The sequence below is a fragment of the Chiloscyllium plagiosum genome, unplaced genomic scaffold (assembly GCF_037043375.1).
Source record: "Chiloscyllium plagiosum isolate Xiang-an unplaced genomic scaffold, Cpla_swu_hap1 HiC_scaffold_37, whole genome shotgun sequence".
Classification (NCBI taxonomy): Eukaryota; Metazoa; Chordata; class Chondrichthyes; order Orectolobiformes; family Hemiscylliidae; genus Chiloscyllium; species Chiloscyllium plagiosum.
In genome coordinates this window covers 23,553,808-23,667,091 of record NW_028270175.1, presented here as the reverse complement: position 1 = coordinate 23,667,091, position 113,284 = coordinate 23,553,808, and the positions used below count along the sequence as shown (strand labels likewise).

The 113,284-nt window shown below is 44.6% G+C and overlaps 1 long non-coding RNA gene across 1 annotated transcript; it reads right to left on the bottom strand.

Annotated features, from left to right (window-relative positions):
• Window positions 1-32,419: 32,419 nt before the first annotated feature.
• LOC122540308 (uncharacterized) lies at window positions 32,420-94,666 on the bottom strand. Its single transcript, XR_006309264.2, has 4 exons — window positions 94,463-94,666; window positions 93,501-93,599; window positions 72,980-73,257; window positions 32,420-32,575 (listed from the first exon to the last, which is right to left on the bottom strand). It is a non-coding gene; the product is annotated as an uncharacterized LOC122540308 (long non-coding RNA).
• Between the last annotated feature and the right edge of the window lie 18,618 nt (window positions 94,667-113,284).

Below are 113,284 nucleotides of genomic sequence, written 5' to 3'. Positions count from 1 at the left end.
GCTACAAAAATGCATTAACAGAAACTACAGGCTAAACTGGAACAAAAAAAAGTTAATGAATACAATATTTCATACAAGGAAGATTTCATTATTGATTCTCTTCACACTTCTCTGGTTATTTGCTATTTGACTGACGTGTGTTAGCCCTGGAAGGAATCATTGTGTTGAAACTTACTGGCCATCGTATAACATAAAGACACAGTCACAGAGTCACACAGCATGAAAACAGACCCTTCGGTCCAATTAGTCCATGCCGACCATAATCTCAAACTAAGCTAGTCCCATCTGCCTACACTTGGCCCCTACCCCTCCAAACATTTCTTATTCATGTACTTATCTAAAGGTCTTTTAGACATTGTAACTATAGCGGCATCTACTATTTCCTCTGGATCTTCATTCCACACATGAACTACTCTCTGTATAAAGAAATTGTCCCTCGTGTCTTATTTAAAATCTTTCTCCTCTCCCCTTAAACATATGCCCCTCTAGTCTTGAAATCCTTTTTAGGAAGGATATTATTAAGCTGGAAAGAGTTCAGAAGAGATTTACTAAGATGTTACTGGGAATGGAGGGTTTGAGTTATAAGGGGAGGCTGAATAGGCTGGGATTTCTTTATGTGGAGTGTAGGAGGTTGAGGTGTGTTCCTTTGGAGGTTTATAAAATCATGAGGGGTATAAATAGGTCATGGTTAGGGTTAAGTGGCAGGTGAATGGTAGATACCTTTTCACTAGGGTGGGAGATTTCAAGACTGGGGGCATTTGGTTTGGCAAGGTCTTGTGCCTGGGAATTAAGCAGGAAACCAGCTAGCTATGGCTCACCCTCTGACATTGGCACTGCTGTTGAAGATGTCCTTTGAATCCATTGAATCCTTCTACACCACTCACTTACCTACCCCCAGCCTCGACTGCATCCACTCCTCTCCCCCAGAGAAGTTTCATTGAAGGAAAATCTAGAGCCAGATTTGTCAAGGTTCCCTAATCTGAAGAGTACCCTGGTCAATGGACTTGAAGTTCTGCTCCTATAATTTTAATAAGTACCTTCGGGAACACATGTAGTCTGCCTCTCAGCAGGACTATTGTATGGCCCAGGGTAATGTAAAAGAGGTAGACTCCCTTTGGGGGCAAGGGTCAGGAAAATTGGCCCCACACTTTGCTATTAGTATGGAAATTGTGAACAGACAAAAGCATCGACAGCTCACTAAGAGTAGTACCATGATGATAATGTTCCTCAATATTTAGCCGTTTTGAAATGATAACACTCAAAGCAAAGCCACAGCACAATCCTCAGTGAAGACCATTTGTCCCCATTGAAATGCAGCCGTCTGGAGAACTTGCAGTTTTCCCACTCCACCACCCAATTATTCTGGAAGCATTCTGGCGTTTTGGCACAAGCACATCTCCTATCCACTATCCCATCCCAAAACGGAGGAACACCCAAAAGTCAAAAAGGATGAGTAACAAAGATGGCCTTGCGTCTGAACATAACAAGGCATTGAGTGGGGGGACCAGGAGAGGGGGTGAGAGTCCATCACTGCCTTGGACACAAAGGAATGGTCCCCAACATCAGCCCAGTGCTTTCTGAAGAGAATACTCAAATGCATGGCAGTGTGGGCAGGGACAGAGGTTAAAAAAATGTGGCACTGCCAATGATGTCATTGGATCGTTATAGTGTCCACCTATTCGGGAGAGGGGGGGACATTGATGGTAATTTAAAAGTGATCCTCAATGAATCTACAAATAAATCTCATATTAGGCTAAAACCTCTTTGGTTCTGCCATTGAGCTGCTGTAGGTCTTTTTAAGAACATGGTTGAATGTGCATTTCCATTTTGTCCTCTCCTTACACTAGTTGTTGCAGCAATGTTTCAGGCTACAGGTGATCATCACTACCCTGGCCTACTCTATATGGTAACCATAAGTGCTACTGAGCAAGGTGGCATGACACAGCCCTACATACTCAGTGAAAGCAGTTCCCTGCAGTCATTGCCAGGTATGGGACAAAGTTTGCAGAAAAGGCTTGTGGCAGTTTAACACATACAGCCAGGTAGGCCATACTGCTCATTGATCACATGGATTTACGCAGCACAACTTCAAACATGGCAGACTATAACCAGGACTCATCCGAGAGAATACGGTACAGGTAGTCAGGCATTCACAGTGTTTCATCAACAGAGCTGGTGTTGTTTTTGTCGAGCAGATTATTTCATAGCTGGCTGCAGGCATGGGCATCCAGCTACCAAGTTGGGGAGTATCTCCCACCTAGCCTGCCCTCTGCAGTAATGTCGAACTAGAGGGTGAAAGCAAGGAGGCGGTAGTAAACTTGTATAAGACACTTATTAGATCTCAGCTGGTTGGTTGTACACGTCTGAATGCTACCTTACAGGAAGGATGTGAGTGCATTGGAGAGATTGCAGAAGCAATTTCTGCAAATGGTTCCAGAGATGAGGAACTTCAGTGATGAGGGCAGATTGAGGTTGGTACTCCATGACTTGGAGGTGCCGGTGTTGGACTGAGGTGGACAAAATTAAAAACCACACACCACCAGGTTATAGCCCAACAGGTTTATCTGAAAGCACTAGCTTTCAGAGTGCTGCTCCTTCATCAGGTGGTTGTGGAGGTTAAGATCATGCTCACAGAATTTATAGCCAAAGGAGTCCAGTGTCACGGAGATATGATACAGGAAACAATCTTAAATTAAAACTTTTATCTTTTATAATGGGATGTGCTGGTTTCTGTTCTTTGATATGTAAATCCCAGAAATTCTATGAAATTACATTCTCAGGATAGCTCAGGTTTTTAAACAATAGGTATAAAGTCTGTCTGTGTCCAATGCTATGTCAGACTGACAAACCCTCTGTATAGTTTTACAGAATTTTACCTGAATTCATGCAGTTTTTGAGCAAAATAAAATGTAATTCTGCAAAAACAAATTCACCCCATAAGCTTATTTGTACGTGGATGTAGGAGTGACAGATTGAGTGTGCACGTGTGTGTGTGTGTGAGTGCACGTGATAGCTTGGTTAAGTGTGTGAGGGTGGGGGTGTATGTGTGTGCATATGAGAGAGACCTTGTGTATGAGGGAGGGTGTGTGTGTGTGTGAGAGAGAGAGAGAGAGACAGAGAGAGTGTATTGTGCAATGGGGCCACCTGTAGCGTGACATGAACCCAAGGTCCCAGTTGAGGGACTGTTCTCCTTGGAGAGTAGATCTAATAGAGGTTTCCAAAATCATGAGCAGGCCACATAGAGTAGGTGGGGAGAAACAAGAACAAGAGGGCATAGATTTAAACTGAGCTGCAAAAGAAGCAAGGGTGACATGAGGAAAAACATTTTCACACAGCGAGGAGTCAGGCTATGGAATACGCTGCCTGGAAAAGTGGTGGAGGCAGGTTCACTTGAGGCATTCAAAAGGGAATTGGAAGAAATAGTTATGGGAGGAATATGGGAGATTGGCTAATGATGCTCGTTTGAAGTCTGGTGGAGGAGTAATGGGCAGAATGGCTTGCCTCTGTGCTGTACCACTTCTGTAACAGCCGAGTTCCCATGACGGCCTTCAATGTGACCAGTGGTGATGCGCACTGTGGTTGATATTACTAGCAGAGAAAGACCCATGTCAGCCATTGATATGAGCAAAACTGCCTCACATCCTTCCTGGCACCTGCCCTTCACCTTAGAAGAGCTCAACTCTAAACAAACATGCAAGGAACGTTCACAATCTGAACTTAGATGGTGGGAATGAGAGCCACAGCTTTGAGAGTGAGTCTCCTGGAAGACTGGCAGAATATTGGCCTTTAGTGGTCACTGTTCAGGGAAGACCGGAATGCATTACACTTTCCAGCATGCAAAGCCGGAAGTCCCAGAAGAAATAAATCGCATCACATTAATGGTAAAGTCGCCGTTTAAATTGAGCTTCAGCAAGTGAGGCAAATCTATAAGGCTGTGTCTGGAAACATCCTGAGCAATGAGACTTGAATGGAGATCTGGTGAAATAGATCCTAGCCTGAGTTTCTGGATCCCAGATTGTCGGCTTGGCAGGTTGCCTATACTCTTGTTTTTTAAAAGTTAAACTTTGAAAGGATTTTATTTCACACAGTTTGCAATTCTATTGTGTCAGATTCCTCCTCATGGTGAACTCACGGCCAGTGTAAAATGCCAGATGAATTAAATATCAGCTGCTTTTCTATTGCTGTCACCTTGCTTTTCCGAGCTGCACTTTGATGTGAAGCGAACTGTGATTTGGAACTGGAGCAGCAGGTATGGATGGCACTACTTGTCTCTGACTACAATTTATCAAGTTCCACTCGCAGTCTCTCGCTGACTTTGCACTTGATGCTCTGCTCCCAGACTAGCAACCAGACAGAGTGGGGCTCCGAAGAATCTTAGAGCTGTTACCGAGGCGCCAACACTGACAATCCTGCGAAGACGAAGGAGAAGGATGACAGAGGATCCGTCTGATACTGACTGACAGTTCTGGCCTCCTGCCAGAGCAATCAGCCCTCCATAGAATCGGATTTTTCCGTACACAAGTGAGGAATTCAATACGGAGACGAATACCAAAACACAACCCCCATGCCCACGCACCCACCCTCCCTCAGGTTTAAGTAATGGGAAGAGGAAAACTGAGGAAAATCCCATTCCATGGACAATCTACTGTTCCATGTAGTGGGTAAAACTGTCAACTTCTAACTTGGTAAATCAGGCCTACACTTCAGTTCTGATGTGCCCTAGCACTGTGTTCTGAATGGCTGTATAGATGGCTGCTAAGGCAGTGGGAAACACGAAGAGGTCATGGAAAGGTCACGGCAAATAAAGGTAGATATATTTTAGCCATTCCATTTCAGCAGTTGCCTCTTTATTCCCCCTTAGGTTCTATTGAGCCTTTGTGCCAGTTGCTAACAACTCTGCCACCTGGCACAATAGATGGCAGCAATAGGCTTTACCAATGAGCCAGCCAGGTGTGGAAAAAGAGGATATCCCAAGGCGGTGTGACTTCTGACAGGTCAGGCTACTTGAAAAATGCCCTGTACCCAGACACTTGCATTTATAGACATAGTTCTCAGGCACAGACAGCTGGTACAGATGGAGGATTGCCTTCCTAAAGAAGGCTGGAAAGCAGGACAGTTGACATCACCCAGAAATGTGAATGGGTGACTGACAACAATTCAGTTACCTCCAACTTGATCATGGTTGTTGCATTATGGCATGGGTTCTATACCAAACAGGCCACTTAGCTTTCAGTATTGGATGACAACATGATATGTGGTGTTCCAGCATAAACGCATCAGCCTCACCTTCAGTCACTCTCTCTGTGCCATGGAATTAGTGTAGTGTGTTCAGCCATCAATTATGTGTGTTTACAATGACATTAGTAAACTCAGAATGTAGGCTATGCATATCAGTATGTGACATCAGAGCCTTGCAAATAGTTAGTCGTGTATCTAAACTTCAAGATACCTGACTCCACAGTATCCAGATTTTGTGGTATATGGGCTAACTTATAGAAAATCATAAACTGCATGAACAATATTTCTGCTACATGGTGATGCAGAATGAAAAATGTCAGTGTTTCGTTTCCCATTGGTTGCACTGAATTGTTTTACAATCACTTTATACTCCCTCATTGACAAGTATATCATTGCTTCTGTAAGAATTCCAAAACTGCACAGAAAACCCCTGGCTCAGGTCTCACCAAGGCTCTATACAATTGCAGCAAGACTCCTTCACTCCTTAACTCAAATCCTCCTGTGATAAAGACCAAACTACCCATTTGCTTTTCCAATTCTTGCTGCATCTGCATGTCAGCTTTCAGTGACTGAAGAACCAAGGACACCTAGGTCCCTTTGGACTTCAACATTTCCCGTCTCTCACCATTTAAGCAAACCTTGGCGTTCCTGTTTCTTTGTTTTCGGACCAACATGGATAGCTTCACATCTTTCAACAGTAGATTCCAACTGCCATGTTCTTTCTTGCCTACTCACTCAGCCAGTCTAAATCCCCTTGAATGCTGTTTGCACCCTCCTTACAATCCACCTTTCCAGCTGGTTTAGTGTCATCAGTAAACTTGAAAATATTACATTTAGTCCCCACATCCAAATCATTGATACAAATTATTGGGCCCAAGCACTGATCCTTGTGGTACCTCACCAGTTGCAAACTGCTGACCTGAGAATGACCCATTCATTCTTACTCCCTGTTTTCCATCCAATAGCCAGTTCTCAATCTATGCCAGCAGATTACCATCAGTCCAATGAGCTTGAATTTTGCCCACTAAGCTTATTGAAAGTCTTCTGAAAATCTAAGTAAACCCCACCCACTGGCTGTCACTTATCTATTCTGCTAGTAGCATCCTCAAAAAGCTCCCAACATGCTTTTCAAGCACAAATCCGGTTTTGTAAATCCATGTTAGCTCTGCCAAATTCCACAATTATTGTTGAAGTACTGAGTTATCACATCCTTTCAAACTGATGCTAGCGTTTTCCCTATCCCTGATATCAATACGACTCTCAGTTAGGCTAAACGTACGGCCTCAGCAAGACTTCGCTCTATTAAAATCGTACTCAGTTGGCTCAAGTTCTAAACGTAGACACATGGGGCCTTGGTCCTGTGTTCCAGTTGACATGGAGTTACACAGCACAGAAGGGGGTCATTTGACCCATTGTACCACTGTGTTTTTGTCAGAGCAGCCTATTAGTCCCACTCCCCTGCTCTTTCTCCATAGCCCTGCAAATCTATTCTTTGTAAGAAGTCAGCCAATTCCCTTTTGAAAGTTGCTGTTGAATCTGCTGTCACTGCCATTTCAGATTGAGGCAGTTGCCTCGACACTGATGACAGTTATACTATAAACACGCAGCTATTTTCAATCAACTCCGGGTGTTTTTTCACTATTTTGACTGGAGGCTTCAGTGCTATCCTCAGGTATAGTTTGTCAGATTGGCAGTGGATGTTTTTGGTGATGTTCATTATAAATTTTATGGGGAACAATCGACAAAGTTCCACAGAAACTATCATACATGGGTCTGTAATAACAAAGATTAGGCTCAGAGTCTCCTGGTATATAATCACCTCGCCATTACTAAACTGATCACAGAAATGGGAAAACTAATTATAAAGTTGCCAAACAACATCAAAGCTTAGGTGAAAAACAAGTATTGTACATATATTGAACATTGATAAGTAAATCACAGGAATGGATTGGTGATGACAGGGTCGTGAAGAAGATGTTTGGCATGCTCGCCTTTATTGGTCAGAACATTGTGTATAGGGGTTGGGATATCATGTTGCATTGGTGAGGCCACTTTTAGAATACAGTTTACAGTTCTGGTCACCCTTCTTTCAGAAGCATGTTATTAAACTTAAGAGGGCGCAGAAAAGATTTACAAGGATGTTACCAGGATTAGAGGGATTGAGCTACAGGGAGAGGCTGAATAGGCTGCATTTTCTTTTTCTCTGGTGCATCGGAGGCTGAGGGGTGACATTATTCAAGTTTATAAAATCATGAGGGGCATGGACAGGGTGAAAAGCTAAGAACTTTTTCCCAGGATAGGGGAGTCCAAAAGGTTTAAGGTTTAAGGTGAGAGGGGAAAGATTTTAAAAGAACCTGAGGGGCAACCTTTTCACACTGAGGGTGGTGCGTGTATGTAACAAGCTGCCATAGGAAGTCGTGGAGCTGGGTACAATTACACCATTTAAAAGGGTATCTGGGTGGGTACATGAATAGGAAGAATTGGAGAGATATGGACCAAATGCTGGTAAATGAGACTAGGTCAGACTGGGATGTCTGGTTTGCACAGACGAATTGGACCAAAGGATCCATTTCTGTGCTGTTTGACTTTATAATCTACGACTTAACACATCCTCTCTAGTCATTCTTACAAACTACCTGTCCATCCTGCAATTCTCCTCAATTGCTGTTTGTACTGGCTGCTTCATTGCCTTGCAAAACAATCTGATTCAAAGCTATACCAGCCTGTATGGAATACAACTGACCTGAAACTGTCTATAAAAGATCACTCTTTTGAGCTTCATCTTATGCACCATCTTCATTCTAGTCAATTTTAAAATGGTTTAAGGGTTCAATTCAGCGAGATCATCAAGAATGGTGAACTTTGTCACATATACCCCAGAACAATTCCTTTTTCAGTTTGTCAATTTGCCTCCACCTCAGATGTTTTAGAGAAATTGCTGGAGAAATTCAGCAGACTCACTGTATGCAGAGAGAGAAACAGAGTTAACATTTCAATTCCAATCTGGCTTTCCTTTGGAACTGAGGGGGACACTGCCTGAGATATCAGTTTGGATGGTTGTCGCTTTGTTGCAATTTTGCAACCAGAACTGTACTCTACAGCATTATTTGAAAAAAAAGTGTGAGGATCTATTGGGGTCTCATCCAACATTTCCCCTTAATCATTACCATAGGGTTTTCATTTCTCTCATTTGAGGTTTGAGTAACCGGTTTTCATTAGAACAGCTGAGGAAAGCAGTTTATCGGTCATGAAATGGTTTCAGATATCCTGAGAATGTGAATAAGATGCTGCATCAAAGTAAGTTGTTACTTCTTATCATTATTGTCTTTGTGCTAAAAGCAAATTGCTTGTATCATTTTAAGATTTTGTTTTCCTCCTTATTTGCTAAGAAAAAGAATTTCCCTGAACTGATCCAGATTGCTGCAGAATAATGCATAGTCATTAATGCTGTTAAAAAAAAGGTCACAAACTTATTATGACACAGAAGGAGGCCATTTGGCCCATGAAGTCTGTGCTGCCTCTCAATTCGACTAGTTCCATTGCTTTGCTGTATCCCCATAGTCCTGGCTTATCTAAAACTGCCATAACCTTGTCAGTCTTATCACTTTTCCTCTCGATTATTGTATTTGACCTGGTTCTCACGAGAAAGTTCACCTGATATTAATATTTTCTTAGTGAGTTTTGAGAAGATTTGTAGCTCAGGTTGAGAATCTGGATGTAGGTTTGCTCGCTGAGCTGGAAGGTTCATTTCCAAACGTTTCGTCACCATACTAGGTAACATCTTCAGTGGACCTCTGGGTGAAGCACTGCTGATGATTTCTGCTTTCTATTTATAAGTTTGGATTGGTGATAGCACTTCCTGTTGGGATGTTATTTCCTGTGGTGATGTCATTTCCTGTTCTTTTTCTCAGGGGGTTGTAGATGGGGTCTAACTGGATGTGTTTATTGGTAGAGTTCCAGATGGAATGCCATGCTTCTAGGAATTCTCATCCGTGTCTCTGTTTGGCTTGTCCTAGGATGGATGTGTTGTCCCAGTCGAAGTGATGTCCTTCCTTATGAACATCAGCTAGCCACAAAATGACATGACTCTCTCTCACTAGTATCCTAACATACAGATAAGGAAGGACACTGACTGGGACAACACATCCATCCTAGGACAAGCCAAACAGAGACATGCATGAGAATTCCTAGAAGCATGGCATTCCAACCGGAACTCTTTCAACAAACACATTGAGTTAGACCCGATCTACCACCCCCTGAGAAAAAGAACAGGAATTGACATCACCACAGGAAATGACACCACCAACCCAAAGAAACCCAAACATTTAATAGAAAGCAGAAATCATCAGTAGTGCTTCGCCCGGAGGCCCACTGAAGAGGTTAGTTAGTAGGGTGATGAAATGTCTGGAAATGAACCTTCCAGCTCAGTGAGCAAACTTACATCCATTAATATTTTCTATTTCATCATGCTCAATCTTCCACATTGTCCACGAGCCCTGGTTTTGGGTTCTCTGCCTTTTACCTTTGTCTGAACATATCCAGCTTGTACATTAAATACCTCATTGTTTGTTACAGTTTTCCCTGTATTATTATATTTACTGATATGATTATAGTTCCTGTGTTATTCTTTTGATTCTTAGATTCCCTCTCAATGTGTTGAAGTTAGCACTCCTCTAATTAAAGAGTTATACTTTAGATTGTTTCTTACTTTAGATTGTTTCGTGGGCGGCACGGTGGCACAGTGGTTAGCACTGCTGCCTCACAGCGCCAGAGACCCGGGTTCAATTCCCGCCTCAGGCGACTGACTGTCTGGAGTTTGCATATTCTCCCCGTGTCTGCGTGGGTTTCCTCCGGGTGCTCCGGTTTCCTCCCACAGTCCAAAAATGTTCAGGTCAGGTGAATTGGCCATGCTAAATTGCCTGTAGTGTTAGGTGCAGGGGTAAATGTAGGGGAATGGGTCTGGGTGGGTTGCACTTCGGCAGGTCGGTGTGGACTTGTTAGGCCGAATGGCCTGTTTCCACACTGTAAAGTAATCTAATCTAATCTTACTGTTCTCCATTACCGCATTACTGTCTAGTCCCAATAATCTTCAATTCCCAAGCCTAACAAGAATCTATCTACCTTTGCCTTAAATATATTCAATGACCCCCATCTCCACTGCCTCCTGAGGCAGAGTTCTAATGTCATAAGAGTCTCTTAAATTGTTTCCAAATGTGTTACAGTCAGTTAGATTCTTTCGGTGTGAAGTCCCAGAGATAATGTTTGAAGTCTAGTATTTTGTTTCAGATTTCCAGCATCCGCAGTATTTGCTTTTATATAAACATTAATAAAACTGATCTATGACTTTTACTGCGAGGCGTCTTCACAATTCTGTTGTTATGAGGCAGATTAAGGTTGCTGAGAACAAGCTGTAATAACCACCTATTGCATTATAGGAGCAAATTTTACTTTCTCATTGCATTCCATGTCCTTGCCTCATGCATAGCCTCAATTGTGAAGTATCCCTATCCGCATTCCCAGAAGTCTCCACTTTATTCTCAAGATATTAATTGTTCAAAGTTTGTGCGAAGATTTGTAGCTCGGGTGCTCGTTGTTGTGGTTCTGTTCGCCGAGCTGGAAGTTTTTGTTGCAAACGTTTCGTCCCCTGGCTAGGCGACATCATCAGTGCTTGGGAGCCTCCTGCGAAGCGCTTCTTTGATGTTTCCTCCGGTGTTTATAGTGGTCTGTCCCTGCCGCTTCCGGTTGTCAGTTTCAGCCGTCCGCTGTAGTGGTTGGTATATTGGGTCCAGGTCGATGTGTTTGTTGATGGAGTTTGTGGATGAATGCCATGCCTCTAGGAATTCCCTGGCTGTTCTCTGTCTGGCTTGCCCTATGATAGTAGTGTTGTCCCAGTCGAATTCATGTTGCTTGTTGTCTGCGTGTGTGGCTACTAAGGATAGCTGGTCATGTTGTTTCGTGGCTAGGTGATGTTCATGTATGCGGATTGTTAGCTGTCTTCCTGTTTGTCCTATATAGTGTTTAGTGCAGTCCTTGCATGGTATTTTGTACACTACATTCATCTTGCTCATGTTGGGTATCGGGTCCTTCGTTCTGGTGAGTTGTTGTCTGAGCGTGGCTGTTGGTTTGTGTGCCGTTATGAGTCCTAGGGGTCGCAGTATTCTGGCAGTCAGTTCCGAGATGCTCCTGATGTATGGTAGTGTGGCTAGTCCTTTTGGTTGTGGTATGTCCTCGTTCCGTGGTCTTTCTCTTAGGCATCTGCTGATGAAGTTGCGCAGGTATCCGTTTTTGGCGAATACCTTGTATAGGTGTTCCTCTTTTTCTTTTTGCAGTTCTGGTGTACTGCAGTGTGTTGTGGCCCTTTTGAATAGTGTCCTGATGCAGCTTCGTTTGTGTGTGTTGGGGTGGTTACTTTCATAGTTTAGGACTTGGTCTGTGTGTGTGGCTTTCCTGTATCCCCTTGTCGTGAATTCTCCGTTCGGTGTTCTCTGTACCATCACGTCTAGGAATGGGAGTTGGCTATCCTTTTCTTCTTCTCTCGTGAATCGGATTCCTGAGATATTAATTCCGTGGTAGTCTCACTGTTGGGACTGTGAGGTGGATGGACCAGGAGCATTTCAAGAATTTGATAAAGTTGATTAAATTAAAATATTCAAACAGAAATGCACACCAACTTTGTTCAGAGGGGGAAATAAAACTTCAATTTGGACACAAATCAAGTTTACACCACCCCCATTCTCAGCAGGAACTTTGACAGGAATTTCAATATTCCTACTGTGCAGGTTGGAACTTTTCTGTACAGTAAAATCAGGATGACTCACCCACTATTAATACAACAATCTGCCAGAACACCCAGGAAAACATAACAGATCTGGGCTCAGGACCTGGCAGGAATGATCGCACATACCGGATGACTAATGTTTTATACATTTATTGTCATGATGCCAACTGACTGAACGAAATTCATTTCTTTCTTAAACAAATGCTTTTTCGATATTACTTCATCAAATAAGCTTAATACCTCTGAATGCCTTCTTGCTTCTGTTGCATAACCATGGAAATTTGCTAAACTGCTCGCGAGAATAGACAAGAATAGTTAGACTGTGCCCAAAGAAGTATTTTTGCTCGAGGGAAGTTTATATTTTCAAGTTGTCAAGCATAAAAGCCCCTGTATTCTGTTAGAAGATGCTGCTCTCCACTTTTTGCATAATTGTAGAAATATCTTTCTTATGAGGAAGCCAACTTGTAAAAAAAATCTATTCCTGGATGATTGAGCCATTAATTGTCACATCTCATTCACAATCTGTTTGCCTCATTTTTGTTACCCTGCAGCCTACGTTGCTGAATCATGTCAGTGGTGGCTTGACTAGTAGCACACTCACCTCTGGACTAAAGTGGGTTCAAATCTAACTCCAGTAAAATGATGGACACTGGTGGACATTGCTGGTGATGAACAGTTGGTTTCCATCATTCAGATGGGATGCTATACAGAGTCCTTGTTTGTCCATAAAACATCTTGCGGTACTGTTTTGAGGATGAGCAAGGGTAAGATCTCTGGTATCAAAGACAATATATCCCTCAAACAACATCCAAACTGCAGGTTATTTTGTCACAATCCCATTTCCTTTGCCCCACTTTTGGTGGCCATGAATTCAAAATATTGGCCCGAACCTCTGGGTCCCTTCCCTAAAATCTTCTGTTTCTCCACATTTATTTGCAGGAGCTTTTCAAGTGTAAAATTGACTGCTGTGTTTCCACCTTTATAACAGAGACTGTTTTTCGAAAGTGCTTCATTGACTGTGAAGTGCTTTAGGACGTCCAGTAGTGGTGAGAAGTGCTATATAAATGCAACCTTTTTTGCCCAAGTTACATGAAAGATCTCTAAGCAAATCTTTATCCTTGGCTCTGCTTCATTACAGCTTGTGGATGGGAAGGGCACAGCTTATTACCTGTGTAATATCTGTTGCAGCTTGAAATTGGCACCATGTCGGGCTGCTGTTCAGCTGATTAGGAAATGATGGTGATGCAATTATTTCCAGCATTTTTGTCTGGTTTTGCAGGTGTCTGCAAGGCTAGGCCTAGAAGAAGTCAAAATCTTAACGGTTGATAGTCTTTACTGCTCTTGCCAAGTAACAGTGCTCTCCTTATGAGTCTGTCTCCAGCTCTTTCTGAAGAAGACCTCATGGTTCTGTACTCTTTGGCTGTTTTGCGTCTACAATAGTAATGTGTACTTATTTGTAACCTTAAATCCAAGAAAGTTCAGAGTCAATTTACAAATACAAAAGCTGACACTGAGCTAATGAAGGAAACAAATGGGGCCAAAAGCTTGTTTAAGGAGCTGGGTTTTAAGGGAGCAACTTTCTGGAAGAGATAGAAAGGTTTAGGGTAGGAACACAGATATTAGGGCCAATAGTTTGAATGCATGGCCACCAAAAGAAATGGGATTAAGAGGACAATGTTATAGGAATGGAGATACTACACAGGGCTGTAGAGATTGAAACGGCTACAGAGAGAGGCACCTGGTGAACTTTAAACAGAAGGTGAGATTTCTAAATATTGAAGCACTGGGGAACCAGTGCAGGTCGCTGAGTACAAGCCAATGATTCAAATGGTAATCACAATCCATGTGGATTGTAGGAATGAATTATTATTGTAAAACAGAAAACCAGTAATTTGGTGCACTCTCTTCGTAATAAGTAATTGAACCTGCAGCAACCATTCCAGTCTGTGCATCCCCACAGACATTTCACAACGGTTGGAAATTGGTTTGGGAACTTGTGAAAGATCGGTACTGGCCCTCATTTGCTATCTTCACAATTAAAGAAACTGAAAAGAACCTTTTGACTAGAGTCCTACATGGGGCTATGGGCCTGGAAGCCTTACTGATTTGGACCATCCTCGTGTTAGATTTGAAATATGGAGCTATGGAAAGTTCGAGAGGTTTATGAATTTTCAAGAGGTTGGGTTGAGGGAAATGAGGAGACGTCCTGTTAATTAGGAGAGGGAGCTGGATGACAACGCACCTTTCAGAGAAAACGGGACAGTTCACAAAAGGCCAGCAAGGTTGTAGAGCTTTATGTATTCCCACATGGAGAAGAACACTACAATAGTCTCATGGGGTCTGAGTCAGTCAGTTACCATTCAAATAGTTCAAGAGGAGATTCCAAAGGTGCACTTTCAATATGCAGCCACTTCCAATCAGTTACATCAACAGGTAAAGAGAGGGTCCTGGGAAATTTCCTGGCGCACAGTATATTAGGAACTCAAGGTGAATCAAACGTCAAGTTTAGCAAGCTAGTTTCCTTGAAGAAGTGATTGAAGCAATACAGAGAAACCTCGATTATCCGAACGAGATGGGTGGGCACTATTTCATTTGGATAATTGATTATTCGGTTAATTGATTCAATGCCTCTCCTCTGGGGCCTGGAGTTTTCTGAAGTTTCCTTTTTCCTCACTCTGCCTGCCTAGCTCCCTCTCTCTGTCTCAGGGTTTGTTTCTGAGCAGACACACACTTTTGTGTAAGGGACCTGCAGCATTGCTGAAGCCTCCCACCACCCCACATCAGTTCAATGGGATTGACACAGCAAGCACTTGCTAATTCTGCTCCCTGTTCAGGAGACTAAGCAGCAGGAAACCACATGTGAGCCCCCCAACACGCTTCCGCCACCCAGTCCGCACCCCTGTTTGCCATGCACTTCCAGCCCCTGGACACCAACAGTAAGAATGCTGCTGCCTTTAGGGGATAAGTTTCCAAATAGCATGTGCAAACACACACACACACACATACACAGACACACACACACACGCATACACAGACACACGCAGACACACATACACAGACACAGACACACATACACAGACACACAGACACGCACATACATACACAGACACACACACAAAAACATACACAGACACACGCACACACACATACACAGACACATACACAGACACACACACATACGCAGACATACACACACACATACAATAGACAATAGACAATAGGTGCAGGAGTAGGCCATTCAGCCCTTCGAGCCTACACCGCCATTCAATATGATCATGGCTGATCATTCCTAATCAGTATCCTCTTCCTGCCTTATCTCCATAACCCTTGATTCCACTATCTTTGAGAGCTCTATCCAACTCTTTCTTAAATGAATCCAGAGACTGGGCCTCCACTGCCCTCTGGGGCAGAGCATTCCACACTCTCTGGGTGAAGAAGTTTCTCCTCATCTCTGTCCTAAATGGTCTACCCCGTATTTTTAAGCTGTGTCCTCTGGTTCGGCACTCACCCATCAGCGGAAACATGTTTCCTGCCTCCAGAGTGTCCAATCCTTTCATAATCTTATATGTCTCAATCAGATCCCCTCTCAGTCTTCTAAACTCAAGGGTATACAAGCCCAGTCGCTTCAATCTTTAGTGTAAGGTAATCCCGCCATTCCAGGAATTGACCTCGTGAACCTACGCTGCACTCCCTCAATAGCCAGAATGTCTTTCCTCAAATTTGGAGACATACACACACACATACACAGACACACACACACATAGACACACACACATACACACACACATTGAGACACATACATACACAGACACACATACACACACACAGACACATAGACACACACACATACACACACACATTGAGACACATACATACACAGACACACATACACACACAGACACACACACATATACACACACACATACACACATACACAGACAGACACACACATAGACACACACAACACACATACACACACATTGACACACATACATACACAGACACACACACATACACACACATACACATACACACACACAGACACACACACATACACATACACACACACACATATAGACACACACACATACACACACACCTAGACACACACACATACACAGACACACACACATACACACACACACATACACACACACACATTGAGACACATACATACACAGACACACATACACACACACACATTGAGACACATACATACACAGACACACATACACACACATACACAGACACACACACATACACACACACACACATAGACATACACACACACATTTTTATTGCAACGTTTTGACAAGTTCCATCTTTGCCCTGTACTGGACAATGTTGGAGAGATTATCTGGGGAAAGGGGGTTCAGGGTACATGCCCGTACAGAACTCCAGGGAAAGTGTGGGGAGACAGTGAGGGCAGAGATGATGCCTGGAATTCCATCGATGTCCAGGACTGTTCTTGGCAGCATTTCCGTAAGCCGAGTTCGTATTTAATCATTGTAAACAAAACACGCGGTCAGTGTTGGAGACACCTCTTTGATGTAATGTTTCTATTGGGACCTTGAGATCTCCTTTGGATAATCCGAAAATCGGATTATTGATATTTGGATAATCGAAGTTCCTCTGTAGATCATTTACACGTTTCGTAATTTTAAAAATTCATTTGTGGGATGAGAGTGCCGCTAGTTAGGCTAAAGTTCATTGCCCATCTCTAATTGCCCTGAGGTCAGTTAGAGTCAACCAACTGTGAGTCTGGAGTCACATGTATGCCAGACCAGGTAAGGATGGCATTTCCTTTCCTAAAGGATCTTAGTGGTCATCTTATTGGATTTGGTACAAGCTTATAAAGTGCCACATGACAGCCCTCACCTCAACAGTGACATTGTGGTTTCAGTGAAGGGGATTGCCCTGAGGTCTTACATATTTAAGGTGTGATGCCTCTGAGGGGTGACGATTCTGAAAGATACGATTGTACAGATGAGCTAAATACAAGACTTTTAATTATACAGAGTTGACTGCATGATGTCACAAAATGCTAAACTTAAGCTTAAAAAAGAGATTATTCCTACAGGTACGTGATTAAAAAGATTGGAGCCAACTTTCAGAATGCGGACTGAGTGATGCATCAGACAGTACTTAATAGTGTTTTCACTGGGATTTGCTCTCATTTCTTTAAGCTTGGCAAAGAATTCTTAAGTATCAGTCTTCCAAGCAAATTGTACATAAATAGAGTCAAAGAGGTGGGGGTAAAATGGGAAAAATTGGCAGGGAAGGGAGGAGAAAGGATATTGAGAGGAAGGAGGAAATTAGGGGAGGAAGGAATTGAACCTGATTTTACCAATTGGTTAATGGATGTCACAAGGAGGAAACTATAAGTTCAAAGCACTATAATTAGTTATAATTCTGACTGTGCCTACTCCTCCATTCTGTTAAGGCAAAAATTCACATTCTGCTCCTGGGTGAGTCAGCACAGAATATGGCGGCAAAGAGAAGCTTTCTACTTGACGTGGAAAAGTGCAGCACAATTGACTCTTGATAAATGAGGTTCTGGTTTCGCCAAGAATGTTATGCTTGATAGGGATCATGCCATTTTAAGGTAAAATTAGCCAATTATGGAATATTTGTGCTGTGGCCCATTGAATCTTTCATCCAGCAATTAAACATTAAAAACAAAAAGACCCTCTGTAAAAATGAATGTTTTGTATAAATGATGCTGTCTTGAGTTGTGACTACAATGGACTAGCTCCAATGAGCAATACAATGAAATACTGACAGCACAAGTGACTGGAATAAAAATGTGTTGTTCTCAGAATCAAAACTGGGACAGAAGAGAGAGATACTTGGAGCTGTAAGGGGTATAAAACTGGATCAGTGGCTTGTCAATTTGGAGTGGATGATATAAAATCACAATCTGAGGGAGGTTATCTCCTTATATTCCTTTCTGTCGTATGTGGGGAGGAAGTTATTCACTTGCCAAGGATGCTGCAAGAAGAAGGAACTGGGAGTCACAGTGTCATCTCTTGACCTCCTCAGGCTGCAAGGGGATATCCGAGGTTCCTCTGGATAGGTAAACCTAGATAGGGATCAAGGAAAGACAGCAGGAGAATGAAATTGAGAAACATATCAGCCATAATCGAATAGCAGAGCAGACCTGATGGCCTGAATGGTCTAATTCTTATACCTTATGGTCCAAATCTTACCCAATTTGTAATGTTGATAACCAGGTGAGGACAGCCTTGGTGATGAAGCAGGAAATATACTTTGCTCCACTGCAAAGGTAAATATGTTTATCTTCTGGCCCTGAAACCCAGGATGCCACAGGGGTTAAATTGACAATGGACGTGGGAATTGTGCTACGTGACGCCGCCATCCCCACACACTGTGTTGAAGGCAGCTCATTAAATTAGTGCTGTCTGCTGCCTTTTGTGTTTTGCAGCCAGCACTGTCTGTGATGTTTATTGGCTGCACCCAGGATGGCGAGTGGCCAGAGCCACTCAGAGGCAGAATGAGGTCACAGGCCCTTCAGGCAAGAAGCTGAGGAGCAGGATTTCGAAGGAGACCATGAGAAGGAGGGAGTGGAAGAGGGGATTGTTTTAAAGCAAGTGGATGAAGATTGAGTGGAAAGGAAGCGACAATGTCAACAATCTCTTGCTCCCTGCTCTCATGATCAAATAATTTATAAACAATACCATCAACTTGAACCACAACTTCCCATTGATTAACAGTCTCACAATCTCCACCATTTAATCATCACTTTTCTCCTGTCTCATTAGTTCCTCTAAGTTGTACAGTCCCTGAACCTTCCATTAAATGGGGACAGTAGCACTGTGGTAATGTTCTTGGCAATTAATTCCAGAGGCCTGGTCTTATGGTTTCAACTTATGAGTTCAAATCCCACCACCGCATTTAAATTTTAATAAAAAATCTAGAATAAAATGCTCATCCCTATAATAGTTACCATGGATTCTCATGAAAAACCAATTCTGTTCATAAATGTATTGCAGGGGAGGAAAATCTGCCCTCCTCACCTGATGTGGCCTACATATGGCTTCAAACCCATAGCAATTTGATCGACTCTAACTGTCCTGTGAAAGGCATATCTGGCTGTCACATAGAAACAAGCCACTCAAGACATAGTTACACCAGAAAGACTGTAGTAGTTCAAATGGCAGCTCACCAGCATCTACATAAGAAATAGGAGCAGGAGTAGGCCATCTAGCCTATTGCGCCTGCCCCTCCATCCAATAATAACATAGCTGATCTTTTTGAGGACTCAGCTCCACTTACCCACACTCTCACCATAACCCTTAATTCCTTTACTGTTCAAAAATCTACCTTTGCCTTAAAATCATTCAACAAGGTAGCCTCAATTGCTTCACTGGGCAGACAATTCCACAAATTCACAAACCTTTGGGTGAAGAAGTCCCTCCTCAAGTCAGTTCCATATCTGCTCCCCTTTATTTTGAGGCTATGTCCCCTAGTTTCACCCACCAGTGGAAACAACATCCTTACTTCCATTCTATCTATTCCCTTCATAATTTTACATGTTTACATAAGATCACACCCTCCCCCCCCCCATTCTTCTATAGTGTTCTATAGTCCCAGTTTACTCAATCTCTCCTCGTAAGCCAACCTTCTCAACTCCAGAATGAACCTTGTGAATCTCCTCTGCACCCCCTTCAGTGCCAGTACATCCTTTCTCAAGTAAGGAGACCAAGTCTACACACAGTACTCCAGGTGTGGCCTCACTAGCTTCCTATACAGCTGCAGTATAACCTCCCTGTTTGTAAAGTTTAGATCAGAGTGGTACTACAAAAGCACAGCAGGTCAGACAGCATCCGAGGAGCAGGAAAATCGACGTTTCGGGCAAAAGCCCTTCATCAGGAATTCTGTACCTCGGATGCTGCCTGACCTGCTGTGCTTCTCCAGCACCTCTCTGATCTAAACTCTGGTTTCCAGCATCTGCAGTCCTCACTTCTGCCTCCCTGTTTTTAATCTCTAGCTATGAAGGACAATGTTCCATTTGCCTTCTTAATTACCAGCTGCACCTGCAAACCAACTTCTCGATGCCAATAAATGCTGGCCTCGCCACTGATGTTCATATCTTAGGGATGGATCAAACAAAACACCCTCCCCACTCCGATATGTAGCAATGGCTTCTGATGATGAGTGAATTGTCACTCGAACCACAGTACTTCCTCTTTCTGGGTTGCACCAGAATTCAAGAACAAGCATATCTTCCATTCTGTTTTATCTTCCTCTCAGTTTGGGCAAGGGGGAAGCTCAGTCACCAGAGGGACCTAGATGCTGATCTGACATTAGTCTGCCTGCTCCGTAATTTCAGATTACCTGGTTGTGAGATTTTAGCACTGTCCCTGCTGCAATGGTGGCTGACAGCTGCCTGCATTGTTCTGTTCTGGTGGTTTGAGATCACCTGGAAAGTGATGCAATGTGATTAATAATTTTGGAATGCCAAGAGGTTGTTGGTCAAAACAACGATGATTGCCACCATTGCAGTTTTAAGGACCCAGTAAAGGTTATAAATGCTGCCCCTTTTTCTCTAATTGCATTCCTTTCCACAGGGGTAGTAATGTTAGTCTAGCAAGCATCATGGCCTGGCCCTAACAATTCCACTGTCCACTTTCCATAATATCCCATTTTAAGATTCATTGCTATGACCTTATTTTCAAAACCTGATCTCTCCATTTTCATCTACTGCCATACTATAACTAATCAATGACTAGAGTAAATGTTGCCTTGATTTTTGGTGTTTCTTCATTGCCCTTGCCCTTTCTTTCAACACTGTTGAGGGCTCAAAGCTCCATCAGCTGATCACTGCTGCCATTCAGCTCTTTAACATTACGCTGTCTGGAGTCTGATCAATTCTATGCCTCCTCTACTTTCTCCATTGCCATGCAGTCATGTTCAAAGTAATTATGGACACCAGCTTGGCAATAGCTTACAGAAGCTTGGTATTATCTTCCACATGTGTGTAACTCTTTCTACCTGGGTTAATCCAATATTGGTGGAGAAAGTGAGGTCTGCAGATGCTGGAGATCAGAGCTGAAAATGTGTTGCTGGAAAAGCGCAGCTGCCTGACCTGCTGCGCTTTTCCAGCAACACATTTTCAGCTCTAATCCAATATTGGTACCAATCGTGTATGGAGTATGGACTGGTGCTAAAAGGGTTTCCTATAAAACTTTTGGCCTCCAATGTCTTCATGCTCCACAAAGTTAAAAATCACACAACACCAGGTTATAGTCCAACAGGTTTATTTGAAATCACAAGCTTTCAGAGCGCTGTTCCTTCATCAAGTAAAGTCAATAGACAATAGACCATTCTGCCCTTCGAGCCTGCACCACCATTCAATATGATCATGGCTGATCATCCTTAATCAGTATCCTGTTCCTGCCTTATCTCCATAACCCTTGATTCCACTATCCTTGAGAGCTCTATCCAACTCTTTCTTAAATGAATCCAGAGACTGGGCCTCCACTGCCCTCTGGGGAAGAGCATTCCACACACCCACCGCTCTCTGGGTGAAGAAGTTTCTCCTCATCTCTGTCCTAAATGGTCTACCCCGTATTTTTAAGCTGTGTCCTCTGGTTCGGCACTCACCCATCAGCGGAAACATGTTTCCTGCCTCCAGAGTGTCCAATCCTTTAATAATCTTATATGTCTCAATCTGATCCCCTCTCAGTCTTCTAAACTCGTGTATACAAGCCCAGTCGCTCCAGTCTTTCAGTGTAAGGTAGTCCCGCCATTCCAGGAATTGACCTCGTGAACCTACGCTGTACTCCCTCAATAGCCAGAATAGTCACTCCACTTGACAAAGGAGCAGCGCTCTGGAAACTCTGAAATTTTGAATAAACCTGTTGGACTATAACCTGATATCATGCAACATCTGACTTTGCCTACCCCAGTCCAACATCAGCACCTTCACATCCTGCTCCACCACATTTCTCCCCTGACAAAGATCCTATTTTTCCTAAATTGATTCTGACCATGTTTCATTGAGGACTTTTTGCCTCTGAATAGAGCAGCTGAGAGAGTAGGTATTGAAAAGCCAGAAGCAGCATTTGCTTGATGCAACTGAGCAAGCTTAGAGCTCAGAATAAAACCCCAGCAGCAGGTTTTATCTTGGTAAAGTTAGCTGTTGGTGAATGGCTGGTCTTAACACATGCAAATAAGTGTTGGGGTGCATTTTTCTGCAATGCAAGGAAAGCGTAGCAGTACAGGAGCAGTCATTGAGGCAGTATATGTCAGAACAGCTCTGGTGAGGGAATTTCAAGGCCAGATCAGCAAAACTGAAGAATTGTAATCCCTTGTGAAGTTTAATAAGATCTGATGACCTGCCATGTCATTAACGTCTGGGAGTTGCTGAGAAACCTGTTGGATCTATCTTGATTGCATTTGTTACTTAGTGTGTGAGCTGTGAGGTGTTTGATCACAGCATATTACCCATGTGCTTACCACATGCTCATTCTGGGTATTAGAAATCTATTATACATGTATTGTTGATTGTCTTACTGTTCTAACTTGTATATTGTAAAGTATTGTTGTTTGTTAAGAACTGTGGCTTCATTCTCTTTGTCAGTCTCCTCGATATCAATTTGGTCTGCTTTAAAAGCAAAAGTGTTGGTCCCTAACCAGATATACCATAATTTGGGAGTCTCACCCAGGATCATAACAATAAAGGGGACAGTTTGTTCTGGACTCATACAGACCAACTTTACGTTGCAGATTTATGGATTGAAATTAAATTCCAAAACTGCCTTAGTAGGATTATGAACACGTCGCCATAGGATATGGATTATTAGTTCAGTAACATTACTCCTTAAAATCTATCACTTCAATCAAGTTTTTGGTAATCATCTTAATACTCTTCATGTGACCCAGAGGTAAGCTTTGTTTGATAATGTTCCTTTTGGATGACTTGGGGCATCTTCTCACTGAAGACACTATGTAAGCACAAATTGGTTGTGTTTTGTGGATCTGTGGTAGTGTCTGTACCTCTGGGCCAGAAGGTCTGGGTTCAAGTCCCACTAGCCCTTGTGTCGTTGGGGAGGTTTTAAATAGATTTGGCAGGGGTTGGGACCCCGAGCAGATGTAAAGTCAGGAGCAAGGCCCCATCAGATGTAGAAGGAATGCTAGGACAGTCCAGTCGGTGGCGCAGACATGGGCAGGAGAAAGCACTTGGACATCTGCCAAGTTAAATTATATCTATTTTAATACAAGTGGCCTGACTGGCAAAGCAGATGAAATTAGAGCATTGATCAGTAAATGGGAATGTGATATTGTTGCAATCACTGAGACATGGTTGAAGGAAGGACAAGATTTCAGCTCAACGTTCAGGATCGATGTGGGAAGTGTAAGAGACGTGAGGCATTGCATTATTGATAAAGGAAACTGTCACTGCAGTAATGGGTAGAGCTGACAAATAAAATAATAGAAATAAGGTTACCTTGCTGGGATTATATTACAGGCCTCCTGACAGTCAGAGGGAGATAGAGAAGTAGGTATGTAGGCAAATCACAGGTATGTGTGAGAGAAAAGGCCTATAGTTCGAGGAGATTTCAACTTCCCTAACATGAACTGGGATCGCCTTAGTGTGAAAGGGTCAGGTGGAATGGTATTTTTAAAGTATATCCAAGAGAGATTTTTGTGCCAGTACATGGATCTATCTGTTGTTATCACTTTTGATCCAGAGATTCCCCATTCTCCTTAACTCCAAGTAGATAAACAACTTTATAATACAGATAAGCAGATTCCCTCACCTCTACAGAGGCTTGAAAAGAATGAGGTACTTTTCCTCATTGTAATTTCAAGTCTGAATAAGTACAGCGTGCAGGCAAGGTCCTTGGGAGGATTAGGATCAGGTCCAGAGATAGACATCACGAAGATTATGGGCAGGATCCTTCTGTTTCCACACTGAATCGGAAAGTGGGACAGACTGGAGGAGGTGAACCTCTGGCCTGTAAAAGCCTCACTGGATTTCTGGCTATCAAAGAGAGTTGATTGGCTGCTGCTGGACTTGCAATCAGCACTTGGACCTGGGGTGAGGAAATCCAGACTTTCAAACAGAGAAATTGTAGTGAGTGTAATGTGGTCAGCCAGCTTGACCTGTTCGGGGCTGTTAATCTGGTCCAATCAGGCAGCACTGGCTGGTACTAAAAGGTGAATGTCAGGGATATTGGGTTGCTGAATGCCTTACTCAGTGAGAGGCAGTGCTATTGTCAAAGGCTATGCTGTGGTACATAGAAGGTGACTGGTGATGGGATGCCAGCCCCTGAAGAGTTATTTCAGTGGCGACGAGAGTAAAACATGATCCTGAAGTATCGTCAGCCTGCTCAATTTTTCAACAGATGATGAAGAACATTTTGCAAGGTCTACCTCAGGTCACCATTTACCTAGATGACATCATGATAACAGGGAAAACTAATAAGGAACGCTTAGAGAAGTTGGATGTAAGCCGAAGGCATTTTTCCAAGCAGGCATATGCCTAAGAAGGAAACAACATGTGTACTAGACCCCCAAGTGACCTATTTTGACAAAACTGGATTACACCCACTGGAAGATAAAGTGAGGGTGATCAAAGGTGTCCCAACTCCCACATCTGTCCAGGAGCTTAGGTCGTTTCTTGGATTGGTAAATTATTACGGTAAGTTTATACAGAACCTATCCTCCATGCCTTGGAAATGGCCTCATAGCCAGGCCCTATCTTTTGATGAAGTAAAGACACAACTATCATTCTCTAACGTGTTGGCACACTTTGATTCCAAGAAAGACCTGGTATTGACATGTGATGCCTCCCTGTACAACATCAGGGTAATATTAGTTCATTGGTGGCCCGAAGGAGAGGAACATCCAATAGCGTATGCGTTAGGACTTTGGCTAATGCAGAGCATAAGATTCTCCAGGTAGAAAAAGATTGGCAGCCATATTTGAAGTCAGAATGTTCCACCAATACCTTTATAGGCTAAAATGTGTGATAATTACAAACCACACACCCTACTTCATCTGCTTGAAGATGTTAAGGCATTGCTACCCTTAGCTTCAGGCCACATTCAGTGGTGGGTTTAATACTAATTAGAACTTGTCTAGGAGGCTGAGTAGTGAATTCAGATGCATTGAGAAGTCTCCCATTAGCAGATACACCACCAGTGGTGTCCTCAATGGAAGATATTATATTTTCTGGACAAGCTCTCAGTCACAGCTGACAATATCAGACTTTGGACAAAGATAGATCCAGTCCTTTCCAAACTGAAACAATTGGTGGTGACAGAGAAAACTAAAGGGCCTTCGCAGCTAGATTTAAATCCTTTTTGGACCAGGAGAGACCAGATCATGTTAGAGGACGGCATATTGTTGTGGCGCGCACAAGAGTGATTGTCCTGAGCAAAAGTCACCGTCAAGAACTGGCTAAACTCCACCAGTGTCATCCAGGGGTCTCCAAAATGAAGATGCTGGTGAGAAGTTCTGTCTGGTGGCCAGGCCTGGATACAGACATAGCCACACTGGTGGGGCAGTGCCAAAACTTGCCAGCAGCACCTCCCCAGAATGGTTGGATAAACCTTGGACTCAGTTGCACATCGACTGCGAGTCTTTCATGGCTTCAATGTTTTTAGTCATGGTAGACGCCCACTCAAAGTGCTTGGATGTGACTACAGTTCATTCATCAAACATAGGGATGATGGCAGAAAAAGTGTGCACATCTCTTGAGACCCATGGAGACCCGGAGGTGTTGGTCACATATAACGGGCCATCGATAACCAGCAGGGACTGAGAATGGGATTTAACATAAAAGGACAGCTCCATACAACCATCATCTCCTGATGTGGCAGAAAGACCAATCCAAACTTTGAAGGCTGGGTGAAGAAACAGCCTACAGCCTCACTAGATACCAAGCTGTCACGGTTCCTATACAACCCACCCCACATGCAACTACAGGGATAGCCCCGGTAGAGTTGCTAATGGGGAGAAGAGTCCCCAACTCTGATCTTCTCAGACCTGTGCTGGGGAGGGTGAAATGCCATCAGGAATGCCTGTGCCAGACTCAAGACTCCACCAAGAAAGAGAGACAGTTTGATACAGGCGACAAAGTCTGGTGCAAGAATCATGGAAATGGCCCCATATTGGTAAGAGCCATGATCAATGCGAAATCAGGACCAACAATGCATTAGGTTTGGGTCGGTGCAATGGTCCTGAGAAAGCACGTCTTCCGTATAAAAGCTGCAAATCTGCAAAATGGTGCAGGGGAAAATGTTCCCTGCCCCTTGGAGCCTTCAGAATTATTTCAGGGCCACATTGATTCACCATATCCATCAAACATTGTCGAGCTTTCTGAATCAGAGAGGGACATGACAGACGTAGCCACCTCGACGCCTCTGCCTGCAGAAGGAAGTTAAAGTCTACCGAGGCATTCCAGGCAGATGAGGTAATCTCCCATTCATTGTACATCCATGTTGGACTCTGAATTGGAATAGCCTGACCCAGAGATTAAACACCTGAGGAGGCTCTCAAAGAAATCACACTACCCTGTGTATTGGACTCAGAGAGAAGGATATAGTGATTGTAATGAGGTCAGCCAGATGCACCTCAGAAAACATGAGTTCCCTGACTGGGGCTATTAATCTGGCTCAGTTGGGGAGCCCCGGCTCACATAAAATGATGAATGTCAGGGATATTAAACCCTTGAATGCCTGGCTCAGTGCGAGGCAGCGCTATTGTCAGAGACTGTGCAGTTGTAAATAAAAGATGATTGGTGATGCGATGTCAGCCTCGGAGGAGTTCTTTCAGTATCACTCACAGAAAAGAAATGCATTGATTGAGGGATACCCCGGGGGTTAGGGTCACCGACAGATTGGGGATGGGAGAGGAGGTAGCATGCAGTGGCCACCACCATTACCCTATGTCAATCTGTGGATTGTGCTGAAGGCAGTACAGATTGAGGGACCCTCAAACCTCACAACAATGGGTCTGCCCACAGTGGTTGACCAGAGTTGAGAGTGTGTTGCTGGAAAAGCACACCAGGTCAGGTAGCATCCAAGGAGCAGAAGAATCGACGTTTCAGGCCAGAGCTCTTCATCAGGATGAAGAGCTCCGGACCGAAATGTCGATTTTCCTGCTCCTCGGATGCTGTCCCACCTGCTGTGCTTTTCCAGCAACACACTCTCAACTCTGATCTCCAGCATCTGCAGACCTTACTGTCTCCACAGTGGTTGACGAGTTGAGTAGGCCATCTCCATCCCCTTCAACAAGGACCTCAAGACAACGGCAACCCCAAATGAAAACGAGCCTTTACAATTACATTCATTGACCAATAAAAAGCTTCAACCGGGGCCAGGGCAGGAAGGTCAAGCCTGGCTTGCCTCATCCCAAATTTAATCTGGGAAGAGGCATGGAGATGGTAAGGTACAGGGCAGTGGGCATCTCAGCCATTCACGCTGCCTTCCTCCACACCATGCATGCAGCTGACCTTGCTGCACTGTACTGAGAGATTTGAATTTGCAGTATTCTTACTCAGTGAGGTGTCGAGTTCTCAGTCAATGGGTGTTGTGTTCTCAGACAGTGGGTATAATACGCTCAGTGGATGCAGTATTCTCAGACAGTGGGTGTAATATTCTCAATAGATGTTGTATTCTCAGACTGTGGGTGTGGTATTCTCCGACAGTGGGTGTTGTATTCTCAGTAGGTGTTGTATTCTCAGTCAGTGGGTGTTGACTTCTCAGTCAGAGGATGTGATGTTCTCAGACAGTGGGTGTTGTATTCTCAGTAGGTGTTGTATTCTCAGTCAGTGGGTGTTGACTTCTCAGTCAGAGGATGTGATGTTCTCAGACAGTGGGTGTTGTATTCTCAGTAGGTGTTGTATTCTCAGACTGTGGGTGTGGTATTCTCGGTCAGTGGGTGTTGTATTCTCGGTGGGTGTGGTATTCCCAGACTGTGGGTGTGGTATTCTCAGACTGTGGGTATTGTATTCTCAGTGGGTGTGGTATTCCCAGACCGTGGGTGTTGGATTCTCAATCAGTGGGTGTTGTATTCTCAGTGGGTAGAGGGTATTTTTGTGGCTGTCCTGAATTTTCCACCAGCACCAGAGAAGAAAAGCATTTTTGAGCAACTGGGACTGTCTTTTAATCTGGAGGTACTTGAACGAGGCATTATGGGAGAATTCACCCTCGGGGATTGGTCCATTGTAACAGTGCTGGGATCTAGAATTACTTGAAATTCTGCAGTGTTTTATTAGCCTTGAGAGAGACTGTTGAGATTTGGATCATGAGCAGGACACTAGAATCTAGCATAGAGTCATAGAAATGAACAGCATGGAAACAGACCCTTTGGTCCAACCTGTCCATACCGACCAGATATCCCAACCCAATCTAGTCCCACCTGCCAGCACCTGGCCCATATCCCTCCAAACCCTTCCTATTCATACACCCATACAAATGCCTCTTAAATGTTGCAATTGTATCAGCCTCCACCACATCTTCCGGCAGCTCATTCCATACATGTACCACCCTCTGCATGAAAAAGTTGCCCCTTGGGTCTCTTCTATATCTTTTCCCTGTCACTCTAAACCTATGCCCTCTATTCTGGACTCCCCAACTCCAGGGAAAAGACTTTGTCTATTTATCCTATCCATGCCCCTCATAATTTTGTAAACCTCTATAAGGTTACCCCTCAGCCTCCAATGCTCCAGGAAAAACAGCCCCAACCTGTTCAGCCTCTCCCTGTAGCTCAGATCCTCCAACCCTGGCAACATCCTTGTAAATCTTTTCTGAACCCTTTCAAATTTCACAACATCTTTCCGATAGGAAGGAGACCAGAATTGCATGCAATATTCCAACAGTGGCCTAACCAATGTCCTGTACAGCTGCAACATGACCTCCCAACTCCTGTACTGAATACTCTGACCAATAAAGGAAAGCATACGAAACACCTTCTTCATTATCCTATCTACCTGCGACTCCACTTTCAAGGAGCTATGAACCTGCACTCCAAAGTCGCTTTGTTCAGCAACACTCCCTAGGACCTTACCATTAAGTGTATAAGTCCTGCTAAGATTTGCTTTCCCAAAATGCAGCACCTCGCATTTATCTGAATTAAACTCTATCTGCCACTTCTCAGCCCATTGGCCCATCTGGTCCAGATCCTGTTGCAATCTGAGGTAACCCTCTTCGCTGTCCACTACACCTCCAATTTTGGTGTCATCTGCAAACTTATGCTCGCATCCAAATCATTTATGTAAATAATCATCTTGGAGTAGTGGTATTCAGAGGTCTGGCTAAAATTGGGATGCTGAAGTATGGCAATGTTGGCATGTCAAAGTTTGCCAGCCTTGTGGGTGAGGGTCAGGCTAGGAGATTGTGATCTGTACTGCTGCTGGCTCTGTCAATATTCTCAACCTCAAAATCCTCATCAGCCATTTGTCCCCAGGGTATCTTCAGCCATTTTCCCTCCTCCCTGGCCCTCTGCCATTGCTTTGTGGCTCCTTTTTAATTCTGCGCTGAAGCATTTTATCTTCAATCTACAGTCTTTTAAAACGAACGGCTATGAAATTATGGCTCAACAAGGTGTTTTTTCCTGACAGCTGTGCCCAGTATGTGGAGTGGCAGTCTGTTTGTTGCACCATTAAAGGAATCTGCCAACATATTCCACCCCCAATAACTATACATCTCCATAAATACGCACAAATTATCTCATGAAACATGAGAAATTTGATCACTTATGCAGCTTCCAAGTTGTTATTCATAAAAAGAAAATCCTTGTGCCTCATAAGTCACTACATTATGATCTTGCCACTTCCTTTACTTCCAAAGTTTTGGAGCTTAAAGCTATTCAGAGAGAAAAAGCACTTGTTTGATTTTGGAGATGATTTGATGGCTCCTGAAAATTATATATCTTGCATACAACAGTGAAATGCAATACTTTGGAACCATTCACCCTCTGTCATTATATTTTGGCAATTTTTAATGTGAAATCTCCTACCAGTCTGCTGTCCAAGTGATAATAGATAGAAGGCTGGTTGGCATTCGGGAGACTGCAGTCTCCAATATCTGAGGTACCCGTTGATAAGCTAAATACTAATCCCAGACTCTCCAAGGCACCAGTCATGCAGGTACAGACAAATTACTGATAGATGCTTCCAGCAAAATAGTTGCAATTCATTATAAAGTCCCACTGGCAGCCAGCATGCCTGGGATTATAGAGATGAGTCCCTGTCTGCTCTATCTCCCACACAAATATTTTGGCTGCTGCCACTCATGCTATCAATAGCTGTGTCACTGAGGAATACAATGTCCTTCTTGATAAATGCAAATTGTAAAAGCTGAGAGCAAAATGATACAGTGCAATTCGGATAATGTTTATTTACTGAATTTTAATCTTCTTTTGTGTTGATATCATTATTTATGCTTAAGAGGAGTCCATGTGAAGCGTAAACACTCATTAATTTGAAAGGAAGGGATTTAAGAGTGCAGAAGACTGCAGGGAATATATGGGAAAAATTTCCTTTGGTGCAACAAAGTCGAAGATTTGCCCCACTAAAAACAGGGTGTGGTTATGGACGAGTAACTCAGAGGGTTAGAGTTCATAACCCTACTGCAAGGAATTGCATTTAATACATCTGGAGATTTGTGAGCCAGCATTGGGAAAATGGCCACAAAAACCACCGGATTGCTGCAACAGATATAACTGATTAAACATTGTCCTTCCAGGATATATCTCATATTCATGTTTACAAAGCTCCATACTACATAAAGTCATAGAGTCAAAAAGCTGTACAGCACGGAAACAGACCTTCGGTCCAACTTGTCCATGCCAACCAGATATCCTAAATTAATCTAGTCCCAATTGCCAGCATTTGGCCCATATCCCTGTAACCCCTCCCTAATCATATAACCATCGAGATGCCTATTCGATGTTGTAATTGTACTAGCCTCCACCACTTCCTCTGGCAGCTCATTCCATACACGCAGCACCCTCTGCGTGAAAAAGTTGCCCCTTAGGTCCCTTTTAAATTTTTACCCTCTCCCCATAAACCTATGCCCTCTAGTTTTGGACTCCCTTACCCTGGAGAAAAGACCGTGGTTGTTCACCCTATCCATGCTCCTTATGATTTTATAAACTTCCATAACGTCACCCCTCAACCTCCAAGCTCCAGGGAAAATAGCCCAAGCCTATTCAGCTGGCCAGAGGAAGTGGTGGATGTGGGTACAGTTACAATGTTTAAAAGACGTTTAGATAAGTACACGAATAAGAAATATTTGGAGGCGGGTGGGACTAGTTTAGTTTGGGAAGATCGTTGGTATGGACTGGTTGGACCGAAGAGTCTGTTTTGGTGCTGAATGACTCTATGACTCTAGCAGGCACAGCACAAACTAGCTAGAAATGGGTCAAGTTTTCGAAAGGGCTATCAGAAGTGGCAAAAACACATCAGGTTTGAGTCACAGAGAGATCTTCCTTAATTTGTGTTAATGGAGGAACTGAGAGAGATCGAACAGTATCATTTTCAACATCTTTATGATGGGAGCACGATTGGCAAGGCCAGCGTTTTTCATTCATCTCTAATTGGTCTAAAGAAGATGGAAGTGAACTGTCTTCCTGAACCACTGCAATCCATGGAGATGGGGGAAATAGTGTAGTGCTTTTGGGGAGGGAGTTCCAGGATTTTGATCCAGTGACACTGGAGGAACAACGATGCAGTTCAAGTCAAGTTGGTGTGTGACATGCAGTAGATGGTGTTGTTTCTGCATACTGCCCTTTGAGTGCCAGAGGTCATGCATTTGCACAGTGCTAGTGTACAAGGAGCCTTGGTGAGTTGCTGTAATGCATCTTGTAGATGGTACATACTCTGCATTGGTGCATTGGATGATACTGCTGACTCGGGCCTTGGTGGACAGGCATTGGAGAGTCAGGGGGTGAGTTACCAAAGAGTATCCAGCCTCTAACCTGCTCTTGTATCCAGAATATTTATATGGCTAGCCCTGTCATTGTCTTAGTCAGAGGTAAGCAGCTCCCCCAAGATGTTAATAGGAGGAGATTCTGTGACAATAATGCTGTTGAATGTCAAGAAGAAATGGTTAGATTCTGCCTTGTGGGAGATGGTCATTACCTAGCTCCTGCGAGACACAAATAGTTACCTTCTGTTACAGGTAGTTCTCCTCTAATAGCGTAGTTCCATTCCAGTGAAACTTTGCTTAATAGAAAATCGCTTACTAGAAATGGGAAAAATTGGGTTGGGGCAGACCAGCAAAAAATATCACTCCCAATCGCTCAGAAATCACCCAAAAGCCAAACACAAAGTATAGCATAGCCTGAATGAAGGTTTAAATCATATTTATTAATGAAACAAAAGTAAACTTAACACATTACGTTGAAAAATATTGTTCATGCAGGGACAGAGGGCCATCATTATCATCACCTTCAGGTACAGTTGTAGTTGCAGAAATGGGACAGCTGTGTTTGATTGTCTTCTGGCTGTTTCTCGGGGGTTAGTTTAATAAAGACATCCACTTTTTGCAGCTTTGCCCTTTCTCTTCCATCTTGAAGAAGCTGTTATTGGAGTGCCAGATGTTATCTTTTTGAACAAACTGCTGCATTCTGTGTTGTAATCATTGTCCTCTAAGAGTTACTTGCTATCATTCTTTTTTTGCAAAGTAAAGGATAATCTAGGAGTACATAGTGCAGGCACAAGAACAAATTACAAAGGCAAGTGGTCTGTATAAGAGTAGTGCAGTCCTGCAGGAATTATACAGGACTTATACAGGAATTATACAAGAATATTCTTGTCTCAGAGGGAGAGCAATGAACATTCATTAGTTTAATTTTTGAGATGACATGACTCAATGTAAAGTACTGTACCTCTCACATATTCTGACAGGAGCTGACATCGGTGCATGTGCAAAACAAAGCATGCCAAATGATTGCTGCTGGATTAACACTATTGCAAACAGAGGTAAGCGTTCTCAAAAATACTGTTCCCTAATTCTTCAGCGACATTCTAGCCAAATCGCACTGCCAAAACATGCTTTATACGAGAACAACCTGCCTACCAAACCAGAGTCATTTTTGTAATGCTACAGCTTCTCAAAGAGACAGTATGGGTTCAAGTGGAGTGCCACAAGGATCGGTGCTGGGTCCTCTACTTTTTGTCATTTACATAAATGATTTGGATGCGAGCATAAGAGGTACAGTTAGTAAGTTTGCAGATGACACCAAAATTGGAGGTGTGGTGGACAGCGAAGAGGGTTACCTCAGATTGCAACAGGATCTGGACCAGATGGGCCAATGAGCTGAGAAGTGGCAGATGGAGTTTAATTCAGATAAATGCGAGGTGCTGCATTTTGGGAAAGCAAATCTTAGCAGGACATATACACTTAATGGTAAGGTCCTAGGGAGTGTTGCTGAACAAAGAGACCTTGGAATGCAGGTTCATAACTCCTTGAAAGTGAAGTCGCAGGTAGATAGGATAGTGAAGAAGGTGTTTCGTATGCTTTCCTTTATTGGTCATAGTATTGAGTACAAGAGTTGGGAAGTCATGTTGTGGCTGTACAGGACATTGGTTAGGCCACTGTTGGAATATTGCATGCAATTCTGGTCTCCTTCCTATCGGAAAGATGTTATGAAACTTGAAAGAGTTAAGAAAAGATTTACAAGGATGTTGCCAGGGTTGGAGGATCTGAGCTACAAGGAGAGGCTGAACAGGTTGGGGCTGTTTTTCCTGGAGCGTCGGAGGCTGAGGGGTGACCTTATAGAGGTTTACAAAATTATGAGGGGCATGAATAGGATAAATAGACAAAGTCTTTTCCCTGGAGTCGGGAGTCCAGAACTAGAGGGCATAAGTTTAGGGTGACAGGGGAAAGATATAAAAGAGACCTAAGGGACAACGTTTTCACTCAGAGAGTGGTATGTGTATGGAATGAGCTGCCAGAGGATGTGGTGGAGGCTGATACAATTGCAACATTTAAGAGGCATTTGGATGGGTATATGAATAGGAAGGGTTTGGAGGGATATGGGTCGGGTGCTGGCAGGTGGGACTAGATTGGGTTGGGATATCTGGTCAGCGTGGACGGGTTGGACCGAAGGGTCTGTTTCCATGCTATATCCATACATCACTATGAATGTATCACTCAAAGTCCCAGCTGAGGGTGAAATACCAAGCTGGCACCCTTGAGTGCAAGGCTGAGGAGTGGTGTCACCTTTTAGGTCAGACGGTAACCTGAGCTGCTCAGTTGGACATAATTGATCCTGAGCACAATTCTGACAAAAGTAAGGCTGACATCCCCAGTGCAATGACTGATATTTATCACTAAAACCGGTTGTCAGGTCAATATTACATGCTACTTGTCAGAGCGTGCTGTGTATAAATTGGCTGCTATATTTCCAATATTACAACAGTGATTACCTGACAAAAAATACTTCATCTGTCACAAAGTGCTTTGGGATGTTCTTAGATCATACAAGATCTTTTATGACAAGTCTTTCTTTCATGAGAAAGACATGCCCTTGGACATCAATAGCAGCAAAATCCACAAATATAATTAACTTTAAATTAAACAAAGGAATGAAGGGAGTATCCTTCACAACAATGCCTCCTACATCTGTTCTAGATTTGGCACAGGGAATGTTATATGACTCTTCGTGGTGTGATAATGCAACTGTGAAGCTTGTATCAACAGTGTTCCTCACAGTCACTGTTCTCCCAACATAGCGCAAAACCTGCACTACAAATAAGAGAATCAGTGTTGTACAAAAGTGGGGTTGGTGAACAGTTTTAAAGCAAGGAGTACTTGTTGTTTTAAAATCATATAAACACGCTTTAGGTATGTTTCAATTCTAACACGATATAACTATTTTCTGTGCAATATTGGAATTGCAGTGCTTGAACCATCAGTAACAATCCCAACCATTATTTCGTCAGTGCATAGAGTAAATCCCTCCCAACTTAGTTGTTAGAGGTAGCAAAAGTATAAACAAGTCTTAACAGTTTTACTGTAAACTCAATTAAACCCTGCCATCTTGAATCTGATGTGATATCCCCTTTGAACAATTAGAATCATGGAATCCCTACAGTGGAAGCACGCCATTTGGCCCATCGATTCCACAGCAACTCTCCAAAGAGCATCCCACCCAAACCCATCCCCCTACCCTATCCTTGTAACCCTGCATCTCCCATGGCTAATCCACTTAACCGACACATGCCTGCATACTAGCATTCAGAACAGGTTGTGAATAAACTGCCCATGACAGCTGATGCAAAATAACAGGAAGCACAGGGAACAATATTAAACAGTAAATGATAATTCTTTAAGTCAACAGAAGTGAACCAGACAGAACTAGCCAATATAAAACTCTCTACTCTTCCTTCCCACTCGCCCAAGCCCACAGAAATCACGAACAAAATTTCTGAAGGAATTTACAGAGTTAGGAATCCAGTTCTCCTTCTGTGGAATCCTACCCATTAGACCAAACTGTCTTTGCCATCTTCCAGATGAGGGATTAAGGCAAGTATTTTGTCTGCTAGGATTATTCCTGCTGTTGTGATTTGCTGAAATTGGGTGTTTACAGATGATCTTTTAAACTAGTCTAAACTGCTCTTACACAGAATATGCAAGAGTTTATTTGAATGTCACATTTAATGTTAATAAGACTTGGGGGAATTCTGATCACCTCGCCAACAAGGCGCTATGTACTCAGCTCATGTTATTAATATAACAACATAGCTCCAGGCACTAAGTTCTTAAAGCTGCATTTTTGATTGCTACGAGCTAAATTTGGGACTTGAAAGAGATTATGGAAGAAAATGATGTATGAAGAGATGTAATGCCGAATTGTTTATGAACAGTTTGTAGCCATTATCCATGTAGTCCGTAAAGCCATAAGAATGTAGGAACAGAGTAGGGGAAAGTGCATGGGGGAGTGAAATCCTTTTAAGAGCACACTGCAAACTGTGAACCAGGACAATGTATGATCACATTGAATTGCTGCTGGTCACCCATCAATGGGCTGTCAGTAATTGGTATCCATCCTGTTGATGGATGACATAGAATACGGGGCAAAAGCTTGAATCTTCATATGAGGGGAGTCTATCACAGAACTTCTGACAAAGAATTAACACTGAGCCAAAGGAAAAGATAGTACATTAGACCCTGAATGTTCACTTGTTTTGTCAATTGAGCTTTATATCCAAGCCTTACGTTACCAGTGTTTGTCTCCTGCTGTTTCCTGAATTTAATGATGATACCAACATGTCCTCTAGCAGTGAATCCATGGTTTGTATAATGCAGCAATGATTTACAAACCAGCTGCCCCTCATTCTGCTCAGATGAAGATTGACCTCAAACTACATTCAATTTGCCCACTAGAACATAGAACATAGAAAAGTACAGCGCAGTACAGGCCCTTTGGCCCTCGATGTTGCGCCGATCCAAGCCCACCTAACCTACACTAGCCCACTATCCTCCATATGCCTATCCAATGCCCATTTAAATGCCCATAAAGAGGGAGAGTCCACCACTGCTACTGGCAGGGCATTCCATGAACTCACGACTCGCTGAGTAAAGAATCTACCCCTAACATCTGTCCTATACCTACCACCCTTAATTTAAAGCTATGCCCCCTCGTAATAGCTGACTCCATACGTGGAAAATACTGCTGGAAAATTGGCATTAGACAGAGAGCTCTTTACCAGTGTGGTTAAGTCACTGGTCTTGTAATCTGGGGCCTGTACACAGGACACATCGCTAAATTTCGTTTCCCACCTGGTAATTCATGTTACGAAATGTGGTTAAGTTGTTAAAAACAGGCCAAGAAGAGTATAAACCCCCTCAATGACCATAAAAACACATCTGGTTCCTGGATGTCCTTTAAAAAGTGAAATCTGTATCAATTTTGAATTTAACCATGAACACAACGCTTGACTGAGGCTCTCCAACAAACACTGTTCCCATTTGTACAGTAACCTACCAATGCCAATGTTTGTACAACAGCCTAGCACTGCCCCTGTTTGTACAACAGCCCAGCACTGCCCCTGTTTGTACAACATCCTAACACTGCCCCTGTTTGTACAACATCCTAACACTGCCCCTGTTTGTACAACAGCCTAGCACTGCCCCTGTTTGTACAACAGCCTAGCACTGCCCTGTTTGTACAACAGCCTAGCACTGCCCCTGTTTGTACAACATCCTAACACTGCCCCTGTTTGTACAACAGCCTAGCACTGCCCTGTTTGTACAACAGCCTAGCACTGCCCCTGTTTGTACAACAGCATGGCCCTGCCCTGTTTGTGCAACACCCCAGCTCTGCCCCATTTGTACAATAGCATTGTGCTGTCCTGTTTGTACTGGTGGTGAGGAAGCGGCGGTGGAGGAGGCCCAGGACCTCCATGTCCTCGGCAGAATGGGAGGGCTTTTGCCCGAAACGTCGATTTTGCCTGTCCTCGGATTTTGCCTGTCCTCGGATGCTGCCTGAATTGCTGTGCTCTTCCAGCACCACTAATCCTGTTTGTAAAAACAATGACTGCAGATGCTGGAGACCAGATTCTGGATCAGTGGTGCTGGAAGAGCACAGCAATTCAGGCAGCATCCGAGGAGCTTCGAAATCGACGTTTCGGGCAAAAGCCCTTCATCAGGAATAAAGGCAGAGAGCCTGAAGCGTGGAGAGATAAGCTAGAGGAGGGTGGGGGTGGGGGTGGGGATAGAGTAGCATAGAGTACAATGGGTCAGTGGGGGAGGACATGAAGGTGATAGGTCAGGGAGGAGAGGGTGGAGTGGATAGGTGGAAAAGGAGATGGGCAGGTCGGACAAGTCCAGACAAGTCAAGGGGACAGTTTTGCTGGAGGTTAGAAACTAGGATGAGGTGGGGGAAGGGGAAATGAGGAAGCTGTTGAAATCCACATTGATGTCCTGGGGTTGAAGTGTTCTGAGGCGGAAGATGAGGCGTTCTTCTTCCATGCATCTGGTGGTGAGGGAGCGGCGGTGAAGGAGGCCCAGGACCTCCATGTCCTCGGCAGAGTGGGAGGGGGAGTTGAAATGTTGAGCCACGGGGCGGTTTGGTTGATTGGTGCGGGTGTCTCGGAGATGTTCCCTAAAGCGCTCTGCTAGGAGGCGCCCAGTCTCCCCATGTAGAGGAGATCGCATCGGGAGCAACGGATACAATAAATGGTATTGGTGGATGTGCAGGTAAAACTTTGATGGATGAGGAAGGCTCCTTTAGGGCCTTGGATGGAGGTGAGGGAGGAGGTGTGGGCACAGGTTTTACAGTTCCTGCGGTGGCAGGGGAAAGTGCCAGGATGGAAGGGTGGGTCGTAGGGGGGCATGGACCTGACCAGGTAGTCACGGAGGGAACGGTCTTTGCGGAAGGCGGAGAGGGGTGGGGAGGGAAATATATCCCTGGTGGTGGGGTCTGTTTGGAGGTGGCGGAAATGTCGGCGGATGATTTGGTTTATGCGAAAGTTGGTAGGGTGGAAGGTGAGCACCAGGGGCGTTCTGTCCTTGTTGCGGTTGGAGGGGAACTCCCCACATACGTTCGAATCCAGGAATTCCCCACATACGTTCGAATCCAGGAACTCCCCACATACGTTCGAATCCAGGAACTCCCCACATACGTTCGAATCACCAAACCATCATCTCCCAGACCATACAGAACCTCATCACCTCAGGAGATCTCCCACCCACAGCTTCCATCCCCATAGTCCGGGAACCCTGCACTGCCCGGTTCTACCTCCTTCCCAAGATCCACAAGCCTGACCACCCTGGCCAGCCCATTGTCTCAGCATGCTCCTGCCCCACTGAACTCATCTCTACCTACCTCGACACTGTCCTATCCCCCCTAGTCCAGGAACTCCCCACATACATTCGAGACACCACCCACGCCCTCCACCTCCTCCAAGACTTCCGTTTCCCCGGCCCCCAAAGCCTCATCTTCACCATGGATATCCAATCCCTCTACACCTCCATCGCCCATGACCAGGGCCTCCAAGCCCTCCGTTTTTTCCTCTCCAGACGTCCCCAACAGTACCCCTCCACCGACACTCTCATTCGTTTGGCCGAACTGGTCCTCACCCTTAACAATTTCTCCTTTGAATCCTCCCACTTCCTCCAGACCAAAGGGGTAGCCATGGGCACACGTATGGGCCCCAGCTATGCCTGTCTCTTTGTTGGCTACGTAGAGCAGTTGATCTTCCGTAATTACACCGGCACCACTCCCCTCCTCTTCCTCCGCTACATTGATGACTGCATTGGCGCCACCTCGTGCTCCCGCGAGGAGGTTGAGCAATTCATCAACTTCACCAACACATTCCACCCTGACCTTAAATTTACCTGGACCATCTCTGACACTTCCCTCCCCTTCCTGGACCTCTCCATCTCCATCAGTGACGACCGACTTGACACTGATATTTTTTACAAACCCACCGACTCCCACAGCTACCTGGATTACACCTCTTCCCACCCTACCTCTTGCAAAAATGCCATCCCGTATTCCCAATTCCTTCGCCTCCGCAGTATCTGCTCCCAGGAGGAGCAGTTCCACCATAGAACACACCAGATGGCCTCCTTCTTTAGAGACCGCAATTTCCCTTCCCACGTGGTTAAAGATGCCCTCCAACGCATCTCGTCCACATCCCGCACCTCCGCCCTCAGACCCAACCCCTCCAACCGCAACAAGGACAGAACGCCCCTGGTGCTCACCTTCCACCCTACCAACCTTCACATAAACCAAATCAACCGCCGACATTTCCGCCACCTCCAAACAGACCCCACCACCAGGGATATATTTCCCTCCCCTGTTTGTACAACAGCCCAGCACTATGCCTGTTTGTACAACAGCCGAGCACTGCCCCTGTTTGTACAACAGCCCAACACTACTCTGTTTGTACAACAGCCTAGCACTGCCGTGTTTGTACAACAGCCCAGCCCTACCCTGTTTGTACAACAGCTTAGCATTGTTCTGTTTGTACAACAGCCCAGCCCTACCCTGTTTGTACAGCAGCCGAGCACTGTCCCTGTTTGTTCAACAGCCCAGCACTACCCTGTTTGTACAACAGCCTAGCACTGTCCCTGTTTGTACAACACCCTAGCACTGTCCCTGTTTGCACAACAGCCAAGCACTGTCGGTGTTTGTACAACAGCCTAAGCCCTGCCCTGTTTGTACAACAGCCCAACACTATCCCTGTTTGTACAACACCCAAGCACTGCCCCTGTTTGTACAACAGCCCAGCACTATCCCTGTTTGTATAACACCCCAGCACTGCCCCGTTTGTACAACAGCCCAGCACTATGCCTGTTTGTACAACAGCCGAGCACTGCCCCTGTTTGTACAACAGCCTAGCACTACCCTGTTTGTACAACAGCCTAGCACTGCCGTGTTTGTACAGCAGCCCAGCACTACCCTGTTTGTACAACAGATGAGCACTGTCCCTGTTTGTACAACAGCCCAGCACTGTCCCTGTTTGTACAACAGCCCAGCACAGCCTGTTTGTACAACAGCCTAGCATTGCCATGTTTGTACAACAGCCAAGCACTGTCCCTGTTTGTACAACATCGTAGCCCTGCCCTGTTTGTACAACAGCCCAGCACTACCCTGTTTGTACAACAGCCCAGCACTGTCCCTGTTTGTACAACAGCCCAGCACTACCCTGTTTGTACAACAGCTTAGCACTGTCCCTGTTTGTACAACAGCCCAGCCCTACCCTGTTTGTACAGCAGCCGAGCACTCCCCCTGTTTGTATAACAGCCCAGCACTGCCCCTGTTTGTACAACAGCCTAAGCCCTGCCCTGTTTGTACAACAGCCTAGCACTATCCCTGTTTGTACAACACCCCAGCACTGCCCCTGTTTGTACAACAGCCTGGCACTGTCCCTGTTTGTACAACAGACTAGCACTGTCCCTGTTTGTACAACATCGTAGCCCTGCCCTGTTTGTACAACAGCCCAGCACTATCATTGTTTGTACAACAGCCCAGCACTGTGTCTGTTTGTACAACAGCCTAGCACTGCCCCTGTTTGTACAACAACCCAGCACTACTCTGTTTGTACAACAGCCTAGCACTGCCCCTGTTTGTACAACAACCCAGCACTGCCATGTTTGTACAACAGCCCAGCACTACCCTGTTTGTACAGCAGCCGAGCACTGCCCTGTTTGTACAACAGCCTAGCACTGTCCCTATTTGTACAACACCCTAGCACTGTCCCTGTTTACACAACAGCCAAGCACTGTCCCTGTTTGTACAATAGCCTAGCCCTGCCCTGTTTGTACAACACCCCAGCACTTTCCATGTTTGTACAGCAGCCCAGCACTGCCCCTGTTTGTACAACACCCCAGCACTTTCCATGTTTGTACAGCAGCCCAGCACTATCCTGTTTGTACAACACCCCAGCACTGCCTTGTTTGTACAACAGCCTAGCCCTGCCCTGTTTGTACAACAGCCCAGCACTGCACCTGTTTGTACAACAGCCCAGCCCTGCCCTGCCCTGTTTGTACAACAGCCCAGCACTGTGCCTGTTTGTACAACAGCCCAGCACTACCCCTGTTTGTACAACAGCCCAGCACAGCCTGTTTGTACAACAGCCTAGCACTGTTCCTGTTTGTACAACAGCCAAGCACTACCTGTTTGCACAACAGCCCAGCTCTGCCATGTTTGTACAACAGCCTAGCACTACCCCTGTTTGTACAGCAGCCCAGCACTACCCTGTTTGTACAACAGCCCAGCACTACCCTGTTTGTACAACAGCCCAGCTCTGCCATGTTTGTACAACAGACTAGCACTGTCCCTATTTACAACACCCTAGCACTGTCCCTGTTTGTACAACAGCCGAGCACTACCTGTTTGCACAACAGCCCAGCTCTGCCATGTTTGTACAACAGCCTAGCACTGTCCCTGTTTGTACAACAGCCCAGCACAGCCTGTTTGTACAACAGCCTAGCACTGTCCCTGTTTGTACAACAGCCCAGCACTGCCATGTTTGTACAACAGCCAAGCACTGTCCCTATTTGTACAACATCGTAGCCCTGCCCTGTTTGTACAACAGCCCAGCACTACCCTGTTTGTACAACAGCCCAGCACTGTGTCTGTTTGTACAACAGCCCAGCACTACCCTGTTTGTACAACAGCTTAGCACTGTCCCTGTTTGTACAACAGCCCAGCACTACCCTGTTTGTACAACAGCCTAGCACTGTCCCTGTTTGTACAACAGCCCAGCCCTACCCTGTTTGTACAGCAGCCGAGCACTGCCCCTGTTTGTACAACAGCCTGGCACTGTCCCTGTTTGTACAACAGCCTGGCACTGTCCCTGTTTGTACAACAGCCCAGCCCTGCCTTGTTTGTACAACAGCCCAGCACTGCCCTGCCCTGTTTGTACAATAGCCCAGCACTGTCATGTTTGTACAACAGCCCAGCACTGCCCCTGTTTGTACAACAGCCCAGCCCTGCCCTGCCCTGTTTGTACAACAGCCCAGCACTGCCCCTGTTTGTACAACAGCCCAGCCCTGCCCTGCCCTGATTGTATAACAGCCCAGCCCTGCCCTGCCCTGTTTGTACAACAGCCCAGCACTGTGCCTGTTTGTACAACAGCCCAGCACTACCCCTGTTTGTACAACAGCCCAGCCCTGCCCTGCCCTGTTTGTACAATAGCCCAGCACTGTCATGTTTGTACAACAGCCCAGCACTGTGCCTGTTTGTACAACAGCCCAGCACTACCCCTGTTTGTACAACAGCCCAGCTCTGCCATGTTTGTACAACAGCCTAGCACTACCCTGTTTGTACAGCAGCCGAGCACTGTCCCTGTTTGTACAACAGCCCAGCACTACCCTGTTTGTACAACAGCCCAGCACTGTCCCTGTTTGTACAACAGCCCAGCACTACCCCTGTTTGTACAACAGCCCAGCACAGCCTGTTTGTACAACAGACTAGCACTGTCCCTGTTTGTACAACAGCCAAGCACTACCTGTTTGCACAACAGCCCAGCTCTGCCATGTTTGTACAACAGCCTAGCACTACCCCTGTTTGTACAGCAGCCGAGCACTGTCCCTGTTTGTACAACAGCCCAGCACTACCCTGTTTGTACAACAGCCCAGCACTGTCCCTATTTACAACACCCTAGCACTGCCCCTGTTTGTACAACAGCCAAGCACTGTCCCTGTTTGTACAACAGCCTAGCACTACCTGTTTGCACAACAGCCCAGCTCTGCCATGTTTGTACAACAGCCTAGCACTACCCCTGTTTGTACAACAGACGAGCACTGTCCCTGTTTGTACAACTGCCCAGCACTACCCTGTTTGTACAACAGCCTAGCACTGTCCCTGTTTGTACAACAGCCCAGCCCTACCCTGTTTGTACAACAGCCTAGCAATGCCATGTTTGTACAACAGCCCAGCACTGTCCCTGTTTGTACTGCAGCCTAGCACTGCCGTGTTTGTACAACAGCCCAGCACTACCCTGTTTGTACAACAGACGAGCACTGTCCCTGTTTGTACAACAGCCCAGCATTTCCCTGTTTGTACAACAGCTTAGCACTGTCCCTGTTTGTACAACAGCCCAGTCCTACCCTGTTTGTACAACAGCCTAGCACTGTCCCTGTTTGTACAACAGCTGAGCACTGTCCCTATTTGTACAACAGCCCTGCCCTGCCCTGTTTGTACAACAGCCTAGCACTGTCCCTGTTTGTACAACAGCCCAGCCCTACCCTGTTTGTACAACAGCCTAGCACTGTCCCTGTTTGTACAACAGCCTAGTACTGTTCCTGTTTGTACTGCAGCCTAGCACTGCCGTGTTTGTACAACAGCCCAGCAATACCCTGTTTGTACAACAGACGAGCACTGTCCCTGTTTGTACAACAGCCCAGCACTATCCTGTTTGTACAACAGACTAGCAGTGCCCATGTTTGTACAACAGCCCAGCACTATCCTGTTTGTACAACAGACTAGCAGTGCCCATGTTTGTACAACAGCTTAGCACTGTCCATGTTTGTACAACAGCCCAGTCCTACCCTGTTTGTACAACAGCCTAGCACTGTCCCTGTTTGTACAACAGCTGAGCACTGTCCCTATTTGTACAACAGCCCAGCACTACCCTGTTTGTACAACAGCCTAGCACTGTCCCTGTTTGTACAACAGCCCAGCCCTGCCCTGCCCTGTTTGTACAACAGACTAGCAGTGCCCATGTTTGTACAACAGCCCAGCCCTGCCCTGTTTGTACAACAGCCTAGCACTGTCACTGTTTGTACAACAGCCCAGCACAGCCCTGTTTGCATAACAGCCCAGCACTGCCATGTTTGTACAACAGCCTGGCATTACCCTGTTTGTACAACAGCCCAGCACTGTCCCTGTTTGTACAACAGCCAAGCACTACCTGTTTGCACAACAGCCCAGCTCTGCCATGTTTGTACAACAGCCTAGCACTACCCCTGTTTGTACAGCAGCCGAGCACTGTCCCTGTTTGTACAACAGCCCAGCACTACCCTGTTTGTACAACAGCCCAGCTCTGCCATGTTTGTACAACAGCCTAGCACTACCCCTGTTTGTACAGCAGCCGAGCACTGTCCCTGTTTGTACAACAGCCCAGCACTACCCTGTTTGTACAACAGCCTAGCACTGTCCCTATTTACAACACCCTAGCACTGTCCCTGTTTGTACAACAGCCGAGCACTGTCCCTGTTTGTACAACAGCCGAGCACTGTCCCTGTTTGTACAACAGCCTAGCACTGCCCCTGTTTGTACAACAGCCTAGCACTGTCCCTGTTTGTACAACAGCCTAGCACTGTCTCTGTTTGTACAACAGCCTAGCACTACCCCTGTTTGTACAACAGCCTAGCACTGTCCCTGTTTGTACAACAGCCTAGCACTGCCCCTGTTTGTACAACAGCCTAGCACTGTCCCTGTTTGTACAACAGCCTAGCACTGTCCCTGTTTGTACAACAGCCGAGCACTGTCCCTGTTTGTACAACAGCCTAGCACTGTCCCTGTTTGTACAACAGCCTAGCACTGTCCCTGTTTGTACAACAGCCGAGCACTGTCCCTGTTTGTACAACAGCCTAGCACTGTCCCTGTTTGTACAACAGCCTAGCACTGCCCCTGTTTGTACAACAGCCTAGCACTGTCCCTGTTTGTACAACAGCCTAGCACTGTCCCTGTTTGTACAACAGCCTAGCACTGTCCCTGTTTGTACAACAGCCTAGCACTACCCCTGTTTGTACAGCAGCCGAGCACTGTCCCTGTTTGTACAACAGCCGAGCACTGTCCCTGTTTGTACAACAGCCTAGCACTGCCCCTGTTTGTACAACAGCCTAGCACTGTCCCTGTTTGTACAACAGCCTAGCACTGTCCCTATTTACAACACCCTAGCACTGTCCCTGTTTGTACAACAGCCTAGCACTGTCCCTGTTTGTACAACAGCCTAGCACTGCCCTGTTTGTACAACAGCCCAGCATTACCCTGTTTGTACAACAGCCTAGCACTGTCCCTGTTTGTACAACAGCCTAGCACTGTCCCTATTTACAACACCCTAGCACTGTCCCTGTTTGTACAACAGCCTAGCACTGTCCCTATTTACAACAGCCTAGCACTGTCCCTGTTTGTACAACAGCCTAGCACTGTCCCTATTTACAACACCCTAGCACTGTCCCTGTTTGTACAACAGCCGAGCACTGTCCCTGTTTGTACAACAGCCTAGCACTGTCCCTGTTTGTACAGCAGCCTAGCACTGCCATGTTTGTACAACAGCCTAGCACTGTCCTTGTTTGTACAACAGCCTAGCACTGTCCTTGTTTGTACAACAGCCTAGCACTTTCCCTGTTTGTGCAACAGCCTAGCACTGCCCCTGTTTGTACAACAGCCTAGCACTGTCCCTGCTTGTACAACAGCCAACACTACCCTGTTTGTACAACAGCCTAGCACTGTCCCTGTTTGTACAACAGCTTAGCACTATCCCTGTTTGTACAACAGCCCAGCACTACCCTGTTTGTACAACAGCCTAGCACTGTCCCTGTTTGTACAACAGCCCAGCACTACCCTGTTTGTACAACAGCCTGGCACTGTCCCTGTTTGTACAACAGACTAGCACTGTCCCTGTTTGTACAACAGCCCAGCCCTGCCTTGTTTGTACAACAGCCTAGCACTGTCGCTGTTTGTACAACAGCCTAGCACTGTCCCTGTTTGCACAACAGCCAAGCACTGTCCCTGTTTGTACAACATCGTAGCCCTGCCCTGTTTGTACAACAGCCCAGCACTGTCCCTGTTTGTACAACAGCCTAGCACTGTGCCTGTTTGTACAACAGCCTAGCATTGCCCTGTTTGTACAATAGCCTAGCACTGCCCCTGTTTGTACAACAGCCCAGCACTACTCTGTTTGTACAACAGCCTAGCACTGTCCCTGTTTGTACTGCAGCCTGGCACTGCCGTGTTTGTACAACAGCCGAGCACTGCCCCTGTTTTGTACAACAGCCCAGCACTATGCCTGTTTGTACAACAGCCGAGCACTGCCCCTGTTTGTACAACAGCCCAGCACTATGCCTGTTTGTACAACAGCCGAGCACTGCCCCTGTTTGTACAACAGCCCAGCACTATGCCTGTTTGTACAACAGCCGAGCACTGCCCCTGTTTGTACAACAGCCCAGCACTACCCTGTTTGTACAACAGACTAGCACTGTCCCTATTTGTACAACACCCTAGCACTGTCCCTGTTTGCACAACAGCCAAGCACTGTCCCTGTTTGTACAATAGCCTAGCCCTGCCCTGTTTGTACAACAGCCTAGCACTGTGCTTGTTTGCACAACAGCCAAACACTGTCCCTGTTTGTACAATAGCCTAGCCCTGCCCTGTTTGTACAACACCCCAGCACTTTCCCTGTTTGTACAACACCCCAGCCCTGCCCTGCCCTGTTTGTATAACAGCCGAGCACTGCCCCTGTTTGTACAACAGCCGAGCACTGCCCTGTTTGTATAACACCCCAGCACTATCCCTGTTTGTACAACAGCCTAGCCCTGCCCTGTTTGTACAACAGCCGAGCACTGCCCCTGTTTGTACAACAGCCCAGCACTACCCTGTTTGTACAACAGACGAGCACTGTCCCTGTTTGTACAACAGCTTAGCACTGTCCCTGTTTGTACAACAGCCCAGCCCTACCCTGTTTGTACAACAGCCTAGCACCGTCCCTGTTTGTACAACAGCCTAGCACTGTCCCTGTTTGTGCAACAGCCTAGCACTGTCCCTATTTGTACAACAGCCTAGCACTGCCCTGTTTGTACAACAGCCTAGCACTGCCCCTGTTTGTATAACAGCCTAGCACTGTCCTGTTTGTACAACAGACTAGCACTTTCCCTGTTTGTGCAACAGCCTAGCACTGCCCCTATTTGTACAACAGCCTAGCACTGTCCTGTTTGTACAACAGCCTAGCACTGTCCTGTTTGTACAACAGCCTAGCACTGTCCCTGTTTGTGCAACAGCCTAGCACTGTCCCTATTTGTACAACAGCCTAGCACTGCCCTGTTTGTACAACAGCCTAGCACTGCCCCTGTTTGTATAACAGCCTAGCACTGTCCTGTTTGTACAACAGCCTAGCACTTTCCCTGTTTGTGCAACAGCCTAGCACTGTCCCTATTTGTACAACAGCCTAGCACTGCCCCTGTTTGTATAACAGCCTAGCACTGTCCTGTTTGTACAACAGACTAGCACTTTCCCTGTTTGTGCAACAGCCTAGCACTGTCCCTATTTGTACAACAGCCTAGCACTGCCCCTGTTTGTATAACAGCCTAGCACTGTCCTGTTTGTACAACAGACTAGCACTTTCCCTGTTTGTGCAACAGCCTAGCACTGTCCCTATTTGTACAACAGCCTAGCACTGCCCCTGTTTGTATAACAGCCTAGCACTGTCCTGTTTGTACAACAGACTAGCACTTTCCCTGTTTGTGCAACAGCCTAGCACTGTCCCTATTTGTACAACAGCCTAGCACTGCCCCTGTTTGTATAACAGCCTAGCACTGTCCTGTTTGTACAACAGACTAGCACTTTCCCTGTTTGTGCAACAGCCTAGCACTGTCCCTATTTGTACAACAGCCTAGCACTGCCCCTGTTTGTATAACAGCCTAGCACTGTCCTGTTTGTACAACAGACTAGCACTTTCCCTGTTTGTGCAACAGCCTAGCACTGTCCCTATTTGTACAACAGCCTAGCACTGCCCCTGTTTGTATAACAGCCTAGCACTGTCCTGTTTGTACAACAGCCTAGCACTGTCCTGTTTGTACAACAGCCTAGCACTGTCCCTGTTTGTGCAACAGCCTAGCACTGTCCCTATTTGTACAACAGCCTAGCACTGCCCTGTTTGTACAACAGCCTAGCACTGTCCCTGTTTGTGCAACAGCCTAGCATTGTCCCTATTTGTACAACAGCCTAGCACTGCCCTGTTTGTGCAACAGCCTAGCACTGTCCCTATTTGTACAACAGCCTAGCACTGCCCTGTTTGTACAACAGCCTAGCATTGTCCCTATTTGTACAACAGCCTAGCACTGCCCTGTTTGTACAACAGCCTAGCATTGTCCCTATTTGTACAACAGCCTAGCACTGCCCTGTTTGTACAACAGCCTAGCACTGTCCCTATTTGTACAACAGCCTAGCACTGCCCTGTTTGTACAACAGCCTAGCATTGTCCCTATTTGTACAACAGCCTAGCACTGCCCTTTTTGCACAGTAACCTAGTATTGTCCACCCACTTTGCAGAAAAAGCATGATTCAGGCACTGTGCCAGAAAATATTCCCAACCTCATATATTGTACCAAATAAATCCACAATGGAACAGATCAACTGACGTCTAATCCTAACCTTAATCTGGATCCTAAACCTAACCCTAATCCTAACCATAATCCAAACCTTAAATCTAACTCGAACACAAACCCCACCCGTAATCCTATCTCGAGCCCTCACATAAACCCAAACCCTAACCCTAACATTAACCTGAACCCTAATACAAACACTAACCCTAGTCCTAATGCGAACCTTAACCCTAATTCTAACCTTAGCCTAACCCTAACCTAACTCTAACCCTTACCTTAACCCTAACTCTCACCCTAACCCTCACCCTAACTCGAACTCTAACTCTAACGCAGCACCAAAGCAGTCTTAGAGCCAAAGGAGAGTCACATGTTCAATGATAAAGAGGGATTGAAGAGGGTAATGATGGGCTAATGTTGCTTTCAGCCCTCAGCTCAACTGAGTAGAACTGAAGCTGCACTGAATTATCTTCAAATTGAAAATCTTAGACCAACAGCTTCACCCACACAATTGTACAGCCCAACGTGAAACCAAGACAGTGAAGGAAGGACCTATTCACCTCAGAGTTGAGACCCTCTAACCCTGAGATGAATAGGTCTATGTTTCCAATGAATGCCTGGCCTCGCTTGTTTTATGTCTAGTTAAAGTGTTTGGTAGATGGGAGATCATTCCTAACTGAAAGGAGCAGTTATATAACATTTTCTTTTTGCTGCTCCTCAAATTCCTCACTGCTATGCTCTGTCTATGGTGAAGACCTTCTCTCCTTAATGTACATGTGGCTGGGTTACAAGGTCCTTCAACGCAAGTTGCAATGTGACCCACATGGATCAACTCCCTGACTCTTAGGGGTGAACTTTATTATTGTAAATCGACAGCTTCGTCAACTCACTTCCAAAGTTGGGAATTTGAAACTTCGTTCCAAACATGGCTGAACGGGCAGCCAGCCAATTTCCAGTTGCTGTCTTTTGCTGTTGCCCATTGCCAGCTCCTAATTTAGGTATTAGCCTTTTGTGACACATAGTCACACCTGCAGCTGCAAACTTCTGCCACTAGATAGAGCTTCAAATCCTTCCGAAGCTCCAGCTCCACGCTACCTACAATCGAACATGCTCAGAGAGCCATTTCCACGGTCCTGCTTTTCTTCAGCAAAGCCATAGAGTCATAGAGTCATAGAGATGTACAGCTCGGAAACAGACCCTTCAGTCCAACCCGTCCATGCTGACCAGATATCCCAACCTAATCTAGTCCTATTTGCCAGCACTTGGCCCATATTCCCCTAAACCCTTTCTATTCACATACCCATCCAGATGCCTTTTAAGTGCTATATTTATACCAGTCTCCACCACTTCCCCTGGTAGCTCATACGATACACGCACCATCCTCTGTGTGAAAACGTTGCCCCTTAGGTCCCTTTTAAATTTTTTCCCTCTCACCCTAAAGCTATGCCTTCTAGTTCTGGAGTTCTCCACCTCAGTGAAAAGACCTTGTCTATTTATCCTATCCGTGCCCCTCAAGATTTTATAAACCTCTATAAGGTCACCTCCTAGCCTCCAATGCTCCAGGGAAAACAGCCCCAGCCTATTCATGTTCTCCTCCAACCCTGGCAACATCCTTTTCTGAATCCTTTCAAGTTTCACAACATCTTTATGATAGGAAGGAGACCAGAATTGCACGCAATATTCCAACAGTGGCCTAAGCATTGTCCTGTACAGCTACAACGTGACCTCCCAACTCCTGTACTCAATACTCTGACTGATAAAGGAAAGCATACTAAATGCCTTCTTCACTATCCTATCTACCTGTGACTCTTCTTTCATGGAACCATGAACCTGCACTCCAAAGTCTCTTTGTTCAGCAACACACCCCGGGACATTCCCATTAAGTGTATAACTCCTGCAGTGATTTGATTTTCCAAAATGCAGCATAATGCATTTACCTAAATTAAACTCCATCTGCTATTCCTCAGCCCTTTAGCCCATCTGATCAAGATCCTGTTGTACTCTGAGGTAACCTTCTTCGCTGTCTACTACACCTCCAATTTTGGTGTCGTCCGCAAACTTATTACTATACCTCATATGTTCACATCCAAATCATTTATATAACTGATGAAAAGAAGTGGTCCCAGCACCAATCCTTGTGGCACACCTTTGGTCACAGGCCTCCAGTCTGAAAAGCAACCCTCCACCACCACCCTCTTTCTTCTACCTTCAAGCCAGTTCTGTATCCAAAATAACTGTCAGTAAATTCAAATGAGTTTTTGCAGTGATAGGAGCCTGAAAATCACCAATGATAATGTCTTCTTCCTGAGTTAGTTGTGCAAGAGGTAGTAATAACCATTAAAGCAGAGAACAGACCAAAGAGGTTGAAATATAGATCATTCAGGCTCCTCAAGTCTACTCCACCAGTCAAGGTAAGATTATGGCTGATCTGACTAGCCTTAAGTCCACTTTCCTGCCCATTAACTCCATAACCCTACTAATAAAACATCAGCCTAACTCAACCTTGAATTATTAATAGCTGAGGCTCCACTGCACTTTGGAGACAGAATGACAAACACGCGTGATTCGCTGAGAGAAGAAATTCCTCATTCCTGTTATAATGAGTGGGAACCCATATTTTAAATGGGTTCTCCCCACAAAATATACATCCTTTCAACATCGAAAACCCACTTTAATTTCCACACTGACAGCAGTTACAAGCAAAAACAGTTGCTTTTCTACATTCATGGCTCATTGAGTGGAGCAGGTTTATGAGTGGGAGTCACACTATTTTATAAACCCTCCACATCACAAATGTGATACATTACCAAATCATGTCTAGCTTTGCTCACAGGTAATTTGCTACAGAACAGGATCACAGCCTGGAGTATTTGACAATAAGAGATAATGCATTTAGTGCACCATTTGCATTTCAACTCAGAAAAGGAACATTAGCAAAAGCAAAGAGGAAGGCGTAACCTGACACACTCTGAGCATCATGAGGCAATTCATCAGAAATGCTGTGCTCAGCACGGCTGCTGAGAAATCTCTGAGAACCTACACAGGGAGTCTATGAATAAGCTCTGCCATCTCCTAAAATCAGAAGTCAAGCATCCGGACAGCACGGCTAGTGGCCCTGGAAGTTACTCCAGCCCTGAATCCTGTGCAAAAGAGCTCTTCCAATGCAAACAAAGCAAATTGCAAGATGTCAGACAGATGGCTATATACAGATATTTCAAGAAGGCCACTGATGTATTTTCAGTTTTGATAGCAACTTCTTTACTTTCATTATTGATCAGCAATTGAACATGTTTTAACAATATTTTCTGACACAGATTACAAAGAGACCCCTGCTGAACCTGTTTAAGTGTACAGTGTGATGCCCTGCATTAAGCACAAAGGTCTTTAATTTTATTCCAGAATTACTGAAAGGTTAAAATGTGGAATCCATTTTGACTTTTATTCTTGACACAAGCAGTGGTCCTACATCAATGTACTCCCCTTGTTCCTCTACTGTGTTATCCTCCTTTATTTAAAACAGTATCCACTGTCTGAGGTCTTTCTGCTGAGGTTAAATGAGGTCCACTCAGTTATTGGACTCTCCCACTGTCTCAAAAGCATGTAAATGTAGTCTTGTATGCATAAGAGATGTCTTTGGTTTGTTGAATAGAGTCAAAATCCAATATTTGTTTGTTTCCTTGATATGCTACCGTACAGAACTGAACTTAGTCTGTGACTATGTATATATAAAAAGGGTTTTTTTAGTGAATAAAATATACATTTGAAATTTTAAAAAGTGTTATCTTCCTTTATTTATTCAGCCACCTATCAAATGTAGGTTTGATATGGTCTCAGTTTGAATCATTATTCCGCAACATCAGAGCCTTCTGTATCATAAAGTTGCTAAATATCTTGAATTTAATCTTGCAGTTATCTCCCCTCATTCTAAACCCCTCAGCCACTGGAAACAATTTTCTACTGATAGGTGACCACCAACATAGACTGGGACAATGGAATGACTGCCTTCTTGGGAGGTCCCAGCAAGCATTCTAAGATATCATCTGATGGGATTGGGCGAGTGAAAGCATGGTTCCTAGGAAAGAGTAATAAAGAATGAGATCATTGGTTTGATTTCCCATTACACACATTAGCCTGGATTTTGAGATCAATAGCAAAACAAGAGTTGTTGACCACTGATCTGGAAGAAGATTGCCCATCAGGATCCAGTGATCTGTGCATTGTGCTTTGCTGTTCAATGCTCACAGGTTAAATCTGGCACATGGTCAAGAGGATCTCTTGACATGCAAAAGTAATGATCTCAGCAAGCAGTTAGACAGCCAATCATATTGAAGAGCTCACCCGCAGCAAAGCCGGAAGTTAAAAGCAGGTAAACTCCTTCACTTTCAATGTCAGTTTTCAGTTTGTGAAATAACTTATGTCTGGATTAGAATAGAAGCTAAAATTAAAAAAAATGAACTTCTGAGAACAAAAAAATGCATTTCTTGGGAAACATGTGTTCAGATATGACAATCTACAAATATACGATTAGTTTTTCAGGGCCAGTGAGGGTATTAAGCAGCAATTGTGTTGCATCCTGTTAAAATCTCAGTCACAATTCAGGGTGTAAGCTCTTCAAGGGTTTAGATTAGAGTGGTGCTGGAAAAGCACAGCAAGTCAGGCAGCATCTGAGGAGCAAAAACATCGATACTTCGGGCAGGAGCCCTTCATCAGGATCTTCATCATTCCTGATGAAGGGCTCCTGCCCGAAATGTCAATTTACCTGCGCCTCAGATGCTGCCTGACCTGCTGTGCTTTTCCAGCACCACTCTAATCTCCAGCATCTGCAGTCCTTACTTTCACCTCTTCAAAGGTTTATGCAGTGAGACAAACAGCATTAGGGATGTTTTCATCAAATTATAATTGCAAGAGTGATAGCAGCCTGCAGGAATCTCTACAGCAGATTCTATAGAGAGGCAAAGATTCCATGACAACAACTTCTGAATTTCCATTGTGGTCTGTACATATGCAGACTCCCAAAGATATTGTCAGTATTAGTGGAGCAATGACAGTGAATGTTGAGAATCACCATTATTAAATAGAATCATTAGAGTGGCCAAGAAGCAAAACAGCCTCACAGGGCCATATGACTTCTCCAAGTTTGCTTTTGCAAAGTGCTACAAGTACTAATATCTACATTGCAACAGAAATTCTGTTAATTAGTGTTCCAGCCTTGGCTATTGTTAGACAAAGTGAATGCAAAATTGTTGAGATCAACCTGTTCATTACAGCACCAACTTGACCTGAGGGCTCATGTCTGAATGGGAATGTGAAACACAGAGAGTGGGTAGAAATTGGTCTTAGTTGGTAGCATGATGCTGGTGATGGTGTATCAAGAGGTAATTTCATGTCCTTGCCCAGTCTAATTTTCCACTGAAGACTGGATGCTGGCTAACCAGTTCACTGTTCCCAATTCTGAACCAGGACAGAGGACGTATATCAACTCACAACCTCTTTTAGGATTCTTTCTGATAGAGCTTTACAGGTTTTTGGCAGTAATGTCAAGTCTCTCGAGTCTAAACAAAGCCAGTCTAAGGGATAAAAACTGCAGATAGAACTGCTGATGCTGGAAATCAGAAACAAAAACAGAAATTGCTGAAAAGCTCAGCAGGTCAGGCAGCATCTGCGGAGAGAAATCAGAGTTAACATTTCAGTTCCAGTGACCCTTCCTCAGAACTGATCAGAACCAAAATGTTAACACTGATTTCTCTCCGTGGATGCTGCCAGACTTGCTCAGCTTTTGCTGCAATTTCTGTTTTTGCTCCAGCCTAAGAGATGCTTGTTATCAACAGCTGAGCAATCAGAAGCCTCCATATGAATATTTATTCATTATTGCCTGAGCTTAGGGAATCAGTGTACAACCAACAGAGAGTCTGGGCTGTTTTGACTTTACAGCAGTGACTCAGTGAATGAGAAATAAACAATTATTTTCAAGATGCAGTATAGATGGAGAGGTAGTCCTGTGGCTGTATTCATTTCCCAAACACATTAAAATGAGCAAGATGTCCAACTTGGATGTTGGAGCCCAACACTGTTATATTAATAATGGCGATATACATGTGGGAGATACTTTCACTCTATCAATAACTTAGACCTACTGCTAGTACCACTGAGTTTACAAAGTGCTGAATCATAGATGGTAACGCAGAGAATCATTCATCCAAAACTATACAGACTAGGATTGTGGACTCTTGCACAATTCTTCCATGACCTTGACAGAGTTCCCAAGGTTACAGACCATTGGAGGCGACACTCATTGGGCTCCTCCCATCAATCCCATGCATCCAAAAATGTTCATTTAACTCACATGACTCTGCCAATTTCAACAGGTGCATGGAAATACCATTGCCTGTGAGATCCCCCTCCAAGTCACACACCATCCTAACATGGAATTGTATCACTTTTCCTTCATCGTCACTGGGTTAAGATCCTGGATCTCCCTCACTTACAGTACATAGGCTACAGCGGTTCAAGAGGGTAGCTCACCACCACCTTCCAAGGGCATTTAGGGATGGGAAACCAATGCCAGTGACGCCCATGAATAATTTAAAAAATCTCATGCCTGGGTAGTGGAGGAAGACAATCCTTGGCTGGAAAAAGTATTGATTATTTTGTGTCGAGCAGGTAAATGAGCAAGATTCAGCCCAATGGTATATTTACAGTAACTTAAAGATTTGGCGATCCTTTGTGTTGTATCACAGTTTAAAAAATGCCTTGACTGAGAAATCTTTCAACGGAAGCAAATCCCTAAAATGCACACTCCATGTTTGCATGACAAAACACTAACCAAGTCAGATCAGGTGAGTACCTCTGTCAGCCAAGAGCTGGAGACTGACTAACTGGACTCAAACATCAGCGCACAATGCAAACCATCTAACTGGATCTGTCTGTCAGGGACACTGCAGCTGCCATTGACTTTGCCCAGTTTTCAGTAGATTTGCTGCTCCATTTGAAATGACAATGCTCCCAGTACTTGGTGTTCTCATCTATGCCATGGGACTTGACTGACAAAATCCAGCAAAGACATGTCAGAACAGGAAGTATTTGCATAGTAGCTTTAATTACATAGACTGGCTGCCATTTTACTATATTCAAAATAAACAATATGGGGGAGCAAGCCAAAAAACCTCTTGTAGCTCAGAATCCTCGGAAGAAAAGGTTGGCTGCTCGAACAATTAGTATTGTCTGTTATGAGAGAGGAATTAATTGAAAAGTTATTATCACAATGGATATATTTATATCCATTTTGTATAATCCATCTCAGCTTGAGGCTGGTGAGCCTGATATTACAATGGGGCTCCAATGGTTTCCCATTATAACCACCACATCACATCAGGCAGGCAGACAGTCAACTGAATGGCTTCAGGACTGACTATATCCCTGCTAGTCCAGTGGAAATGGGTGAGCAAACCAATAGCTCTGAAACTATCCTCCAGTTTCCACACAAAGCACAGATCTGGCATGAAGCAATTGCATAATCAAGACCCCATTGCAATTTTAATCAGGCTGCCTGAACAGGAAGTGACATGTTGAGTGTTTCGAGTTGGAATTAGAACAGCCCCAAGCAGCAAAGTTCTTTTAGTTACTTTGGGAGACCAGGAAAACAATTCCACTCTCCGCAAGGAAGGCTTAAATATCCAATGCCAGAGGTTTGTCCCAGTTCCATCTCCCACCCATCCCCAACTTCCCAAAATCAAGCCAAAAGAGAAAATGCTGGAAAATCTCAGCAGGTCTGGCAGCATCTGTAGGGAGAGAAAAGAGCTGATGTTTTGAGTCTAGGCTCGAAATGTCAGCTCTTTTCTCTCCTTACAGATGCTGCCAGACCTGCTGAGATTTTCCAGCATTTTCTCTTTTGGTTTCAGATTCCAGCATCCGCAGTAATTTGCTTTCTTCCTAACTCAAGACCCTTCTAATCACAGCCCTTGTGATTGAAAAACACGAAAATTAGGAGCAAGAATTGGGACAGTTTGGTGTTTAGCACTGCTGCCTCACAGTGCCAGGGACCTGCGTTCGCTTTCAACCTCAGATCTGTGTGGAGTTTGCACATTCTCCCTTTGTCTTTGTGATTTCCTACCATGGCCCAAAGATATGCTGATTAGGTTGACTGGCCAAGGGAAATGCAGGATTATAGGGAAAGAGTAGGAGAGTGGGTCTGAACAGGGTGCTGTTTAGAGGATTGGTATGGACTCGATGGGCCAAATGGCCTGCTTCCACATTGTAGTGTTCTATGATCAAGGAACAAGGTGGTTTGGGCCCTGGAGCTTGTTCCATTATTTGATAAGATCATGGTTGGTCAGTATGGCTTCAACTCCATTTGCTTGTCTGTGTCTCCTTCCTCCCCCCACCAAAACCCACCCAACACCCCTCCCCCACCTCCCAATAACCCTTGGGTACCCATTTTGATCAAAGATCTGTGTAACCTAACTTTGGCTATACTCAATGATGCAGCATCCATTGCTCTCTGGAGTTGAGACTTCCACAGACTAATGGTTCTCTGAGGGAGAAGTAAAAATCACCTTATCTCACTCTTCAATGAGTGACCCCCTAATCTTTAATCGGTCTCCTCTGGTTCTAATCTTCCTCACAAGGTTATGCACTCTGTCAGGTCCTCTCAAATGCTTACATGTTTCAATAGGGTCACCTCTCACTCTTCCAAACTCCAGTGCTCAACCTTTTCCAGGAGTCAGTGGAGTGAACTTCCTTTAAGGAGGCCAAGACTGTATCCAATGTTCCTGATGTGGTCTAACTGGCACTTCCCTGCCAGTCAATCCTGATCTCAATGAACACCATCCAGACACGTTGCTATCCATTTAAGTCAAGTCCATGAATCTAAGTAGGTGAGACTGAATTACGTGAGCAGGAGGCTTGCAACTCCACATTGAAATTCATAGAATCACTACAGTGTGGAAGCAGGCCATTCGGCCCATCAAGTTCACACTGACCCTCCCTGAAGAGCATCCTACCCACACCCGCACTCACCCCTCTACCCTATCCCTGCAACCTTGCATTTCCCACGGCTATCCACCTGACTTGCACATCTTTGGACTGTGGGAGGAAACCCACACAGACGCAGGGAGAATGTGCAAACCTCACACAGACAGTTGCCTGAGGGTGGAATTGAACTTAGGTCCCTGGTGCTGTGAGGCAGCAGTGCTAACCACTGAGCCACACTACCACCCCATTTTTCAAAACTCCAGCGGCAGTTAGAACTGGGGCGTATCGATAACTTGGTGGGGGGAGTGCTATTTTTCATCAAAACAAGCTGGGTCATTTCCTGTGAATGAGTTGGATTTGAACTTATTCTATGGAACAAAAGAAGCTGGTGCTTTGGATAGAAATGCTTCAACTATAACGGACGGGGGGGGAGGGGGGGGTTGGGGGGGGGAGCATGGCAGGTTCGATCCTGATGATTATGAGTTCCATGCTTTTGAGGATATAAACACATTTCGACATTGCCATTTGGAAGGTACTTTGACAGTCTAAATCCCCCTTGTGTGCAGTCATTATGCTGAAGCATGTAGAGTCTGGCAGGGTTAATTTGGGCCACACATATAATGCTCTGGTGTGACACAAGCTTTCACGTCAATAAAACTGCAGGGCACAATTCGTGTGTGGCATTGAAACAGTTCACACGTTCATCATCAGGAGAAGGAGTTGTCACCACACGGTCATTTTGAGACACAATATAAAAATGTGCAGCACGCAGCTGTGGCCCAGCAGGCAGGGACCAGTTTACACACTTTCATTGCAACAAGATAAACAGGTCCCATTTCTCGGGAAGCAGAGCTCTTTTAAGAACCTGCTGCCTCACAAAATTCCCCCCCAGCAATACCCTGTCCCCCAACTCCACAATACCCCAACCCCCAAACCCCCCATTACCCCATCCCCAACCCCCAATACCCTTACCCCCAACCACCTATACCCTGCCCTCCAAACCCCCAGTACCCCACCCTCAACCCCCCCAATACCCTGCTCTCCAAACCCCCAGTACCCCACCCTCCAACCCTCCATTACCCCACCCTCAACCCCCCCAATACCCTGCCCTCCAAACCCCCAGTACTCCAACCTCCAACCCTCCAGTACCCCACCCCTCAACTCCCCAATACCCTGCCTTCCAAACCCCCAGTACCCCACCCTCCAACCCTTCATTACCCCACCCTCAACCCCCCAAAACCCTGCCCCAACCCCCAGTACCCCACCCCACAAACCCCCAATACCCTGTCTCCAAACCCCTATTACCCCACCCCACAAACCCCCAAAACCCTGTCTCCCAACCCCCATTACCCCACCCCATGAACCCCCAATACCCTGTCTCCCAACCCCATTACCCCACCCCACAAGCCCCCAAAACCCTGTCTCCCAACCCTCCCATTACCCCACCCCACAAACCCCCAATATCCTGTCTCCCAACCCCCATTACCCCACCCCACAAGCCCCCAAAACCCTGTCTCCCAACCCTCCCATTACCCCACCCCACAAACCCCCAAAACCCTGTATCCTAACCCCCCCATTACCCCACCACACAAACCCCCAATACCCTGTCTCCCAACCCCCATTACTCCACCCCACAAACCCCCAATACCCTGTCTCCCAACCCCCCCATTACTCCATCCCAAACATCCAATACCCTGCTCCCCCAACCCCTCAATATCCCAAGGTGATCATGGAGCAACTTACAAGCAGTCATGAAAGACCAGATCTTCCTATTTGCAAAAATAATCCCACTGGGTCTGCACACTCTCTTACCAGCTGTCAGTCAACCCACCCTAGATATTCACTCGTGCTAAAACTGACAATCTTCACTGCAGCATGTCTACGTGAAGCAAAGAGACAACAATTTCATTAGGTTGGATAGCTTTCAGCATTGTAGGAATTCCTTTTCCAAACTTTAATCAACACATGCAATTTAAGATACAATCATCCTTTGCCTTGCCATATTCTATTGAATTCAAAACAGTCACTTGACAAGATTACAATTTACTAAGCACTGAACTGTTTGAAAATCACATTCATATTTATCGACAAGCCCTTATGACAGAGAATGTCGAGTTTTAGGTTGCGTGATCTCACTCCCCCTCCTGGCTCCCCCTCATGTTGACATATAAAGAACACATGGTAAATTTGGAAATTAATCGTCTGGAAAGGTAGCGTATTCCTTGGCCTGAGGGAACATAGTATCATCAGAAGCAGCAGCATCTATCAAATAAGATGTGTTGCTCAGTTGAATGGAATTTGCTTCATTAAGCTGTGATTGAGATAGAGCCAGCTTTACTCGTTTACACAATACTTATCTGGTACACCATCAGTTTATCACAAAAGAACTATTCACTGTCATTGCATGGTAATCATAAGGCATTACTTGTAGCGACACAGCGGCTGTAATTACAATCATTTTGCTCGTTTGTTGTGATAAATACCAATATCCTGTATTACCCGGGTGTGCAAGCTCTTAGCATGCTTACCTGGGCTCAGATAACACATGAAGATTATTGGGTGTCAAAGTAATTCAGTTGTTCATTGAAAGAAAATGCACCAGCAAGAAAGATTGGCTGATTCAGGGCACCCAAAGTTAACAGCAGAAAGTGTGATTGTCTCCTGCAGAGAGATCATGGCATGGGTGAAATGTTAAGCAATGAAAACCATATTGCACACAGAGGTGAAGGATTAAAGCCTGATGTCATTCAGCTATCAAGAGAAATGACATGATTCCTTACTTATCTCTGAAATGTGCAAACTGTAAAATCACAGGAATGCTGTTTGGAAGTGTGCAATTTGTAAGGCGGTGAATTAATACTTACCGATTATGAGGTAACCAGAACAATAATGTTTTAACTTTTCTCAAAAACCGCGTAATTAGTCCAAGTGTTCAAAGGCTTGTTAACTTGTTGGTGGAGTGTATAATTACTGGCGAAAATTCTGGTAGATGTCAAGAAACCAAAAATGAGGCCCTCGAGAGCTTAGTTATTTGCAAGTTCACAGCAGGTCAGTCAGTAGCACCATTGCCCCCAAGTCACATGGTTCTAGATTCAAAGTCTGACGTCTCACCTGTCGATAATCAAGGGCCTCATTAACAGAGAACTGCACTGTCACAAGATGAGGTCTTTTGGATGGGATGCTATACTGAGGCCCCATTCCCCTGCTCAGGTTAAAGATCCTGTGACACTGTTTTGAAGAAGAGTAGTACACTTATCCCAAGATTTATCTCTCACTCGCAATTCCAAAATAGGATTCACTGGTCTATCTCACCTTGCCATTAGTGGGAACTTGCTGTGCCCAAATTGGCAGCTGTTTTTTCCTACAGCACAACAACAACTACGCTTCCAAAGTGCTTCATTGACTTTAAAGCATTTTGAGGCATCCAGTGATCATAAAAAAAACACTGTACAAATGTAAGGCTGCCTTTTAAAAAATTTAATACTTTAGAATGATGCATGTGCAATTCGGCTGGAAGAGGGCAGCCCAGACGAGCCTAAATATGGGAAGGCCAGAGACACACTTTCTTATTGAACTGAGGGGTCATGGTGAGGTCAGTTGCCATACTAACCAGGAAAAGTCCTTCCTCTCTGCCACTGGAAATTATCACTGGATTCCAAGTCCTTTTGTGGCCTTCTGAAAGTCCCAAGCTTCCACTAGGATATGGTTTCTGAGGTCCTTATGGCATTCTGTAACTTGACTCCAGTGGGGTTTTTGCTTCACTTTGGAAGGGCAAATTGACTTGGCTGGAGCAGCAGTTTCAATATGTAATGATTGTAAATGAAGTCAGCCAGCTGGACCTCATTGAAAATGAGTTCCCTGATTGGGGCTGTTAATCAGGTCTAATCAGGGAGCCCTGGCTGAGAGATATAAACAGCAGTGTCAAACATCCTGTTCACTTGGAGAGTTGGTTCTGAGGGAGCTGGATCTGGTGTCAAAAACACTCCACATGTAAATAAAGAGGGACTTGGTGATGGGATACCGGCCTCCATGGAGTTAATTTAATGGCTACGAAAGAAAAGCAGGCTCCTGAAGAAATTTGCTCGCAGTAGTTGTCTTTGAGTTGGAGTAAGTATTTCTGGCATCATGTTGTTATTTGGGAAGCTTAATTTGTTTGATCCTGCCATTGAAGATTGGGCCCAGTATGTCGAGAGAATGTGATTTTTTTCTGGGCAAGTGACATTGGGGCAAATGAAAAGCAACAAGCAATTCTCCTGAGAGTTGTGGACCCGATGCTTTTTCAGTTCTTCAGAGCCTAACTTTCCCAGAGGCACCAGATACTAAGAGTTGATGGATTTAGTTCAGGAATATTATAACCCCAAGCTTCTTCTATTGAGAAGGTATCAGTTTTACTCAACAGGGGAATCCATGTCAGGAGTTTTGACAAGGTTAAGATGACTGGCAGAGGCTTTGAGTTAATCTTTAGTGAGATGCTGAGAGACCGTTTTGTATGTGGGAGTAATGATGTAACTATGCAGAAACACCTACGAGCTAAAGCCCAGCTGAACTTCAAACAGGCTCTCCAACTGGCTTTATCATTGGAAAATGCAGCAAATAGAGTGTATGAGTTACAGGGTATTCACATGCAATGCCTCCCCATGTAGCATTGGGGTAGTATTAGCTCTTGGGAGGCCCAATCATGTATGCATCCAGGACTTTGGCTAATGCAGAGTATAAATAGAGCACAGTGGTCATATTTGAAGTCAGGACGTTCCCCCAATACCTTCACAGACATAACTTTGTAATAATATTGAACCATAAACCCCTGCCCAATCTATTTAAAGAGGACAAGGCAGTGCCACCATAGCTTCAGGTCAAATTCAGCGGTAGGCTATAATACTAAGTGCATATAATTACAAGTTGGAACACCATTTGGAAGGCCAAGTAGTAAATGCAGACACATTGAGCCGCCTCCCACTGACAGATACAACGCTGGTGGTACCACCGCTGGAAGAGTCCATAATGGTTTTAAATTCTCTGGACACACTTCCAGTTATAGCTGACAGTATCAGAGTTTGGACTCAGAAAGATCTGGTCCTGCCAAAACTAAAATAGTTGGTGATGGTGGGGGAAACCAAAGGGCATCACAACCAGAGCTGAAATGTTTTTTGACCCAGCAAGACCAGATCACAGTAAAGGATGGCACATTATTATGGGGAGCCAGAGTGATAGTCTTGAGCAAAGGTCGCTGCCAAATACTGGCTGAAATCCACCAGGGTCATCCAAGGGTTCCCAGAATGATGATGTTGGTGAGACATAAAGTCTGGTGGCCAGGATTGAATGTAGATATAGCCACGTTGGTGAGGCAGTGCCCAGAGTGCCAACAAGGACAGAAATTATCACCAGCAGCTCCTCCACATTCATGGGAATGCCCAGGTAAGCCCTGTACTCAGTTACACATCAACTACGCAGATCCGTTCATGGGTTCATTTCTCTTAGTTATTGAGGATGCCCACTCAAAGTGGTTGGATGTACATAGAGTTCATTTGTCAAACACGGAGATGATGATAGGAAAACTATGCACATCTTTACGCAGACTCCCAGAATTGTTCGTCACAGATAATGGACCATTGTTTACAGCAGGGAGTTGGAGTGTTTTCTAAAGTTGAATTAGATTCGACACATAAGGACAGCTCCCCACCATCCATCATCCCATGGTGTGTCAGAAACAGCAGTCCAAACTTTGAATGCAGGGTTGACGAAACAGCTTAAAGCTTCACTAGATACCAAACGGTCCCGGTTCCTATTTGATTATAGGACTGTCCCTCATGCAACTAGAGAGATAGCGCCAGCAGTATTGTTAATGTGGGAAAAAACTCCACCATCAAGTTAAACCTGATATTTTTGGACTAGGGTGAGGGGAAGGTGGAAAGGCATCAGGAACACCAATGCCAGACACAAGACTCAGCTAAGCAAGAGAAACAGTTTACTTCAGGGGATACAGTTTGGTGTCGGAACCATAAGATTGACCCTGCATGGGTAAGGGGCATAGAACATAGAACATAGAAAAATACAGCGCAGTACAGGCCCTTTGGCCCTCGATGTTGCGCCGATCCAAGCCCACCTAACCTACACTAGCCCACTATCCTCCATATGCCTATCCAATGCCCGTTTAAATGCCCATAAAGAGGGAGAGTCCACCACTGCTACTGGCAGGGCATTCCATGAACTCACGACTCGCTGAGTAAAGAATCTACCCCTAACATCTGTCCTATACCTACCACCCCTTAATTTAAAGCTATGCCCCCTCGTAATAGCTGACTCCATATGTGGAAAAAGGTTCTCATGGTCAATTCTATCTAAACCCCTAATCATCTTGTACACCTCTATCAAGTCACCCCTAAACCTTCTTTTCTCTAATGCAAACAGCCCCAAGTGCCCCAGCCTTTCCTCATACGATCTTCCTACCATACCAGGCAACATCCTGGTAAACCTCCTCTGCACCCGTTCCAGTGCCTCCACATCCTTCCTATAGTATGGCGACAAAAACTGCACACCATACTCCAGATGCGGTCGCACCAGAGTCTTATACAACTGCAACATGACCTCAGGATTCAATTCCTCTACTAATAAAAGCCAGTACGCCATATGCCTTCTTCACAGCACTATTTACCTGGGTGGCAACTTTCAGAGATCTGTGTACATGGATACCAAGATCCCTCTGCTCATCCACACTACCAAGTATCCGACCATTAGCCCAGTACCCCATCTTCTTGTTACTCTTACCAAAGTGAATCACTTCACACTTACCTACATTGAACTCCATTTGCCACCTTTCTGCCCAGCTCTACAACTTATCTATATCCCGCTGTAACCTGCCACATCCTTCCTCACTGTCAACAACTCCACCGACTTTTGTATCATCCGCAAACTTGCTCACCCATCCTTCTAGCCCCTCCTCCAGGTCATTTATAAAAATGATAAACAGCAATGGTCCCAAAACAGATCCTTGTGGAACACCGCTAGTAACTGCACTCCAAGATGAACCTTTACCATCAACTACTACCCTCTGTCTTCTTCCAGCCAGCCAATTCCTAATCCAAACCTCCAACTCACCCTCAATGCCATACCTCCGTATCTTTTGCAGTAGCCTACCATGGGGAACCTTATCAAACACCTTACTAAAATCCATATACACCACATCTACTGCTTTACCCTTGTCCACCTCCTTAGTCACCTTCTCAAAGAATTCAATAAGGTTTGTGAGGCACGACCTGCCCTTCACAAAACCATGCTGACTATGCTTGATCACATTATTCCTATCTAGATGTTCATAAATCCTATCCCTTACAATTCTCTCTAAGACTTTGCCCACAACAGAAGTGAGACTCACCGGCCTATAGTTACTAGGGTTACCCCTACTGTCCTTCTTGAACAAGGGAACCACATTTGCTATCCTCCAGTCTTCTGGCACTATTCCTGTAGACATCGAGGACATAAAAATCAAGGCCAATGGCTCTGCAATCTCCTCCCTTGCTTCCCAGAGAATCCTAGGATAAATGCCATCAGGCCCAGGGACTTATCTATTTTCACCCTTTCCAGAATTTCCAACACCTCTTCCCTACATACCTCAAAGCCATCCATTCTAAGTAATTGTGACTCAGTATTCACATCGGCAACAATGTCCTGTTCCTAAGTGAATACTGACGAAAGGTATTCATTCAGTGTCTCCCCAATCTCTTCAGCCTCCAAACGCAACTTCCCACTATTCCTACCCTAGTCATTCTTTTACTCCTGACATACCTATAGAAAGCCTTAGGGTTTTCCCTAATCCTACCAACTAAGGACTTTTCATGTCCCCTCCTTGCTGCTCTTAGCTCTCTCTTCAGATCCTTCCTGGCTACCTTATAACTCTCAAACGCCCCAATTGAACCTTCACACTTCATCTTTACATAGGCCGCCCTCTTCCCTTTAACAAGGGATTCCAATTCCTTATTAAACCACGGCTCCCTCACACGACCCTTTCCTCCCTGCCTGACAGGTACTGACAGGGCATGGTTGATGTTCGGTCAGGTCCAGTGACGTATAAAATTTGGAAAGGTGTGACGGCCATGAACAAGCACATGGGCCATGCGAAACCTGAAAACTCACAAATGGTGTGGGAACACAACATGTCCAGCTCCTCAACAGCTTTCCAGAACCCATGGGCTCTCTCTCTCCTCAAACATTGAAGATACCTTGGAAGCTGAGATGGACACGGTGAATGTCCCTGCCTCGATGCCTTTGTTGCCTGAAAAAGAGAATGAATTTCTTCTGAGATCCTCCAGGTACAAGGAGTGTGCTACTGTGAGTTACACACTGTCCATATCAGAGACAGAGTTGGAGGGACCTGATCAGTGATAAAAGGCCCCAGGAGGAACTACAGAAAGAAGAACCAGCCCATGCCATTGGATCCAGAGGGAGATGGCTGGAGTGATTATAATGTGATCGGTTAGGTGGACCTCATAGAATCTGAGTTCCCCAGTTGGGGCTGTTAATCGGATCCAATCAGGGAGCCCTGGCTGACAGATAAGAACAGGAGTGTCAGACATCCTGTTCACACAGAGCTGGCTCTGATGGAGCTGGATCAGTTTCAAGGACTCTCCATGTGTAAATAAAGGGTGTCTTGGTGACAGAATACCAGCCTCTGTGCAGTTAGTTCATAACACATCTTCAAAAACCCTGACTTTGTACCTATTCACATCACCAAGGTGTTAGACACATCCACAGCTCTGCACAAGACCTCGTGACACGACTTGCACCAGAAACTCTTGAGACTGTGCATTGAGAGAAGTGCGGGATCTGATTGTGGCAGTTGCCTGATGGTCTGCTATTGGACTTGCATTGGGAACATAAAATCCAGCTTTGTGTAGCAAATGGGCACTCTCCTTTTTACAACCGGCTGCTATATTAGTACAGGTTGGAAATAAAGTGCATTGAATGAACATCTTCTGTATCTCAAGTATGAGGAAGGAAACTGTTTGTGATAATAACTATCTGAGCCATAAAAGCATGCACAATTGCAAAGATCCTATGTAGCTTCTTGGATGTTGCCAAAGTAGTATATTTTATTTTAGGAAGAAAGACAGTTGAATCTTTTAAGGTCTTCACATACAGAAAACAAGAAGTCACTGTCTGTGTTATCCGATTCCAGAAGTTAATCTCCATGTGAATGAGTTGTGGTAGCTGTCACAAGCATCATCTGAATACAACCTAGCAATAAACAAATCGGCACTGGTCAGATCAGCTCATCCTAAATCAGTTAGACAATTATCTCTGGGCATTTATCCTGCTTTCCATCAGTGTCTGAAAGCTTTGTGCTTCTTTAGCAATTGGTTGGATCATCTGTTTAGACAGTGCAGCCTCTCTCCAACACAAAGACTTTATAATGTTTTGAAAGTTAATCTTGTAAAGTCTAAGTGGCTGTGAGCTGCTGCATTGGGAGTCATAGGGCAAGATCCAGCTATTCTAATTTATGCTGAAGTCCAGAAGAAAGATAGTTCAGTGTACAAAGCATCAGGGACAGGTCACATAAGACAGGGAGAAGATTTTAAAGCAAGGAACAAGTAAAACAATCAATCCAATTAGTGCCTGGTATAACCCGCCCCTCATTGATTTTTTTTCCAAGCTCCTCTCTCACTGTTGGCAGGGCTTTTATTCATCAATTTACAATCTGCCTTCTTGCAGTTTCATCAACTTACAGCCCAGAAACAGGCCATTTGAACCAACTATTCCGTACAAATATTAATGCTTCACACAAACCTTCTATGCCTCTTTATACCACCCTATGAGAATGGTCCAACTTAATCACTTGCATTATTTTCCTAGCTTCTGGTTAAATGCATTGTTGATTCTTGGCTCAATAACACCACTTTCAACCAAGTTTCACTTATTTCACTAATCTCTTAGAGCAACGATGTTTCTCCTGAACTCCCCATTGGACCTATTAGAGACTATCTTGTATTTACATTCTACAGGCTGATATAGATAGACTCTTAATTGGGACAGGACTCAAGGGTTACAGGGAAAGGATACACACAGAGAGTGGAATGAGCTGGCAGAGGAAGTGGTGGAGGCTGGTACAATTGTACCATTTAAGAGGCATTTGAATGGGTATATGAACAGGAAAGGTTTGGAGGGATATGTGCCGGGTGCTGGCAGGTGGGATTAGGTTGGGTTGGGATATCTGGTCGGCATGGGCGGGTTGGAGCGAAGGGTCTGTTTCCATGCTGTACATCTCTATGAATCTATGACTCTATGATAGAAACGTGGACATGAGGAATGTCAGATCAGCCATTCGTATTGAAAGGCAGAGCAGGTCTGAAGGGCTGAATGGCCTGCTTCTATTTCTTATGATCTTATAGCCTTACATTGGACTCCCCAAGAAGTGAAAACTATATAATATTTCATGACCTGGCAATCAGATCACCTCATAGGTTTTAGAGTAAGCATCTCTGTCATTGAATTTTTTATCAACCTCTGGTTAGATCATGATGAATGTATGGTATTCAATTCTTGTCAGCACACTTTAAGAAGGATCTGAGAGTCCTTCTGAGGTGCAGAGGAGATGTAGCAAGAAGATTCCACAGAAGAGGTTTGGTTGGAAAAGTTGGAACCGTTCTCCTTGGAGAGAAGGAGTTGAAAGGAAGATTCAATGGAGGATTATGAGATTATGGGAGGATTTATGGGAGGCTTGGGGAAAGGCAACGTATAAACAGTGTTCTCACTTGCTAATTCTACAAGGGTTGGAGGACACAGATTTAAGATTTGGGGCAAGAGTTGCAGGGTGAATGTATGGAAGAACTTTTTGTCTGTGGTGAGTGTTAATGAGCTGGAACCTACAGCCCACAATGGTGGTGGAATTAATCAATGATTAAAAAGGAAATCAGATGGACACTCATGGGCCATGTGGATAGAGCAGTGGAGTAGAACTAACTGGATGCCTGTACGGAGAGCTGGCATGGACTCAATGGCTGAATGGCCTCCTTCTGTGCCATAATGACTGTGACTCCAATTAACACTCCCATGTTCCATCCTCCATAAAGTCTGCCTCCCATATCTTACTCACAGCATAATCCTGTTCCCCTAACATCCTGGTGCTAACTGACCTACTTTGGCTCTCATTAAGCAACATCTTGATTTTAAAAATCTCACTCTTGTTTTCAAATCTCTTCATAGCCTCACCCCTCCCTATCTCTGACATCCACTCTGGTTTCACAATCCTTCAAGATATCTGTATTCCTCGAATTCTAGCCTCTGCAATTCCCTCCATACATCTCTCTGCCTGTTTCTCAGAGCGTAACTCTTTGACCAAGCTTTTAATCATCTGCCCAATTCCTCTGTAAGTGGCGCAGAGACATTAGTTGTTTGAAAATGCTCCTCTAAAGGAATCTTGATGTGTTTCACTACATTAAAGGCGCTAGACAAATGTGCAGTATTGTTGCTGTGTGACTGTACCCATCTTAGGCTTTCCTCTTTAGCCTATTGGTATTGCTATGGGCAAACTATTGGCATTGCTATGGGCAATGGGTGACATGGTGGCTCAGTGATTAGCACTGCTGCCTCACAGCGCCAGGGGCCAGGGTTTGATTTCAGCCTCAGGTGATGACTGTCTGTGTGGGGTTTGCACAATCTCCCTGTGTCTGTGTGAGTTTCTTAGATTTAGATTACTTACAGTATGGAAACAGGCCCTTCGGCCCAACAAGTCCACACTGACCTGCCGAAGCGCAACCCACCCAGACCTATTCTCCTACATTTACCACGTAACCTAACACTACAGGCAATTTAGCATGGCCAATTCACCTAACCTGCACATTTTTGGACTGTGGGAGGAAACCGGAGCACCCGGAGGAAACCCACGCAGACACGGGGAGAATGTGCAAACTCCACACAGTCAGTCGCCTGAGGCGGGAATTGAACCCGGGTCTCTGGCGCTGTGAGACAGCAGTGCTAACTGCTGTGCCACCATGCCGCCCTTTTCCTCCAGGTGCTCTGGTTTCTCCTATGGTCCAAAGATGTGCAGGTTAGATGGATTGGCCATGCTAAAAACATTTCCAGGAATGTGCAGGTTAGTTGGCCTTGCCAATGGTAAAATTCCCATGGGAAGGGCTGGGGTGTGTCTGGGTGGGATGCTCTTTGGAGGGTCGGTGCAGACTCAATGGGCTGAATGACCTCTGTCTGCACTGTAGAGATTCTATGATTCATTCCCTGATGCCTTGAGTGGTAGACTCATCTGCCACCAGCCTGTCTCTAACCCAGACCTCCGTATTCACTTGCATCATCTTCCAGAGAGGAAATGAACAAAATAAAATCCTGAGAATGTTGAAAAGGAAAGAAACAAAACCACAAAACAGGGACAAAGTACGCTGAGATCACGTATAAACCACAGTCAGCATTACTTCTAATGATGATAATTGCTAGCTTGATTATTCTTTTCAATCATTAAAATGTGAATGATGGAACAGTGTGTTTCCAGAGTACATTGCTAACTTTGCAAGCTTTTTCTTGGCTGGGTTTCAACTCCTGCATCTTTCATGGTCGAGCTGCTTTCTATTCTTCCCAGGATGACACCAAGTGATATCTGAAAGGTGATTAGCTGGATGTAACACTTTGCTTGAATTACCCCCGGAACAACCTCAGTCTGTCCTGTAATAACTGCCACAGCTGTAATATGAGATTGCAAATCTGAAATAAAGCATAGACAGGCCATCAGCTGCTCCCTGAGGTGTAGACAATGCTCCTTGAAATTAATCTTGTTTATATTTTTACTTAGAACCGATAACTGCCTACCTGCTTGCTTTGACATTTCTGTATTTAACCCTTAAAGGAAATACAACTACCAAATAAGATTCCAAGCAAACTGAATTTACTCTGATACTCTCTAGCCAGAGTCAATAAGCAGCCAACGTTCTTCAACAGGAAAAGACTGCATAGGAGAACCTCACAGCAGTTAGAGTCATAGAGTCATACAGCACGGAAATATGCCCTTCGATCCAACTCATTCGCACCAACCAGATATCCTAATCTGACCTAGTCCCATTTGTCAGCATTTGGCCCATATCCCTCTAAACCATTCCTATTCATATACCCACCCAGATGCCTTTTAAATGTTGTAATTGTATCAACCTTCACCACTTCAGCTGGCAGCTCATTCTATACACACACCACCTCCGCATGAAAAGGTTGCCCCTTAGGTCCGTTTTAAATCTTGCCCCTCTCACCTTAAACCCATGTCCTCTGGTTCTGGACTCCCCCACCATAGGAAAAGGACCTTGACTATTCACCCTATTCATGCCCATCATGATTTTATAGACCCCTATAAGGTCACTCCTCAGTCTCTGATGTTTGAGGGAACAAAGCACCACTCTATTAAACCTCTCCCTATATCTCAAACCTTTCAAACCTGGCAATATCCTCATAAATCTTGTCTGCACTCTCTTAAGTTTAACAACATCCTTCCCATTAAAGGGCAACCACAGTTGTATGCAGTAATCCAGAAGTGGCCTCAATAATGTCATGTACCATCCCAACATGACATCCCAACTCCTATACTCAATGTTATGACCAATGACGTCAAGCATGCCAAACACCTTCTTCACCTCCCTGTCTACCTCTGACTGCACTTCAAGGATCTTTGCATCTAGATATCTCTGTTCAGCAACACTCCCCAGAGCCCTACCATTAAGTGTATAAGTACTGCCCTGGTTTGCCTTACTAAATGAAACACTTCACATTTATCCAAATTAAACTCCATATGCCACTGGCAGCATCTGTAAGGAGAGAAAAGAGCTGACATTTTGAATCTAACTGACTGCTTTGACAAAGGGTCAGTTAGACTTGAAACGTCAGCTCTTTTCTCTCCTTACGGATGCTGCCAGACCTGCTGAGATTTTCCAGCATTTTCTCTTTTGGTTTCAGATTCCAGCATCCGCAGTAATTTGCTTTTATCCATATGCCACGCACTCCTCAGCCCATTAGCCTATCTGATCAAGGTCTGTTGTACTCTGAGGTATTCTTCTTCACTGTGCATTACACCACCTGTTTTTGTGTCATCAGCAAACTTACTAACCATACCACCTATATTCACATCCAAATTATTTAAATAAATGACAAAAAGCAGTGGAACCAGCACCGATCCTTGTGGCACACCACTGGTCACAGTCTTCCAGGCTAAAAAACAATCGTCCATCACCACCCTCTGTCTCCTACCTTCAATTGGGTGGCTCCTGCAGTTACAAACCCTCAGGGACAGCTCTCAATAAATTTAATTGTGTTTCAACCATGGCTCAGTCGCCTCTCAGCTCTGTTTCTGAAGCTTTGGATTCAATTCCCACTACAAAGCCGTAAACATCTAGGTATTGTCATGTTGGATGCTCTGTTTTCTGTGTTGTCATTAACTGAGCTCTTGTCTACCCTCTCCATTAGTTCCATACCATGATTGGAAGAACTGAAGGGTAGTTCTCCCCAGTACCCTGGCCAATCTTATTCTTCAACCAACATCACTGAGATTAGCTGCTAATTCTTTTTTTTTTGCTCTTTGAGGAATCTTGTCGACAAAATTTGAATGCAGTGTTTCCGACATTGTCATACACACTACATTGTCCATTATGACATCCTGACATCGTGGAAAAATGTGCATTTCAATGTTTCCCCTGCTATCCCTGCCCCAGTGCCCTCTCACACCCTTACAGTGTAACAAAGTCAGACAGCTATATCCCTCCTGCTTTCAACTTAACATTAAAACCTGAAAGCATAAACACAAACTCCACAGACGCAAAACATATTTATTTTACCAAATAATATGCACTAGAAACTGTCAGAATTTCCATTCACCCTGCTTTTGGCAATATGTCTAACAGTTAATTGTCTGCCATTCCTTATCATAAACACTTCCTGAGCAAGATACTGTTGAGTAGTTGGGAGCTGAACAAATGGCAGTGTCCCTGTGGGTTGGACGTGACTGTTGAGCTAACTTTTGAGTAAGTATTGGTGTGCTGAAAATCCAGCTAGCATTGCTATTTGCTTTTTACATTTAAAAAACTACGAGTGGTAAATAGTGTATGGTAAAGTAAAATGCATCAGTTCAAGATTAAAAATGCAATGTGTTTCCAGGGACGCAGCCCTTGATGCTTTCCTATTCACAACACACATGGATAGACCAGCAGTTTAATTACTTCAACAATTGACTTTCCTTCTTTCGATTTGCACTTACTTTATGAGATAAAATCCAAGTTAAGGTTGTGACATATTCCGAAAGCTTCAGTTGCAAAACCATTGTAACTATGCTTTTTCACATCAAGAGTTTATTTTGAGTGATCAGCTTTTTTTCTGGGGGAATAAAGGTTTGGTAGCTGACTTTTCTGAGATGTTTGGTCAATAGCTGCAAGGTTGCATGTGAATCACAGATACTTGACAATGTAAGAAGGTATTACTGATGGATCCAATCCTGCATCACTTGAAACGACATGGTGGCAACTCATGACCTTTCATCTACCAAAACAAATGGATAGACATTGTCAGTTTCAGTTTCCTGATAATTGTTCCTATTAGCTGGAAATCCCAGAATGGGAACGTTCACTGAGCACCTTAACAGTGCAATTGCATTGAGTTTAATTTGATTTAACCTATTATTGTCATTTGTGCCGAGATACAGTGAAAGGTAAGGTTTTGCATGCTAACCAGATAAATCATACTTTACATAAGTACAACAGGGTAATAGAACAGAATGCAGAATAGAATGTTACAGCTAGAGAAAGTGCAGAGAAAGATCAACTCTAATATATGTAAACAGAAGCTAGGCAAAACTTTACAATAGAGTTCAGTGTTCCTTAAAATCATGACTATGTGAGAGCCTCTGCATATCAGAAAATTGCACTTTCTTTGAAGATGTAATTGTAATTTTTGCCCTTTCCTGCCTAAACATTCTATAGCTAGCTATAAGTAGTGAGACCAGCACAGAAAAAGCAACAAATACATTGCAAATCCCTGTTTTCTTTTTATATTTGGCATGAGGGTTTAATGTTCATGCATGTACATACTATTGTTACACTGTCCAGTTATTCAAAATGTGGGACAGGCTGAAAATATGGGAGCCCATTCAACCTATAACTTTCCATTGAAGTTTCACAATACAGTTGTGAATCTTTTAATCTTTGCCAGACATTGAGTCTCCAGACCTCTGTTGCAAAATCTTTCACTGTAATTTAAGATGTTGAGTCTGGCAACATTTGTAATGTCCTTTCAGTAAACAACAGAGTTCCTTTCACTGTGATTTAAAATACTATAAACCAAGTCTTCACCCTCCATGTCCCACCAATGGGTCAAAGTTTTCTAAACCTGATACCAGACCTGGGTTTCTAGGATCCGATGAGCCCAAATCCTATTTAATCTGATTTGTTTCTACTAATTTTAAAAAATATTTCAACTGCAATATGTTGCAATAGATTGTTGAAGAAGCAATGCCAGATATGGCATTTAGTAAGATTGTTTGCAGCTATTCTTTTGCTATGAAAATTTAGCTAAATAAGGAACTTTATTCAAAGCAGTTGATAGCTTATACATGATTAGTGTTTAGTGGCATGGGTTCAATCATCTAACAAGGTCAAACAGAAAATTTCCAGGTTTTTTTTCTCTCTTCTTGGCTCTTTCTTTTTACTGGTTCACTGATGAGATTGTATAGCTGCAGTTAGGTAAGGGATATTTAATCCCAATACTTCAGACATCAAGACAGTGTGGGACTAGATGGTCTGTTCCTGCTTGTTTGTCGTTAAGCTCCTACATAATAGATGCATTGAAAAGTTAAAAGCCATTGAGACTGTGTGTCCAAGTGTTTGTACATAGCTTCCAACAATGAACCAGCAGGAGAATGGAAGGGTATTTGTCAGAAATTTACTTAATTATGTTTCATTCTGTCAGACTAAAGATGAAATCAGGAGAAGTAATGTATTTGTAAATTAGATGACAGGAATTATCTTGTCAGTACTAACATTTGGGGAGCCATATTAAGACTATGCACCACGTATGCAACATTATGTTGCAGTCTATAGGCAACTATTTATTCGGAAACTCAGGAGGGGAGACCTCAAGAGACCTGGACACTCATTACAATAAAATCAGAGAAGACCAATTATTTAAAATTTTCCTTGACTTTAATGGTAATATTCATTCTATAGGATCAAGTCTCTCAAGTGGGTGGCACAGTAGCACAGTGGTTAGCACTGCTGCCTCACAGCGCATTAGGCGACTGACTGTGTGGAGTTTGCACATTCTCCCCGTGTCTGCGTGGGTTTCCTCCAGGTGCTCCGGTTCCCTCCCAGTCCAAAATGTGCAGGTTAGGTGAATTGGCCATGCTAAATTCCCAGTAGTGTTTGGTGAAGGGGTAAATGTGGGGGAATGGGTCTGGGTGGATTGCGCTTCAGTGGGTCGGTGTGGACTTGCTGGGCCGAAGGGCCTTTTTCCACACTGTAGGTAATCTAATCTAATCTAAAAAGTTCACATACCCATTAATACATGATATATTTTCAAATATTTTAACACGTTGGTCAGAAAATCCTCACTGCACCACTTCAGCAAAACCAACGGTCTGTTATTGAATTGAACTGAGAAGAGATGCTGTAATTAGTGATCCCATTGTTGTGTTGTGACAGGATTTACAATCAGAAAGAAGTCAATAATCTCGAATGGGAGGAATTGAGTTGGATATGAGTGGGCAAAGTCATCAGTTATGAGGAAGGAACAAAGTAAGGGAAGAACGTTCATAGAGATTCAAGATGAAGGAGTGGTGCTCTGAAAGCTAGTGCTTCCAAATAAACCTGTTGGACTATAACCTGCTGTTGTGTGATTTTTAACTTTGCCCACCTCAATCCAACACTGGCACCTCCAAGTCATAGCTAAAGGGGGTTGAAATTAAGATGAACCTAAATAGCAATGAGCATGAGCCTGATTCTGCCCCAAGTTTAGGATGTTGCTTCGATTCAATTATTTTCATTTGATCGAAATGTTATGGACCAGGCCAGACCCCCTCAGAACATTTCAAGAAAGTAGCCCAGACTCTAACTTCGTAAGTTGTTTTAAGCAGGTGTAATGTAGATATTCCAGGAGGGATGCAGTTGGTCAAACCACATAGTTTGAAACAAAACAGAATTTATTTACAAGATTACCAGAGAAAATACAAACAGAAGAGAACTGAATACAAAGTAACTTAACCTATCCAAAAACCCAACAGATCATCCCAACTTAATGATGCTGTTCCCAATACTTGCACAATCCCCATAAACACCCCTTGGCAGAAAGGATAAAGTCAACCCAAGGTCTTACAGGAGAGAAGACAGAGAGAGAGGAGGATCAGCCTGGACCTGCTTCTTTGGGGTCAAGCAGCTTTTTTCAACTCAACTGTGCTAAAACCAAATCAAACTGGAGAAAAGCTGAGCTGGGGGAGCTGGCCGCTTTCCCTTCATTGTGCAAGTTTTTTTTAATTTAAAAGCTTTTTGCCTGAGGCAGTATCTGTTAGCTATAATCAAATTGGCCTTAAAACTCTTCAACTTAGACTTTTCGCAGTCCGTGTCTTTTATGACCTCACTGAGAAAAAAACCCAAAGCCAACAGAACCTTGTTAAAGGAGCAACATCATCCCATAAATGCCTATTTAACAGCACTGTTAAATGAAAAGGTACAACAAAAAGTTGCAGAGGAGCCAACTTCACTTTCAGGGCTTTATGGATGCACTCTACATTCTTCTAGTTCTACCTTGGTATCACAAGGATACAAAACTCCATTTTCATCTGTCTTCAATTTATGACATGGCTTTGAAAACTCAAAGTTCACATCATCTCATCATCAATCCCCGATGTCTAATCTATAGGTTTTGGCATCTGACAAATGTTTTGCGGAGAAAGCAGATTAAAACCTCGGCAGGATCTTCCCAGGCTGTGAATGATGTGGGCTATGGCGAGGAATCTGAGAGAATTGTAAAGATATCCTACGAAGTCTTTCTTCATGTCCAAACTGATAAAGTCGCAATTTCCCATTAAGTTATAGAGTCATAGAAACAAACAAACCCTTCGGTCCAACTCTTAGATGATATCCTAAATTAATCTAGTCCCATTTGCCAGCACTTGGCCCATTCCCTCCAAACCCTTCTTTTTCATATACCCAGCCAGATGCCTTTTAAATGTTGTAATTGTACCAGCCTCCACCACTTCCTCTAAACAATGCCCGCTGCTGGAGTGGGACCTGCAGTCTCAGGGAGTGTGCCCTTCAACTGTTACACGACTGATTCCTTCCAATGCACTACTGGGGTCCTATGAGGGTCACTCAATCAGCCAGTCACAAATGCATCAAGGCAGTGACCATTTGTTCCAGATCATAGTACTTCATCTGGTTTGCCAGTGAGGGGGTCAGTGATGTAGCCCAGTCAGTTCACATCAGCAAAAGAGCTGCAGGGCATTATAGACTATACACATGTCATACTGAGAGGGCTGTATCACAGCTCGATAGAAAGCCCAACAATGTGCATGTGATCTAACATCATCAGTACCACTTTGAAAGTTGCTTTTGGTAACCTGGGAGCTGTCGTGATGCTTGCAACCTTGAGAACTTGTGTGCTCCTGCTGTGTTTGAGAGTCCTGTTGCCTTCGGACACAACCACCATCCTCTGTGACTATGTCTGAAGATTCTGTGACACAATCCTGTGTGTGAGGCTGAGCACATATACACTGCCGCCCTTTGGCTGGCCAAAGTCACAGTGGGTCAGGTGATCCTGTGCCTACATGTACACTGATGCCCAATGGCTGGTCAAAGTCAATGTGGATCAGGTGATCCTGTGCCTATATATACACTGCTGCCCATTGGCTGGCCAAAGTCACAGTGGGTCAGGTGATCTTGTGCCTACATGTACACTGCTGCTCATTGGCCAGCCAAGGTCACAGTGGGGCAGGTGATCCTGTGCCTGAAGCCAAGCACATATACACTGCTGCCATTGGCTGGCCAAAGTCACAGTGGGTCAGGTGATCCTGTGCCTGAGCCCGAGCACATACACATTGCTGCCCATTGGCTAGCCAAAGTCACAGTGGGTCAGGTGATCCTGTGCCTACATGTACACTGCTGCTCATTGGCCGGCCAAGGTCACAGTGGGGCAGGTGATCCTGTGCCTGACGCCAAGCGCATATACACTGCTGCCCATTGGCTGGCCAAAGTCACAGTGGGTCAGGTGATCCTGTGCCTATATATACACTGCTGCCCATTGGCTGGCCAAAGTCACAGTGGGTCAGGTGATCCTGTGCCTGATGCCAAGCACATATACACTGCTGCCCTTTGGTCAGCCAAGGTCATGGTGGGACAGCTGATAGGTTTGCTGGAGGTGAGTGTACTGCTTGGAGCAATCTGATGGGGCCTTGCAAGGTCAGAATATGCCACTTACTCCTTACACACTGTGCTATGCACAGCTGGAGCAGGCTAAGAGGGTATGTGAGGAATGCTGAGGAACTGGGAGAGGCGGAACAGGCATCCGAGGAGAAGGACATTAACCAGGAAGGACATGACCCTGTCTACGATAGAGCACAGCACTTAGCTGATATGTAGTTTGAGAAGATGAGGGCTTGATGCAGTGATCATTCATTGACAGTAGCATCATTGGTGCTTGGTATAAGCAAGCAGTTCATCTGTGCTCTCAGAGGCAAATGCAGCTTCCGATCATTTGATTTCTGTTCATTTTTGGTCATTTGCAAATTGAAGTGAATGTTTTAACTGATGGGCTATGGTGGGTAATGGGATAAGTATAGCAGCAACTTAGAGAGGAAGGTAAGGTGAGATGTGGTTAAGGACAGATAATCTGTGTATGGCCTGGTGCATAAACAGTGATAGGTGTAGGAATATGCAGAGCATGTGCAAGATAGTGTCAGCCGTGCTCAGGCACCTTCCTCCCACAACCAGAAAAATGCAAAATCTGCCAGCACACCACCCCCCTCACTCCATCCAGGGCCCCAAACCGTCCTTCCAGGTGAAACAGAGGTTCACCTGCCTCTCTTCCAAAACAGTTTACTGCATCAGGTGCTCCCGATGTGGTGTTCTCTACAATGGGGAGACCAAATGTAAAGTTAGGGAATGGTTCGTCATGCTCTTAGCCAGACCCGCAGGAGCCAACCGGATCTCCCAGTCCCCACCCATTTTAATTCCCCTTCCCACTCCCTTTCCAACATGATCATCCTTGGCTTCCTCCATTGCCACAATGAACCAAACCATAAATTGGAGGAACAACCCCTCATCTTCCACCTGGGCAGCCAACTGCCAAGAGGACTCAACATTAAGTTCTCCAATTTCAAATAACCTCCCTTTCCATCCCCTGACTCCCCTCCCAGCCCCTCACCCTCTCTTCCACACCTACCTACCATCAACCGGATTCATTCCTCCCATTGACCAACCAGGTCGCACCCTCTTCCTGTCTTTACATATCCCCACTTCACCACCTTGCCCCTGCCACCCTATTTATCTGCAGCTCCCCTTACACTCACCCCCACCCCTGAAGAAGGGTTACACCCGAAACACCGATTTCTCCACCTCCTGATGCTGCCTGGTTTGCTGTGTTCTTCCAGCCTCCTGCTTGTGCCCCCTTTGTGAGCAGTGTTGGTTTTGCAGCTGCGTCCCTTTACATTGACAGTGAAGGCAACTCTGGACTGCCATTGGCTTAACCAGAGACACAGTAGAGATTCCGAGATGGCACTGGTATTGGGTATACCCTGGTAGTGGCAAATACATCCAGCTACAGTGAGCAGGAGAATTGAGCTAGCATCGGATGCCATGGGGTGTGGGAGACAGTTAATGAGGTGTGCTTGGGATGATTGTGTGAGAAAACCTGCTAGCTCTCGCAGAGAGAAACCCTCTCAGAACATCAATGGAAATGACACATCCGGAATTTGATCAAAGTCAGCCTCATGAGTGTTTTTTTGAGAAAGGTGGATATGAATGTCAATTTAGAGCAGACGTGTCATAATGTACCTCACTCGGGCTGAACATGTGATGCAAATACAAACCAGATGCTGCTCATAGCAAATCAATCTTAACCTTTACAAACAATTCAGGAATCAAAGCCAAGGGAGAATAACAATCACAGATGCTTGAGAAGCTGGAAAGACAAAGAATGTGGAGGACCAGAAATAACAAGTTACAGGAAGAACAAGTTACAGATGCTGGAGATCAGAGTCGAAGAGTGTGGTGCTGGAAAAGCACAGCCAGTCAGGCAGTGTCCGAGGAGCAGGAGAGTTGACGTTCCAAGCATAAGCTCTTCATCATGAAACTGATGAAGGTAATACGTTACAGTCCACTGTTGTCTCAGACACTGAGTAACCACTCTGTAACTACCTTCCTTCAAGTTATTCCATATTTTCTGCCTCCCTAGAAACCTCTGTGTTATAACATTCACCAACTTCAACATAAACTAACTTAATGTAAACAAGTTAATCTTAAATAGTTCAACCTTTTGACAGTAAAAGCACACTGGATGTAGTGAATTTGAAACTACTTTTACAATGTAATTTCTTCATTGAACAAGGGAATTTTCCCCTTTACCTTTCCTCATATTTCAGATGGTAGAGGCTGGTGAAGTTGAAGTCAAGCTGCTCCTTTTTGCATTACCTCCAATGACTCATATCCTGTACATAGCACCCCAGATATGGCATAGTATGGTATCTCAGTGGCTAGTGGTGCTGCCTTGCAGTACCAGGGACCTGGGTTCAGCCCCAGCCTTGGGTGACTTTCTGTGTGGAGTTTGCACATTCTCTGTGTGAGTTTCTTCGGGGTGCTCTGGTTTCCTCCCACAGTCCAAAGACTTGCAGGATGGGTAGACTGGTCATAGGAAATATAGGGTTATGGGGATAGGGGATCTGGATCTGGGTGAGGTGATCTTTGGATGATCAGTGTTCATTCAATGGGGCCAAATGGTTCCTTTCCACACTGTAGGGATTCTATGATTCTATAATGTGGCTGTGACCAATTCCCCTAATCCTCACCCCTTTGCGTGCTGGTGTCCATGACTGGATAATATTCAGCCTCCTCATGATAGCCACACAGTAGCTCAGGTAACAACTAAACCTCCATGCACCCTGGTCATGTCCAAGTGGCTCAGTCTTGTGCCATCCTTGTGCCCAGTTTTGGCATAGTGGTCTTCATTAGCACTGAACTCAGATACTGAGTATTTTCTGACCCCCATTGAATCAGAAGACACTGCTACTGTGAGGTTGCCAACCAACCTGGAGTTTCCAGAAATTTAAGATCAATTTTTTTTCCCTTAGTGAATCATAGAGATGTACAGCATGGAAACAGACCCTTCGGTCCAACCCGTCAATGCCGACCAGATATCCCAACCCAAACTAGTCCCACCTGCCAGCACCCGGCCCATATCCTCCAAACCATTCCTATTCATATACCCATCCAAATGCCTCTTAAATGTTGCAATTATACCAGCCTCCACCACTTCCTCTGGCACCTCATTCCATGCACGAACCACCCTCTGTGTGAAAAAGTTGCCCCGTAGGTCTCTTTTATATCTTTCCCCTCTCACCCTAAACCTATGCCCTCTAGTTCTGGACTCCCCATCCCAGGGAAAAGACTTTGCCTATTTATCCTGTCCATGCCCCTCATAATTTTGTAAACCTCTATAAGGTCACCCCTCAGCCTCTGCTCCAGGGAAAACAGCTCCAGCCTGTTCAGCCTCGGACATCAAAAGAAAAATTGTCTTTTCGTTTTTTTTTTGTCTGTTGGTGATAAAAGTCTCGGGTGAGAAATAGGAAAAGTTCTTAAACTGGGTAAGGGCTGGTCATGTGATGAAAAAGGGCTAATGCCCGAAACGTCGATTCTCCTGTTCCCTAGATGCTGCCTGACCTGCTGCGCTTTTCCAGCAACACATTTCCATCTCTGATCTCCAGCATCTGCAGACCTCACTTTCTCCCCATGTGATGAAACTGCCATGATTAAGGCGGATCAAAGTTGGCAATCCCTATCTATTGACATGCCAGCTGCAATGCTGCTGTGGTCTTCTCCATGTTGCCATTCAGCCCGTTGGGGTTAGTCTCACTGGCCCCTGGAGCCCTACTCCTCAGCCTTACTGTTGGGCTCTGCTCTATTGCCTCTCTTTTATTCCCACCCCTCCCCGTACCAAAACAGCTTTCTAAATTATGTCCCCTGTCATGGTTGTCTAAATATAAAACGCCAACATTGGCCTCACAATTACTGATTCACATTTCTTGGCTTTTAGATCTTGATTTTTTTTATTAAGAACAGCAAGTGCTGGCAGTGCACTTTGTAGCTTCTTTATTTTAGGACCAGGTCACGTATTAAAAATAACCTTCATGATAAATAGCTAGTTGTCATGTTGTCTCTTGGACTGTGGCTGCTATTGTTTGTAGCTGTTCTGTGCCAGGGGATTTTCCTCAAGACTTTGTGGGAAAAGGAGAGGAAGACCAACAAGATTCCGGCAAACCAGAGAGCATCTTTCACTGAGTTGATGGTCAGTGCAGGTTGGCCAGCTGCTCACTCTTTACCACTGGGGTGTACACATTAATTAGTCTCAGGGGAGCATTTCTGCGCACGATGTCTGCTACGAGGAGGCAAGGAGTTGACCTTGACCGAGTGTTGCAGACTGGCACAGTCTAAGGTCCAGGACAATGTGCTGAGGGACGCACTAAAGCTTGGGGCAGATGCAGCCAAGGCGCAGTGGGGTAACACCAAGTTAAATGTGGGTCCATTCGCTTATCAGATCCCCAGTGCCTCAAATACATATAAATATAACCTGGCACAAGTAAGAAATGCCTCAAGTTTGTTTTCTGGATAGAGTCAAACTCTAATGTTTGTTTGTTTCTTCATCTGCTACTGTACAGACCCAAACTGTTTTAGAGGATATGTATATGTATAAAACTATTTTTATGAATAAAGTATATTTTTGAAATTAAAACTATTACAATGCTCATCTGTTTTGTACCATCCTCAGCCATTCACTGCCGCTCTTCAGCAACTATCTGTGACATGCATCATCCAACCACCGAGGTAGGCCTAGACCCCTGCTCTTATTTCTTACGTCTTCAAATCCTCTCAAAGATTTACTGCAGAATTCTTGTCCATTAAGAAAAGGTAGCTCATAGCAAACAGGAGCAGGAGCAGGCCATTCAGCCCTTATAGCCTGCTCTGCCATTCATTTTGATCATAACTGATTATCATTTCCATGTTACCCATCTCTCTCCGGATTCTTTGATCCCTCTTGCCCTAAAACCTACAATCTCCTTTTTGAAAACATTCAACCATTTTCTGTGGTAGGAATTCCATAGGCTCACCACACTTACCAGTGAAGAAATTTCTCCTCTCAGTCCTAAATGGCATACCATGTATCCTTAAACTGTGACTCCTGGTTCTAGACTCCCTGGTCATTGGGAACATCCCTCCTGTGTTTACCCTGTCTAGTCCTGACAGAATTTTATAGCATTCTGTGAGATCCTCGCTCATTCTTCTAAACTCCGGTAAATATAGTCCTAATTGATCAAGTCTCTCTTCATACGATAGTCTGGTAAACATTTCTTGCACTCCCTCAAGAGCCAGAACATCCTTTCTCAGATAAAGAGACCAAAACTCCACACAAAACTCTGGGTGTGGTCTCTCCAGAGCCATGTATAATTGCAGCAAAACATCCCTGCTCCTGTACTATGAAGGCCAACATATCATTTGCCGCCTTCACCTCCTGCAACACCTGCATGCTCACTTTCAGTGACTGGTGTATGAAGACAGGCAGATCTCATTGTACCTCCCCCATTCCAATCCATCACCATTCAGGGAGTAATCTGCCTTCCTAGCAAACTGAATAACTTCCATAGTATACATCATCTGCTGTCTATTTTCTCAATCACTCATGTTCACCACAAACTGTCTTTGAAAATCTTTAACAAGTTAGTTTTGCGTGGCCTCCTTGGCCTAATGATTCACTTTCCAGCTTTCCTAGGCCTTTCCTCTTTACAACAATAACTCGCATCAACACAGCATCTCCAACACAGTAAAGCTTCCCAATGCCCCATTACCAAACATAACAACCTTCACTCACATAAAGAGATGCTAGGACAGATGTCTGAATGCTGATTCTAAGAGGTAGGCTTTAACGAAGGAGGAGAGCAAGAAATGTTGAGAGGTTTAGGAGGAAATTCCAGAACTTAGTGCCAAAGTAGCAGAATGCTTGTCTGCCAATGCTCAAACATTTAAAATGAGAGCAAGGGATTACAATTGGAATCATATTCCTGAAGGTGATACAGGTTATAGATTCCAGATATATTCCTTGATGCACTTATTAATAATAAAATGATATTTACCACTTCTTAAGCTTCGGAAATTGCTTCCTAATGCTTCCTAACGCTTTGATCCCAATCTTTGCGTAACTTGTTTCAGTTCTCTTGACCAATTCTTCTGTCTGCTTCATTTGTATTATCCCAGCTTTCATCAATTGGTTTTCACTTTGCTACTTTGTGCTTGGACTTCCATTTTGGATTCAATGTGGGTCAAGATTAAGTATGATCAAAGAACAATGTGGGTGGCTGGCAAGAACATTACTAACAGGACAGTCGGTATATGCAGTTCTACACTGCAAACCATTATTGAAGCAGAGCCTGACCATTCTTTTCACAGAGAATTAGTTGGTTGCTTGAGAATGAACATTAAAAGGTAAAGCAGGAAAGGTGGCCTTGGTAGAGAGAACTCTCGTGCATATCTGATGGGTGAACAGTTTTTACACTAGGATTATAATACTAGAATGAAACAGTGTACCTGAGGGCCATTAGAACATAGAACATAGAACATAGAACAATACAGCACAGAACAGGCCCTTCAGCCCACGATGTTGTGCCGAACATTTGTCCTAGCTTAAGCACCTATCCATGTACCTATCCAATTGCCGCTTAAAGGTCACCAATGATTCTGACTCTGCCACTCCCACAGGCAGCACATTCCATGCCCCCACCACTCTCTGGGTAAAGAACCTACCCCTGACATCCCCCCTATACCTTCCACCCTTCACCTTAAATTTATGTCCCCTTGTAACACTCTGTTGTACCCGGGGGAAAAGTCTCTGACTGTCTACTCTATCTACTCCTCTGATCATCTTATAAACCTCTATCAAGTCACCTGTCATCCTTCGCCATTCCAATGAGAAAAGGCCTAGCACTCTCAACCTATCCTCTTACAACCTATTCTCCATTCCAGGCAACATCCTGGTAAATCTCCTCTGCACCCTCTCCAAGCTTCCACATCTTTCCTAAAATGAGGCGACCAGAGCTGCACACAGTACTCCAAATGTGGCCTTACCAAGGTCCTGTACAGCTGCAACATCACCTCACGACTCTTGAATTCAATCCCTCTGCTAATGAACGGTAATATACCATAGGCCTTCTTACAAGCTCTATCCATCTGAGTGGCAACTTTCAAAGAGCTATGAACATAGACCCCAAGATCCCGCTGCTCCTCCACCTTACTAAGAACCCTACTGTTAACCCTGTATTCCACATTCTTACTCGTCCTTCCAACATGGACAACCTCACACTTGACAGGGTTGAACTCCATCTGCCACTCCTCAGCCCAGCTCTGCATCATATCTAAGTCCCTTTGCAGCTGACAACAGCCCTCCTCACTATCCACAACTCCACCAATCTTCGTATCGTCTGCAAATTTACTGACCCACCCTTCGACTCCCTCTTCCAAGTCATTAATAAACATTACAAACAGCAGAGGACCCAGAACTGATCCCTGCGGAACTCCACTTGTAACTGGGCTCCAGGTTGAATATTTACCATCTACCACCACTCTCTAACTTCGACCAGTTAGCCAGTTCTCTATCCAATTGGCCAAATTTCCCACTATCCCATGCCTCCTGACTTTCCACATAAGCCTACCATGGGGAATCTTATCAAATGCCTTACTAAAATCCATGTACACTACATCCACTGCTCTACCCTTATCCAAATGCTTGGTCACCTCCTCAAAGAATTCAATAAGACTTGTAAGGCAAGACCTACCCCTCACAAATCTGGGCTGGTTGTCCCTAATCAAGCAGTGTCTTTCCAGATACTCATAAATCCTATCCCTCAGTACCCTTTCCATTACATTGCCTACCACCGAAGTAAGACTAACTGGCCTGGGGTTATCCCTATTCCCTTTTTTGAACAGGGGCACAAAATTCGCCACTCTCCAGTCCCCTGGTACCACCCCCGTTGACAGTGAAGACGAAAAGATCTTTGCCAACAGCTTTGCAATTTCCTCTCTTGCTTCCCACATAATCCTAGGATATATCCCGTCAGGCCTGGGGGACTTGTCTATCCTCAAGTTTTTCAAAATGCCCAACACATCTTCCTTCCTAACAAGTATCTCCTCTAGCTTACCAGTCTGTTTCATACTCTCCTCTTCAACAATACGGTCCCTCTCATTTGTAAATACTGAAAAGTACTCATTCAAGACCTCTCCTATCTCTTCCGACTCAATACACAGTCTCCCACTACTGTCCTTGATCGGACCTACCCTCGTTCTCGTCATTTTCATGTTTCTCACATACTCATAAAAGGCCTTGGGGTTATCCTTGATCCTACCCGCCAAAGACTTTTCATGCCCTCTCTTAGCTCTCCTAATCCCTTTCTTCAGCTCCCTCCTGGCTATCCTGTATCCCTCCAACACTCTGTCTGAACCTTGTTTCCACAACCTTATGTAAGCCTCCTTCTTCCTCTTTACAAGACATTCAAACTCCCTCGTCAACCAAGGTTCCCTCACACGACCATCTCTTTCCTACCTGACAGGTACATACATATCAAGGACACGTTGTATCTGTTCCTTGAAAAAGTTCCACATTTCCACGACATCCTTCCCTGACAGCCTATGCTCCCAACTTATGCTCCTCAGATCCTGTCTTACAGCATCGTAATTACCCTTCCCCCAATTGTAAAACCTACCCTGTTGCATGCACCTATCTCTCTCCATAACCAAGGTGAAAGTCACAGAATTATGGTCACCATCACCAAAATGCTCACCCACGAACAAGCCCATCACTTGTCCCAGTTCGTTACCAAGTACCAAATCCAATATGGCCTCCCCTCTGGTCGGACAATCTACATACTGAGTTAGAAAAGCTTCCTGGACACACTGCACAAACACCGCCCCATCCAATCTACTTGATCTAAAGAGCTTCCAATCAATATTTGGGAAGTTGAAATCGCCCATGACTACTACCCTGTGGCTTCTGCACCTTTCCAAAATCTGTTTCCCAATCTGTTTCTCCACATCTCTGCTGCTATTGGGGGACCTATAGTAAACACCCAACAAGGTGACTCTCCTTTCCTATTTCTGACTTCAGCCCATACTACCTCCAAAGGCAGATCCCCCTCAAACTGCCTTTCTGCAACCATTATACCATTTCTAATTAGCAACGCCACCCCCCCTCCTTTTTTACCACCCTCCCTAATCTTACTGAAACATCTGTAACCAGGAACGTCCAACAACCATTCCTGTCCCTCTTCTATCCACGTTTCCGTGATGGCCACAACATCGTAGTCCCAAGTACTGATCCACGCCTTAAGTTCACCCACCTTATTTCTGATACTCCTTGTGTTGAAGTATACACACTTGAACCTATCTCTGTGTCTGCAAGTATTCCCTGTCAGTGCTACCTTCTCCACAGCCTTCCTACATTCTTCGACATCCTGAAAAACAGCTAACCTATTTGCTGGACTACAAGTCCAGATCCCATCCCCCTGCCAAATTAGTTTAACCCCCCCCAAAGAGTGCTAGTAAATCTACCTCCCAGGATATTGGTGCCCTTCTGGTTCAGGTGCAACCCGTCCTGCTTGTACAGGTCCCACCTTCCCCAGAATGCAGTCCAATTGTCCAAATGCCTGAAGCCCTCCCTCCTACACCATCCTTGCAGCCACGTGTTCAACTGCACTCTCTCCCTATTCCTTGCCTCACTGTCACGTGGCACCGGCAACAACCCAGAGATGACGACTCTGTCCGTCCTAGCTTTTAGCTTCCAGCCTAACTCCCTGAGCTCCTGAATGACCTCCCCACCCCTCTTCCTACCTATGTCGCTGGTGCCAATGTGCACCACGACTTCTTGCTGCACACCCTCCCCCTTAAGGATTCTGAAGACACGGTCCGAGATGTCTCGGACCCTGGCACCCGGGAGGCAACAACCATCCGAGAGTCTCGCCCTGGTCCACAGAAATGCCTGTCTGTCCCTCTAACTATAGAGTCTCCTATAACTAGCGCTCTCCTCCTCTCCACCTTTCCCTTCTGAGCCTCAGAGCCGGACCTCGTGCCAGAGACCCGGTCACTGCAGCTTATCCCTGCTAGGCCATCCCCCCCAACAGTATCCAAAGCGGTATTCTTATTGTTGAGGGGAACGACCACAGGGGATCCCTGCACTGCCTGCTTCCTCCCCTTCCCACCTCTAACTGTTACCCAGCTACCTCTGTTCTCTGGCGTAACTATGTCCGTGTAGCTTCTATCTATCACCCTCTCAGCCTCTCAAATAATCCTCAGTTCATCCAACTCCAGCTCCAGTTCCCTCACGCAGTCTGTGAGGAGCTTGAGCTGGCCGCACTTCCTGCAGATGAAGTCAGCAGGAGCAGGTCACCCCTACCTCAAACATCCTGCAGGAGGAACATTCCACTGCCTGCGCTGCCATAACTCTACACTTAGTCTCCAAAACAAGAACACTAAGTAGCTTACCTGTTCAGCCGACTGAGTCCTTTTTTTTAGGTTAGAGGAGGAGGGAGGGTGGGAGACATTACACGTGTAGTGTCCCGGGTTCCTTCTCCACTCAAATAACAATCACTTACCTTCCCAACCAGCTCTGCGCTCCGACTTCACTTCCGCCCAGCTCCCGCCGCTCTCTGCTGCAAAAAGGGCCCATTATGCCTGTTCTGGCTCTATTACAGAGTTATCCATTTAATTCTGTTGCTCTGTGCCTTCCAAAATCCCAGCGATTGTTCTTTTTCACCAGGGGAGCAGGAGTAGGCTATTCAGTCCATCAAGTTTGCTTCACCATTCAACGAAATCATGGCTGACCTGACAGCCTTTAACTCCACTTTCTCGCCTTTTCCCCATAATCCTTAATTTCCTGACTAATTAAAAATGTCTATTTCAGCCTTGAAGATACTCAATGATGCAACCCCAACAGCCTTCTGAAAGAATTCCACAGATTCACAAGTTCTGAGAGAAGAAATTTCTCATCTGTGTCTTAAATGGGTGACTCGTATTCTGAGATGATACTCTCTGGCACTAGACTCTCCCACAAAGGGAAACAGCCTTTCCACACCTACCTTGTTAAATCCACTAAGAATCCTGTATGTTTCAATAAGGTCTCCTCTCATTCCTCTAACCTCCAATAAGTACCTCCAATTCAACAACCTACTTAATCTATCTCATAAGGCAATCTCTCCATATCTGGAATTAGCCAGGTGAACCTTCTCTGGACTGCCTCCAATGCCAGTGAATATGCCAGTATTCAAGTCAATATCTTTTTTTTTCTGTGTTTAAACCAGGATAAAGCAGTCAACTGGATTGGCATCCCATTGACTGCCTTAAACAGTCACACCTTTCACCTCCAATGGTCAGCTTGTGCTATCTGTGCAGCAACTCACCAACCCTCAGACAAGAGTGTGAGAGGCAAGGTGATACTGTCCCCTCCAAGCCATACAAACTGTTCGCTGTTTCATTGATTAAAATCATGGTATGCCGTTCATACAACAATATAGGTTTTTTTCTATTTGTAAACAGGAATTGGGCATCACTGGCTAGGGCCAACATTTATTGCCATCTCTAATTGCCCAGAGAGTAGTTAACAGACAACCACATTGCTGAGGGTTTGGAGTCACATGAAGGCCAAACTAAGTGGTAATGGCAGTTTCCTTCCCTGAAGGACATTAGTGAACCAGATGCATTTTTCTGACAAGTAACACTGGTACCATGTTGACTCTTCATTCTAGATTTTTAATTTAATCCAAATTCTATAATCTGCCATGGCAGGATTCAAACTCAAATCATTACTGAGATCTCTGGGTTAATAGTCCAGCGATAATACTATTAGGCCATCACCTCCTCTTGTGCACCAATGCCATGTGGACAAGAGCAGTTCAAAGTAGATAGCTCACCACTCAGGGTTGTTTGGGGAATAAAACATGAATAAACTAAAATATCCTGATGAAACTGAGACAAATCCTGGAATGGTCGCAGTGCACGAGAAAGCTGTTGCTCTGGTGCAGCCCTCTACTGGAACAAACTAGCTCATCTCACACACCTTACCCTTTCCCAGCAACTTAGGAAGCCAAGAATGTGCTGCTTAGAATAGTCTTTGACAATCCCTTCCACTGTATTACCCTCCTCACAGATAATGCAAGAACATTACAATTGCCATGTTCCAAACGAGTCGAGATGTCACTTGCTTCTGATGATAGTTATCTGGTTTCCTATCTCTCTCTCTCGCCCTGCTCTTCTAGTCCAAGGATCAAACAGATGTTAAATTCAAAGCTTCCCTGAGGCCCCATGGATTCAGATTTTTTAAAGTTGTTTGTTTGTGTACACAGCTGGTCTGAATGGAATGCTCCAATGTTTGTGTGATAGCCTGGCCAGCCCATTGGAACATCTGGTTAAGCAATAATGGGCTTTGAAGGATCTGTTAATGTTTGTTCATGGAGAGCCCTTCATGAGTCTTGACATAACCTCTCTGTAGTGTGACTGTTTATTGAAAATGAAAGAGGGTGAAGGAGATGAATGCATGTGTTTGATGCTCTGAGAGCCTCCTGAACAGAGGGCTTGAATCATGCGGAAAATATTCTTATGATAGTGCATTCCATTTACAATAAACTAATTTACATGACATCTAACTGCAAAAACAGCTCTGCATCTTAGTGTTAAAGAGTCATATAGCATGGAAACAGACCCTTTGGTCCAACTCGTCAATACTGACCAAGTTTCCCAAACTGAACTACTCCCACTTGCCTGCGTTGGCCCATATTCCTTTAAACCTTTTCTATTCGTGTGCCTGTCCAAATGTCTTTTAAATGTTGGAATTGTGCCTGCATCTACCACTTCCTCTGGCAGTTCATCCCACATACAAACCACCCTCTGTGTGAAAATGTTGCCCCTCAAGTCCCTTTTAAATCTTTTCCCTCTCACCTTAAACCTACACCCTCTACTTTTGAAATTCCCCACCCTCGGGAAAAGACCTTTGCTATTCATCTTATCTATGCATGATTTTATGAACCTCTATAAGGTCACCCATCAATCTCCTACACTCCAGGGAAAAAGATCCTAGCTTATCCAAACTCCTCTGTTAACTCAAACCCAATGACATCCTTATAAATCTTTTCAGCATCCTTTCTACCCTTCCTATTGCAGGGCAACCAGAACTATACGCAGTGTTCCAGAAGTGGCCTCACCAATGTCTTGTACAACCACAACATGACATCTCAACTCTTATACACAATAGGCCGAGCAATGAAAGCAAGTGTGCCAAATGCCTTCTTCGCCACCCTGTCTACCTGTGATGCTTTTTTCAAGGAACCATATACCTGAACTCTTAAGTGCCTCTGTTCAACAACACTACCCAAGGTCCTACCATTAACCATGTAACTTATTCATCTTACCAAAATGCAACACCTTACATTTAGCTAAATTAAATTCTATCTGCTACTCCTCAGCTCATTAGCATAGTTGATCAAGAGGTTGCTTTATTCCTGATGAAGGGCTTTTGCCCGAAACGTCGATTTTGTCTGTCCTCGGATTTTGCCTGTCCTTGGATGCTGCCTGAATTGCTGTGCTCTTCCAGCACCACTAATCCAGAAGATAGTTGATCAAGATCCCATTATAATCTTAGATAACCTTCTTCACTGTCCACAATATCACCAATTTTGGTGTCATCTGCAAACCTACTCACCATGCTTCCTATATTCTCAGCTATATCATTTATATAAATAACAAACAACAGGACAGAGCACCGAATCTCGCAGAAAACCATTGGTTACAGGCCTCCTGTCCAAAAAACAACCCTCCACTACCACATTCTGTCCCCTACCTTCAAGCCAACCTTTCTATCCAAGTGGCAAGCTCTCTCTGGATCCCATGTGATCTAACTTTACTAACCAATCTACCAAGCTGAACTCTGTCCAAGGCCTTGCTAAAATCCATGTAGACAACCAGGCAGCATCCGAGGAGTAGGAGAGTCGACGTTGAAGAGCTTATGCTCACAATGTCGACTCTCCTACCCCTCGGATGCTGCCCGACCGGCTGTGCTTTTCCAGCACCACACGTTTTAACTCTGATTTCCAGCATCTGCAATCCTCACTTTCTCTTCCATGTAAACAACATCTACTGCTCTGCCCTCAACTATCTTCTTGGTCACATCCTCAAAAGCTCATCATCAGTTTGAACCAGAAGCCTCTGGTTCTAGTTCCACCTGCTCCAGAGGAGGGTAATAACATCTCTGAACAGGTTGTTTAGAAAAATAGCACGTACTGGCAAGAGTGTCCTGTGGTGCCAGTGGTAATGTCCTTATCTCTAGGCTGGTGAAGCTTACTCCAGAGCTGTGCAATAACATCTCTGAGGGGGTTGAGTAGGAAAATACCTAAGCAGTGACAACAACTCGAAATCTCAAGCAAAGCTGCAAGACTGTGCACCATCACTATCTCCAAAGGTAATATTGACTCAAGGATCATTTCAGGATGTCCCAATGCACTTCATAGTCAAATGCAGTTCCTTTTTGGGGTATAGTCACTGTTTTGTGTAGGAACAATAATCAGTTAATGTGCAAGGCTCAACAAACAGTAACGTGATCATGGCCTGATAATCTATTGTGGAGAAAGTGAGCACAGCAGATGCTAGAGATCAGAGTCAAAAGGTGTGGTGCTGGAAAAGCACAGCTGGTCAGGCAGCATCCGAGGAGCAGGAGAATCGACGTTTTGGGCATAAGCTCTTCATCCTTTATGCTCGAAACAGCGACTCCCTGCTCCTCGGATCCTGCCTGACTGGCTGTGCTTTTCCAGCAACAATTTTTTGATGCTGATAATCTGTTGTGTTGATCTTGTTCAAGGGGTAAACATGAGGCAGCCCTGGTTACTCAGCAGTGATGGCGGTGGAGGAGGGCCTCTGAGCATGGGGCTCGTCCGCTCTTCATTTCTTTCTTCTTATTCTTATTTTACTTACCTCTTGTTGAAGGGCTCAAAATGTGGTGATGGCATTGGGGATGGTCAGCGAATGCATCGACAGAGTGAGCCTGAAGCGAACTCATGGCAGCGGAGTCAAGTTTGAGCCAATGCGGTCCCCAGGGGCATCGGTGGCGTCTGCATTGGCGAGGTCTGGTGAGGGCATCGGTGGAGGCAAAATGGTGCCAAAGGTGACGCAGTGCAGGGGCCTCATGCCTGGCCACCAGACCCATGTTAGAGCACATAACAAGAAGCACTGTAAAGTGGATCATATTTCTTTATTCTTCTGCTTTTATATTCTATGTTCTGGTTTAGTTTTCTGTGTTTTAAAGCGGAGAGTCACGACACTGTACAACACTTTTCACTGTGTGTTTTCTCACAAAATACAAATGACAATAACTAAATCAAATCAAATCAAGGCAGAAGGCCATTGAGGACCTTTCTCACCCCAGAGAATCAGGACAGAAGTGGACAGTCCCCAGATGGCACCCACCCTCCTGCCCCTTAAGTTCTCCCCTGCCTCCAAGCTCACCTTAGGTGGGATAGCAGGGGCTTTAAACTCTGCCCCTCTCGACCTTCATGCACCTGCTTCAGTAGAACTGTTAGCAATTTAATTCAGTCAATGTGCAACCTGTTTAGAGAGAGGGCAATGAAAGGATAATGCAGGTAAATATACATTTCTTAGCAGCAATGATGGTGCTGTTATGGAACAGTGATACACCAGATACTCTGCCTGACAGCCCCACTCTTTGCCTAAGCAGACAGAAATAGGTTGAATTATTATTTATGTGTCACGGAGACTTCATTCTTGAACTCCACAACATGTCACGGAGACTTCCTCATCAGACCTGTGCTTTCTCAATTGTGTCACACACTTCCACCTTAAACGTCTCTGGAAAGCCTATCTTCTGCACTTCACTGTGCCTTTAGCCTGTTCCCCTAACTCTCCTCCCACATCTTGGCTGCGATCTGAATGACTTCACTTTCTTCCCCGCCCTTTGAAAATATCTTTTGAATGTTTTGTTACATTAAAGGTGAGATTAACATTGGTTCAATCAATTTTCTCTCTTTTCTTTTGTTTAAAGAATCTGCAAGATGTTAAACAAACCAAAATAAATTACCCCAATCTTATGATGTATATCATCCATGTGGCTCTACTTCCTGTTTCCTGTTTAAATGAACATGATTCAAAGCAACTGTTTCTTCCTTTACGACTGGGGATAATGCACAGTTTTGTTTGGGTTCATCTTGAAGGAAAGGTTCATGACCAATATCAAAATCAGAAAAAAGGAGCATGCAAAGATATTGATTGAACAAAGATTGTTGTCCTTTATTTTCTTTAAATGGAATCGCTGGCTAATTGTCTTCCCAATACCAGGTAAATAAACATTGAAGGACAGATCAGACTAATCAATTTGTATTTCTCCTCAACCTGGAACTCAGTTGGTGCATATCAATGTCTTCATCAGTTATTTTTATCAAGACAGTACTCACCAAGGTGACTCTCCCAATTCCTTTTGCCCTGCTGAATGCCTTCCCAGTTAACTACGGAAGGAACAGCTTTCTCTTGCTGGTCGGTGTCAACTGCTACAATGTCTTTACTGAAGACCCCTTTGCCCCACCAATTCAAAGAAAAATGCAGACACAGTTTGTTCGCGTTGTTAATGCTGGGATGGAAAGTTGGGTTCTAAGGGGGCACTGAATGTCCAGGTTAGCCAGAAATGGTGAAGGTTTGCGGTTGGTTCTAATGGTAGAAAATATTTCCAGAGAGTAGTTTACCATGAGGCAAAACGAATGCATCACCATGGAGACAAGCTAAAAACAAGGGGAAGTGGAATTCCAGTCAAGTATTGTCACAAAAGTTCTGCAGCTGCTCCAGGAAAACAGAAACATTTACATTACATGCGGCTCAACTGTTCTGTACCACAGTTCAGAGTTTCTAGGACAATTCAGACAATACTAAGGGCCATGTTCTGCTCTGTGTTTATCAGTACATGTAACAAAAGAAATTAATAACCTGATGTGTGAGCTAGCGAGAAGAATCAATTGATTTTATTCCAATATTGCAGCTACTCAGAATCTTGTTGCTGTCCTAAAATGAATGCCAAAAGAATCAGAAAAACAATGCTTCACAAAATCGTTAAACTTCACCTCAAACTCAATAATTAGAATTAAATCTGTGAAGGCAAAGCAAGATTTTGAAATATCTGTACAAACCAACGCTTAAAATAACTTGAATGGAACAATTTTGCAGACAATGTAGTTATGTCTTGTCATTTTGTAATCAAATTCACAATTATGACAATATTTTGATGTGCACCATTTACTTGAGATCAAATATAGTTTAAACAAAGTTACCAATGAATCAATTGTAACAGCGCTTGAAAAACAGAAATTGCTGGAAATATGTAAGAGTTCAGGCAGCATCTGTATGATCAGGCTGAGATGAGGAATTTCTTCTTTCGGAGGGTTGTTAGTCTTTAGAACTCCCTGCCACAGGGGGCCGTGGAGACAGAGTCTTTATTTATATTTAAGGCTGAGATAGATTCAGATCAGCTGCAGAATTGAGGGTCATGGGGGCAAGGCAGGACAGTGGACTGAGGAGTGTTGGATCAACCATGATCCTATTGAATGACAGAGCAGGCTCAAGAGGCCAAACAGCCTACTCCTGTTCCTATTGCTTGAGGCTTTTTGAACTTGCGGATTACGACTTGGCCAATTGCCATCCCAATAACTGCAGCCATTTATAATCCCAGCTGCTTCTCCAATCACAGAGTGGCTCTCTCCTGCTCCCAATTGAACCAGTCAGTAGTAAAGGCAGATAAGAAATGCACAGTGATTGGAAGGTAATGTCCTCAGAGATTTACCGTGGGCGGCACGGTGGCACAGTGGTTAGCACTGCTACCTCACAGCGCCAGAGACCCGGGTTCAATTCCCGCCTCAGGCGACTGACTGTGTGGAGTTTGCACGTTCTCCCCATGTCTGCGTGGGTTTCCTCCGGGTGCTCTGGTTTCCTCCCACAGTCCAAAGATGTGCAGGGTCAGGTGAATTGGCCATACTAAATTGCCCGTAGTGTTAGGTAAGGGGTAAATGTAGGGGTATGGGTGGGTTTCGCTTCGGCGGGTCGGTGTGGACTTGTTGGGCCGAAGGGCCTGTTTCCACACTGTAATCTAATCTAATCTAATTCTGTTGCTCTCGGAACTTTGTTCTGATTGGTCTGCCACTTGGGGTGGGGATGGAGCCCCTCCCGCAACAACTGCATCCCTCACTTCAACATTACCCCCTCACTTCCACACTAACCCCTTCACACACACCTCCCTCATGCTCTCCCACTTACTTCCACACTAACTCTCTCTCACACAGACCTCATACTCTCCCCCCTCCCTTCCACACTAACCTCCTCACATCCCCCCTCACACTAAACCCCTCATGCTCTCCCCCCTTACTTCCACTCTAGCCCTCTCACAACCCCCCTCACACTGCCTCCTCACTTCCACATTAACCCCCTCATACTCCCCCCCTCACATTCACGCTCCTCACACACACCTCATACTCTTCCCCCTCACATTTATCCTATCACACACATCCCCCATACTCTCCCACCTCACTTTCACACTAACCTCCTCACATACACACTCCCTCATACTCTCCCCCCACACTAAACCTCTCACACACCCCCCTCATGCTCTCCCCCACTTCACTTACACACTAACCCCCTCACATATGCTTACCTCATACTCTCCCCCTCACGCTAACCCCCTCACACACATGCCCCTCAAGCTCTCCCCCTCACTTCCACACTAACCCCATCACACGCACCTCCCTCATACTCTCCCCCTCACACGCACCTCTCTCATACTCTCCCCCTCACTTCCACACTAACCCCCTCACACACACCTCCCTCGTACTGTCTCCTCACGTCCACACTAACCCCCTCACATACACCTCCCTTGCACTGTCTCACTTCCACACTAACACCCTCACACACATACCCACCCATGCTCTCCCCCTCACCTCCACACTAACCCCATCACACACACTCCATATTCTCTCCCCCTCACACACACCCCTTCACTTCTGCCCTCTTCACTTCCACACTAACCCCCTCACACACATCTCGCTCGTACTCTCTCCCCTCACACTAGCCCCCTCACACACCACACCCCTCTCATTCTCTCCCCCTCACTTCCACAGTAACCCCCTAACACACAGCCTTCTCACACTCTCCCTCTCACTTTCACAGTAACCCTCTCTCACACACACATCCTCATACTCTCCCCCTCACATACACCCCTGCTCCCTTACACTACCCACTCATACTACCTCCCTCACACTCTCCCCCCTCACTAAGAACACCCCCCCCCCGACACGTAGATGTATGCGCGCGCACACACGCGATTAGCATCGTGTGCAGCCCTACTTAAAGTTTATGGGGAGGACAAACAATGAAGCTATAGCGGGTGCATGCTGTTGATAGTACACACTGTGGTCACATACATCAGTCTAGTGAGTGTTTCAAACAGTTGATACTACACAATATTTTTAAAAGTTATATTTGTAAGACATATTGATTTATTAAGCTTTGTATGGTGTTGAGATTCTTGAGTGTTGTAGCAGCTGCACACATCCAAGCAAGTGGAGTGTATTCCACTATACTCCCTGACACATAGAGGAGCTGATTTAGTGATAGCTTGCTTGTCCTCAGTATTGAGAGATTTTAAAGTCATTATTACTTATGCAACATGAGGGCAACATAAGTGATTGGTTCAACATCAGCTCTGTGCTTTGAAGACATTAAACAGAAGATGATCAACCTTACTGTCTTTTTGTAAGCTGACCTGATTCTGACTCTCACTATAAAATGAGCACTAACCCTTAATCCCTTCTGCTTACATTAGTATTTCATGTTTGCTCTTGCCCTCCTTTCAGACATGCTTTAGCTCCTTTTGTGTCACAGATAGATTATTGTTTATATGTCTCCTCCAATATTGGGAAATGAATTAGGTAAAATGCACTAAACATTTGTAAATGGCTACAAGCTTTTTAAAAATTTTGCCAACACCAATGTGATAAACACATTTTATAAAGTTATGTATTCATTAATTTGACTCATCCAAAACATTGTATAAACTGGGGGATCACAATTCCAACTGTTTTTCAAAATGCTCTGCTCTTTCTGTGCTTTATAGAATTCCTACAGTGTGGAAGTAGGCCATTTAGCCCATCAAGTCCACACTGATCCTCTGAAGAGCATCCCACCCAGACCCAACCCCCACCATGTAACTCTTCCCATGGCTAATCTACCTAGCCTGCATATCCCTAGACATTATGGGGCAATTTAGAATGGCCAATCCACCAAAGCTGCACATTGTTGGACTATGGGAGGAAACACATGTAGACAAAGGGAGAATGTGCAAACTCCACACAGACAGTCACTCGAGGCTGGAGTCGAACCTGGGTCCTTGGCGCTGTGAGGTAGCAGTGCTAATCACTGAACACCGTGCCACCCCTTGTGCTTCTGTCTCCTTCCTTCTGTTTGGGTTCTGACTCTTCCGAGCCTCTTTTCCTTTTCTTTTTGCTTTTGGTTTTCCTTTTGGTTGGGAGTTGATGGGTGAAATGGTGGGCAATGTGGGCCACATGATGGAGCTTGACTCTATTTTCCACAAGTGGCTGACAGAGGAATTTCAGTCTGGTATCTTTGGCAGTTTCCATCCACACAGCCCCACCATCTCATTCACATCTCTATTCCTTCATCATTCCATTCCCCTATCAATCCATTGGCAAGTCCTTGAGCCAGAAGCTAGGGATGTATCTGCGCTCAGCAATGGTAATAGCCAATAATATTATCCACAGACAGTATCTCGAATAGTAGCCTCCTAATATAGCTTATATTAATGGCAATATCCCACTCTATCTTGCATGGTTCAGCCTGTTCCTGGATACTTTTATCTTGTTGCACTCCACACCCGCATCTAAGAAAATACTGCACCAATTCACACGGGAGCCAAAGCAGGTGGAAAATTGGCATCACAGGTCTCTGAGACTCTGCCCTTTCTCCTCTAACCTCCCAGGGCAGACAGCTGAGGAGAACAAGCCCCTCTGTATGCCAGAAAACAGAGAAACTCAACAGGTCTGGCAACATCTGTAGAGAGAGAAAAACATAGTAAATGTTTTGAGCCCAGTGAACCATCTCTAGACTTGAAGCATTTCTTCCAATGGTTGCTGCCAGGCCTGCTGAGCTTCTGTGACAGTTTCTGTTTTTTTTTGTTTCAGATTAGATTAGATTACCTACAGTGCAGAAACAGGCCCTTCAGCCCAACCAGTCCACACCGACCCTCCGAAGTGTAAACCACCCAGACCCATTCCCTTCTGACTAATGCACCTAGCACTATGGGCAATTTACCATGGTCAATTCACCTGAGCTGCACATCTTTGGACTGTGGGAGGAAACCGGAGCACCTGGCGGAAACCCACGCAGACACGGGGAGAATGTATCCACAGCATCCATAGTTCTTGGTTTCATTCCAACATTTCAAGGGCTACTTACAGCTGTTGAAAATTTCCCGGATTATGTCCTCCAGTATTCCCAGGACAGTTAAAACAGCATTCATTCTTGCAGTCAGCTTCCGCTAACTAATTATAAAAGGTTTGTCAGTGAATTGCCTATCAAAGAGGGTGACTCCTCAGCAGTATTAATCTATGTGGAACCATTCACATCATAAAGCATCCCAAAACACTTGGAAGAACTGTTAATGCAACAAAATTAGAATCAAGATTTGGATGTGGAAATTGGGGGAGATACTAAATGAATATTTTGCATCAGTATTTACTGTGGAAAAGGAAATGGAAGATATAGACTGTAGGGAAATAGATGGTGACATCTTGCAAAATGTCCAGATTACAGAGGAGGAAGTGCTGGATGTCTTGAAATGGTTAAAGGTGGATAAATCCCCAGGACCTGATCAGGAGTACCCGAGAACTCTGTGGGAAGCTAGAAAAGTGATTGCTGGGCCTCTTGCTGAGATATTTGTATCATCGATAGTCACAGGTGAGGTGCCGGAAGACTGGAGGTTGGCAAACGTGGTGCCACTGTTTAAGAAGAGCGGTAAAGACAAGCCAGGGAATTATAGACGGGTGAGCCTGACCTCAGTGGTGGGCAAGTTGCTGGAGGGAATCCTGAGGGACAGGATGTACATGTATATGGAAAGGCAAGGACTGATTCGGGATAGTCAACATGACTTTGTGCATGGGAAACCATGTCTCACAAACTTGATTGAGTTTTTTGAAGAAGTAACAAAGAAAATTGATGAGGGCAGAGCAGTAGATATGATCTATATGGACTTCAGTAAGGCGTTCGACAAGGTTCCCCATGGGAGACTGGTGAGCAAGGTTAGATCTCATGGAATACAGGGAGAACTAGCCATTTGGATACAGAACTGACTCAAAGGTAGAAGACAGAGGGTGGTGGTGCAGGGTTGTTTTTCAGACTGGAGGCATGTGACCAGTGGAGTGCCACAAGAATCGGTGCTGGGCCCTCTACTTTTTGTCATTTACATAAATGATTTGGATGTGAGCATAAGAGGTACAGTTGGTAAGTTTGCAGATGACACCAAAATTGGAGGTGTAGTGTAGAGCGAAGGGGGTTACCTCAGATTACAACAGGATCTGGACCAGATGGGCCAATGGGCTGAGAAGTGGCAGATGGAGTTTAATTCAGATAAATGCGAGGTGCTGCATTTTGGGAAAGCAAATCTTAGCAGGACTTACACACTTAATGGTAAGGTCCTAGGGAATGTTGCTGAACAAAGAGACCTTGGAGTGCAGGTTCATAGCTCCTTGAAAGTGGAGTCGCAGGTAGATAGGATAGTGAAGAAAGTGTTTGGTATGCTTTCCTTTATTGTTCAGAGTATTGAGTACAGGAGTTGGGAGGTCATGTTGCGGCTGTGCAGGACATTGGCCACTGTTGGAATATTGCGTGCAATTCTAGTCTCCTTCCTATCAGAAAGACGTTGTGAAACTTGAAAGGGTTCAGAAAAGATTTACAAGGATGTTGCCAGGGTTGGAGGATTTGAGCTATGGGGAGAGGTTGAACAGGCTGGGGCTGTTTTCCCTGGAGCGTCGGAGGCTGAGGGTTGACCTTATAGAGATTTACAAAATTATGAGCGGCATGGATAGGATAAATAGACAAAGTCTTTTCCCTGGGGTGGGGGAGTCCAGAAGTAGAGGAAGTAGAGGGCATAGGTTTAGGGTGAGAGGGGAAAGATATAAAAGAGACCTATGGGGCAACTTTTTCACACAGAGGGTGGTACAGGTATGGAATGAGCTGCCAGAGGATGTGGTGGAGGCTGGTTCAATTGCAACATTTAAGAGGCATTTGGATCGGTCTCTGAATAGGAAGGGGTTTGGAGGGGTATGGGCCGGGTGCTGGCAGGTGGGACTAGATTGGGTTGGGATATCTGGTCGGCGTGGACAGGTTGGACTGAAGGGTCTGTTTCCATGCTGTACATCTCTATGACTCTAAGAACAGAGAAGATAATAAAAGGGGGTGTGTGGCATTATTCGTCAAGGACAGTATTACAGTTGCAGAAAGGACATTTGAGGACTCATCAACTGAGGTAGTATGGGCTGACATTAGAAACAGGAAAGGAGAGGTCACCCTTTTGGGAGTTTTTTATAGGCCTCTGAATAGTTCTAGAGGTTTAGAGGAAAGGACAGCAAAGATGATTCTCAATAGGAGTGAGAGTGACAGCATAATTGTTATGGGGAGCTTCAACTTTCCAAATATTGACTGGGATTTTTATAATTCAAGTAGTTTAGATGGGTTAGTTCTTGTCCAATGTGTGCAGGATGGTTACCTAACACAGTATGTAAACAGGCCAACAAGGGGCGAGGCCACATTAGATTTGGTACAGGGTAATGGACCCGGCCAGGTGTTAGATTTGGAGGTAGGTGAACGACTTTGGTGATAGTTACCACAATTTAGTTATGAAAATGTGTTGCTGGAAAAGCGCAGCAGGTCAGGCAGCATCCAAGGAACAGGAGAATCGATGTTTTGGGCATAAGCCCTTCTTCAGGAATGAGGAAAGTGTGTCCAGCAGGCTAAGATAAAAGGTAGGGAGGAGGGACTTGGGGGAGGGGCGTTGGAATTGCGATAGGTGGAGGGAGGTCAAGGTGAGGGTGATTGGCCGGAGTGGCGTGGGGGCGGAGAGGTCAGGAAGTAGATTGCAGGTTAGGAAGGCGGTGCTGAGTTCGAGGGATTTGACTGAGACAAGGTGGGGGGGGGGGGGAAATGAGGAAACTGGAGAAATCCGAGTTCATCCCTTGTGGTTGGAGGATTCCCAGGCAGAAGATGAGGCGCTCTTCCTCCAACCGTCATGTTGCCATGGTCTGGCGATGGAGGAGTCCAAGGACCTGCATGTCCTTGGTGGAGTGGGAGGGGGAGTTAAACTGTTGGGCTACGGGGTGGTTGGGTTGGTTGGTCCGGGTGTCCCAGAGGTGTTCTCTGAAACGTTCCGCAAGTAGGCGGCCTGTCTCCCCAATATAGAGGAGGCCACATCAGGTGCAGCGGATGCAATAGATGATGTGTGTGGAGGTGCAGGTGAATTTGTGGTGGATATGGAAGTATCCCTTGGGGCCTTGGAGGGAAGTGAGGGGGGAGGTGTGGGCGCAAGTTTTGCATTTCAATTTATTATGTTTACTTTAGCAATGGAAAGGGATAGTTATACACCAGATAGCAAGAGCTATCGCTGAGGGAAAGGCAAATATGATGTGATAAAACAAGATTTAGGATGCATTGGATGGTGAAGGAAACTGAAGGGGAAGGACACAATAGAAATGTGGAACTTATTCAAGGAACAGCTATTGCATATCCTTGATAAGTACGTACCTGTCAGGCAGGGAGGAAGTTGTCGAGTGCAGGAGCCGTGGTTTACTAAGGAAGTTGAATATCTTGTCAAGAGGAAGAAGAAGGTTTATGTTAGGATGAGATGTGAAGTTCAGTTAGGGCGATTGAGAGTTACAAGGTAGCCAGGAAAGACCTAAAGAGAGAGCTAAGATGAGCGAGGAGAGGACAAGAGAAGTTGTTAGCAGATAGGATCAGGGAAAACCCTAAAGCTTTCTTTAGGTATATAAGGGATAAAAGAATGACTAGAGTAAGCCTAGGACCAATCATGGACAGTAGTGGGAAGTTGTGCGTGGAGTTAGAGGAGATAGGGGACGTGCTAAATGAATACTTTTCATCAGTATTCAAACTGGAAAAAGACAACGTTGTCAAGGAGAATACTGAGAAAAAGGTTTCTAGACTAGATAGCATTGAGGTTCATGGGGAGGAGGTGTTAGCAATTCTGAAAAGTGTGAAAATAGATAAATCCCCTGGGCCGGATGGGATTTATCCTAGGATCCTCTGGGAAGCTGGGAGGAGATTGCTGAGCCTTTGGATTTGATCTTTATGTTGTCATTGTCTACAGGAATAGTGCCAGAAGACTGGAGGATAGCAAATGTTGTTCCCTAGTTCAAGAAGGGGACTAGAGATAACACTGGAAATTATAGACCAGTGAGTCTTACTTCAGTTGTGGGTAAAGTGTTGGAAAAGGTTATAAGAGATAGGATTTATAATCACCTCGAAAGGAATAAGTTGATTAGGGATAGTCACTACTGTTTTGTGAAGAGTAGGTCATGCCTTACAAACCTTATTGAGTTCTTTGAGAAGGTAACCAAACAGCTGAATGAGGGTAAAGCGGTTGATGTGATTTATATGGATTTCAGTAAGGCATTTGATAAAGTTCCCCATGGTAGGCCACTGCAAAAAATATGGAGGCACGGGTTTGAGGGTGATTTAGCAGTTTGGATCAGAAATTGGCTAGCTGAAAGAAGACAGAGGGTGATGGTTGATGGGAAATGTTCATCCTGGAGTTCAGTTACTAATGATGTACCGCAAAGATTTGTTTTGGGTACACTACTATTTGTCATTTTTATAAACAACCTGGATGAGGGCATAGAAGGATGGGTTAGTAAATTTGCGGATGATACTAAGGTCACTACAGTTGTGGATAGTGCCAAAGGATGTTGTAGGTTACAGAGGCACATGGATAAGCTACAGAGCTGGACTGAGAGGTGGCAAATGGAGTTTAATACAGAAAAGTGTAAGGTGATTCACTTTGGAAGGAGTAACAGGAATGCAGAGTACTGGGCTAATGGTAAGATTTTTGTTAGTGTAGATGAGCAGAGAGATCTGTCCATGTACATAGATCCCTCAAAGTTGCCACCTAAGTTGATAGGGCTGTTAAGAAGACAAATGGTGTGCTAGCTTTTATTAGTAGACGGATTGAGTTTGGGAATCATGAGATCAAGCTGCAGCTGTACAAAACTCTGGTGTCACCACAGTTGGAATATTGCGTATAGTTCTGGTCACTGCATTATAGGAAGGATGTGGAAGCTTTGGAAAGGGTTCAGAGGAGATTTACTAGAATGTTGCCTGGTATAGAGGGAAGGTCTTACAATGAAATGTTGAGAGACTTGAGGCTCTTTTCGTTAGAGAGAAGGTTGAGACATATAAGATAATTAGAGGGTTAGATAGGTTGGGAGGTGAGAGTCTTTTTCCTAGGATGATGATGACTAGCATGAAGGGGCATAGCTTCAAATTGAGGGGTGATAGATATAGGACAGATGTCAGAGGTAGTTTCTTTACTCTGAGAGTAGTAGGGGCGTGGAACACCCTGCCTGCAACAGTAGTAGACTCACCAACCTTACAGGCATTTAAATGGTCATTGGATAGATATATAGATGAGAATGGACTAGTGATGGTTAACTAGGCTTCAGACTGGTTTCATAGGGCAATGCAACATCGAGGGCTGAAGGGCCTGTACTGCGCTGTAATGCGCTGCATAAGGTGTTCTTACAGTAAATGGCCAGAAGATTGGTCAAAAACTTTAGGTTTTAAGGACTGTCTTGAAGTAGGAAAGAGAGAGAGAGAGCTTTATGAACATAAATTCACAATCAGGCTCAGGCAGCTGAATAACAAAGTGATTAAAGTCAGGAATGCTCAAGAGGTGAGTATTGGAGGAGCACAACATCCCTGAAGGGGTGTGGGGCTGGAGGAGATCACAGCTAAAAGGAAAGGGTGGGAGGGGAGGCCAGTGAGGGATTTGAAAATAAAAACAAGAATTGAAAACTGAGAAGTTGCTTAATTGGGAGCCAGTGTAGGTCAGCAGGTGGATGGTTGCTGGGTGAATGGATGCAAGTTAAGACATTAGCAATGGAGGCTTGGAACAACATCAAGTCTATGGAAAGTAAATTGTGGGAGGCTAACCTGGACTGTGCAGGAATGGTCAAGTCTATAGCTCACAAAGGCATGAGACACGGTTTCTCAAGCAGAGACAGAGTTGGAGTCAGGCAATGCAATGGCGGTAGCACCAGGGGGCCTTTGTGGCTATATAGTTGGAAGCTGATCTCAGGGTTTAATGTGACAGCAAGGTGGTGAACAGTCTCCTTCAGCCTGAGACATTACCAATAAGAGGAATGAGGGACGGAGCAAGTGACAAAGGTATAATTTTTGTGACGGAGATCAGAGATGATTCATTTTGATCTTCCCATTGCAACCTTCCCAACCTCTTAAACAAACAGCTACAAACTTACTTTCAGACACAGAGATGATCAGAGCTTCTGCGCAGATTGTTTCTTTAGTGCCCAAAATCAAAAAATGCCCCATCTATGTCAGCTACAATCTTACAGATATTATCTCTTTCCCTCCACTTGTGAACTGCAGGAGATGAGTGTGATTGATGGACTGCTGGGAACTGTTTAATCCACTCTAGGAACTTACCCCTGAAAAACAGGAGCTACATTGTCCAACTTTTAGCCGGTATGTCATTGCTCTTTGAAGATGGGGAACTGTCTGTTTTTACAAGGATTGAGAACACATCATCCAATTAACAAAGCACTATTTTTAGTCAGCCTAAATGTGCTAACCGTTTGTCCAGAAACAAGTGCAAAGGGCAAACTAAATATCCATAACCAAACAAAGGCAAAACACTGCTGCTGCTGGAAACATACTTATAACCTTTACTGAAACATCACCAGTCAAGAAACAGACCCCTTACTGGAGCTTCCACTAGCTTCACATTTCCATTGGTTTAGCTCCTACAGTATGTTATTAAATACAATAAGATTCCTGCATCAGAAAGGATAGGACAGTACAGTAATCTGTAAAAAGACCCTCAGTAGTTAAGTCAACAATGAGCTACAATTGTTATTTATACCACTGAATGTAGACGTAGAAACCTAGGAAAATGCATTATGTCTTCATAGTTAACACATCCCCTTCACCAACACCACCCCCTCATCCATAATTTCCAACTCCCCTTCTGTAAATACCAATTTTTGTTCTGGAGAATTATTGGATTTTTGTATTCTTTGATCTTTGTACATGCTGAAATGAAATGTCTTGTGATGATTATAATTAAGCAAGTAAAATAATCTAACTGAACTAACTGCAGGACACAAGCTGGTTTTCTCATGCCTTAACAAAATGTCAGAATTAATGCAGCCAGTGTCTGGAAATAATTGCGCTGACGGGTCACTGACCTGTGAGTTAACATCATGAATTGCTCACAAAACACAAAGACCATTTAAAATATACAGCAAGGAAACATTAGGTACAGATGGCATTGTACCTACAATTCCTTTCCAAAGGAAAGCAAAGGTTAGCCAGACATAAATGTGATTTGATAAAGTCAGGCAAAAAGTTTAATCAACATTATTTAATAAGTATTTAATCAACAGGTTCCCTTCATTCATCAATTTAGCAAAACAAACTAACACTGATTATTTGGCTTTACCACAAAGGGAGACGTCTTGTCAATGCTTTTCATCTTTCACTGATCAGGACAAATGCAAAAATGCCAAATTTCTATCAATCCCAACCATTTTTATTACAGGAGCAAAGGGCTGCTGATTTTTTTTGGCAAGTTGGCATTGCATCACTGAGACATAGCCATGGGGGTAGCAACAAGAAGAGTGAGCTCCACAAGCTCCTGAGCAGTTCAAAAATAACTGAAGTCTTTGACATATCCCTTTTGGCTGCAGAGCATGGGTCTCCGTGTGAGAATGCATGTTGTTTGGAATAAATGTAAATGAGGCATTTTATGAGCTCCATTAACCATATTAACTTGGTTGGCTGTGTAGATATTAACATAATGAAAATTCAACACCCTTTTTTCCTGTGGTCTAAATTGTTGTGATCATATGAAATTTGGCATTCTTAAGTTTGTCCTGATAAGTGCAAGACTAAAAACTTCAGTAACACATCTCTCTTTTCAGCACTGATTGAGTTCTGTACTACCTAGTTTATTAGACTGTTTATTTTGCTTTCTTCTTCCATTATGCAAAGCCAGCGCTTTTACAGTTTAAAATTTATGCTGATAATACAGTTTGCAAACCAGACTGCAGGTTAAGAATCTAGATTTGGATTCAATAGTTACAGAAATTTAAGTATGACAAGTCCCGTACATTGGAAGTGAAGAGGTAATAAGTGTCAGAAATGCTTTCCTCTGAAAATTCACATTCTGCAGCTATGGTTTATTGAGGCTTTTATATAGTTATTATACAGATATCATGCAATACTCAATATAACTGGACCCCACTTTGAGCCCCAAAACCTTTTTCCTGTAAATGTGACCACAGACACCCCCCAACAATACCAAAATAGCTACCCACTTTGTAAAAGCAACCATTTAATTATTTGGTTGATTTTAAGCAGCAGCTGTGTTATTCATTTATTTTGGAGTGCAAAGATTGGAAACTGCATAGAGTACACATGGTATTGGCCTTGGCACTGGTGTGAATAAGTCTGAGTGCTGGGCACCAGTGATGAAGTAACATAGGGTGGAATTTTCCCAACGTCTGAATGATGTGGGCAATGGCAAGACATTTGGGAAAATGTAGCGAGGACGAAAAAATAAGATTCTCAATCTTGTGAAAAACAACTCTGATTTTCCGCTAAAGGTTTCAACGGCTGGATGACAATTTCGCTGGCAAGTAGCAAGAGGTCCATCTGCATCTTCTTTATTACCTAACCTTGTTCCATTTATATGAAGGCTGTTGTTTTCCAAGTTACTAGATAGCACCAGTTCCTGATTTGAACGTCTGAGTGGGTACTAAGGCAGCTGAAGCTCACTGACATCCTGTTCGGGCCTCCAACTTGACCAGTATTCACAGGGAACGCTCTATGCTCACCCTCTATCCATGGCATCAGCAAAGCACCAGCCTCACTACATCATCACAGCACATCTTATGCCCGAAACGTCGATTCTCCTGCTCCTCGGATGCTGCCTGGCCTCCTGTGTTTTTCCAGCACCACACTTTTCAACTCTGGTCTCCAGCATCTGCAGTCCTCACTTTCTCACAGCTCATCTTAAACCAACTTAGAATACAGCTCAGAACTTCATTACTTTGGAGGTCACTAACAACTTGCATTGTGATGCCGGCAACTTTTGATGCAGGGATTGACATCCACATCTAGCTTTGGAACAGGACTAATGATAGTGCTCTTCACTTGCTGCCTCAGTGCTCACTCACTTTCCACTTACTTGGCTGCTCACAGTATCTCTGAGTTGCCTTTCCGCATATTTTACTGCAGACAGAAAACAAGACAGCTTGTCAGGTTTGTCAGTGAATGAATGGTCAAGGGAGTTGTCAAGTTGGTAGAATAGTCCTTCGTCCAGTCAAGGCTGACTGTGGTCATTCAGGGAGCTGAAGTGTCCTCAGTTGGAAAAGGTGACGAGGAGTCCTAAGTGAGTGAGCCTGGGCAGCAGGAAGGGTTAATATTTTGGGGGAACGGGTTGGTGAGATCCTTTGAGTAAAGATGCACCATGCAATATTTTTGATGGGAGTTGGGTACCATAGCAGAGTTAGATTGAGTGTGAAGTGGCAGAGGGATGAATTCAGCACTTACCCATGCAGAGTGCAGAAGGTCACTGACCAACTCTGTGTGCTCCTCCAGACTTTGGACACTGGACTAGGCTGGCAGTGTCTGAAACAGTGTGCAGGTGGGACTTCAACATGTGCTTAGGACATGAAGACTATGAGGTCCCATCGCCAACAAACACTTTGGAGTTAGGATGTACAGTTAATGAGGTGAAAAGTGAAACACTACACAGGAAATGTTCCTAGAACTTACAGAGGAAATCCTCCATGAAACTCTCCAAAATTGACAGTTAGCCAAATTTGGGGTATCTTCAGCCCACTTATGAGATAAGTATCCCCCCCAAGATCAGGTTATAGCAGGTTTCCACTGTATTAAATTTAGCAACCTATGACCTTCCCAGTTTCACTGCAGATTCCTCCATTTGTATCCCAAGTTGCGAGAATTCTGTATAAAGCCCTGGTTTGGCTTTAATTGAAACTTTGAGTCCAATTCTGGACACCACACTGGAAGGATGTGAAGGCATCGGAGAGATGTAGAAATCATTGACTAGAACGTTTCCAGTTGGAAAAGCTAAGTACGTGAACATGGGTGGAGAGATCTTGAAGTTGAAGAACTATTTAAGAGCTCCATAAATAAATCTGTTCTAGACTTAGACCTGGTGTCTCCTCTAGCATTGCTGTGAGGTAAATCAGTATTATAAAATAAGTAACACTGGGGCTACTCTCTGTGGATAAGAGAAGACTAAGGGCAGATTTGATAGAGGTATTCATAATTAAGTACAGATCTGGAGAAAGTGAGGAATAATTGAGAAAATCGGAGGACACTGATTTAAGGTAATTGGTAAAAGAGGCTATAATGACATGAGGGAAAACTATTTTACACGGGAAGTGGTTCGGATAAAATGCACTACCTTAGAGTGTGGCAAGGACACACTCTGTCTTGACTGACTCAGTCAAAACCTTCAATGGAGTATTGGATAATCATCCAAAGATAAAAATGTTGCAGAATTACTGAGAGCAGGCTACAGAATGGGGCTAGGTGAGGTGTTCTAGCACTGGCCTGATGGACTGAATGGCTTCGTTCTGGGCTGTGAGCAGTCTATGATTTTTAAGCTCACCTTCCTTTCTGGAGCTGTTCTATTTTTGAATGCATTTTCATAACCTGACCGAGTTTTGTTTTGTAAAATGTCTTTCAGCAATTCCCAACTGAAAATAAAATCTGCCTGAAGGCTAATAAATCCATCAGCTGCTACTTTGTAATATTTCTGTCCTAGTTGGATTTCAGACAGGCCTCTCAAAATTACCTTTCTCTATCAGTTCTGACAAAGTGTCATCACTCAGAACATTAAGCAGTCTTCTGGGTTTTTTTCAGTTGTTGCGAGATTTGCAACGTGTTTCCTCATTTTATACACTTGGGCCTTTTTTGGCTGAGTCCATGTTGAGTCACGTTTTTGGGAGGTTTTTGTTGCTGTGAAGCCTAGTGAGATTCTTCAGCTTATCCTACAATGCCCTATAGTGTCTCTCACGTCCAACGTCCGCCCTATTTTACCATAATTCACTACTCAACAGATATCTCGCAATTGACTGGCATCACATGTACCCATGCCATTTTTAAAAGCCTATTGTGCTCCCAGACAAGCATTGCCCTTCTGGAGCTGCCCTGCAAGGTTGCTAACATTTGCCCCAGACATGGCAGACAGAGAGAAATTGGCACACGCTGTGAGGGCAGTGTTCTGAGGGTCCTGCTGGATGAGGCGGCGCCAATGCGCGATTTCCTCCTCTCCCAGGATCAGCAGTGGAGTCCATGACACCAGAGCATGCCAGCCTGGACCGGGGTTGCCATCTGGGTACAACACGCTGGAGGAATACCTGGCAGTGTGGGTAGGTGGTCAATGTCCTTCTCCACTTTGCCAATGTAAGTGCCACTATCCTCTCTGTGAGACCTCACATTCATTCCATGCCTGTTCCTGGGTCGACCTCCAAAACTCATGCTCTTACCACTCTCACTATTGCCTGCAACATCTTCCCCTCTCACTCTCGCTCATCATAATCTCTGCCACCAATACCCCTGCACTGCCCATACACTCACCTGGCCCTTCTTTCCAACTGCACCAGATCTAACAGGTGGACCACCCACTTTCATTCCCATCATATCTGCCTCTCCCTCATTCCAGAAGGAAAACAGCCCCCAGTAGGACAGAGACAGTCAAAGCAGGTGCTGGGCTCCCGACACTCAGCTCCTCACCCCTTATGTGGCAAGCATCCTGACTCCCGAATGTGTCAGCCTCGACTGGTATCAGAGGATCCCCTTGACTTATGGTGTCAGGAACCCCAGAGCAAAGGCTATCCCCCTTGACTTGACTGTGGTGTGCTGACAACTATTGCAAGCTTCCTGGCTTTGTGTTTGTGTCAAACGATATGGCAAGACATTGAATTGTGAGCTTGGCATCACTGTCTGAAGGGGCAAAATGCAAGACATGTCAGCATTGTGAGGCAGGAAGGCTGTGAACATCCAGTTAGGCTCAGAGTGAGAGAGTTCTATGACAGTGAGTGGAGAGCCTTGAGATATAGCCTGATGCAGCTGGGTGAATGCTCCTGAGCACACAGTATCCTTGCTGCAGCATTACTGAGAGTTACCAGGGTAGCCCAAGGTACAGCATTGAAGTGTAGAAGCTTCCTGAAAGTGGATTGGAGGTGTGCCAAGGGGGTGGTTAGAGGCTGGCACTTGTCAGATGTCAGCATCAGTGGGTATGTGTGGGCCGTGCCCATAGATCGTACCCTGAGATGTCGTTCAGAGCAAGTGGCATAAGCTGAAGTCACCAGATGTCCCTCTGGTTTCCTTGTCAAGGTTTGCTGACATTGAGTTTGGTGAATTTGGTAAGGCCAGTTTCTAAATATTAATGAGGTCAGTCGTGATGTTAACAAGACTTTAACAAGTAATAATGAGTACCATTGGCGTCTCACCACTGCCTAGACAGAACGTTGCCATAACAATATAAAACAAAGAACTGTAGTTGCTAGGGGTTGCAAAAAAATACAGAAATTGCTGGTGAAACTCAGTAGGTCTGGCAGCATTGGTGGGGAGAAAGCAGAGTTAATGTTTTGGGTCCAGTGTCTCCTCATCAGATAATCTTGCCATGTCATTTGTGGAAAGCGTAAAAGATGATCTCCACGTTGAGATGGACTTCACCAGACTTGTCGCCCAATTCTGCTACACAACTCACCAAAGCCCATATCATCAATACCCCTATAGAATTCAGCCCTTAGTATAGAAACTTGACATTTGTTGAAGAGTGGGACAAGCCGATGGATAAGAGGAGAGCTAGGAAGTTATCTATATATACCCAGAGCAGGGAGGTGTATGAGACATCATTCAGCAGAATTCAGCAAAGTGAAAAAAGATTGTTGAGTTGAGTGGTGACACTCAACTGGGGTTAGAATTAAGATTGAAAGAGCATGAGGCAATATTTCAGAAATCACACTGTCCTCTGGCAGAGCTGAGAGATGTATGGCCCAGTGTTAATATCCATTCATAGGCAGCAAGAATACCACCACAATATTGAAGTGGGAACAAAGCAAGTTTGGAAATGTGGAATAAGTAAGTAGGGAGAAAGTGGAAGAGAAATACTGGGAATCCAACAGAAGCCTTTGAAAAGAGTTAAGAAAAGGCCTCAGACAAGTAAAGAGTGAGCCAGAAATGAGAGTCGATTTTGAAATTAAATGCAATAGAAAGAGACACTGTTACGACATTACAACAGAAAGCCATGTTTCAAACAAGAACTACAATCCTTTGAGAGTTCAAACAGGGTTGAAACTGACAAATAAAAATAGTGAATAATAAATTACCACTTCCTAGAAGAATTCACTGCAGAAGACACTGACAGCACACTAGCCATTAAAGAGATGATCTCCACTGAGCTTACTGAGTGATATAATTTACATGGAGGCTCCAGACAGGTTCAGAGCAAATAGATTTCCAGGGATGAATGCTGTGTACCTGAGACAGTGATGGGAGATTAGAATGGAAATCTATATAAGTGTTGAAAGTAATCAACAAAGAGTCAAAATCTGTCCAAATGAATTGGACACAAGCCAAAAAAGGGAGAAAAAGTTTTACTTTTGGAAAACGTTGACAACCTGACAAGGTTAAAGAGTGTTTGAAAGTTGAATTCTAAACATCAAAATTGATGAAAACCTAAGAAATAAAGACAGAGTCAGAACAAATTTGGATATTGTTCATAAACTTAATTGTGGAGCCCAGGCCCAGGAAGAAGATACCAATAAGGTTGAACAAAGTTCAAAAGGAAAATGAGTCAAGCCAAGAAATGGTGATTGGATGATTTCCTACCCGGTGGGAGTTATATAGGACACTGAAACTTATGACTGATGAGTGGA